The sequence below is a fragment of the Lithobates pipiens genome, unplaced genomic scaffold (assembly GCF_037356315.1).
Source record: "Lithobates pipiens isolate NorthernLeopardFrog02 unplaced genomic scaffold, aLitPip1_a1.2 Scaffold_22, whole genome shotgun sequence".
Lineage (NCBI taxonomy): Eukaryota > Metazoa > Chordata > Amphibia > Anura > Ranidae > Lithobates > Lithobates pipiens.
This window is the reverse complement of record NW_027507784.1, coordinates 11,722,618-11,854,540: the sequence shown is the minus strand read 5'-3', so window position 1 is coordinate 11,854,540 and position 131,923 is coordinate 11,722,618. Positions and strand designations below refer to the sequence as shown.

The 131,923-nt window shown below is 44.3% G+C and overlaps 2 protein-coding genes across 4 annotated transcripts; one reads left to right on the top strand and one right to left on the bottom strand.

Moving 5' to 3' along the window:
* Window positions 1–12,369: 12,369 nt before the first annotated feature.
* LOC143925337 (uncharacterized) lies at window positions 12,370–30,311 on the top strand. The gene is made up of 4 exons (XM_077449912.1): window positions 12,370–12,755; window positions 21,356–21,479; window positions 24,295–24,368; window positions 29,352–30,311. The coding sequence occupies exons 1-4, from the start codon at window positions 12,428–12,430 to the stop codon at window positions 29,903–29,905; spliced, it is 1,080 nt and encodes a 359-aa protein (XP_077306038.1). The 5' UTR covers window positions 12,370–12,427; the 3' UTR covers window positions 29,906–30,311.
* Window positions 30,312–49,396: 19,085 nt separating this feature from the next.
* Window positions 49,397–107,187, bottom strand: LOC144000374 (uncharacterized). Of its 3 annotated transcripts, none has more exons than XM_077494176.1 (7): window positions 107,020–107,187; window positions 100,172–100,440; window positions 96,920–97,105; window positions 91,645–91,733; window positions 84,208–84,586; window positions 71,002–71,178; window positions 49,397–49,610 (listed from the first exon to the last, which is right to left on the bottom strand). In XM_077494176.1, exons 1-7 carry the CDS (start codon window positions 107,052–107,054, stop codon window positions 49,573–49,575), a joined length of 1,173 nt encoding a protein of 390 aa, XP_077350302.1. In that variant the 5' UTR covers window positions 107,055–107,187; the 3' UTR covers window positions 49,397–49,572. The 3 variants fall into 3 exon arrangements, with proteins under 3 accessions (XP_077350302.1, XP_077350301.1, XP_077350303.1); XM_077494175.1 differs by lacking the exon at window positions 49,397–49,610 and adding an exon at window positions 67,355–67,499; XM_077494177.1 differs by lacking the exon at window positions 49,397–49,610 and adding an exon at window positions 67,355–67,499 and having other exon boundaries at window positions 100,172–100,437; window positions 107,020–107,186.
* Between the last annotated feature and the right edge of the window lie 24,736 nt (window positions 107,188–131,923).

Sequence of the window (131,923 nt, the reverse complement as noted above, 5' to 3'; positions counted from 1 at the left end):
TCTGACGGATTTTGTTGTTGGAAATGTCTGATTGTGTGCACAGGGCATTACAGTTAAAGCGGAATTCCAGCCGCTTTTGTGTTTTTTAAGGGTCAGCAGCTCCAAAAAGTGTCTACACGGTCTCTCAAAAAAATGCAACCACTCAAATTAACCCTCACAGCACTGGAATATCCCTGCTATGGGGGTATCTGGAGAAAAGGAATTCAGATTCCACACCAACCCCAGCACAATTTAAAAATACATTCACTAAACTTGAGCTAAAATAAAAACAACGATACCACCCCCCCCCCCCCAGTCAGGAGCAGATGAAGCCACCTCTCTGCTCACTCTGATCTCTCCTGCTATCAGTATGCTCCTAGTGAATGTATTTGTATACCACACCCTTGTTTGGCTTTCAATCCTGCCCCTCCCTCTCCTAGTCTGAGTGTTTCTGTACAGGAATTTCCGAGAGGCCAATATCAATTGAAATTTAGATACTTACACTTGTTTTAACAACGTGACAATGAACCCAGTGCTGAATTCATTTGTGTCTTCAGCTTTAAATTATGTTCACAATTTGCTGTAGATGGAAATATGAAAGGAGAAGTTGTACTGTATACAAGCCGTGAACAATGGGGAATTTCAATGGATTAAAATAAAACTTCATTATCTGTAATGCCCCCGTACACACGAGTGGATTTTCCGTCAGAAAAAAATCTTGGATGGTTTTTCCGACGGAATTCTGCTCAAGCGTGGCTTGCCTACACACGGGTCATACAAAAGTTCTCTGAACTTTTGACCGTCAAGAACGTGGTGACGTACAACACTACGACGAGCCGAGAAAGTGAAGTTCAATGCTTTCTGAGCATGCGTCGAATTGTTTCCGAGCGTGCGTAGGAATTCTGCGCGTCGTCCGACTGAAAAATTGAGAACCTGCTCTCAGTCTTTTTCTGTCTGGAATTCCACCAGCAAAAGTCGTAAGGAGCGTACGCACACGGTCGCATTTTCCGACCAAAAGCTCTCATCGGACTTTTGCTGGCAGAGTTTCCGATCGTGTGTACGCGGCATAAGTGTTTTACTTCTTCTATACCCTTGATGGATTAATGCAAATGGCGTTAAATTGGAGACCTGGACATTTCTGGGATTGTTAACCACTTGCTTACTGGGCAATTAAACCCCCCTTCTGCCCGGACCAATTTTCAGCTTTCAGCGCTGATGCACTTTGAATGACAATTGCGCGGTCATACAACACTGTACCCAAATGACATTTTTATCATTTTTTTCCCCACAAATAGAGCTTTCTTTTGGTGGTATTTAATTACAGCTGGGAGTGTTATTTTTTGCTAAACAAACAAAAAAAGATGCAAAATAAAAAATAAAAATAAAATGTTTTCTTAGTTTGTTATAGAGAAAATTGAGTACTGTCCGTGATACTTTTTTTATTTGCACTAACATACAATTTTTCAGGACAAGCTTTTGGGGTATGTCCCCTTCTTCAAGGTCCAAGCAGTACTGATTCGCCAATTTTTAAGCAGAATGTAAAAAAGAAAAAAAAAAAAAAAAGCCTCTGAGGAAAAGAAGAGAAAAAAAAGAGAAAAAAACAACAAAAAAAACACATACAAATCAATGGCAATAAAGATAAGAGAAGAGTTAGTGAGATAAGACAGAGGGAGAGCTATGGAATGGAGGGGGGGTTGCTAGTCACAGAGGGGGTTGTAAAACTTTAGTATAATGAGTAAGGAAACCTATATCTAAATTCAGGCCATTATTTTTTGTGTCAAAAAGAATTATCATTCTTAGTTCAAAGGTTTTCCTTTCCTGGATAGTTCTGAAATTCCCTTTACAGTATATAGGTTTCCTTACTCATTACACTAAAGTTTTACAACCCCCTCTGTAAGTAGCAACCCCCCCTCCATTCCATAGCTCTCCCTCTGTCTTATCTCACTAACTCTTCTGTTATCTTTATTGCCATTGATTTGTATGTGTTTTTTTTGTTGTTTTTTTCTCTTCTTTTCCTCAGAGGTCTTTTTTTTTTTTTTTTCTTTTTTACATTCTGCTTAAAATTTGTAAATCAGTACTGCTTGGACCTTGAAGAAGGGGACATACCCCGAAAGCTTGTCCTGAAAAATTGTATGTTAGTGCAAATAAAAAAAGTATCGCGGACAGTACTCAATTTTCTCTGTCACAATTGCACTAATACGGCTACAATCACATTAAGTATGATGTTAGTTTGTTATACAATTTTATAAACAGGACATTTTTCTCCTTTATTGAAATGCGCTGATGAGGCGGCACTGGTGGGCACTGATAGGCACAGTTAAGGTGGCACTAATAGGCACAGATAAGGTGACACCGATAGGCACAGATAAGGCAGTACTGATGGGCACAGATAAGGCGGCACTGATGGGCAAAGATAAGATGACACTGATGGGTGGCACGGATGGGTGGCACTAAGGGGCACTGATAGGTACCACTGATAGATGGGACTGATGGGCACTGATAGGTGGCTCTGATAGGTGGCACTGCTGGGCACTGATGGGCGGCACTGATGGGCACTGGTAGATGACACTGATGGGCACGGATATGTGGCACTGGGGTGCAGCACTGTTGTTGAGGCAGATTTTGGGAACTGATAGGTGGCACTGTGGGCACTGATGGGTGGCACTGTGGGCACTGATGGGTGGCACTGATGGGGCCACTTTTTTATTAGTTAGGTGGCACTGGCAGGGGGCAGGTGGGCACTGATAAGCTGGCTGTGATCGGGACTGATGTCTCGATCACGACCGCCGGTGGTCGGCTTTTTTCTTTTCTCCTCGTATTGTCAGCGTGAGGAGGAAAAATAGCCGATTACCGGCTCTGTTGTGTCACATGATCAGCTGTCATTGGCTGACAGCTGATCACGTGGTAAGGGGTCGGGATCAACCCCTTGCTCCGATCCGTGATCAGGCGAGTCTCGTAGACTCGCTGATCACAGGGGGCGCGCAGGCCGCTCGTGCTCGGGACAAGGTCAATAGACGTAGTCCCGGCAAAGCAGGTCCACACTGTAGCCGTCATTCGGCTATAGCGCGGATCTCTAGCGGTTAAGGATCTGGGGCACCTAGAAGAGAAGAATGCCAAATGGTGGGTGTGGTCAAATTGTGCACAGTGGGAAATGGGTATGGTTTAATATAATATGGACTTACTGTATACGCTTGTTTGAGTTGGAGACCACACTGGAAGGATTTAAAGGATTACTGGTAGTTATTTGGTGGTTCCGCGGGTGGATGGTGGTGCTGGTCCCCCTTTTTTTTTTGAGGTTCTACTGCTACCTGACTGTTGTGACAGTTTTATTACTTCAGGAGAAACAATATTTGAATAGGGAAGGAGGAAAGTCCCATGTCCGGAATAATGCATGATGGCAGAATGCAATTGTTTATTCACCATATATAAAAAGTATAGTTTGAGCCAATGCATTTCGGGGGATCTGCCTCCTCCTTCTTCAGGGCTGCTGGTATGTGCTAACGAAGATGGTTGGGCTCCGTGGTGGTCCTAGAATTACATAAGCTGGCATCACACAAACCGATATTCTGCCTTTACAAGTAATTCTGATCCCACTATGGAGTCCACCCATCTTCATTAGCACGTACCGACAGAAATGATGATACCACCATGGAGCCCACCCATCTTTGTTAGCACGTACCAACGGAAATTCTGATATTAACATGGAGCCCACTCATTTTCGTTAGCAAGTACCAACAGGAATGCTAGTACCACCAGGGAAACCACCAATCTTAATTAGTGCATATCAACAGAAATTCTGGTACCACCACAGAGCCTACTCATCTTCATAAGCACGTGCCAACAGAAATGGTGGTACCACCAGGGAGACCACCCATCTTTGTTAGCGTATACTTTACCAACAGAAATTCTGATATTAATTGGGAGCCCACTCGTCTTCGTTAGCAGGTATCAACAGAATTTCTGATGATACCATGGAGCCCACCCACCTTCGTTAACGTGTACCAACAGAAATTCTGGTACCACCACAGAGACCACCCATCTTCATTAGTGCATATCAACAGAAATTCTGATGATAACATGGAGCCCACCCACCTTCGTTAACTTTTACCAACAGAAATTCTGGTACCCCCACAGAGCCCACTCATCTTCATAAGCACGTGCCAACAGAAATTGTGGTACCACCAGGGAGACCCCCTATCTTTGTTAGCATATACTTTACCAACAGAAATTCTGATATTAATTTGGAGCCCACTCATCTTCATTAGCAGGTACCAACAGAAATTCTGATGATACCAAGGAGCCCACCCACCTTCGTTAACGTGTACCAACAGAAATTCTGGTACTACCACAGAGACCACCCATCTTCATTAGTGCATATCAACAGAAATTCTGATGATAACATGGAGCCCACCCACCTTCGTTAACTTTTACCAACAGAAATTCTGGTACCACCAGGGAGACCACCCATCTTCATAAGCACGTACCAACAGAAATTCTGGTACCCCCACAGAGCCCACTCATCTTCATAAGCACGTGCCAACAGAAATTGTGGTACCACCAGGGAGACCACCCATCTTTGTTAGCATATACTTTACCAACAGAAATTATGATATTAATTTGGAGCCCACTCATCTTCATTAGCAGGTACCAACAGAAATTCTGATGATACCAAGGAGCCCACCCACCTTCGTTAACGTGTACCAACAGAAATTCTGATGATACCAAGGAGCCCACCCACCTTCGTTAACGTGTACCAACAGAAATTCTGGTACTACCACAGAGACCACCCATCTTCATTAGTGCATATCAACAGAAATTCTGATTATAACATGGAGCCCACCCACCTTCGTTAACTTTTACCAACAGAAATTCTGGTACCACCAGGGAGGCCACCCATCTTCATAAGCACGTATCAACAGAAATTCTGGTACCCCCACAGAGCCCACTCATCTTCATAGGCACGTGCCAACAGAAATTGTGGTACCACCAGGGAGACCACCCATCTTTGTTAGCATATACTTTACCAACAGAAATTATGATATTAATTTGGAGCCCACTCGTCTTCGTTAGTAGGTATCAACAGAAATTCCGATGATACCATGGAGCCCACCCACCTTCGTTAACATGTACCAACAGAAATTCTGGTACCACCACAGAGACCACCCATCTTCATTAGTGCATATCAACAGAAATTCTGGTACCACCATGGACGGAACCCACCTCCATTAGCACGTACCAAAAGCCCTGAAGGAGAGAGAGGCGGTTCCCCTAGGGGATAATCGCAAGAGAAATCGGCTGGCCTCTCGTACCCAAGTTGATCGAATGACCAACTTGGTACATTCAGCCTGCCCATTAACGAATCTGAACCAGCCAAGATTTGAGCCGTGTATGGTCAGCCCCATATGACAAGGCTGCTCATCCATTCGTACAGTACAATGAGTGAGTGTCGTCACCCTAGGACAGGAAGTGGGTTCCTGGCAGGATCACCCGATAAAATAATAGTAAAGAACCTAAAAAAATAAAACCTGACTCTGCCTTCACATCTATTACATTTTCATTCATGGGTTTAACCACTTCAGCCCCGGAAGAATTTTCCCCCTTCCTGACCAGATCGTTTTTTTGCGATACGGCACTTTTTTCCCCACAAATAAAGCTTTCTATTGGTGGTTTTTATTTTTTGCGCTAAAAAAAAACAAAAAAAGAGCGACAATTTTGAAAAAAAAACACAATATTTTGTACTTTTTGCTAAAATAAATATCCCCATTTTTTGTTAAAAAAAAAAACATTTTTTTTTTCTCAGTCTAGAAATATTCTTCTATATATTTTTGTTAAAAAAAAAAAAATTGCTTGGTTTGCGCCATTATTTAAAGTAGTTCTAAAGGTAAGAGGTATTCTACCTTACTGCTTCCTCCCCACCCCCCTCCCCGAAAATATTCACCTGGAACTGGTCCAGCTCCGTACACGTCTGCAACAGCTCTTCTCCCCTCTCGGGGGGGCTTTCCCCAACTTGGCTGAGAACAGGGGGAGCCATCGGCTTCTGCTGCTGTCAATCAAAACCTGTGAGCAGAGAACGGGGGGGCGGGGCTAAGCCAGGCTGCGTGTCTGAGTAGATGCAAACAGACCGGCTCGGGATCGAGCATGCATGAGTGCCCCCCATTGGAAAGCAGTAGACTTGTGCACAACGGAAAATTTAGTTCAGTTTCGGTTCGTTGTCATTCGTAAAATACATCATTTCGTTCTGTTATATTCGTTATGTTACGTTAATATGTTTTTTGGATAATTCGTTATTATTCGTAGAGTGTTCGAAGTCATTCATTCGTATTCGTTGAAATTCGCTATTTATGTAGGTATAGACATTTCGTGATAATGATTCGTAGTTTGGAAAGTCGTTTGTTTATTGAATCTTTTAACACACACAATGACAACGTCTCTAGTGATGGACGAACGTTTCGCCCGGCGGTCGTTTCGCGGCGAATTTCCGACATTCGCGGTCCGCACGTTCGAACGCCTTTTTCCGTCGTTCGCCGCGACGGACTTACGTGTTTAATGTATACAAGAACTTTAACCTTTGGTGACACGTTTATCATGTGATACAGGACAGCCAATTGAGACATGACAGCACATGGACACTTGTACATTCCCCCTAACCTATAAATACACCCGATCCGGTGGCCATTTTACATTCTTTCTTCTGTTACGATAGGGACAGGTTCCTGTGTGGAGTAGGGAGAGATAAACCACTAGCTATTTGGTACACAAAAGTTCTTTTCAGGACTGGTATAGGTGTTAGGTGTTGATAGGTTTGCTGTGCTGCTGATTCTTGCAGCAGCCTGAGTGTCTTTTGTTAGTTTAGAGAAAGGGAAAGGACGGTGTATGCTACAGGGACAGCCAGATTAGTCTTTCATCATCATCATCATCATCATCATCATTAGCTGTTACTATCAAGGTCCACAAAAGAGCTGTTCCAGTAACCACTAATCGTTCTCTTTTTTTGCCAATTTGTATAGGGACAGGAAGGAAGCAGTGTTGTCAGGCAGTGAGGGTAATTTTAAAGACTTGCTGTTATTATTAGTTCCACAAAGGTTCTTTTCAGGACTGGTATCAGTGGTACAGTAATAGGCTTGTACATGTATAATATTCTTTCTTCCAAATATAGAAAGGATATTATACTTGACTGCTGCCCTTCTGCTGCAGTCTGCTAAACATTCACAACTCACTTGTTCCACAAAAGTTCTTATAAGGACTGGTAACTTGGTATAGGGTGCTACGGTACATAGGCTTGAGTGCGGTACAGTCTGCTGTTCTGTAAGGACCGCTATCGGTCCACAATAGATAGGGTTGACGTGCACCACTGCTGACCGCTGCCCTATACTGCAGCAGTCCTTCAGCGGTATAGGGACTGACGTACAGTCTGCTAATCACTAACACACAACCTGCTTGTTCCACAAAAGTTCTTATAAGGACTGGTAACTTGGTATAGGGTGCTACGGTACATAGGCTTGAGTGCGGTACAGTCTGCTGTTCTGTAAGGACCGCTATCGGTCCACAATAGATAGGGTTGACGTGCACCACTGCTGACCGCTGCCCTATACTGCAGCAGTCCTTCAGCGGTATAGGGACTGACGTACAGTCTGCTAAACACTAATACACAACCTGCTTGGTCCACAAAAGTTCTTATAAGGACTGGTAACTTGGTATAGGGTGCTACGGTACATAGGCTTGAGTGCGGTACAGTCTGCTGTTCTGTAAGGACCGCTATCGGTCCACAATAGATAGGGTTGACGTGCACCACTGCTGACCGCTGCCCTATACTGCAGCAGTCCTTCAGCGGTATAGGGACTGACGTACAGTCTGCTAAACACTAATACACAACCTGCTTGGTCCACAAAAGTTCTTATAAGGACTGGTAACTTGGTATAGGGTGCTACGGTACATAGGCTTGAGTGCGGTACAGTCTGCTGTTCTGTAAGGACCGCTATCGGTCCACAATAGATAGGGTTGACGTGCACCACTGCTGACCGCTGCCCTATACTGCAGCAGTCCTTCAGCGGTATAGGGACTGACGTACAGTCTGCTAAACACTAATACACAACCTGCTTGGTCCACAAAAGTTCTTATAAGGACTGGTAACTTGGTATAGGGTGCTACGGTACATAGGCTTGAGTGCGGTACAGTCTGCTGTTCTGTAAGGACCGCTATCGGTCCACAATAGATAGGGTTGACGTGCACCACTGCTGACCGCTGCCCTATACTGCAGCAGTCCTTCAGCGGTATAGGGACTGACGTACAGTCTGCTAAACACTAATACACAACCTGCTTGGTCCACAAAAGTTCTTATAAGGACTGGTAACTTGGTATAGGGTGCTACGGTACATAGGCTTGAGTGCGGTACAGTCTGCTGTTCTGTAAGGACCGCTATCGGTCCACAATAGATAGGGTTGACGTGCACCACTGCTGACCGCTGCCCTATACTGCAGCAGTCCTTCAGCGGTATAGGGACTGACGTACAGTCTGCTAAACACTAATACACAACCTGCTTGGTCCACAAAAGTTCTTATAAGGACTGGTAACTTGGTATAGGGTGCTACGGTACATAGGCTTGAGTGCGGTACAGTCTGCTGTTCTGTAAGGACCGCTATCGGTCCACAATAGATAGGGTTGACGTGCACCACTGCTGACCGCTGCCCTATACTGCAGCAGTCCTTCAGCGGTATAGGGACTGACGTACAGTCTGCTAAACACTAATACACAACCTGCTTGGTCCACAAAAGTTCTTATAAGGACTGGTAACTTGGTATAGGGTGCTACGGTACATAGGCTTGAGTGCGGTACAGTCTGCTGTTCTGTAAGGACCGCTATCGGTCCACAATAGATAGGGTTGACGTGCACCACTGCTGACCGCTGCCCTATACTGCAGCAGTCCTTCAGCGGTATAGGGACTGACGTACAGTCTGCTAAACACTAATACACAACCTGCTTGGTCCACAAAAGTTCTTATAAGGACTGGTAACTTGGTATAGGGTGCTACGGTACATAGGCTTGAGTGCGGTACAGTCTGCTGTTCTGTAAGGACCGCTATCGGTCCACAATAGATAGGGTTGACGTGCACCACTGCTGACCGCTGCCCTATACTGCAGCAGTCCTTCAGCGGTATAGGGACTGACGTACAGTCTGCTAAACACTAATACACAACCTGCTTGGTCCACAAAAGTTCTTATAAGGACTGGTAACTTGGTATAGGGTGCTACGGTACATAGGCTTGAGTGCGGTACAGTCTGCTGTTCTGTAAGGACCGCTATCGGTCCACAATAGATAGGGTTGACGTGCACCACTGCTGACCGCTGCCCTATACTGCAGCAGTCCTTCAGCGGTATAGGGACTGACGTACAGTCTGCTAAACACTAATACACAACCTGCTTGGTCCACAAAAGTTCTTATAAGGACTGGTAACTTGGTATAGGGTGCTACGGTACATAGGCTTGAGTGCGGTACAGTCTGCTGTTCTGTAAGGACCGCTATCGGTCCACAATAGATAGGGTTGACGTGCACCACTGCTGACCGCTGCCCTATACTGCAGCAGTCCTTCAGCGGTATAGGGACTGACGTACAGTCTGCTAAACACTAATACACAACCTGCTTGGTCCACAAAAGTTCTTATAAGGACTGGTAACTTGGTATAGGGTGCTACGGTACATAGGCTTGAGTGCGGTACAGTCTGCTGTTCTGTAAGGACCGCTATAGGTCCACAATAGATAGGGTTGACGTGCACCACTGCTGACCGCTGCCCTATACTGCAGCAGTCCTTCAGCGGTATAGGGACTGACGTACAGTCTGCTCACTTCCTTGACCCAAAAAAGCACACCGTACTATATGCCCCTACCCTCCTCTTTGAAGAGGTTGAGCGGTGTCATATTTCTACTGGGGCTGCTTATGATATCCCTGTGCTGTGCTGACTTCCTCCTGGGGGTTCTTATTATGAAGGGATCACACTATCCCTGTGCTGTGCTGACTTCCTCCTGGGGGTTCTTATTATGAGGGGATCACACCATCCCTGTGCTGTGCTGACTTCCTCCTGGGGCTGCTTACGGTGCTGCTGTCAGTGCTGTATGTCACGGTGCTGCTGTCAGCGCTGTATGTCACGGTGCTGCTGTCAGCGCTGTATGTCACGGTGCTGCTGTCAGCGCTGTATGTCACGGTGCTGCTGTCAGCGCTGTATGTCACGGTGCTGCTGTCAGCGCTGTATGTCACGGTGCTGCTGTCAGCGCTGTATGTCACGGTGCTGCTGTCAGCGCTGTATGTCACGGTGCTGCTGTCAGTGCTCTGTATTACGGTGCTGCTGTCAGATGCCTCTATCACGGTGCATGTGTCATTCCGGTATGTCACGCTGCTGGTGATCATCTCCTGCACCCTCTTCTTTGCCTACCCTGGTCCCTGACCTTCCCTCTCCTCCATTGCCTTCATTAGCTCCATAGTCCTGAATTGTTAGAACAATTTCCCAAATAAAATAAAAATGCTTGTAGTTATCGATCCCAAATTCACCTCATACATGTATTATGTCATTGTCCAGATGGTGGGACTACGTTTTACCCCCTAATAATTACCACGTGGCCGCAAATTCGACATGAAGGTTTGCAAAGTTCGCCTCCCATTGAAGTCAATGGGGCCCGCGGCGAACGTTCGGTTTCGCGAACGTTTGGGTCCGTTCGCATTTCGCTTTCGCGAAACGTCCCGTCGGAAGTTCGTCCATCACTAAACGTCTCTTCTCCTCGGCTCAAATACAATACAACACCCTTCTCACTCACTTCTCAGGAATGCACTTTGCCAGTAATCCATCCTCCGGCACAAAATGAATCAGCTGATTGGACTATAAGATTTACTTTGAGCCGACCTTTTGTTTCATTAGATCTTTAACCACTTTCAGACCGGACCAATTTGCTGGTCAAAGACCAGACCACTTTTTGCGATTCAGCACTGCGTCGCTTTAACTGACAATTGCGCGGTCGTGCGGCGTGGCTCCCAAACAAAATTGCCGTCCTTTTTTTCCCACAAATAGAGCTTTCTTTTGGTGGTATTTGATCACCTCTGCGGTTTTTATTTTTTGCGCTATAAACAAAAATAGAGCGACAATTTTGAAAAAAAACGCATTATTTTTTACTTTTTGTTCTAATAAATATCCCCCAAAAATATATAAAAAAACATATTTTTCCCCTCAGTTTAGGCTGATACGTAATCTTCTACATATTTTTGGTAAAAAAAATCGCAATAAGCGATTATTGATTGGTTTGCGCGAAAGTTATAGCGTTTACAAAATAGGGAATAGTTTTATAGCATTTTTATTAATAATTTTTTATTATTTTTTTTTTACTAGTAATGGCGGCGATCAGCGATTTTTATTGTGACTGCGACATTGTGGGGGACACATCGGACATTTTTGACACATTTTTGGGACCATTGTCATTTATACAGCAATCGCTGCTATATAAATGCAGTGATTCCTGTGTAAATGACACTGGCAGTGAAGGGGTTAACCAGTGGGTGGCAGTGTAGGGGTTAAGTGTTCCTAGGGGTGTGTTACTAACTGTGGGGGGGGGGCTGGGCTTTCATTTAATGAACACTGATCTCTGCTCCAATCACATGGAGCAGAGATCAGCGTCACTAGTTGCTAGGCAGAATGGAGAAATGTTGTTTACAACGGCACTTCTCCATTCGGCCGCTCCGTGAGAAGATCGCGGGGATGCCTGCGGCCATTGAGTCCGCGGGTCCCGGCGACTGGACTCAGGGGGGTCCCGACCAGCGCGGGAGCGCGCCGCCGGCGGCGCGCTCCCGATGGCAGGGCGGCAAATTTAAAGGGACGTACATGTACGCCCATTTGCCTGCCCGTGCCATTCTGTCGACGTATATCGTCGTGCGCTGGTCGGCAAGTGGTTAAAGAATTACCGAATCATGTCGAATTCATTCGAATTCATTCGTTATATTTCTTTCGTATTCGTTGTAATTCGTTATTTTTTTTTTATTCGGACATTCATGTGCAAAGTTCGGGCCGAATTTCAATTCTTTAACGAAACGAATTGCGCAAGCCTAGAAAGCAGCTTTGCCTATTTTCGGGGAGGGGGGTGTGGAGGAAGCAGTAAGGTAGAATACCTTTTACCTTTAGAACCACTTTAAATATAATTACACTGACCTGTTAAACGAATTAAAAAATAAATAAAATGAAACAAAAAGAAGGAAGAAGATAAGTTCGTTGTGTTTTCTGAGAAAGAAGGGCTGTGCCGGGAACAAAGAGCTCTTCACAATCTGAGAAATCATTACACCGTAAAAATTTTAAGAGATTTTTTTACATTACACCGTCAGCCCTAAACCAGTAGGAAGCTCTTTAACGTTGTCATAAAAGTCGGTGGAACCTTCACCCTCTGCAGCCAGAAGGAAGACTGAAGGGGAAGAGCCAACCATGGATATGGACAAGCTTAGAGCTGCCATTGATAGTTTTAGCTTTGATAGATGTAAAGGGGGCAACCAGGGCTTCAACCAAATCCTCATCCAGCTGTTTGGGCTGCTGGGCCATGGAAAGTCCTCATTCATTAACACCTGTATATACGTCTGGCAAGATGGTGAATACCAGAACTGGGCAAAGGCGGACGAAGAACTTGGAGGACACCACGGAGGCCATACAACGGAGCGCATCCCACACCGACTCACAAGTAACATTGTGTTGGTGGACAATCGAGGTTTGGGGACAATGAACCCATATGAGACTGGAGAGATCTTCGGCCAGCTTGGTGAGTGTGAGAATAACCCCCCTCCCCCGCCCCCACCGCCGCTTTATTGGACGCCGCAAACCCTGACAACACTGAGGAACGAGGTACTAAAAGAATATAGAGGGAGGTTACATAGATACATAGATGGTCAGGAGGACAATTGTTTATGAGCTTCAACCAAAAGAAAAGAAAAAAGAAAGAAAAAACTTGCATCATCAGAGCCATAAACTTGCACTTGATTCAGAGGTAGGAAAAAAATTAAAAATGTCAATTCATAATCTAATCTAATAATAATTTACTTCACAAAGGGAAAAAAAATCATTTGTAATCCCTGAAGGCAATCAGATACGTCCCGGATCAGTAGTCTGCTGCATTTTTTTATTATTGCTATTAATATTGGGCTATATATTTTTATTTTGTACATTTAGAAACACTTCTTTTTAAGAATTATCGGGTTACTAGAACTGTGAAGAAGCAATTCCCTATACAGAGATTAAATCTCTTGTTTTACTTATTGTACATATAGAAGCTGAAATCTTATATTAGCTTTAGAATACCTTTCTATGTTTTTCTTTTTTTTTTTTTGTTTGTTTTTTTTTAAGTCTGGCTTGTTTTGCTCTTTTTTTTAAGTCTGCCTTGTTTTTCTTATTTTATTTTAAGTCTGGCCTGTTTTTTCTTTTTAACTCTGGCCTGTTTTTTTTTTTTTTTTTTTTTTAAGTCTGGCCTGTTTTTTTTCTTTTTAAGTCTGGTCTGTTTTTTGTTTTGTTTTTTAAGTCTGGCCTGTTTATTTTTTTTTTTAAGTCTGGTCTGTGTTTTGTTTTTTTTAAGTCTGGCCTGTTTATTTTTTTTTAAGTCTGGCCTGTTTTTTTTTTTTTGTTTTTTTTAAGTCTGGCCTTTTTTTTTTTTTTTTTAAAGTCTGGCCTGTTTTTTTTTTTTTTTTAAAGTCTGGCCTGTTTTTTTTTTTTTTTTTAAGTCTGGCCTGTTTTGTTTTTTTTTAAGTCTGGCCTGTTTTTTCTTTTTAAGTCTGGCCTGTTTTGCTTTTTTTAAGTCTGGCCTGTTTTTTTTTTTTTAAAGTCTGGCCTGTTTTTTTTTTTTTTTTAAGTCTGCCTTGTTTTTTCTTTTTTTAAGTCTAGCCTGTTTCTTCATTTTTTTAATCTGTCCCGTTTTTTCTTTTTAAGTCTGGCCTGTTTTTTCATTTTAAGTCTGGCCTGTTTTTTCTTTCTAAGTTTGGCCTGTTTTTTTTTTTTTTTTTTTTTTAAGTCTGGCCTGTTTTTTTTTTTTGTTTTTAAGTCTGGCCTGTTTTTTTAAGTCTGGCCTGTTTTATATATATATTTTTTTTTAAGTCTGGCCTGTTTTTTTTTTTTTTTTAAGTGGCTTTGTTTGCACTGGCTTTAACTTCCTAAGCTCTTGAACCTTTATACTCATAACAGATCAGAGAAATTGTTACATTTACACTGTGTTCCTGTGTATTAAAGTTGTCATTAATTAAAATAAAATAATAAGCATTGCATACATGTTTTTTTTTTTTTTTGGGGGGGGGGGGGGGGGGGTTGTAGCAGCAAGGTTTTCTTTCAGCAATAGTGTTTTGCATTATTGCAATGTATTTTCTTTGTAATTTATAGATTTTTTTTTTAAATTAAATTATAAACACAAAGACATTTTGTTTTTATTTCACACAGTATTAGAATAAAACAAATTGCTCTAAATTCATTATTTTTCTATAATGTATCCCCTAACCCCTAAAATTGAAGTGATATTAAAGTTTTTCTTTTTTTTTGTTACAAATAACAAACATGTTATACTTACCTGCTCCTCCTCCTTTCCTCCTGGCCCCTCCCTGCTGCTAAGTGCCCCCACAGCAGGCAGCTTGCTATGGTGGCACCCCGAGCCAAGCCACATCTTCCTGTGTCCATTCTGACACAGAGCCGTGGCCCAGCCCCACCCCCTTCCCTTCTCATTGTCTCACTGACTTTGATTGACAGCAGCGTGAGCCAATAACGCCCGCTGATGTCTCAGCCAATGAGGCTCAGGCAATGAGGGACAGCCGAGCCTCTCATGCACATTACTGGATAGAGATGGGGCTCAGGTAAGTATTAGGGCAGCTGAGGGGGGTGGGGGGGGGTTTTCTGCCCATATAAGGTTTTTAACCACTTCCCGACCAGTGCACGACAATGTACGTCTACAGAATGGCACGGGCAGGCATATTGGCGTACAGGTACGTCCAATCTTCAATGCCGCCCTGCCATCGGGTGCGCTCCGCCGGCGGCGTGCTCCCACGCTGGTCGGGACCCCCGTGAGTCCGGTCGCGGGACCCCCGGACTCGATCCCCGCGGGCATCCCCTCAATCATCTCACGGAGCGGCCAAATGGAGGAAATGCCTTGTAAACAGCATTTCTCCATTCTGCCTAGCAATTAGTGACGCTGATCTCTGCTCCATGTGATTGGAGCAGAGATCAGTGTTCACTAAATGAAAGCCCAACCCCCCCACAGTTAGTAACACACCCCTAGGAACACTTAACCCCTACACTGCCACCCACTGGTTAACCCCTTCACTGCCAGTGTCATTTACACAGGAACTGCATTTATATAGCAGTGATTGCTGTATAAATGACAATGGTCCCAAAAATGTGTCAAAAATGTCCGATGTGTCCACCGCAATGTCGCAGTCACAATAAAAATCGCTGATCGCCGCCATTACTAGTAAAAAAAAATAATAAAAAATTATTAATAAAAATGCTATAAAACTATCCCTATTTTGTAAACGCTATAACTTTTGCGCAAACCAATAAATAATCGCTTATTGTGATTTTTTTTACCAAAAATATGTAGAAAAATACGTATCGGCCTAAACTGAGGGAAAAAAATGTTTTTTTATATATTTTTGGGGGATATTTATTATAACAAAAAGTAAAAAATAATGTGTTTTTTTCAAAATTGTCGCTCTATTTTTGTTTATAGCGCAAAAAATAAAAACCTCAGGGGTGATCAAATACCACCAAAAGAAAGCTCTATTTGTGGGAAAAAAAGGACGGCAATTTTGTTTGGGAGCCACGTCGCATGACCGCGCAATTGGCAGTTAAAGCGACGCAGTGCCGAATCGCAAAAAGTGGTCTGGTCTTTGACCAGCAAATTGGTCCGGTCTGAAAGTGGTTAAAGCGGAGTTCCGCTTAAAAAAAAAAAATAATTAAAGTCACCAGCTACAAATACTGTAGCTGCTGACTTTTAATAATTGGACACTTTACCTGTCCCAGGGTCCAGCGATGCGGGAGAACGGAGCCCCGCTTGTCTCCCCCTCCTCTCTGCGGCGCCGGCATTGTCACTGTGGGTGCCCGGCTGTGGCTTCACAGCCGGGCACGCACTGCCCATGCGCGTGCCGTGACTGGCCCGGGCAATCATCTGGGACCTGTGACATGTCCCAGATGATTGGCAAGAGGTAGGGGGGAGAGGTGATCTCCCTTCCGGTGCCGCGGTGGAAGTGGGAGCTGGGACCCTCTAAAAAGAGGGTATCTAACCCGCACCCCAAAAAAAGTTACATGCCAAATGTGACATGTCAGGGGGTCACCTTCACTTAAAGCGGAAGTTCAATTTTTGGGTGGAACTCCGCTTTAAGCTCAAAACTATAATCAATATTTATCGAAATTAACAATTTGATAGCAATTTACAATAATTACATAAAAAAACAATCGACATCAAAAGTTATGAACCTAAAGACCCAACGCTCAACCCAATGAATAGTTTACAAACTATATGAGGTGCAGGCATGTACCATTGGGACTACAGGGAGTTTTCCGGTGGGCCGATGGCTCAGTGGGCCGGTTTCAGTGACAAAGTAATGGCTGTGCGGCTCGCCCTCAACTTCACGCAGTGATGTGAGAAAAATACAGAGGAGAATAAGTGAAATAATAAAAGAGGTTAGTGAGGACTCCTTGTGTTATGCTACTTATTAGACATGTGCGATTCGTTTCGTACGAATATCAAATTCGTTACGAATTTCTCAAAGTTCGTACGTTCGGGAGGATCCGAAATACGAATTGCCGTGAGTCCAAATTCTGTAGGGAATACGAACTTTTGTTTACGAATTCCGGATCTCAGCCATTATGCTTATTATGACTTGCAGAAGACTTCTGTGATAGAAGTCAATGTAAGTTGCCTGAAGACATCAGTGAAGGACTTTCCTCCTCTCTGGGCTGCCAAGAAAAGAACAAAATGATACAATGTTTCTTCTTCAATGGGCTGAACTCCCTGTGTAGAAGTTCTCAGTTTAACCATTTAAAGACTAAATCTTTTCTGACACTTGTTGCTTACAAGTAAAAATCCAGTATTTTCTGCTAGAAAATCACTCAGAAGCCCCAAAAATTATATATATATTTTTTAGCAGAGACCCTAGGGAATAAAATAAACACAAGTTAGCCCTTTATCACGGTGCTGGTGTCAGTGCTGTATGTCACGCTGCTGATGTCAGTGCTCTCTATCACGGTGCTGGTGTCAGATCACTCTATCACGGTGCTGGTGTCAGATCACTCTATCACGGTGCTGGTGTCAGATCACTCTATCACGGTGCTGGTGTCAGTGCTTTATGTCACGCTGCTGATGTCAGTGCTCTCTATCACGGTGCTGGTGTCAGATCACTCTATCACGGTGCAGGTGTCATTGCTGTATGTCACGCTGCTGGTGTCAGTGCTGTATGTCACGCTGCTGGTGTCAGTGCTGTATATCACAGTGCTGGTGTCAGTGCTGTATGTCACGCTGCTGATGTCAGTGCTCTCTATCACGGTGCTGGTGTCAGATCACTCTATCACGGTGCTGGTGTCAGATCACTCTATCACGGTGCTGGTGTCAGATCACTCTATCATGGTGCTGGTGTCAGTGCTTTATGTCACGCTGCTGATGTCAGTGCTCTCTATCACGGTGCTGGTGTCAGTGCTTTATGTCATGCTGCTGATGTCAGTGCTCTCTATCACGGTGCTGGTGTCAGATCGCTCTATCACGGTGCAGGTGTCATTGCTGTATGTCACGCTGCTAATGTCACTGCTCCCTAGAGGTCGACCGAAAAAAAAAGGGCTAACTTGCGTTTGAAAGACCTCTGCGCAAATACCGCGTCACATAAAATATTGCAACAACTGCTATTTTATTCCCTGGGGTCTCTGCTAAAAAAATATATATAATTTTTGGGGCTTCTGAGTGATTTTCTAGCAGAAAATACTGGATTTTTACTTGTAAGCAACAAGTGTCAGAAAAGATTTAGTCTTTGAATGGTTAAACTGAGAACTTCTACACGGGGAGTTCAGCCCATTGAAGAAGAAACATTGTATCATTTTGTTCTTTTCTTGGCTGCCCAGAGAGGAGGAAAGTCCTTCACTGATGTCTTCAGGCAACTTACATTGACTTCTATCACAGAAGTCTTCTGCAAGTCATAATAAGCATAATGAGCAATGTTTTTGCCTTTAAATTCATTGTAAAGAACGTTCGTACACGTTAACGACAATTCGTATTTCGTACGAAGCAGAACGGAATTTTGGACACGAATTTACGAATTTTTACGAATCGAAACGGAACAGAAAGAAACAAATTTATTGACGGCGCCCATCTCTACTACTTATGTTTTTTTGCACAATTACCTATAGTTTTATATACTGTTTTTGTGCTTGTTTGCAAAATTAAAGTGGGCCGGTCTGGATGAAGTCCAGGGCCAAATTTTTGTCCCAGTCCAGGCCTGACGAGGGGTGTCTAAAAAGTTTGGTGAACGGTATCAGAAAACAAACAAAACAGAAGATACAAACAAATGACCTTTACTGGCCTTCAAAATAATCGCCATCTTCCACAACACACTCATGGCAACGTTCATAAAGCCTCTGGAAACTTTCAGCAAAGGCCTCTTTAGGTACCGATTGCAGAACTGCTCTCACACATTCTTGGATTGCCGCCATGTCCGCAAAATGTGCGCCTTTCATGAAGGTGGTCAACATTGTCTTGACCTTGGACTTTTGCAGGTGACTCTTTTTGGGTCACGTTGAACGTCATTCCATCAATTGCCACTTGGATTCTGGATGGAACTGGTTGCCCCAAGTCTCATCCCCCCGTGACGATGGTTGGCAGGTTTCCATCTGTTTTGCTGTCTGTCTGTCAGCTGGTGTGTCACAAACCGGGAACAGATCTTACTCAAATCTTTGTAGACGATGATGCGCATCATTCTCTTGGTGATGCCCAATTCCTCCACCATCAATCATAGGAGTCAGTCACCGATCTTGTGCAAGCATTTGCCGCACTCGCTCGATCATGTCTGGGGTTCTGCTTGTCGACGGCAGATCCGAACGTGGCCCATCCTCAGTCGTTTCCTTCCCATTGCGAATGCGCTTCAAGCGGTCGTAAGCACATTTTCTGCGCATGGCTTCCATCCTGTACACTTCCTCCAGCATTTCATGTGTCTCCTTCGCCATTTTTTCCCCCAATTTGTAGCAGAACTTGATGTTCACTCGTTGCTGCATTGCACTGTGACTCTACCTATAGCTACAGTGGCACAGTGGTATAGTGGGTAGCACTCTCACCTTGCAGTAAGAAGGGTCGCTGGTTCGAATCCAAACCATGACACTACCTGCCTGGAGTTTGCATGTTCTCCCTGTGCCTGCGTGGGTTTCCTCCGGGTACTTCAGTTTCCTCCCACAATCCAAAGACATGCAGGAAAGTTAATTGGCTTCTGTTCAAAACTAGTCCTAGTGTATGAATGGGAACCTTGTATTGTGTGCTCCTTGAGGGTAGGCACCAATGTGAGTGTGCAAGAGATAGGGACAATTGTAGACACTCACACTGGATGGACTGGTGTCTTTATTCCACCTTACTAACTATGTAACTATAGTAGGTGAGGTTGAAAAAAGACAAAAGTCCAACCTATGTGTGTGATTATATGTCAGTATTACATTGTATATCATGTACTGTATGTTGTGGTGGTTCAGGTGCTTATCTAATAGTTTCTTGAAACTATCAATGCCCCCCGCTGAGACCACCGCCTGTGGAAGGGAATTCCACATCCTTACCGCAATTAAAGAACCCTCTACGTAGTTTAAGGTTAAAGCTCTTTTCTTCTAATTTTAATGAGTGGCCACGAGTCTTGTTATACTCCCTTCTACGAAAAAGTTTTCTCCCTATTGTGGGGTCACCAGTCCGGTATTTATATATTGTGGGGTCACCAGTCCGGTATTTATATATTGTGGGGTCAACAGTCCAGTGTTTATATATTGTGGGGTCACCAGTCTGGTATTTATATATTGTGGGGTCACCAGTCCGGTATTTATATATTAGGGGGTCCCCGGTCCGGTATTTATATATTGTGGGGTCACCGGTCTGGTATTTATATATTGTGGAGTCACCAGTCCGGTATTTATATATTGTGGGGTCACCGGTCTGGTATTTATATATTGTGGAGTCACCAGTCCGGTATTTATATATTGTGGGGTCACCAGTCCGGTATTTATATATTGTGGGGTCACCAGTCTGGTATTTGTATATTGTGGGGTCACCAGTCCGGTATTTGTATATTGTGGGGTCACCAGTCCGGTATTTATATAATGAAATCATATCCCCTCTCAGGCGTTTCTTCTCCAGAGAGAATAAGTTCAGAGCTCACAACCTTTCCTCATAACTAATATCCTCCAGACCCTTTATTAGCTTTGTTGCCCTTCTTTGTAGTCGCTCCATTTCCAGTACATCCTTCCTGAGGACTGGTGCCCAGAACTGGACAGTATACTCCAGGTGCGGCTGGACCAGAGTCTTGTAGAGGGGAGAATTATCCTTTTATCTCTGGAGTTGATCCCCTTTTTAATGCCAATATTCTGTTTGCTTTGTTAGCAGCAGCTTGGCATTGCTGAGCCTATCATCTACTAGGACCCCTAGGTCCTTCTCCATCCTAGATCCCCCCCAGAGGTTCTCCCCCCCAGTCTATAGATTTCATTCATATTTTTGCCACTCATATGCATTATTTTACATTTTTCTACATTGAACCTCATTTGCCATGTAGTTGCCCCTCCCCCCATTCATTTGTTCAGATCTTCTTGGAAGGTTTCCCCATCCTGCAGAGAAGTTATTGTCCTGCTTAGCTTAGTATCTGTCAGCAGCCTAACACTGGCTGTGTTTGGCTGGTCACAGCGTGTACACCCTGATGGTCACGTGTACTCCACACTAGGTGGTGCTTCTCAACGTGTCCCTGGATGCATGTGCGTGGACCTGACCCACGTTGCCATTGAGATATCGGACCATTCACCCAACTTTTTAGACACCCCTCGTATATTGAGGAAATAGAACAACCAATCAAAGACAAGTGGTCCAACATAAGAGAACCGGTGTCCTGAGTCATCTAATTACAACTGAAGGAAAAAATAAATAAATATTTGATTCAATGAAAAAATCCATAGTCACCTGTTCCACTGAAGTCAGAGGATAGAGGTATGGAAATAGAGCGTCATCATGAGGAAATGTGCTGGGGACAGTCATGGTCCATGCATGCGCTCATTACATTCAGGAAAAGGTTTCATCACTGAATTGATGAAGGTCAATTGGAACGATGGCCAAGCTCAGAGATCTTTATATCTCACTGTTAAAATTCAATTCGATTTATTTTTATTTTTCAGGTAATTTGCTTCCCCTGGGAAAACAAGTGGAATGGAGTCGAGGATTTGGTCTTGTAGACAGGATCGTAAAATCTGAGAAAATTGTAAAAACCTCAGATTTTATTACACCGGTCTTGGTGCACAGGTAAGGATCACAAAGGTTTTTTTTTTTATGGCCAGGAGTTCGCTTCAGGAGAGGTTCAAAAAGATACTGTATTTCTTAAAGTTTCTTGGAAATTGGGGACAGAGGCAGGTTTGGAAGATCCCCTGAATTCTGGGAGAGTTCCAGATTATTTGGAAATACGGAAAATGTCCGATCGGACCACGTTGTCGGATAATCCGACCGTGTGTGGGCTCCATCGGACTGTTTCCGTCGGAATATCCGACTGGCAAAGTTTTAGAGCTGGGCTATAAAATTTTCCGACAACATGGTCCGATCGGACTTTGTCCGAGCGTTTGTAGAGAATTCCGATCGGACAAAGTGCCACGCATGCGCAGATCAAATTCCTAGACCAAAGCTATTGGCTACTAGCCTGAACATAGTCCCGTCATCACGAACGGCAACTTTGTCCGACCGTGTGTATGCAACAGTTTCGGACAAAATCTGTCGGACAAAATCCTAAGGATTTTGTTGTCAGAATGTCCGACCCGTGTGTACAAGGGCTGATAGTACTAAGCAGCTTTTTGTGTCACCAGTTTAGCTCTCGCCCCCGTACACCCCTATGGACCGAGTGTACATTTCTGCCACGAGCCTGTTAATTTGTGATAATAGAATTGCAAAGGAATACATATATATCATGTTTTCTTAAAAAGCAAAAAATGAATAGCTATGGGAAGAAGGGGGAAAAAGGATTTAATCAGAGCTGATTAGGATTAACTAAAGGAGCTGATTGGTTCCCGCTGTGTCCAATCACAGTGGGAGCGGAGCTCCATTGAAGCATGCACATGCCCCCTTATACCGCATGCACGAAATCACGTAAAAGGTATGTGATTTTGTGCAGCCAGTAGTATATGTACAGTAAACGGTCTGGAAGCGGTTAAAAAATTAGAAAAAAAATTTGGAAAAAAAGGTGAGGTTGCTTTAAAGTCACCCTATCAGGTTAGGAAAATGCACATGAAATATATGTATACTGAAAAGTGATATTTTGCCATATTAATATGGCCAATAGAAGGTCATGTCATAAACGTATTTTAATTTGCATGATTAATCTGCTCCACTTTCATGGACTGCATGATCAGTAGATGAATGTTGTAAGGTTTAGTTTTATCAGAAACTATGAAATCAGACCAAGACAGAAGTGCAATAAAATCACACTTGTTTATTAATAAAAGTAAAAAGAACAAATGTAGTCAAAACATAGCCAAAGTTCAGTAACCGGGATGGATAGTCAACCAAGCCAGAAGTCAGAGATCAATGTAGTTGAACAGCAAGCAGGATCTGGAGCCAGAAGGGATGTCAGAAAAGACAGTTTTTAAACAGGAACACAGGAAATAGTCTCTTGTGATGTTGACCAAGGTGAAGGCAGAGATCCTCTGGACTGGACAGCTGGAGTAGGCAGGACTAACAAGCAGGATCATCAACAGCTGAGTAACTGTGGAGAGAGATGGGAGCTGCAATTAGCCGACAGCTGAGCAGCCAACTCAAAGAAGGAAGGGCTGAGCCCAGCCCTGATAAGTTTACGTGGCTGGAGGGGCAGTAAAAATAGGTGACGGAACCACATTTTGTGCATCCAGGTGGATTATACATTACCTGCCCGCAAGAATGTGTTTCCAGCGCGATCCCAGTGTTACCAGCACTGGTTCTCGGCGACAGGGGAACCCCTTACACTGAAAAAAACGGCGTTTCCCCCCAAAATTCATACCAGACCATCATCCGAGCATGCAGCCTGGCCAGTCAGGAAAGAGGTGGGGACGAGTGAGCACACCCCTGAACCATACCAGGCCACATGCCCTCAGCATGGGGGGTGGGTGCTTTGGGGAAGGGGGCGCCCTGCGGCACTCCCACCCCAAAGCACCATGTCCCCAAGTTGATGAGGACAAGGGCCTCTTCCCGACAACCCTGGCCTTTGGTTGTCAGAGTCTGCGGACGGGGGGCTTATCAGAATCCAGGAGCCACTTTTAATAAGATCCCGGCTCACCACCCTATGTGAATGAGTATGGGGTACATGGTACCACTACCCATTCACCTGGGGAAAAAAAGCGTCAATAAAAAAACACTCTAGACAGGTTTTTAAAGTAATTTATTAGGCAGCTCCGGGGGTCTCTTCTGACTTCAAGGGTCTCTTCCAACTCCTCCTCTTTCTCCGGCCTCTTCCCTCACTCTCCGGTTCTTCTTCCCGACTCCTCCGTTATCTTCTGCTCTTTTGCCGCTTTTTTTCTAGCGTTGGCCCGGTCTTTTCCCTCGTCTTCTTCCCTGTTCTCTTCTTCGGATGTTGACACAACGCTCTCTCCCGCTGTAATGCCGTGTGTAAGGAACGCAACAACTTATATAGACATGGGGCATAGTCACCTGGTAACCCAGCATCTCATGATGTCACGGTCCCGGGCATGCTGGGACTGTGACATCATACAGGGTGGGGTCACCAGGTGACATCACCAGGTGGCCATGCCCCATGCCTATATACGTCGTTGCGCACCTCGCGCGCGGCATTACAGCGGGAGGAGAAGCAATCCTATTGGCCTAGGAGGAGGAAGGAAGAGACATCATGCAGGGGAAGCCGAGGAAGGAGGATGCAGTGTGAAGTCACTGCCCAGAGGAAGCATGCCCCATAGATGGGGTTAGCTCTCGGCTGGGGGGGGGGTGGGGGAGACCCAACTGACTGGGGGGTGCAGGAGACCAACTGACTGGGGGGTGTGACTGTTGACGGATTGCCCCCCCAAAAAAATACCACCAGCCACCACTGCCTTAAGCATTATATGTAAAAAATAATAACTGTTCTCTCTTTCCCTTCTTATTTTAGTGTGAAGAAAACCATTCTTCCTGAGGAAAAAGCGGATCTGAAGGCTTTGCTTCATACAGCAAAAGATTTGACCGGTAAATAAAACTTCCCATTGATATATTTTATATACAGTTTTTACTGTACAGTGGGGATCGAAAGTTTGGGCACCCTAGGTAAAAATGTGTATTAATGTGCATAACGAAGCCAAGGAAAGATGGAAAAATCTCCAAATGGCATCAAATTACAGATTAGACATTCTTATAATATGTCAAAAAAAGTTAGATTTTATTTCCATCATTTACACTTTCAAAATTACAGAAAACAAAAAAATGGCGTCTGTAAAAGTTTGGGCACCCTGCAGAGTTAACATCTTGTACTGCCTCCTTTGGCGAGTATCACAGCTTGTAAATGCTTTTTTGTAGCCAGCCAAGAGTCTTTCAATCCTTGTTTGAGGTATCTTTGCCCATTCTTCCTTACAAAAGTGTTCCAGTTCTTTGAGATTTCTGGGCTGTCTGTCACGAACTGCTCTTTTAAGGTCTATACATAGATTTTCAATAATGTTGAGGTCAGGAGATTGTGAAGACCATGGCAAAACCTTCAGTTTACGCCTCTTGATGTAATCCCCCGTGGATTTTGAGGTGTGTTTAGGATCATTATCCATTTGTAGAAGCCATCCTCTCTTTAACTTCAGCTTTTTCACAGATGGCATCAAGTTACCATCCAAAATTTGCTGAAATTTTATTGAATCCATTTTTCCTTCTACTTGTGAAATGTTCCCTGTGCCACTGGCTGCAATACAACCCCGAAGGAAAAAAAGGGGGGAAATCTGCGCTACAGTGTATTACCAGAAAATAATTAAATTATTATAAATAGTTGATGCAGCAATTCTATTACATACCAAAAGTGATATACGTGTAAAGACAAAAAAAAAAAAAAAAGGAGGGAGAACTGCGCAATCCCCAATACTTCTATTGGGATATAAGCTACCCAGAAAGAACTTCATAAAGCTTGGATCTGGGAGCTACATGTGACAAAATATATGTGTATAACCTACAAAACATATACAATGACCCTTATAAACTCTAAACAAAATACGTGATGCTAGGTGTTGTGATACCAAGCATTCAAAAAAGGAAACATGTGAAATTGAAACCAATATAGCTATACATAGTGAAAAAATTAAAACAACATAAATGTGTCAATATTAAAAAGTCCTTTATAAGTCCAAAGTGAAAACATCACGTGTTGATGAAGGAGGTCCAATCCAAACCCTGTGAGTTGGCGTGAGACCAGTCACGGTGTACCTCGACCAAACAGATAACTCTAGCCCCTTACCAGATGCCCCAGTAAGGAGCGCTCATCAGGTCAGAAGATAGATCAATCTTAAGCGATCCCAATGGAACTCTCTACCGTAGACCAAATTAGGGGATACGCCAGCCTTGAATCGTCCAAACCAAGGGGGAACACTTATGAAGCGGGACTCCTCTCAGCTCTCCCAGAAATGACGTCTGACGTCTCCCAGAAATGACGTGAGGAAGAGACGTCATTTCTGGGAGAGCTGAGAGGAGTCCCACTTCATAAGTGTTCCCCCTTGGTTTGGACGATTCAAGGCTGGCGTATCCCCTAATTTGGTCTACGGTAGAGAGTTCCATTGGGATCGCTTAGGATTGATCTATCTTCTGACCTGATGAGCGCTCCTTACTGGGGCATCTGGTAAGGGGCTAGGGTTATCTGTTTGGTGGAGGTACACTGTGTCTGGTCTCACGCCAACTCATAGGGTTTGGATTGGACCTCCTTCATCAACACGTGATGTTTTCACTTTGGATTTATAAAGGACTTTTTAATATTGACACATTTATGTTGTTTTAATTTTTTCACTATGTATAGCTATATTGGTTTCAATTTCACATGTTTCCTTTTTTGAATGCTTGGTATCACAACACCTAGCATCACGTATTTTGTTTAGAGTTTATAAGGGTCATTGTATATGTTTTGTAGGTTATACACATATATTTTGTCACATGTAGCTCCCAGATCCAAGCTTTATGAAGTTCTTTCTGGGTAGCTTATATCCCAATAGAAGTATTGGGGATTGCGCAGTTCTCCCTCCAATACAACCCCAAAGCATGATTGATCCACCCCCATGCTTAACAGTTGGACAGAGGTTCTTTTCATTAAATTCTGTGCCCTTTCTTCTCCAAACCTACCTTTGCTCATTCCGGCCAAAAAGTTCTATTTTAACCTCATCGGTCCACAGAACTTGTTTCCAAAATGCCTCAGGCTTGTCTATATGTTCATTTGCAAAGTTCAAACGCAGATTTTTGTGGTGAGGATGTAGAAGAGGTTTTCTTCTGATGACTCTTCCATGAAGACCATATTTGTACAAGTATCTCTTTATAGTGGAATAGTGGACCACAACTCCAGTGTCTGCCAGATCTTTCTGGAAGGATCGTGCAGTCAAACGTGGGTTTTGAATTGCTTTTCTCACAATCCTGCGAGCTGTTCTGTCTGATATTTTTCTTGGTCTTCCAGATCTTGCTTTAACTTCCACTGTTCCTGATGACTGCCATTTCTTAATTACATTCCGAACAGAGGATATTGACATCTGAAAACACTTTGCTATCTTTTTATAGCCTTCTCCAGCTTTGTGAGCATCAACTATTTTCAGTTTCAGTTTTCTAGACAACTGCTTAGAAGAACCCATGGTGCTGATTGTTGGGGTAAGGTCAGATGAGTCTGGCCATTTAAAACCTTTGAGATTGACATCACCTGGTCCTCCCAGACGATGATTGAGAACAATCCATGACACTGGCAGGTCTCAGCTTTGCAAAGGGCGCAGTGTATGCTATAAATTTTGCAGGGTGCCCAAACTTTTGCAGACACCATTTTTTTGTTTTCTGTAATTTCGAAAGTGTAAATGATGGAAATAAAATCTAACTTTTTTTGACATATTATAAGAATGTCTAATCTGTAATTTAATGCCATTTGGAGATCTTTCCATCTTTCCTTGGCTTCGTTATGCACATTAATACACGTTTTTTCCTGGGGTGCCCAAACTTTCGATCCCTACTGTATATCACTATAACAGCTACAGTCTGCCAACTGCTTTTTTAGTCAAAGTATGTTTCTAAACGTAAACAGTACAATATTGAACTAGCTGATATTGAGCCAGACAAAATGCGTTGGTTCCATATTCTATCCAGGCCATTGCGTGTTACATGCTGTTTTCCTGTTAGATTTTTCATGACATGCTTTTTATCTCTGCTTATGATTGATGGTCTGGTCATTAAGGGGGTAAAACCTTCCGGAGTGGTGAATGTATGCCCAGCATGGTTCATCTTCCAATTAGACCCCTTTCACACTGGGGCGTTTTCAGGTGCTTTTGGGCTAAAAATACTGCCTGAAAAACGCCTCTCTGCAGCCCCAGTTTGAGAGCCCGAGTGCTTTCACACTGGGGCGGTGCTCTTTGCGGACGTTAGAAAAAGTCCAGCAAGCAGCATCTTTCGGGCGGTGGAGGAGTGTGTATAAACCCCTCCTCCACTGCCCCTGCCATTGGAATCAGTGGGCATCGCCGCCGAAGCACCTGCAAAGCCTAAGGCTACTTTCACACAGGGGCAAGGGGGCCTTCATTTTAGTGTCGCTTTACCGCTGTTATAGTGGCGCTTTTCGGGCACTTTTAACCCCTGCTAGTGGCCAAATAAGGGGTTAAAAGTGCACCCAGGCACCGCTCCATTGTGAAACCACTTGGGCTCTCACACTGGAGCTGCAGGGGGGGGGGGAGGTCTTTTTCAGACACTTTACAGGTGCTATTTCTAGTCCAAACGCATCTATAGATCTTGCTTTGTGCACTGGTGGACAGTCATATTGGAACAGGAAGGGGTCATCCCAAAACTGTTACCAGAAAGTTGGTAGCATGAAATTGTCCAAAATGTCTTGGTATGCTGACGCCTTAAGAGTTCCCTTCACTGGAACTAAGGGGCCAAGAAAAACAACCCCACACCATAATCCCCCCTCCACCAAATGATTTAGACAAGTGCACAAAGCAAGGTCCATAAAGACATGGATGAGCAAATTTAAGGTGAAGGAACATGACTGGCCTGCACAGAGTCCTGACTTCAATAGAAGAATAATTGTGTTGAATTAGAGTGGAGACTGTGAGCCAGACCTTCTTGTCAACATCAATGCCTGACCTCACAAATGCTCTTCTGGTAAGAATGGTCAAACATCTCCATAGACACCCTCCTAAACCTTGTGGACGGCCTTCCCAGAAGAGTTGAAGCTGTTATAGCTGCAAACGGCGGAGCCAACTCAATATTGAACTCTACGGGACTAAGCCCTTGAACACACGGTCGGAATATCCGACGGAAAATCTGTGTTCTCGGATAATCCGACCGTGTGTGGGCTCCATCGGACTGTTTCCATTGAAATATCCGTGTTGTCGGATAATCCGACCGTGTGTGGGCTCCATCGAACTGTTTCCATCGGAATATCCCTGTTGTCGGATAATCCGACCGTGTGTGGGCTCCATCGGACTGTTTCTATCGGAATATCCGACGGACCAAGTTTTCCAGCTTGGCTATAAAACTATCCGACAGCATGATCCGATCGGACCTCGTCCGATCATGTGTAGAGAATTCCGATCGGACAAAGTGCCACGCATGCTCAGATCAAATTCCGAGACCAAAGCTATTGGCTACTAGCCTGAACGTAGTCCCGTCCTAAAGAAATAACGTCATCACGTTCTGAACGATTGGATTTTCCGACAACTTTGTTCGACCGTGTGTATGCAACAGTTTCGGACAAAATCCGACGGATTTGGTTGTCAGAATGTCCGACCCGTGTGTACAAGGGCTTAGAAAGGGATGTCATTAAAGTTCATGTGTGTGTCCGTCGGACAAAATCCGACAGATTTGGTTGTCGGAAAGTCCGACCCGTGTGTACAAGGGCTTAGACTGGCATTAGAATGCCATTAAAGTTCATGTGTGTGTAAAGGCAGGCGTCCTAATACTTTTGGTAATACAGTGTATAATAGAGACTCTTCTACATTTAACTATTATACTCTTTCTTTGTCTTTCCAGGGGTTTTTCCTATTGTGATTCTCACCCACAGAACATTTGGGAATCTGGTAACTGTTGAGTCCACTTTCAAAGAAATGGGCGTTGAAAGGATCTTTTCATTTGAGAATTACACTCGAGAAGACCATTTCAAAACCAGAGGAAGACACGAGGAAGTGCTGAGTTTCCTACAGGAAGTAATCAAGGATGCCAAATTCCGAGTGGAACATCAGACCCGGGATCCGGTGAAAGAGATGCAAGAACGGAAACAGTTTGTTGTGCGCTATGTTCATGAGCGGGAGAAGAAGATGGAACTGGAACATTTGGAAAGAAAGAAAGCCTTAGAGCAAGCAATACGGAAGAAAGAGTTACAAAAACAGGAAGAAGAGCTGGAAAGAGAGAGACAGAGGAGAAGACAAGCTCAGGAGGACGAGGAGCGCAGACTAAGGGAATCCATTGAGAGGCAGAGATTAGTCGATCAAGCCAGATATGAAGAGGAGCTCCGAGCTCAAGAAGAGGCCGTTACCAAAAAAAACAAGAAACGCTCCGGTATTTTTGGCTGGAGGAAAAAGAAATAAGGAAATAAAAGGCGAGGGTCTAGTATGGTGTAGGATCCTCCCAAAATACATTACAGACCCCTACCCAGGCATGCAGCATAGCTAGCCAGGAAAGGGGCATCAAGCATGTTACCCCTCTCCGAAACCATACTAGACCACATGCCCTCAACACTGGGAGGGGGTACCCTGCAAGATGGGGGCAAAATCTCCTCTCACTGCATACCAACCCGTCCCCATGTTGAGAGGGACCTCCTTCTCACATTCCTGACCCAGTGAATATGAGGGTCTGCCAAAATGGGCTTATTAAAATGTAGTTTATCCCCTTACCGCCGAGCATACGCAGATCTGCGTACTCGGCTTCCGGGGGGTATACCGGGATGATGCCCCCGCACCTGCAGGCATCATCCCGGTACCGTTTTTTTCAGCAGGCGATTGGCTATCCAGCCATAACAACCGATGCGGCTAAAAGCCGCTCAGCTGTTATGCCGGAGAAGCGGGAGGGGACGTCCTCCCCTCCCGCCGCCTCCAGCCGATATAACCAGTGCTGCCGCTCGATCGGGAGCACCGATCTGCTGGGGAGGAACTGGAATGACGCCGTAATCGGCTTCGTTCCAGTTTCCTCATAGTAAACACGGAAGTGACGTCATGACGTCACTTCCCGTTTACTCGGCTGCCAATGGCGCTGGTTTTAAAAAGATATACGGTATTCAGAATCGCCGTTTTCGGCGATCTGAATACATTGAAGTGTAAAGGAGGGGTGGGGGGTCTTTTAGACCTCCGATCCCTCCATAAAGAGTACCTGTCACCTCCTATTACTGTCACAAAGGATGTTTACATTCCTTGTGACAGCAATAAAAGTGATCAAATTTTTTATTTTTTATTTTTTAAAACAATTTAGTCATTTTAAAATAAATAAAAAAAAACAAAAAAAATTTAAAGCGCCCGCCGTGCCCGCGAGCTCGCGAAGCAAAGGAAACGCATACGGAAGTCGCACCCGCGTATGTAAACGGTGTTCAACTCACACATGTGAGGTATCGCCGCGATCGTCAGAGCGAGAGCAATAATTCTAGCACTAGACCTCCTCTGTAACGCTAACCTGGTAACCGTAAAAAAAAATTTAAAGCGTCGCCTTTTGAGATTTTTAGGTACCGTACTTCATCAATCCACAAGTGCGTGTGATTATAAAGTGTGTCATGTTTGGCATCTATTTACTCGGCGTAACATTATCTTTCACATTATGCAAAAAATTGGGCTAATTTTACTGTTTTTTTTTTAATTCATGAAAGTGTCCCTTTTCCCCAAAAGTTGCGTTTAAAACACCGCTGCGCAAATACCGTGTGCCATAAAATATTGCAACACTCGCCGTTTTATTCTCTAGAGTCTCTGCTAAAAAAATATATATAATGTTTGGGGGTTCCAAGTAATTTTCTAGCAAAAAATATGGATTTTAACTTGTAAACACCAAATGCCAAAAATAGGCTTAGTCATGAAAGGGTTATTATCCTATGAGTAAATAGATACCAAACATGTCACACTTTATAATTGCACGCACTTGTGGATTGACGACAAAGTACGGTACCTAAAAATCGCAATAGGCGATGCTTTAAAAAAATTTTTACGGTTACCAGGTTAGCGTCACAGAGGAGGTCTAGTGCTAGAATTATTGCTCTCGCTCTGCCGATCGCGGAGATACCTCACATGTGTGATTTGAACACCGTTTACATATGCGGGTGCGACTTCCGTATGCGTTTTCTTTGCTTCGCGAGCTCGCGGGGATGGCGGGCGCTTTAAAAATTTTTTTTTTATTTATTTTTTTTTTTTTTAAATGACTAAATTGTTTTTAAAAAAAAAATAAAAAATTGATCACTTTTATTGCTGTCACAAGGAATGTAAACATCCCTTGTGACAGTAATAGGTGGTGACAGGTACTCTTTATGGAGGGATCGGGGGTCTAAAAGACCCCCCACCCCTCCTTTACACTTCAATGTATTAGATCGCCGAAAACGGCGATTCTGAATACCGGATATTTTTTTAAAACCGGCGCCATTGGCAGCCGAGTAAACGGGAAGTGGCGTCATGACGTCGCTTCCGTGTTTACGATGAGGAGACTGGAACGAAGCCGATTACGGCTTCATTCCAGTCCCTGCCCAGCAGCCGAAGGCAGCAGATTTTGAATCGGTGCTCCCGATCAAGCGGGAGCACCGGTAACAGCGGCGGGAGGCGGTGGGAGGGGGGGCGTCCCCTCCCGCTCCTCCGGCATAACAGCCGAGCGGCTTTTAGCCGCATCGGTTGTTATGCCTGGATAGCCAATCACCTGCTGAACAAAACGGTACCGGGATGATGCCTGCAGGTGCGGGCATCATCCCGGTATACCCCCCGGAAGCCGAGTACGCACATCTGTGTACGCTCGGCGGGAAGGGGTTATATAAATGAAAAAAAAAAAAAACTTTAAAAAAAGACTTTACTTTCTACTTTTTTTTTACATAAAACAACCAATAAAATCAAACTTCTTCATAAATTCAGGGCAAAATATATTCCGCTACATGTCTTTGGTAGAAACCAAACTGCATTTATGGGGACCCTAGTATAGTTCTGATCGTGATCAAGATACTGATCCCTACAGACATTGTGCAGTAAATCCTTGGATTGCAAGCAGAATTCGTTCCGGAAACATGCTTGTAATCCAAAGCGCTTGTATATCAAAGCAAATTTCCCCATAAGAAATAATGGAAGCTGAGATGATTCGTTCCACAACCATTTATTCATAAGTCCTTCAGTTTATAGTACATATAAAATATTAGAGCAATGTGATAGGTTGCGTAACCATAAAAAGTCCATCCACAAATTGAAGCCTCCATAATGGGATTAGAAGCAAAATCCAGCAGGAGCTCCAGAGTATAAAAGAGAAAAGAGGCGCCTATGAAGCCTCGTACACGCGATCGGATTGTTGGCCAACAAAACCGTGGAATTTTGTGCGAAGGGCATTGGCCCCAACTTGTCTTGCATACACACCGCCACACAATTGTTGGCCAACAATTACGAGCATGGGGGGTTATGTACTAAAGGAAAATCCACTTTGCACTGCAAGTGCACTTGGAAGTAAAGTCGCTGTAGATCCGAGGGGGACATGCAAGGAAAATAAAAAACTGCATTTTAGCTTGCACATGATTGGATGATAAAATCAGCAGAGCTTCCCCTCATTTCAGATCTACCCCTCAGATTTAGCACGACTGCACTTCCAAGTGCACTTGCAGTGCAAAATGTATTTGCCTTTCGGAAATAACGCCCACAGTGATGTACTGCGTGTTTTTTCAGCTCTTTAGCGCCACCCTTTGGGCTCCTTCTGCTAATTTCGTGTTAGTAGAAGTTTGGTGAGTGTTGATTCACACTTTTCATTTCATGCTTTTTCAGTTTGTTTCTGAACGGCCGTTCGTCAACCAGACATGTTGTGGAATCGGAGGAGAATAACGTGATATTTATTATTGGCCTTGGAGTTATGGCTTTGACATTATTTTTTGGGTTGAATAATAATGATTTGATTTGGTATATTTTCTATATTTTTGGATGCATAGAACGCACTTTTTATTTAAGTTCTATTGGCAGATAACATGTCTAATTGTATTTGTTTACTTTTTTTAATGCACAATAAAAAAAATTGTGTAGAATAATACTTGGCTGTGTGTTTTACTTCAACTGACAGTTTGGGAGTCGGCAGTTACATTAAAATATTACAATGTAAAGTGAAAGCGGTAGTAAACCTGCTGAGGGAGCCGACATGTTCCCTCGGCGTGTCTTCCGGGTACCGCGCTTCTGGCGCCGTGAGTGGCCGGAGCCGCGATATCGTCACTCCCGCTCATGCGCCGGGAGATTTCTTTCCAGCAGGGTCCGGCATCTGCCAGACTTTCAGCCGAAAATCCCGTGTGCGCATGCGCCGCTGCAGTCAGCGGCGCATTGCGAGGGGAATATCTCCTAAACCGTACAGGTTTAGGAGATATTTTTTTTTTTACCTACAGGTAAGTCTTATTATAGGCTTACCAGTAGGTAAAAGTTGTAAAAAAAGACTATACAACCACTTTAACAAGGGACACCAACATAGTTGTATCTTTGATCTTAGAAACTACGGGATAATGGTGTTGTGGTAACTTGCACCAAATAAAAAAGAAAAAGAGCATAATAATATTATTCTTGATATCACTAGAAAAAAAAAAGCCTTTGTAAATTTTGTTTGCAGTAACTCCATCAGTATAACCAGCAAAGCAGCTTCAATTGTGCGCTGCATTTCCAGATTTCATAATTTGCCGCATCATGAATGTTAATTCTCCATTACGAGCGCGAGTTTTCAAGACCGACCGCTTCTGGCTTGTCCTTGCTTCCGAGCATGCGTGTTCGTACTTTGGACTTTTGCCCGAACGGACTTGTTTGTCCATGGAAAATTCGAAAACATGCTAGCTAATATTTGTTGGCGGAAGGTCAAATAAAAATTGGCCGATGGAGTGTACAAATGGTCGGATTTACCGCCAACAGCCTACAGCCAACAGACATCACACAATTCCCGTCGGAAAGTCCGATCGTGTGTACGAGGCTTAAGTGTAGCAATACGTTGCACCTGCATTAAATGTAACCATATTGCTACACTAATGCCCCGTACCCACGGTTGGAATTTCGGCCAGCAAAAGACTGATGAGAGCTTTTGGTTGGAAAATGCGACCATGTGTACGCTCCATTGGACTTGCAGAATTCCCGCCAGCAAAATTTGAAAGCAGGTCCTCTATTTTTCGGTTGGAAAAAGTTCCGATGGGAAATTCCGATCGTCTGTACCAATTCCGACACGCAAAATTCCTACACATGCTCGGAAACAATTCGACGCATGCTCGGAAGCATTGAACTTCATTTTCTCGGCTCGTCGTAGGGTTGTACGTCACCGCGGTCTTAACTGTGGAAAGTTCAGAGAACTTTTGTGTGACCGTGTGTATGCAAGCCAAGCTTGAGCAGAATTTCCTCTGAAAAAAACATCCAAGGTTTTTGCGACGGAATTTCCGCTTGTGCGTACGCGGCATTAGTGGCGCCTCTCTTCTCTTTTATACTCAGTTGTGACGTGACGCTACTTGTATATCAAGTCAAAATTTATTTCAAAATTTTGCTTGTCTTGCAAAATGCTCTCAAACCAAGTTACTCTCAATCCAAGGTTTTAGTGTACTTGTAATGGTGGGGATTACCGAGTATATTGTGACTGCGATAGTGTGGTGGGTAATCTGGCACTAACAGACACTGGATGGGAGGGACACTAACTGACTGACTGACTGACACTGATGTCGGTAGTGGTACTAATACAGTGATCAGTGATAATACTGTACTCTTTTCAATGAGTTTTATGTATATTGCCGAGACCAGACAATTTATTACAGCCGCATTCAGTTTTAAATGACAATTTTTCCTTTAGAAATGTCATTTTGCTCTCGGACTGTTCTAAACACGGGGAAAAATGCGCCACTGTACAGGTATACTATAGACACCCCCCAGGCAAGATATTTAAAGGAATATTTCATTTTCATTGTTTCACTTTAAGCGTTATTAAAATCACTGCTCCCGAAAAAATGGCCATTTTTAAAAACGTTTTTTTTGCATTGATACATGTCCCCTGGGGCAGGACCCGGGTCCCCAAACACTTTTTACGACAATAACTTGCATATAAGCCTTTAAGATGAGCACTTCTGTTTTTTCATGTTCGAGTCCCATAGACTTTAACGGTGTTTCGGCGGCTTTCGAATTTTCCCAGAACACTGCATATTGTTCAGTGTTCGCCCAAACAACCAAAGTTTGGCCCGAACTTGTGCTCGGGCCGAACCATTCGCCCGTCCCTACTGGTATCTAGGGATGAGCCGAACACCCCCCGGTTCGGTTCGTACCAGAACTTTCAAACGGACCCCAAATTCGTACGAACGTTAGAACCCCATTGAAGTCTATGGGACTCGAATGTTCGAAATTAAAAGTGCTCATTTTAATGGCTAATATGCAAGCTATTGTCCTAAAAAGGGTTTGGGGACCTGGCTCCTGCCCCAGGGGACATGGGTCAATGCCTAAAATGTTTTTAAAAATGGCCGCTTTGGCGGGAGCACTGATTTTAACGACGATTAAAGTGAAAAAAAAAAAGTGAAATATTCCTTTAAATATGGTGCCTGGGGGGTGTCTGTAGTATGCCTGTGAAGTGCCACGTGTTTCCCGTGTTTAGAACAGTCCCTGCACAAAATGACATTAAAAGGAAATAACACCATTTAAAACTGCTTGGGGTTTTAATGTTATATCTGGTTCCTGCAATATGGTTGAAAATCATTGAGAAAAATGGCATGGGTAGCCCCCCCTGCCCATTACCAGCCCCTTTGGGTCTTGTACGCATATTAAGGGGAACCCTGTACCCATATTAAAAAAAGGAAATGTGTGTGGCCCCCAGGCCCTATATACTCAGAGCAGCAGTATACAGGCGGTGCAAACAAGACAGGGACTGTGTAGGTTTGTTGTGTTAAGTTGAATCTGTTTGTAATTTTCAACCGGTACATTTTTAAAGTGTAGCTCCAGTCAAAAAAAATATTTTTAAGCTTTTTGGAAAACATAGGGAAGGATTATCACCCCTGTATAATTTGTTTTGTCGTCCATCTTTTTTCATCTCACTTGCTGTTGTCTCCTTCCGTTTGCAAGTAGGAGATGTTTGTAAGTTGGATGTTTGAAAGTAGGGGCCTGCCCTATATGCTCTGCAGAAATGGCGGAACAAGGTGTTGGTTTTGCCACAACATTGTAAGCCCTCAAAGTGACTCTTGGTGGGCGCTGGAGCGCCCTGCTGTGAACGATTATATCAAGAATTGTAATTACATGCCATTGTTGAACAGTGGTAGAAAAATTGACCTTTGGTGGTTGTGGTGCTGGTGCCACAACACTATAAGTCCTCACAGTTATTCTCGGTGGGCACAGGAATGGGCCCTCCTGTGAAATATTATATCAAGAATTGTAATTACATGTCCCTGTTAAACAGGGGCAGAAAAATTGGGCCTTAGGCACTGGTGCTGGTGCCACGACACTGCAACCTCTCCCATATACTCTAGTTTTATTGCAGGAATTAGCCCTGCTATTCCTAACTATTCCAACCTCCACCAATAAATATTCAAAATCGGTTTGGCCCACTTGAGTGGAGGGATGGTCCATATGTGGACGATCACTATCTCACTGAGTATCCCAGTCAATGGAATAATAATAGCTATGTGGGAAATAACCGATCTCCTAGAACGCCTATTGATTGGTGGCAGGAGCCAAGATACCCCCCGACTGCTATACCAGGTGGTGGAGGAGGTAGACCTATAGGAGGAAAAAGTTTTTTTCAAGGGGCTCAGAATTACAAAAGAAGCCTAAACCCAAAAGGGGTACCAGAGGGGAGAGGCGGGTCCGCACAAAAAAGGAAGCGCATCTAAAAGATTCTGGCTTATTTAACCTGAGCCAAACAGTTTTGACCAATGAGGAGAAACATGTTTTAAACCATGGTCTAAAATTTGCCCCCCCAAACCTCTAAATAAATTTCAAACTTTTATAGATGTTCAAAAATTCATTAGAAAAATTAACATCCAGAAGTACATGGTTGGGAATCCTTTCATTAATAATATTGTGGTCCCTAATGAGATTAGGCATACCTGTTTATCAAATGCCTCTCTCTTCAACCCCCCAGGCCCTATGGCACCAGCGGTTGCAGTCTTTAAAGATTTAGTCTTAAAAGATCTACAGGAGTTACATGTTAAAGAAAGTAAACAAGAACACACATTTAAGAGGGGTATGGAAACACTAGAAAATAGAAATGACATTATAGTTCGCCCTGCGAATAAGGGGGGGGGAATTGTCATTCTAGACAAAGAAGCTTATAGGGCTGAGATGGCACGACTCTTGGCCGATACAGCCACGTACTCTTTGTTAAAAGGGAATCCTATAACACAATACAGAAAGGATCTGGTGGAAATTGTGGATAGGGGTCATATGAATGGTATCATTTCGAAAAAAGAAAAAGCCTTTTTAATCCCAACTGTGCCACGCACACCGATTATCTACTATCTCCCTAAGATCCATAAGGATCCAGTTTGCCCCCCTGGAAGGCCGATAGTCAGTGGTATTGACTCGGTTAACTCCAGGGTGGGCAAATATGTTGATAATTTTCTACAGCCCCTGGTGATTAATACACCATCATATCTTAGGGATTCTAAGCAGGTCATAAATCTGTTGAGAGATATTTGTTGGGACGATACCTTTATTTTCGTGACAGCAGATGTATCTTCCCTATATACAATTATCTCTCATGAGCATGGAATGGAGGCTGTCGAGTATTTTTACAACATGACACCTTGCATCCGCAACAGATTGATTTTATTATGAGCCTTCTTAAATATGCCATGGAAAATAATTATTTTTGGTACGATGGTTCATATTATGTCCAAAAGAGAGGTGTTGCCATGGGGACAAAATTTGCCCCCAGTATGGCTAATCTATTTATGGCCAAATGGGAGAAGGATGTCATATATCGGGAGGCCAAACCCGAGTTGGTTCTCTGGAAACGATATATTGATGACATCCTCCTCCTATGGAAAGGTAGTCTACAGTCACTAAGAGATTTTATTCAGGGGCTGAATAGAAACAATTGGGGCATTGTTTTGACTTTTGAAGCTAGTAGCAAAGAAATTCACTTTTTGGATTTGGACATCAGGGTGATAGACAAGAAGATTGTTACTAAAACCTTTTTTCAAAGAAACTGACCGTAACCGGTTTATTAATATTAATAGCTGCCACCATAAGATCTGGTTGGATTCTATTCCGAAAAGTCAGTTTCTACGATTAAGGCGTAATTGCACCGAGGTTGAGGATTTTTTCAAAGAAGCGATTATCCTGAGGGCCCGTTTTATTGAAAAGGGGTATCAGGAGGAAGTCCTTGAGAAAGCCTTTCTTTCGGCCCTCTATAGAGATAGGGAAGAGTTGCTAGGGACGAGAGAGAAGGTTGAGGACAATTCCTTCAGATTCTCGTTCATCACGAATTATTCAAATCAATATTATGACATCAAAACCATAATGTCTAAATACTGGAATGTACTCAAAGGCGATAGAGTCCTTAGCTCTTTGCTGCCTGAATGTCCCAAAGTCGTCTATAGGGGAGTGCCCCCTTTATGACTACAGTTGGCCCCTAATGTCATTAGTCCACCAAGAAAGTCTTCTTTCTTTCAAAACATGGGTGGCTTTTTACCATGTAGGAAGTGTCCCGTGTGTAAATTGAACTCCCTTACTTGTAGGAGAACTGAAACGTTCCAATCAACTTCTACATTGGAAACGTTTCAGATAAAGCCGTTTATTACTTGCTCCTCGAAATACGTAGTCTATTTGATACAGTGCCCTTGTTCGAAACAGTATATTGGGAGGACCAAACGACAATTACATGTTAGGCTGGAAGAACACATAGCCAATATTAAGAAGGGGTTCCCAAAACACAGTTTATCGAAACATTTTGCCATAAAGCATGATAAGAACCCTCAGGGTACCATTTTTATGGGCATTGATAGATTCCAGGGGCACTGGAGGGGCAGTAATATGGTACGTGAAATCTCACGTCTCAAAACTAAATGGATTTATCAAGCCCAGTGCTACGCCCCATTCGGCATGAATGTCGAATGGGATGTGAATGCATTTATTAGTAACAACTGATGGTGATTATTTTTTATGATTTAGACTTTTTTAGTGTTTTACTAGAAAGCTGATGAATAAATTACTTGTATTTTTTTTTTTTCTTTTGTTCATTTTTTGTGATTTATGTACATGGATACCACTCCTTTGCTCCTTTATGGTGATCACGGTTTCTTCCCCATATAGTTATACTTGATCCTTGGGTGGATAGACGTATGATATGATGCATTCTTTGATTTTGAGGGGATAGTTTCTTCTCCTTTCTCTGATGCCATCATTTTATATACATTTTATACATTCTTCTCTGTATATTTTAAGTGATATCAATTTTTTTTTAATATTCTTCTTTTTGTTTTGTAAGAAATTTATTTTTCTACTGTTTCATATTTACTTTTTTGGTTTAAATTGTTGTTTTGTCTTTTGTTAAGATTACAAGCATTTTTTTATCAAATGGCCATAGAGCATTTTTACTTTATATTTTTGTTATGGATATCTGGGATTATTATGGGAATACGTGTTTTTCCATTTTTAAATATATATCCCTGCTTCCGGGTTTGCCGTTTTTGGTGAGATTTTTCGTTCTAGGTCGCTAGTATGCATATAGCTGCTGTGGCTTTTACTATTTGAGTTTCTGTTGAGAAGTCCGCTCTCATGTTGTTGATCGCTCTATGATTAACCGGAAGTACGCAATTTGTGCGGTGGTTCCGAGAGCTGGAACGCAGGTCTATACCGGAAGTGTCGCATCGAGAGACGCATATCACTTCCGGGTTTACCAGGCGACCATACGAGTTAAATTTCGAGAACTGGATGTCCTGGGATACTCGTTAGGATTGGCTATTGTGCGTGTAGGGCGGCTTCACAATGCAGGGGATAATTTATTTATGTTAACAGTTTTTTATGGAGGTTTTATTTAGCTTGGTCTGCTGGAGCGCATCTTTAAACCGGAAGTTCCGGTGTTTTGAGGCGCACGGAGGACTGGAAGTGGTTCATCTGGATTCCTTTCCCCTGTTTGTTTATGGTGGAATACATTTAGAACATGGCGGGAATGCGGGGATTTGAATTGAGCTGCTCATTACAGCCACAGGATGACACCTGCGCTAAGGTAAACTACTAATTGATTGATTGGTATCTGTATTTATAGCTCTCTCTCTATTGTCACGGTCATGCCCCTGAGGACGCACGTTTGTGGCGAAACGTCGGGCGTATTTGGGACTTGTGACACTAGAAGGAACACGGGAGTGGTCTTCATTCTTTTCTCATCTGTTGCTGAACGTTATTTGATGCTTTTTTTATCTCATCTTAAATGTGAGTTGAACTACATTTTATTTAATAAAAGGTTATTGATCTATCAGAAAATCTGCGCAATGAGACCACTTTTCTTATATTTTTTATGGTTATTGGGAGAACTATTGGTCTGAAAATTAACAATCAGATGAATTCCTGGGAAGTGAAGTGCCCACTAAGCAGGAATAAGAATTCTTTTCCCATTGGATGATTTTCTTTGAGAGGATTACGTTCTTGTAGGCGAAGGGAAATCAGCATAGAAGATCGCCTCTCTTTTGTGACCTACTACATGCGTTTATATCTGCAGACTGATGGTAAGAGTCAGTGATTTTGGGTGTTGGTGATGGTTCCCCTCTTCCTTTACGAATGAAATGGATTATGATTATTCCAAGGATATCGCATTGGAAGTCGCTAATTATCAAATTGAACTTTTTAATTTTGTTTTTTATATATTATTTATATTTTCTAAAGAGCGCTATATCATAATTTATATTTGTATGTATATTGTTTCCAGCAGTATTTGTGTTAGCAGCTATTTTTGTTTTATATAGGTTTATTTTGCTTTCAGCGCAACAAATTTTATTTATATAATTGTAATTACATGTCCCTGTTAAACAGGGGCAGAAAAATTGGGCCTTAGGCACTGGTGCTGGTGCCACGACACTGCAACCTCTCCCATATACTCTAGTTGTGGTGCAGGAATGAGCCCTGCTGCAAAGCATTGCATCAAAAATTGTGATTACACACCCCTGTTAAACAGGGACAGAAATATTGGGCTGGTGGCATCACCCAGAACCAAAAATGTTCTTCCAACATATCAGCGGAGGAGGAAGAGGATAGACAATCAACATAACAGGACAGTCACTCAGCATCAGCATAGGCAGTCTTGAAGGGATGTGATATTTCAAAAAAAAATATTCGGTTACATCAGCTTCAGGTGCTTGGTAGCTGTGGGTGATCCAAGACTGATTCATCTTGATGACGGTCAGTCGATCAACTGATTCGGTGGACAGGTGCACCCTGTGATCGGTAACAAAGCCACCAGCAGCACTGAAGGTGCGTTCCGAAAGAATGCTGGATGCAGGACAGGCCAGTAGCTCAATTGCATACTGTGCAAGCTCTGGCCAGTGATCCATCCTCAAGACCCAGTAAGCCAGAGGATTTTCGGTGGGAAAGGTGTCCAAGTCTGACCTTCCCCCTAGGTATTCCGGCACCATGTAAATCAGACGCTGGTGATGGTTGCTGGAACCGATCATACCTTGGGGCTGCGGACTAAAAAATTGTCTGAAAGCATCAGTCAGATGGCCACCTTCTCCACCGCTCCTTCTGACCGATGCCTCAGCAACACGTTGTCCAGGACCAGGAGTTTGTAACCTCCCAGTCTCTGGGAACGCGTTGCACAGACCTTTCTGCAAGGCCTTCCGTAGATGTCTCATCCTCTGCTCCCTCTGCGACGGCAAGATAAGGTCGGCAACCTTACCCTTGTACCGTGGATCAAGGAGAGTGGCCAGCCAGTAATGGTCCCTCCCCCTGATCCGAAGAATAAAGAATACGAGGATCCTTCCGCATGCTTTGCAGGATCAGGGAGGCCATGCAGCATAGGTTAGCTGAGGCATTCGGTCCGGAGTCCTCTGGGTCACTAAGGACAACATGATCCGCAGCTACCTCCTCCCAGCCACGTACAAGTCCACGGGTTTCTTGGGACTGTAAATCATCCCTACAAGACTGCTGCTGATGCTGAGTGCCAGCCTCCACCTCCATGCTGACACAATCATCCTCCTCCTCCTCCTCATCCTCTTCCTGTGTGATGGGTGGCACAGCAGGAACACTGCCTGGATAAAGGGGACCTTGAGAGGCAAGGAAGTCCTCCTCTTCCTGCCTCTATTCTGCCTCAAGTGCCCTGTCCATTATTCCACACAGCTTATGCTCCAAGAGGTGGACAAGAGGTACAGTGTCACTGATGCATGCACTGTCACTGCTCACCATCCTTGTGGCCTCCTCAAACGGTGACAGGACAGTGCATGCATCCCTGATCATGCCCCACTGGCGTGGTGAGAAAAAACCGAGCTCCCTGGACCCTGTCCTGGTGCCGTAGTCGCACAGGTACTCATTGATGGCCCTCTGCTGCATGTGCAGCCGCTGCAGCATGGCCAACGTTGAGTTCCACCTGGTTGGCATGTCACATATAAGGCGGTTCTTGGGCAGGTTCAACTCCCTTTGGAGCTCAGCCAGCCGAGCACAGGCATTAAATGATTGGCGGAAATGCACACAGACTTTCCTGGCCTGCTTCAGGACATCCTGTAAGCCCGGGTACCTGCCCAAGAACCGCTGCACCACCAGGTTAAGGACGTGAGCCACACAGGGCACATGGGTCAGTTGTCCCTGTCGGAGGGTGGAGAGGAGGTTGGTGCCATTGTCGCAAACCACCATTCCTGGCTTAAGCTGGCATGGCGTCAACCACCTCTCGGCCTGCCCCTGCAGAGCTGACAAAACATCCACCCCAGTGTGGCTCCTGTCCCCCAAACAAACCAGCACAAACACGGCATGGCATCGTTTTACTTGCGTAGCCCCTGGAACGCCTACGGAGCACCGCTGGTTCTGAGAACAGAGCACTGGAAGAGGCCAAGAAGAGGAGGGGGTGGAGGAGAGAGGTGTGTCACAACCAATAGTAGCATTTTGGAGGCGTGGTGGCGGAACAACCTCCAACACTACTGCACCTTGTCCTGCATCCTTCCCAGCTGCCAGAAGAGTGACCCAATGGGCCGTGAAAGACAGGTAACGTCCCTGTCCATGCCTGCTGGACCATGAGTCAGTGGTAATATGCACCTTACCGCTGACCTCCCTGTCCAGCGAGGCAAGAACATTGCCTTCCACATGTCGGTAGAGAGCCGGAATTGCCTTCCGTGAGAAAAAGTGGCATTTGGGGACCTGCAACTGAGGAACCGCACATTGTACAAACTCACGGAAGGGGGCCGAGTCTACCAACTAAAAAGGCAGCAGTTGAAGTGCTAGCAATTTAGCCAAGCTAGCATTCAACTGCTGGGCATGTGGATGGCTGGGAGTGAACTTCTTTCGCCGGTCCAGCGGCTGGGGCAGGGACACTTGCCTGCTATAATCGGACGTGGGTGTACTGATAGCAGAGTGCCCGGAAGCACTTAGCTGTGACACACCTAATTCTACACCTTCATTCCTCTCAGAGCAGGTTTCAGAGAGGACTGAAGGTCTAGTGGGGTTGGAGATCCCAGCTGATGAGGAGCAAGGAGAGGTCCGCTTTGTTCTTTGGTGTGGATATTTGAGGTACGCTTGCCAACGAGCTGCATGGCAGGGCAACATATGTCTGGTCAAGCATGTGGTGCCCAAGCGGCTGATGTTTTGGCCACGCGAGATACGCTTGAGACATATGTTGCAAATAGCAGCGGTGCGATCTGATGCACTCGTCTCAAAAAAGGCCCACACCAAAGAACTTTTAGAATAACTCGCAGAGGCAGCGCCTTGCATAGGCGGAGCTCTGCGGTGTGATTCAGTCGGTGTGCTGTCCCTAAGCTGGCCCCCGGAGGGCATCCTGCCTCATTGGACATGTGCCTCCTCCTCCTCCTCTCAGGCACCCACGTGGAGTCAGTGCCCTCATCATCCTCTCCCTCTTCATCGCTGGAGCAAACCTGGCAGTATGCTGCAGCTTGTGGAACATGACTGCCAGATTGCTGTCCTTCTTGAGCATCCCCTCTCTCTGCGCTCATGCTACTGCCTTCCTCTAGCTGAGTGTCATCATCAGAGCCTACAAAACACTGGGCATCCTCCTGGAGCATGTACCCAACACTGTGCTCAAAGAGTTCAGGAGACTCATCAGGAGGACGTGGTGGGTCTAGGGAAGGAGTCACTGATGATGACATTGAGAGGAGGGAAGACGATGCGTTGGCAGCTGCTTTGCTAGTACCCTGAGCCTGGGTGAGAGAGGATGAGGAGGATGAAGAGGGCTTGGTCATCCACTCTACCAAGTCATTGGCATGTTGCGGCTCAACATGTCCAGCTGCCGAAAAGAAGGACAAGCGTGTCCCATGGCCACGTGCTGATGATGACGATGCACCGCGTCCACGACCAGCACTGTTGTCTCTAGACACAGAGCCTGCTTGCCCTCTTTTATCGGCTCATGCCTGTCTGCCTCTCCTTGCTGGCCTTCCAGACATGGTAATGGCCTGAAGGGAGATGGGAAAACCAGCAATTGGGTAGTGTATATTGTGCTGGAGGCACACACAACATCCACTAACTCCTGCAGATGGCAGATGGCTCAATTAGAGAAGAGCTATGTAGGTGGATATAACGGTGTATACTGGTTTCAGGGCACGCAGACAGCACGCACAATCTCCTACAACTGACTGCAAGCTCTATTAAAAAAGAAATATAGCTAGCTATATAGGTGGATATAATGGTGTATATTGCACTACAGAAGAGCAAGAACGCAAAATCGGCCAATAACGAACGGTGTATACTGTGTTGAAGGTACACAGAACACCCACTAACTCCTACAGACGCCAACACACTACACAAGGCCGCTGCGCTGGCGGCCTTATATAGTGTGGGGCGTGTACTACACAGCCTGAGCTATAATTGGCCATAGGCATCCTGCCTGTGGCCAATCATGGCTCTCCTCGCTGCCGGCGCTGTGATTGGCCAAGCATGCGGGGTCACAGTGCATGCTTGGCCAATCATGAGCCAGCAATGCACTGCGATGGCGCAGTGCATTGTGGGCCGTGAGCGCCACACGAATTTGGCGCGAACGGTCCATAACGTTCGGAATTCGCCGAACGGGCGAACAGCCGATGTTCGAGTCGAACGTATGTTCGACTCGAACACGAAGCTCATCCCTACTGGTATCATTAAATAGAAAGGTTTGTGATTAGCAGTCATCAGAAATCAAACTTCACACATTCTTATCTTCACCAAGAAGGTAATAAAACAGGGATGGTCATGCAAAATCAGTTATCTTTATGGAGCTCTGTAATCTTTGGGTCTTTTACATGAAGTCATAAGGAACTGAACAGAAAAGCATTGGTTGGCTGATCATTGTCACACAGACATAAATTCCAGTACTGATAGTTATTTTCTGTCCACATTGTTTTTAGACTATGACTTTTACTACTTGCTCTGCCTGTTCAGAAATTTGAATATGTATATGGACGAGATGAGGCAAAAGATCCTTAAATTTAGCTTTGGTAACTTGAAGCCAGAGATTTTCCCAATTCCTTATCCAACCTCTTCAGCCTTCTGGGTCACTGCAAATTCTCTTTCCATACATCTACAACATGTACGTCTGAGAAGATGGAGCATACGAAAACTGGGTCGAGGTGGCCAACTCTGACCATGGGTGCATTATCAATAGAGTTAGGCAAACAGTTCGAGCTCAGCAAAAGTTCGGCCCGAACATACTGGGACCTGTTTGGCCCATTCAGCATGCAACCGAATTTTGCGGGACGCTCGGCGGGATGTTTGCCCGCCGCTTACCCCACAGTAGACATGGGTGCCATCAAAAAATGTGTTTAGTTTCGTTCCGTATGAAAAAAAAAAAAAACGTATTTCGTAATTCGTGTACGAAATTCAATTCGGATTTGTACGAAATACGAATTTTCATTAGATTTGTAAACTTTTCATTAAAATAACGAAAATTCGTCATGATGAATTTATCATTATGAGGGGTTCCCACCATCCCTGTGCTGAGTTCCAGGTCTGTACAATCTCCAATGTCATAGAAGGAGCCACAGAGGGTTAAATGATGGTTTACTAAGGTAAAAGAAATAGTAGGAGGGGGGAATAAATAAATATTCAAAATCATTACACTTTTCTTCAAGAGTTATAATGAGTTTATCTATCAGGAAATCTTTTCAGAACTTTTATATTCTTCTTTATTTGCTTCCTGAAAGTCTGTACAGAGAGAACTTTGCACCTTGTGGGTTACATAGATAGTCAGGTTGAAAACAAAAAAAAGACACAAGTCCATCTAGTTCAACCATAAAAATAAATAAAATATAATATCATACAATCCCATATACTTAATCCTATACCCACTGTTGATTCAGAGGAAGCCGAAAACCTCCAGCAGAGCATGATACAATATTCTACACAGGGGAATAAATTCCTTCCTAATCCCCCCGAGAGGCAATAAGATGTTCCCCAGATAAACTTTACCTATAAATGTCAGTACCCAGTTATATATTATGTACACCTAGGAAAGAATCCAGACCTTTCTTAAAGCAATCCACTGAGCTGGCCAGAACCACCTCTGCGGGGAGTCTATTCCACATTTTCACAGCTCTTACTGTGAAGAAACCTTTCCATATTTGTAGATGAAATCTCTTTTCCTCTAGACTTAAAGAGTGCCCCCTTGTCCTCTATGATGACCTTAAAGTGGATAACTCGACACCAAGTTCCCTATATGGACCAACTATGTATTTATACATGGAGATCATATCCCCCTTATGTATTTATACATGGAGATCATATCCCCCTTATGTATTTATACATGGAGATCATATCCCCCTTATGTATTTATACATGGAGATCATATCCCCCTTATGTATTTATACATGGAGATCATATCCCCCCTTATGTATTTATACATGGAGATCATATCCCCCTTTATGTATTTATACATGGAGATCATATCCCCCTTTATGTATTTATACATGGAGATCATATCCCCCCTTATGTATTTATACTTGGAGATTATACCCCCCCTTATGTATTTATACATGGAGATCATATCTCCCCTTATGTATTTATACATGGAGATCATGTCCCCCCTTATGTATTTATACATGGAGATCATATCCCCCCTTACATATTTATACATGGAGATCATATCCCCCCTTATGTATTTATACATGGAGATCATACCCCCCCTTATGTATTTATACATGGAGATCATATCCCCCCCTTACGTATTTATACATGGAGATCATATCCCCCCTTATGTATTTATACATGGAGATCATATCGCCTCTTATGTATTTATACATGGAGATCATATCCCCCTTTATGTATTTATACATGGAGATCATATCCCCCCTTATGTATTTATACTTGGAGATTATACCCCCCCCCCCCTTATGTATTTATACATGGAGATCATGTCCCCCCTTATGTATTTATACATGGAGATCATATCCCCCTTATGTACTTATACATGGAGATCATATCCCCCCTTATGTATTTATACATGGAGATCATATCCCCCTTATGTATTTATACATGGAGATCATATCCCCCCTTATGTATTTATACATGGAGATCATATCCCCCCTTATGTATTTATACATGGAGATCATATCCCCCCTTATGTATTTATACATGGAGATTGTAAGGAGTGCCCCTATGTGGTCTTCCTTGCTCGAGCTGGACTTTCACTGGAAAAACTCTCTTCAATCGATCGGGGTGGTTATTCAAAAAGGACCAGACACACACTGGTTTGATTCTGAATACACACACTTTAATTTTTCGTTTACCAGTCTTTTATGATTCAAAACATTGTGTTATCAACCAATAAGGATATGACAAGACATTCACCAATCAAACGGCATTGACATTCTAGTGTGTCATACAGTTAGCGGACTTTTTTAGGGGAATTCTGATATAAGATTTCCAGACATACAGACATATATTTATATAAATGACCTTAAGAATTTATCTATTTTAACACATATAAAACCACCTTATGAATATTTCTTACGTCCTATAAAAATTCTAAAGCTTAGCTTTTAACCACAAATGCATCCTGTGTTTTGCAGACTTGCAGAAGTCTGCAAAACAAGAACCATTGTGAATACTTACAAGCAAATATGCTTTTTTACTCATGAAGCTCCCTACATATTTCTAGCATAAGCTTAAAGGGTGACTCTCCCTACCCTTACAGAGATCATATCCCCCTTATGTATTTATACATGGAGATCATATCCCCCCCTTATGTATTTATACATGGAGATCATATCCCCCCCTTATGTATTTATACATGGAGATCATATCCCCCCCTTATGTATTTATACATGGAGATCATACCCCCACTTATGTATTTATACATGGAGATCATATCCCCCTTTATGTATTTATACATGGAGATCATATCCCCCCTTATGTATTTATACATGGAGATCATATCCCCCCCTTATGTATTTATACATGGAGATCATACCCCCACTTATGTATTTATACATGGAGATCATATCCCCCTTATGTATTTATACATGGAGATCATATCCCCCCCTTATGTATTTATACATGGAGATCATATCCCCCCCTTATGTATTTATACATGGAGATCATACCCCCACGTATGCATTTATACATGGAGATCATATCCCCCCTTATGCATTTATACATGGAGATCATATCCCCCCTTATGTATTATACATGGAGATCACATCCCCCCTTATATATTTATACATGGAGATCATACCCCCACTTATGCATTTATACATGGAGATCATATCCCCCCTTATGTGTTTATACATGGAGATCATATCCCCCTTATGTATTTATACATGGAGATCATATCCCCCCTTATGTATTTATACATGGAGATCATATCCCCCACTTATGTATTTATACATGGAGATCATATCCCAGGTGTGCCCTTGGTCTGGTGTTATTCTGTTCTCATGCCCATCAACAGAATATCCAGGATTTTTATTGGAAGATTCCCTTTCTCTGGAAGGTGCTGCTTAATGCTCTGTGTCTTGGCTGTTGTGTTTGGCTTGACCTGAATAAAAAGAAGGAAGAAAGATGGAAGATTAAATCTATCTAGCTATGCTTTTATTCTCAACAGTCATTAAATCATTGCTCAGTCCATCTGGTGCAGTTACCTGAAATTCGTTTTTTTATTACAAATCGTCACATGTCAATTGAAATCAGACTTGCAGTGGGTGTGGCGAAGTGTAAACTGATGGGCACGGTCGGACATTCTGACAACCAAATCCGTTGGATTTTGTCCGACGGATTTTGTCTGAAACTGTTGCATACACACGGTCGGACAAAATTGTCGGAAAATCTGATCGTTCTGAACGTGATGACGTTATTTTGTTACGATGTTCAGGCTAGTAGCCAATAGCTTTGGTCTAGGAATTTGATCTGAGCATGCGTGGAACTTTGTCCGATCGGAATTCTCTACACATGATCGGACAAAGTCCGATCGGATCATGTTGTCGGAAAAGTTTATAGCCCTGCTCTAAAACTTTGTTGGTCGGATATTCTGACAGGAAACAGTCCAGTGGAGCCCACACATGGTCGGATTATCTGACAACGCGGTCCAATCGGACATTTTCCGTCCTTGTGAATGTCCAACCGTGTGTACAAGGGCTAATACTGAGTAGAATTCCCTTGTGGAAGGACACGTGACCCTGTGTCGACACGCGTAGGGGAGGGGCGAGGATGGTGAAGGGACCCTTATGAGGATAAAGTAGTCTGTGGGAAGATAGCGGTGTATGTGGCTTTTGGGGGAACATGTAACACTCACGTCTGTTAAATTCTGGTGCACTGGAAGCACCAGCAATATGTGAGCACTCAATTTTTAACCAGTTCCCGACCGACGCATGCCGATGTACGTCGGCAGAATGGCACGGGCAGGCATATCGGCGTACAGGTACGTCCATTTTTATATGCCGCCCTGCCATCGCGTACGTGCCTCCAGCGGCGCGCTCTTGTGCCGGTCGGGACCCCGTGAGTCCAGTCGCGGGTCCCGCGGACTCGATCTTCTCACGGTGGAGGCTGAACGGGGAGATGCTGTTGTAAACAGTATCTCCCCATTCTGCCTAGCAACAAGTGACCCTGATCTCTGTTTCCTGTGATTGGAGCAGAGATCAGTGTTCACTAACACACAGCCCAGCCCCCCACAGTTAGTCCCCTAGGAACACTTAACCCCTAGACTACCACCCCCTGGTTAACCCCTTCACTGCCAGTGTCATTTACACAGGAATCAGTGCATTTATATAGCACTGATTGCTGTATAAATGACAATGGTCCCAAAAATGTGTCAAAAATGTCCGATGTGTCCGCTATAATGTCGCAGTCACAGTAAAAATCGCTGATCGCCACCATTACTATAATAATAATAATAAAAAAAAAAACGCCATAAAACTATCCCCTATTTTGTAAACGCTATAACTTTTGCGCAAACCAATCAATAATCGCTTATTGCAAAAAATTTTTACAAAAAATATGTAGAAGAATACGTAAAACTAAACTAAGGGGAAAAACTGTTTTTTTTATATATTTTTGGGGGATATTTATTATAACAAAAAGTAAAAAATAATATATTTTTTTCAAAATTGTCGCTCTATTTTTGTTTATAGCACAAAAACTAAAAACCGCAGAGGTGATCAAATACCACCAAAAGAAAGCTCTATTTGTGGAGAAAAAAAATACGTAAATTTTGTTTGGGAGCCACGCCGCACGACCGCACAATTGTTCTTCCCCATACAAAGTGGACTATCGAGGAGTGGAGACTGTTGATGTGAGATTTGGGTACCGAAATGGGAAGGGATCGGAATAGGTATAATATTCGTGGTAGCAAGGTCATTTTAATGGCGTTAACCCTACCTATCCAGGAGAGCTTGTAAAGGGACCATTGGTCCAGGTCCGCCTTTAATTTATTAAACATAGTTACGCTTGTATAGTTGGCCTATATTTGAGGTTAGGTGAACTCCCAAGTACGGGATGGACGTAGAGTTCCACGAAAAAGGGAACTGGGTCCGGAGTCTGTCAACCAAGCTGGGATTGGTAGTGATGTTTAGCGCCACCGACTTGGACATATTGACTTGCAGACCAGAGACCTGCCCGAACTTGCGGAGCATCTGTAGGATATTAGGGGTGGAGATGAGTGGGGAGGTGATGAAAAGAAGGACATCGTCCGCGAATAATGCACATTTATGTATGGAGGGGCCGCACTTCACGCCATGGATATCTGGGTGTGTTCTGAAGGAGATTGCCAGGGTTTCTATGGCTATAGCGAATAAGAGGGGGGATAAGGGGCATCCCTGCCTGGTTCCCTTGGTGATGGGAAAAGAGTCTGAGAGGTGGCCTTGGAGTCTAATCTGGGCTCTGGGCTGGGAATATAGGGCTGATAGATTGTTGATGAATTTGTGGCCAAAACTCCACTGCTCCAGAGTGTGAAATAAGTAGGGCCAGGTGACGGTATCAAAGGCCTTTTGGAGGTCAATAGATAGCAGATAACCTTCCTGGGGAGGACCGCCATCCCATCTAGACTGAAGAAGGGGGATGATGTCGATAGCTCTCCTTATCTGGTCCGGTCCCTGTCGTCCTGGAATGAAGCCTGCCTGGTCTTTATGGACATAGGAGCCTATGAAGGAACCCAGTCTATTTGATAAATTCTTTGTCATTATTTTTAGGTCATTGTTAATTAGGGATATAGGTCTGTAGTTGCTCACCAGGCTTAGGTCTTTATCAGGCTTAGAGATCACTGATATGTAAGCCAGGTTGGCTGTCGAGTCCAGTGGCGAGTTTTTGTTAAGGGAGTTGAAAAACTGGGCCATATAAGGAGCCAGGACATCTATGAAAGTTTAGTAGTATTTAGTCGAGAAACCGTCAGGACCAGGGGCCGAGCCAATTTTGAGCTCTTTAATGACTCCTCTGGCTTCTTCCTCTGATATAGAGGAGATCTCTGTGGGAGTCTGAGATTTTTGGGAGGGGGATCCCGTCCAGGAAGGCTTCGATCTGTTGCGAGCTGGCGGGGTTGGGGTCAGAATAAAGTTTGGAGTAGAACGCATTGAAGGCCTCTAGGATTTGTTTAGGATTTTGGGTCAAGGAGCCGGATAGGGATTTGACTTTGGGGAGTGCGTGAACTCTGTGCCGAGGGGAGAGCCTAGCTGCTAGCTGGGGGCCAATTTTTTCAGAGTGAAGATAGAATCTGCCACTAACCCATTTTAGATGGCTTTCAGCACTTGAAGTCAGGGCCATGTTTAGGGCAATTCTGGCGGTATCCATTTTGGCTAGGGAAGTGGGTGAGGGGTTTTTCTTGTGTGCTGCACTCAGGGCTTGGAAGTCCTGTTCTAGGTTGGCTAAGTCTAGGTTTTTTTCTCTCTTGAGACGGGAAGTTAATTGGATAATTTTACCCCTCATGACTGCCTTGTGGGCCCCCCACAGCGTGCCCGGGGAGACGTCAGGAGTATCATTGGTGTAAAAGAAATCCATTAGCTCTTTCTCGAGCATTGTACAGTGGACTTGGTTAGCGAGGAGGGACTCCTTAAGGCGCCACTGGGGGGGGGGGCCCGCTGGAGTCATAAAGCCCACCAGCTTAATGTAGATCACGGAATGGTCGGACCATGGGACCTCTCTAATGTAAGCTTGGGACAAGAAGTGAATATCTGACGTGTGAACAAAAATGTGGTCTATGTGTGAGAATGTCCTGTGCGGTGCTGAGTAGTGGGTATAATCCTTGGAAGTGGGATGTAGTTCCCTCCAAGAGTCTATCATCCCTAGTGTGTGTAAAAGTCTAGCAATCCGGAGGCTCTGTTTGGGGGGCTGTTTCAGAAGAGAACTGCCATGGGAAGTCTTGTCCATGAGGTGGTCAAACGCCATGTTCGAGTCTCCGCCCATGATTACCTTACCCTCCAGGTGGGAGGATAGGGTAGTCAGCATTGACGAGAAGAAGGGTGCTTGGTTTTTGTTGGGGGCATAATAGGAAATGAAGGAGAAGAGGGTATTGTTAATATGGCCTTTTTTCACCAGGATAAACCTCCCTTCGCTATCTCTAATGGTTTGGGTATGGATAAACGGAGTATGTTTGGAGAAAAGGATGGCGACCCCCCTTTTCTTGTCATCAGCGTTGGCTAGGAAAAAGGTGGGGTAATTTCGGTGTAAAAAAGTGGGGTTGAAACTTTTAGGGAAATGGGTTTCTTGCAGCATAACGATGTTGAGGCCCCTAATGTGGTAACTGTGGAAGGCTTTACGTCTTTTAGTCGGGGAGTTCAGTCCTTGTGTATTGTGGGATGCTATCGTGAGCGTCGCCTTAGCGGATAGTGTATCAGCCATGGTTATCAGAGTATTGAATCAAGATAGAGAAAAACATTCTTACCCTGGGTAGATGGACCTGCACACTCTTCTGGTGGTCTGGGTGTAGAGACCGGGACAGGCCTCGGCCGGATGTGCGAGGACTCCCGGAGGACGCCTGGAGGTACAGGAAAATTGGGGGAGGGGGGGAAGTGAGTGCGGAGGGTCCTGAAAAGGACCGGAGGGAAGCTGGGAAGTCCGTCAGCCCCTCCTGGGATTCAACAGGAGTCTAGGGGGAGAAGTCAAAGGCCTAAAGGCCAAGAAGACCAAGGAGTCACTTTGGGGGTACAGAGTCACGGTGCCGCTTCGACTGCTGCTTCACCCACAAGGGGGCCAGAGGACTGTTCGGGGGGGGGGGTCTTTTGGATGTGTTTGCACGGCTCTCCGACTGGTTGGGACGTAGATCTTGTGAGATGAGCCCAAGATGCAGGAGAAGACGTTCCCCGTCCTGAAAATTGGCAAAGCTGTACAGTTTGTCTTTAAACTGGAACTGCAGGCGAAACGGAAAGGCCCATCTGTATTTGATCAGATTTTGATTGAGAATCTCCAGGAGGGGTCTGAGGGATCTTCTCTTTTGAATTGTGGTAGGAGAGATATCCACGAAGACTTGGATTGTGTTGCCCTGAATGGCGAGATTGTCGCGATTACGAGACCGCTGCATAATTTCCTCCTTTATCCCATAGAAGTGGGGCTTGACCACTATGTCCCGGGGAAGCCCGTCCTGGCGGGGGGCTTGTAAAGCCCGGTGGGCCCTGTCCAGTTGAAGCTTGTGATCCGGTACGTCCGGGATGATGTCTTTAATGAAGGACTTCACTGTGCTGTGAATGTCTGTGGTGGATTCAGGCACTCCTCTGATGCGGAAGTTATATCTTCTGCTTCTATTTTTCAAATCTTCTATTTTAGATAAAGCAGAATCTAGTTGCTCCTGCAGGGATTGTATACATTTAGTATTCTGATTAGTGCGTGCAGCCGAGTCACCCACAGCCTGTTCTATGATATCCATTCTAGCCCCTAGACTCTGCAGATCTGCCTTAATAGAAGATGTTATCTGCATAGCATTTTGTGCCAGTCCTGATGCTAACATCTCTGAGAATCTGTTCAATAGCTGGGCCAGGTCAGGTGGATGGAGAGGCTGGGGGGAGGCCAGCAAGGCATCTGCTAGGCTGTTAGGTGTGTTGATCTGAGGAGAGTGAGAATAGCCTGCTAATGATCTGTTCAGCAGGGATATGGTGGAGGCTGGAGAAGCCAGGGGATCTTGGTGAGTACTCACTTCAGCGGTGGTAGGCTGAAGGTCTATGGCTGTCCTGAATGTCCGTTTTCCCGCATGGGAGAGGCGCGGTTGCCATCTTAGAAGGCTCAGGGGTGGCTAGGCCGTAGTGAAGCTGACGGCTGGCGATCGTTTTCAGACGGCCTCTTGTCATATGTTCGAACGCCCAGTGTTGTCCGGTGATCGGTGGTGATAGCGGTGAGGGTTCCCGCTGGCTGGGGAAGCTGCTATTAGGGCTGAAAGGCCAGAGCGGTGCGGAGCTCCCGTTCAGCGTGTCGAACCGGAAGTCCCGCGCATGCGCACTCTCGATCGAACAATATTTTAAAGTAAACGATACAACAGAAGTTTCTAAAGCAACCCAAAGCCCTAATACGAGGCAAATTAATCTCTATAGGTGCTGGAAAAAAATGAGAAAGTGAAATGAGATTTAATAACTTAAAAAAAGAACTCCAGGAATTAGAAAAGAAAACATAAGAAACAACTAGACAAAAATACACATAAAGAGATTACAAGAAAAATGTTGGGACTTTAAATGAGGCCGAAAAGCCTCCATCCCTATTGGCACGGTAAAAAGAAAAGGTTGGGACTTTGACAAAGCATGCGATTTTGGAAGCAAAAAACAGAAGAGCAACAAAAATCAATAATATAAATTTATTAACTTATATATTAAATGTATAGCATAGGGCACAAAGATACACATTGTATGATCCATGATCCATCATAAATAGTAAATATATTGAAGTATTGTACATCAAAAACATCAATCCCACAGTTGATACATCAAAAGCATTGGCCTTGTATATAGGCATATTGCACACAGTAAAAATCAATAGAATTAAGTAAAAACATTCCAGAGTTTAGTAAAACTGCATGTTTAAATGTAATTCGTAGTATTTGAAGCTCTACGCGTTTCGTGGCTATATTGCCACTCATCAGGAGCTGATAATGTGATGAATATCTGTGGGACAAGAAATGGTGTGCCGACAGTTAGTCAGGTTTGTATAATAAATGAGAAAAAAATGGAGGGAACAGAAACAATGTATCCAGAACGAGTACCCATACTCACGGGTCATGGAATGGCAAGAGGCGCAGCCACGGACAACGGAGGTAGCCGGGAGTGTCAACCGATACGGGAGCTGAGGCAGACAGAGCGTGCGTTATCGCGATGAGGCTGTGTACCATAAATATAAACCAAAAGTGATCATCACCCTACGATGAATACTTAAATATGTGAGTGTAAGTGTGATAGAATGGGGTGTCTGGAGTGACTGGGATGTGAGGTGAGTGGACTTAACAAAAGTGCGGCACAAATTTAGGGAATGTAAGATGGTGAAAACATGTTAGGAGCAATGGAAATGCTCCAACAATGGTGAACTCCATCGTGTGAAGATGAATAGGATAGTTAATAAAATATAGGTATAAACTGGGTCAACAACAAAAACACAGCAAGGGAATGTTGAAAACAAAAACCACAAAAAAAGTGTGCTAAAGAGCAATACCTGGAAGTGTAGGGCATAATGCTCATTGCCATCTAAGTGTCTAGGGGTGTCAGAAACAACAGTCACCATACTAGTGGTGTCCAATGATCTTGTGCCAAAGGTTAATTAGTGCCTCACCGCGGTCACACGATGCCGCCAACGTCACGCTGACAATCCAGGTAGGGAGGGGGGGGACAACCCTGTCCCCGGGGGAGTCAGCCCCCCAGCGAGCGACGCCAAACGCCAGCTCCCTCCCAGGAAGGCGTCAGATAAATACACGGCGCCCACGTGATGACATCAGCCACGTGACGCCGGATGCGTGACGTCGATGCGCAGCGGGGGAACCGCCCACTCCCCCAGCAGGGAGGAGGGGCGGGAGCCCCGGTGCGCATCGCAGCTCCCATAATCAGAAGAAAAACACCAGCCACGGAAGCAAAGCCGTAGGGCCCGCGCCCCACACCACAGCAGACCCAATTTAAGCAGAGTATAAAAAAAGATATAATGTTGCACCTGCATTTATCATAAGAAGAATTTGATCATGACCATACCCTGCTATGTTGCAGTAAAGGGAGCTAGGTCTGGCGCGAAGGTATCATGCCAAAGTGCTCCAATGGCCTATCCCAAGTCCCATTCCAGTTTTACGGGGGCAGGGAAAAAGAGGGAAAAAAACGCCTAGCACATTAAATTATATGTGTTTGGCTGAAGAGCTGCACCAAAAATCGCATGCTTCCATCCCTGGGTCATATAGACTACAAGAAAAATGTTGGGACTTTAAATGAGGCCGAAAAGCCTCCATCCCTATTGGCACGGTAAAAAGAAAAGGTTGGGACTTTGACAAAGCATGCGATTTTGGAAGCAAAAAACAGAAGAGCAACAAAAATCAATAATATAAATTTATTAACTTATATATTAAATGTATAGCATAGGGCACAAAGATACACATTGTATGATCCATGATCCATCATAAATAGTAAATATATTGAAGTATTGTACATCAAAAACATCAATCCCACAGTTGATACATCAAAAGCATTGGCCTTGTATATAGGCATATTGCACACAGTAAAAATCAATAGAATTAAGTAAAAACATTCCAGAGTTTAGTAAAACTGCATGTTTAAATGTAATTCGTAGTATTTGAAGCTCTACGCGTTTCGTGGCTATATTGCCACTCATCAGGAGCTGATAATGTGATGTTTGATGTTTTTGATGTACAATACTTCAATATATTTACTATTTATGATGGATCATGGATCATACAATGTGTATCTTTGTGCCCTATGCTATACATTTAATATATAAGTTAATAAATTTATATTATTGATTTTTGTTGCTCTTCTGTTTTTTGCTTCCAAAATCGCATGCTTTGTCAAAGTCCCAACCTACACATAAAGAGATTATCCAAAAGCGTGCACAACTAAACGATGTGATAGAACAGGAGAGAAGAAAAGTGTTTAAAAACATAGCTAAAGAAAGATACCTGTGGGGAAATAAGACAGGGAAACAGTTGGCCAGGTTAGCGCGGGAAAAAAAAGCCTCAAACTATATAGAAAAGATTAAAGATGAACACGGAGAACTGAAATTTAAAACATCAGAGATAGCAAAGGCTTTTAAAGCATACTATAGTGCCTTATATACAATTAGAAGTACCGAGACAAAAGAACAGAAGGAGAATAGGAAAGTCAAAATCCTAGATTACCTAGGAGAAATAGACCTACCTAGAATAACAGAAGAAATGGCCAAAAGCCTGGACAAGCCTATTACCCCAGAAGAAATACACAAAGCAATAAAGGAAACATCAAATGGGAAAAGCCCAGGCCCAGATGGCTTTACAATTAGGTATTATAAGAAATTCCGGCAGCTATTGATACCAGAGCTATGTAAATATTGGAATAATCTGGGAGAGGAAGAGAGTATGAGGCAAGAATCGCTATTGGCGAATATAGTTGTTATACCAAAACCAGGCAAGGATAAATCCATTTGTTCTAATTACCGGCCCATAGCATTGTTGAACGTGGACACAAAACTATATGCAAAGGTATTGGCAACCAGAATAAAAAAGTTGATGCCGGAATTAATTAATGGGGATCAGGTAGGATTTGTCCCAGGGAGGGAGGGACGAGACAATAGCTTGAGAACTTTGCTACTTATAGGTGAAGATAAGGAGAATAAGCCCCCAATGGTATTAGTATCGATTGACGCTGAGAAGGCATTCGATAGAGTAGATTGGTGTTTCATGACAGAAACTCTTCGCAAAATAGGTTTGGGTCCAAAGATGCTGAAATGGATAAACAACTTATACACACAACCAACAGCTAGAATAGGAGTAAATGGGAGTATGTCGTCCACATTTGAAATGCTAAACGGAACAACACAGGGATGTCCGCTTTCCCCCCTTTTGTATGGAATCGCTCTGGAGCCACTATTGGCAAAGATCCGTGCGAACGTGAATATAGGGGGGGTTAAGATGGGGGGAGAAAATCATAAAGTGGCGGCATATGCGGACGACATACTCCTATATATAACAAACCCACGTTTGTCCTTGCCCAATGTAATAAAAGAAATAAAGGAATACGGTGCTCTCTCAAATTTTTAAATAAATCCCATAAAAACAGTCATATTGAACATAGGCCTAGATAATAAAGAAGAAAAGATATTACAGCAGGAATTTCCCTTTACATGGGACGAAAAAGAAATAACATACTTAGGTATAAAAATAACAAAAATGGCCCAGGAATTATATCAGGCTAATTATATTCCATTAGTAAATGAAATTAAAACAGTATTAAGGAAAATAAAAAAGGGATCAACCTCATGGATGGGTAGAATTAATATGCTGAAAATGGTGGTTTTACCTAAAATCACCTACAAACTTCAAATGCTTCCGATTAATATTCCAAATAGTTTTTTTTTAAGTAATAAAAACACTTTTTTTTAAATTTTATATGGCAAAATAAAAAGTCTAGGATAAATTATAATATATTAACTAGGAAAAAAAAAAACGGGGGGATGGCACTACCAGACACTTATAGATATTATCTTGCAATTACTTTGGCAAGGTTGGTGGAGTGGGCTAATGTGGGCACAACAAAGAGGTGGGTAAAAATGGAAGAATCACTTATAGGTACACAATTACAAAAAAATATTTGGATCCCGCCAAAATTTAGAATAGATAGCAATAAGGCACATGGAATCACTTTAACGACACTTAAATTATGGGATGCACTATATCGGAGAAATAAATGGGTATAAAATTCCCCACTAATTCCATTAGAGGGCACAGATTTTTTTATTCCAGGAAGGGGCACACAATTAGGTAAACAAATGAAAAATGCACAATTAAAAGATATCACCTGTGGAGGGCACTTAATGTCAAAACAAGAAATAATAAAGAAGTACGGATGGCAAAATCTAAAACAATGGGAATACCTACAGCTTCAGCATTTTTTTAACCACTTGCCACCCGCCCTATAGGCAATTGACGGCGGAAAAGTGGTTTCATAATCCTGACCGGACGTCATATAACGTGATCAGGATTATGAGCCGCTGCGCACCCCCGGGGGCGCGCATCGCGGCGATCGTTGTTGCGGGGTGTCAGTCTGACACCCGGCAACTACGATCTCGGTAAAGAGTCTCCGACGGAGACTCTTTACCACGTGATCAGCCGTGTCCAATCACGGCTGATCACAGTGTAAATGGGAAGAGCCGGTGATCGGCTTTCCCTCACTCGCTTCTGTCAGATGCGAGTAGAGGAGAGCCGATCGGCTGCTCCTCTGACAGGGGGGGTCTGTGCTGATCGATTATCAGCACAGCCCCCCCGAGGATGCCCACACTGGACCACCAGGGATGCCACCAGACCGCCAGGGAAAAGGTAATCCTCCCTAGACCACCAGGGATGCCAGTCAGCACAATGGGTGCCAATCAGTGCCCATAATGGATGCCAATCAGTGCCCACAATGGGCATCACTGATTGGCATGCATTATTGTTTGGCACTGATTGGCATCCATTACTATAGTATAACACCATTGCCGCCTATGAGTGCCCACCTGTGCCGCCTATGAGTGCCCACCTGTGCCGTCTATGAGTGCCCACCTGCGCCGCCTATCCATGCCCATCTGTGCCGCCTATCCATGCCCACCCATGCCGCCCATCTGTGCCGCCCATCTGTGCCAGCTATCAGTGCCAATTTGTGCCACCTATCAGTGTTCATCCGTGTCGCCCATCCGTGTCGCCCATCCGTGTCGCCCATCAGTGCCGCCTATCAGTGCCACTTCATTGGTGCCACATTGGTGCCCATCAGTGCCGCCTTATCAGTGCCCATCAGTGTAGCCCCATCAGTGCCCATCAGTGAAGGAGAAAACGTACTTATTTACAAAGTTTTGAAACTGAAACAAAAAAAAACATTTTTTTTTTCAAAATTTTCGGTATTTTTTTATTTGTAGCGCAAAAAATAAAAACCGTAGAGGTGATCAAATACCACCAAAAGAAAGCTCTATTTGTGGGAAAAAAATGATAAAAATTTCATTTGGGTACAGTGTAGCATGACCGCGCAATTGTCATTCAAAGTGCGATAGCGCTGAAAGCTCAAAATTGGTCTGGGCAGGAAGGTGTTTAAGTGCCCCCCGGTATTGAAGTGGTTAATTCAATTCCAAAACCTATAAGGGACGAGAATACTTTAACACCAATAGAAAAACTCTGTAATTCCAAGGTAAAAGTAAAGCACTGTATGTCAAGAGTATATGAAATTCTATCAGATATAGAGATAAGAGAATGTATTCCAGCCATAGTAAAATGGGAACAGGATATGAGTATAAAAGTAGACGAGACACAGATGATGGAGGCAGTGCATAGACATGGATCGGACACAACGTCTGTGGAAGTTTTTTTTTTTAACCAAAGTTTTTTATTCGTTTTGTATGAAGCAAGTATACAACATTTGACAAAGAAATATGCAGCATTATCATACACAATTAAGGCAGTGTTCCACATACTCACAAAGAGAAGAAAAAAAGAAACAGTATTATCCCAGTAGAATTATTATAGGTTGAAATCCTCAAATGGCCTACTAGTAGACCTAGCCTGTCACCCCATACGGGTACACACTGTGAGCAGGCTTAGCTCTGGAGTAGGATTAACTGAGCATTAGTATCCGTTGACCTTACCGAGGGTCAAGGGCGATAGCACAGGAAGTACGCAGCTCACTTGTTTTAACACTTAGTACAACAAAACTTGTTCATAAAGCATAGGGAAAACAATAAACAAAAAAGAACTTCAACACAACAGAGATATAGATTCCTCTTTGGGCACTACTCCTGGGCTAAGATGGTTGGTTTTACCTATACTTACACTGTAGTTGGATGAAACGCATTTTGAATTTAGGCAACCTAATTTCAAGATATAATTCACTATGAAAATCTATGACTTAGATCACAGATGTGGAGAGGCGTATTTGGAGGAATTCCAGGTCCCCCAGTATTTATGGAAACCCGGGATTGCCCCTTCTTTGTATGCAAACATCTTTTCCATAATGTATATGTTGTTTACTCTGGTGATAACCTCCTCTAAAGAAGGGGGTGTGGGGGTCTTCCAATGTCTTGTCAGTGAGATTCTGGCAGCAAAGAGAATATTAATCACTATTTTTCGCAGCACTGGGGGGAATTGCTCTATCGAGAGGCTAAGAAGAGCTAAACCTGGGTCAAGATTACACTTAGACTTTGTGATGTCTCTGAGCAGGGATTCTATTTTCTTCCAATAAGGGGTGATAATTTCACAACTCCATAGTATATGAAGAAGATTCCCCATGTGCTGGCAGTTCCTCCAGCACAGAGGGGCTGTGTCTGTATGCATTTTGTGGATGCGTAGCGGAGTTAGGTACCATCGGTGTAGTATCTTCTGGGCATTATCCCAGTGATCTATACAAGCAGAGGATTTCCCGTTATATTTTAGTGCCGTATGCCATTGCGAGAATGAGTATTCCTTCCTCATTTCTCTTTCCCAGTGTAACATGCAGGGCAGTTTAGAGTTCAGATACAGAGGGTTTGCTAGTCTATAGAAAAGTGAAATCCCCTTTCTACAGTTAGAGCTTTTGTTTAGAAGGAAGTCCCATAGTGCTTGCGGAATTTCTAAAGGATTAGAAGTATTGGACACATTGTGGTGCTGAATTTGGTATAGCCTATAACTGTCAGCTAAGTCTCTTTGTTCGTCAAGGGGTGCAAAAAAGTGATTGCCTGATTGTTTCCATCACTGTGTGGAGAAGTTGGGAATGAGGTATTGGTAGGTTGCTAATGGAATTTGTAGTCTGCTCATCGGTACGTCAGTGATTTTGCTTTGAGTCAGGCCCGACCATGCCTTAATCGTGGCTTGTATAGTAGGGTAGTTGGGAATATTTGGTTTGTGGTGAATGCTAGCCGCCATAGCTAGAGCTGGGAGATCATGCCCAGGGGTGACAGTACGTTCTATGTTCGACCATTTATTGTCGGATTGACAGGAGAACCAGTATTTCATTTGGTCCAATATAGCTGCATGATAGTAAGCCTGTGCGTTAGGGAGACCCATTCCACCAAGGTACTTTGGCTTATAGAGTTTCGCTAAGGCTAGTCTAGGTTTTTAACCTGCCCATATAAATTTGTTTAGATGTTTGGATAGTTGAGCAAAGAACTTTCAGGGTATAGGAATTGGTAACGTCCTGAAATGGTATAGTAGTTTAGGCAGTACTTGCATTTGGTAAGCCGCTATTCTTCCCACCCAGGAGAGATGTAGTTTAGCTATTTGATTCATTTCTTCAGCTAGTTTATCCAGCAAGGGAGGATAGTTGTGCAGGTATGTGTCAGAAGCGGAGGGGGAAAGTTGTACCCCTAAGTATGTGATCGAGGGAGGATTCCAGTTGCACTGGAAGACATTTTTTAGCGTGCTTAGGGTACCCGATGACAAGTGCAACCCCAGTGCATAGCATTTGTTAGTATTAACCTTATAAAAGGATACCCTCCCAAAACTACTAATCAACTCTTGAATTTCAGTAAGGGATGAGACAGGGTCAGTAACCGTGAGAATGACGTCATCAGCAAATAGTCCTATTTTGTGGGTTTCTGTACCTATCTGAATACCTTTCACAGCTGTCGCGTTCCTGATACTTTCTGCTAGTGGTTCTATGACAAGCGAGAAGATTATGGGAGACAGTGGACACCCTTGTCTTGTGCCATTAGTTAGATTAAAGGGGTCGGAGAGAATGCCTGAATTATAGACTCTTGCTGACGGATGAGAGTACAAGGACATGATAGCTGTGTGGATTTGGCCTGACAGTCCGAATTTTTGAAGGGTCTTAGTTAAATATGGCCAGTGTACCCTATCAAAGGCCTTTTCTGCATCTAAGGCTAAAAATACACTAGGGAGTTTGCTAATTTCAGAATATCGTAAGAGATTGATCATGCGTCTTGTTCCATCGGGTGCTTGCCTACCTTTGACAAAGCCTACTTGGTCTAAACCTAGCAGGGTAGGTGTAACATTCATTGATCTATTTGCTAGTACTTTAGCATATATTTTTAAGTCGGAGTTCAAGAGTGAGATCGGCCTAAAGTTCTGGGGGAGGGAGTTGTCTTTTCCTGGTTTCGGGATCGTGACTATGATAGCTTGTAGCATTTCTTTGGGAAAGGAGCCCGTGGATATAGCAGAATTGAAGACAGTCGCTAGTTTGGGGGTCAAAATAGTCGTAAATGCTTTATAGTATTCGGCCGAGAAGCCATCCGCCCCTGGGGATTTATGCATGGGCAACGTCTTGATTACTGCTGCCACTTCCTCACAAGTGATGGGGGAGTTTAAAGCAGTTAGCGTAGGGGTATCTATTTTAGGCAAGTTCAGAGTGCCAAGGAAACGATCAATTTCCGTGTCAGAGAGTTGGTGAGTGTCAGGGTCCTGGTCAAGGTTATACAAGGATCGGTAGTAATCTTTAAAGGTGTTCGCTATGTCTTTAGGATTGTGAAAAGTCTGATGTGAATGATGGTGCTTGATGAAGGGTAGGTTAGTTTTAGCCTGTCTTTTTTTAAGTTGGAAAGCCAGCAGCTTACTAGCCTTGTTGCTTTGTGAGTAGTATGATAGTTTCAGTCTTTTGAAGTACAGGTCGTGGTCAGTTTTGAGCTCTTGTCGTAGATCTTCCCGACATTGAGTGAGCTGTTGGAGTATGGTGGGAGAAGTGAGAGTCGGGTTTTTATGTAGGCTCTCCAAGTCAATAATTTTATTTTGGAGCTGTGTTATGCGGCGGGTTTTGTTTTTGCGTTCCCTCGAAGCTATCTGTATGAGGACACCTCGGATAAAGGCCTTGTGAGCGCACCATACCATTGCAGGGGAGGACTCTCCATTATCATTTAATTGGAAAAATTCCTTGACCTTCGCTTCTATTTCGTCCCTAACGGTGGGGCGAGACAGGAGGAAAGTATTGTTGCGCCAAAGTGGCCTACTAGTAGTCTTGTTAAAGTCCACAATTTCCAGTGTTATAGGCGCATGATCTGACCAAGTGATGCTGTGGACCTCCGATCTAATCACATTTTGTAGTACATGCAAGTCTGTGAGAAAATAATCAATCCTCGAGTAGCTGTTATGCATTGCAGAGTAATACGTATAGTCCCTCTCCGTAGCCCTGGTGCAGTGCCAAGGATCAAAAAGCCTTTCTTCATGGCAGAAGCTGTCTAGACAGGGGCGCTGTCTGAGGGCTACAGAGGAGGAATCAAGATCAGCATTCAGTACCATATTAAAATCACCACACAAGATTAGGCTACCCTTTTGCATAGTTTTAGCCTTGTGCACAACTTTGCGGACAAAGCGTGCAGGTCTGACATTTGGGGCATACAGATTTACTAACGTATATATAGAGTGATTAATTTCAGCAATCAGTATAATATACCGACCACGAGGGTCAATGTAATCCTGCAACAAAGAAAAGGTGACAGTGTCCTTTACAGCTATTAAAACCCCATTCTTTTTCTTCAGATCGTTAGCAGTAAATATATGGGGGAATTTTCCATGTGTGCATCTAGGCGGATTAGCACTGGGGAAGTGAGTTTCTTGTATGAAAAGAATGTCACAGTGCAGGTCGATAGCAGACTTCCAGAGTGTTCTACGCTTGTAGGGGCTGTTAAGGCCTCTCACATTGTGAGGCATAACTTTAATGTTCATTCTGAAACAGTACGGCTGTTCGTTGCCATCCAAGTGTAAATGAGTAGAGCCAAAGATGTGGTCGTAACGCTCAGGAGGGTAGTACGTGTCAATGACACCGACAAACGTGGTTGGGAAGCCAGAAACAGGGGGATAGACCTCCAACAGTCAACAGCTAACTTGGGGAGAATAGTCATAGGAAGGTCCAATGAACTGTGTGCAGGATTCATCCTGCGAAAACTAAATGGGGGAAAGAAACGTACAACAGTGGCCGTTCAGCGGGTGCTTAATAGAACCGATGCCCGAGTAGTCAACTACATCAACTAAGGCACTTGGGCGATGGCCAGTATGAGGGGTAATAGAATGGTGCAATCCGGAGACTCAATAGCAAATCACAATGGTGTCAATCTTGGTGTCAAACTCTGTTTTTTCTGTTGAGTCATTGATAGCTCCTTCTGTCATGAAGGGGGTCCGGATCCGCCGTTTCTCCATTGGTAGGGAGTAGGCGCCATTTCTTGAGGAGCTCCATACCTTTCTCTATGGAAGCAATCACATGTGTTTCATTATGCATTTCCAAAACAAGTTTAGCTGGAAAACCCCATTTGTACAAAATCTTATGGTTACGCAAAATCTTGGTGATGGGGACTAGGTTGTGCCTAGCCGCGAGTGTAGCTTGCGATAGATCTGCGTAGAGAGCAATCCCTGTAAAGGGGTCCAGGAGAGACGGGTGTTGTCTAGCAAATCGCATTAATTGATCCTTTACTTGGAAGAAGTGGATTCGAGCGATCACATCTCTGGGGACTTGCTCAGATAGAAAAGAGGGCTTGGGTAGCCTGTGCGCTCGGTCAATAATAAGATCAGCCGGCCCTAACTCTGGTAGAGCGGTAATCATAAGCTTTTGGAGATAGGCAGTAAGGTCAAATGGTTTCACAGTCTCAGGGACTCCTCTGAATTTCACGTTGTTTCTGCGCGCCCTATCCTCAATGTCCGCCATTTTGAGGCGCATAGATTTAATTTCACTCTCAACATCAAAGTGAGCATCAACCAGTTCATTGTGAGCTAATGTGAATTCCTCGATTTTGTTTTCCACATACACTACTCTTTCTTTAACTGCTGATATTTCTGTTTTAGTGGAGCGTACAAACGTAGCCATGTCCTGTTGTAAAGCCCCCCTCAGTATCTGCAACATCTCTTTCATAGTGGTGTCCAGGATGGGCTGCCCTGATGTGGGGAAGGCATCTAACTGCTGTGTATCCAGAGATGATTCCTCCATATCCTCCCCTTCAGCTTCTGTGTCTGCCTGGGTGTCCCCCTTCTCCCCTAGCCTTCTTTTTTGCTTGGCTGGGCTCGTGAATGGGGAGGGGGGTAGCGGAGAGTGCGAGGGATGAGACTCACCCAGGTCCGGTCGGTCTGCATGGACAGCGTGTCCCGGGGAGGCCGCTGCACTGTGTGCTTCGCGGGCGCCATCTTGGGCCTCTCTGCTCGTCACCGGCGGGAAGAAGTCGGTCAGCCTACGTGGCCCCTCTCTCTTCTTTCGTTTGTTCATGATGATCAGCGTGTGCCTGAGATATTTCCCTGCCAGAGGATACCGAATGTGGGCATATAAGGTTGCTGTGAGCCGCTGATTAAGGTCCGCTGATACGGAGCTCTCTCCTCACACCACCATGCGCTCAGGCTGCCGGCTCCGCCCCAAGTCTGTGGAAGTTAATTACAAGTGTATGATGAGATGGCACATGACACCAGATAGAATACACAGAATAGACCCCTCTAGATCTACACAGTGTTGGAAAGAATGTAAACTACCCGGAACAACATATCATATATGGTGGGAATGTCCAGAGATAAAGAATTACTGGTATAAAATATTAGATTACATAGAAAAAAAATAACAGGGGAAAAAATACCATATTGTCCCAGGGAATGTCTGTTTTATGGGGTAGATCAAGAAAATAGTAACCAAAATATAAAACAAAAAATAGATCAAAAGAGAAAAAAAATAAAAAATTGATACCCTTTTTACTCAATGCAGCAAAAGCTTTGATACCTAAAAACTGGTTACAAGTCAAAAAGCCTCCAATAAGAGATTGGATACAGAGAATCAAATTTACTAACAATATGGAATATTTAATTAAAATGGAAAATAATCAAATGAATAGATACTGGGCAACATGGGAAAAGTGGAGATCATTCAAAAAGACTGAAAATTACACCCAGGCACTACTAGAATAAGTAGAGGATGGTGGGCCAACAGCAAAGGGGGCGGATGGGAGGGGGGAGGATAGGGGTTAATTGGGTTAGAAAATAGAATGTAATTTAAGCTGAAAATATTTGGATTGTATAGGACAGTTTTTCTTTCTGTCTGTATATTATGCTATTTTTGTTGATTTTTAAAATTAATAAAATTTTAATTATAAAAAAAAAAAAGACGTGGGTCCTGAGACCACTCACCCGATTGACCGAGAGGAGAAGCGATCCTATTGGCCACCGAGGAATAGGAGAAGCAGGGGAATCCGCCGTAAGCCACCAGGAGGAGGAGACGCTGGCCGGCGAAGGCGCTGCCCGCGACCTAGATGGGGTAAGTGCAGGGCAGACTGACCAACAGGTGGGGTGGGCGGTGCCTGTGACCTCAACCGACCAGGGGGGGTGGCCGTGGGGCTGGGTGTGTTTGACCAAGCTTAATTGTGAGGTCACACAAGTCGAGGTGAGGATACATCGCAGTTCTATTCTAAAGTTATACGAAATAGTTCAGGAAATTCTAAGCAGCTCTTTTCAACTATAAATCAATTGCTTAAGCCAAATTCGCCATCGACTACTGCTATTTCGGAAGAGCGGTGTAATGAATTTATGGATTTTTTTAGATCCAAGATTGATCATATCCGTTCCTCTCTGTCTGGTCCTTTGGCTTAAACTGTCCATTTAAACTGTTTTGTGCCCCGACAAATGGATCATTTACCAGAGGTGTCGTTGTAAGAGGTACAGGGTATTGTTAAGCAAATGAAGCCCACAACCTGTTCCTTGGATCCTTTTCCAACTCCACTGGTAAAAACGTATGTTTCAGTTTTAAGTCCATTGATTACTGCTGTTGTTAATTACTCTTTTCGAACTGGCCATGTTCCTTCAATTTTAAAAAGTGCTGTTATTAGACCACTGCTTAAAAAATCCACTTTTGATCCGGAAGTCCTTTCTAATTATAGGCCTATTTCTAATCTTCCCTTTTTATCTAAGGTACTTGAGAAAGCAGTTGCAAGTCATCTTCAGGATCATCTCAAGCATAACAGCCTTTTTGAAAAATTTCAATCAGGCTTTCGTTTTGCTCATAGTACGGAGACCGCTCTTGTTCAGGTTACAAATGATCTTCTTATGTCGTCTGATGCCGGTTCTCCGTCTTTACTTATTATGTTGGATTTGTCAGCTGCGTTCGACACTGTCGATCATGGCATTCTTTTAGATAGTCTTCGTTATAATGTTGGACTAAAAAATTTAGCCTTCAGTTGGTTCGAGTCATATCTTACAGATAGGATTGAACAAACTACATTGGGTCATTTTAAATCTAAACCGCATATGGTTACCTGCGGAGTTCCCCAAGGGTCAGTGCTTGGCCCGATTTTATTTATTCTATATCTTACTCCCTTGGGCCATATTATAAATCGTTATAATATTTCTTTCCATTGTTATGCTGATGATACACAGCTTTATGTAAAAGCTGCAGCTGAAACTCCTTCAGTGCAGTCACCCCTATCAGTCCTTACCGCCTGTCTGGAGGAGATAAAGGAGTGGATGGAACAACATTTCTTGCAACTAAATAGCTCCAAAACTGAGTTTATTATGATTGGAACATCTCACCAGATTAAATCATCGCTGATAACAAGTATTGCCTTTTCAGGCTCTAAAATTCCAGTTTCGTCTGTTGTCACTAATCTTGGTGTAAAAATGGATTCCCAACTCACTTTTGAAGCTCATATAAATCAAGTATGCAAGACTTCTTTCTACCACCTTCGTAATATATCTAAACTTCATCCTATCCTTTCTTTTTCCGATGCTGAAAGATTGATTCTTGCCTTTGTCTCCTCCAGGCTGGATTATTGCAACGCACTTCTCATTGGGATTCCGAGAAAGAGCATGCAGAGGTTGCAATACGTTCAAAACTCTGCAGCGAGGATCCTAATGAGAGTGCGGAAGCATGAGCATATCACTCCAATTTTAAAATCTCTTCATTGGCTGCCGGTCTCTACAAGGATTGAGTATAAGGTCTCTCTTCTTGTGCATCAATGCATACATGGACAAGCTCCACCTTATCTTAAGGAACTTCTTAGATTGCAAAATCTACCGCGTTCTCTTCGCTCAACTAATTTGAATTGTTTAGAGGTTCCAAAAACGAGGTTGAAAACCATGGGAGATAGGGCCTTTTGTGCTGCTGCCCCACGTCTGTGGAATGCTTTGCCTGATAGTCTGAGGGTTTCTCAGTCTACTGAAAATTTTAAAAAGGGGTTGAAGACTTTTCTTTTTAGCAAATGTTTTGTAAATTAAGCGGTTTGTTTGTTTTTATTGTAATTATGTAGCACTTTGAGGTCTTTTGATGGAAAGTGCATTATAAATACAATTTATTATTATTATTATTATTACATCTACCAGGGGAGGGGGAGGGGGAGCACGAGTGGGGTGGTACATCATTTGGTTTTTGCAGCACAAATGGAGGAATTGGATCAAGAAGTCCACTTTTCTTGATTTTGTTGATGGGCTCACGTCACAGACGGATTATACTGTATGTACTGCACATTATGCCACGTGCACACGATCAAATTGTCCGGCAAACTTAGTCCGGCAAACAATCTGGCGGATAGTCCGGCGGACTTTCTACCGAATGGACTTGGCCACACATAGACACACAGAAAGTCCAGCGTTTGCTAGTGCGATGACGTACAGAACGCACGACGGGACTAGAAAAAGGAAGTTCAATAGCCAGTAGCCAATAGCTTCCTTTTCGTACTTGCTTCTGAGCATGCGTCATTCTTAGTCCGCCGGACTAGCATACTGATGAACGTATTGTCCGCTGTGGGGGGGGGGGGTTCACCGATTGTATGATATTTTTTATTTTATTTATTTATTTATTTGTTTGTTTTTTTATGGTTCAACTGGATGGACTTGTGTCTTTTTTCAACCTAACTAACTATGTAATCGATTACATCTGAAAACTCACTTCTCTGTATGATTTCTCTTATTGCCTCCAGTCTCCCCACGCATTTCTCTTCTTCTGTGAATAGAAACAAATCCTTGGCATAGGTAGCAATACTGGGCTGGTTTTCCAGTATCTCTTCCTTCTCTTCAGGCTCGTTGCTCTTCAAGTCATCCGCTACCACAACCACATTTTCTTTTCCTGGAATAGAGAACAAAATACGTTTCATTATATTTAGAAAGACGTAAAAAAAAAAACAAAGTTATTAGCACGGTTCTCAATTTAAAGTATAAAAGGAACACTTGGTCTGGGACCCGAAGCGTTCTGGCCCTGGGATGGCACTAATGCCGCGTACACGCGATCGGACATTTCCGACAACAAAATCCATGTTTTTTTTTTCCAACAGATGTTGGCTCAAACTTGTCTTGCATACACACGGTCACAAAAATCTTATCTGAATTTCCAAACGTCAAGAACGCGGTGACGTACGACGAGCCGAGAAAATTGTTCAATAGTTCAATAGCCAGTTGATTCCGAGCATGCGTGGAATTTTGTGCGTCGGAATTGTGCACGCACAATCGGAATTTCCGACAACGGATTTTGCTGTCTGAAAATTTGAAATCCAGAGCTCAAATTTTGTTTGTCGGAAATTCCGATCAGAAAATGTGCGATGGAGCCTACACATGGTCGGAATTTCCGACAACAAGCTCCCATCGAACATTTGTTGTCGGAAATTCCGACCGTGTGTGTACATGGAATAATGTTAGGCTAAAGAAAGGTAAAAACAAGGCATTCGATATTATATATCATTTTTAAGTGGAGTCAGTCAAATTAACGCTGGTCATAGTACCTGTGGTTTGGCAGCTCTCAACAAAACATGGACTCCCATTGGGGAGAGGCTGACCCACATTTGATAAATTCCCCATATATGCAATCTAAAATAGAGTGCCAAACAAATGTCCAAGAGTCTAAAATCTTTTAATAATGAAATTAGTTCACAGCAGGAAAACACAAAACATCCAACATATTTGGGGGGGGGGGGGGGTCAAAACACTGCATGCCGTAGTGTCAGGGCAGGGCTCAGCCCTTCCTTCTCTGAGTTGGCCGCTCAGCCGTCAGCTAATTGCCAGCTCCTATCTCTCCACAGTTACTCAGCTGTTCATGATCCTGCTCATCAGTCCTGCCTACTTAAGCCGTCCAGTCCAGAGGAGCTCTGCCTTCACCTTGGTCACATCACAAGAAACTAAATCCTGCGATCCTGTTTAAGACTGGCTTTGCTGACATCCCTTCTGGCTCCAGATCCTGCTTGCTGTTCCACTACATTGATCCCTGACTTCTGGCTTGGCTGTCTATTTGTTCTGATTACTGAACTTTGGCTACTGTATGTTTTGACTACGTTTGTTCTTTTTACTTTTATTATTAAACAAGTGTGATTAAATTGTACTTCTGTGCTTCTGTTTCGGCCTGATTTCATGGTTTCTGACACATAGAAACTCAAGCTGTTCTTCATCCTTTACACCAGTGGTCTCCAAACTTGCTTGCCTTTATCCAGCCCTTGGGGCACTAATACTCCAAATGCCACCAATAGGGATGAGCTTCATGTTCGAGACGAACATACGTTCGACTCGAACATCGGCTGTTCGCCCGTTCGGCAAATTCCGAACATTATGGGCCGTTCGCGCCAAATTCGTGTGGCGCTCACGGCCCACAATGCACTGCGGTGGCGCAGTGCATTGCTGGCTCATGATTGGCCAAGCATGCACTGTGACCCTGCATGCTTGGCCAATCACAGCGCCGGCAGCAAGGAGAGACAAGATTGGCCACAGGCAGGATGCCTGTGGCCAATTATAGCTCAGGCTGTGTAGTACACGCCCCACACTATATAAGGCCGTCAGCGCGACGGCCTTGTGTAGTGTGTTGGCGTCTGAAGCAGTTAGTGGGTGTTCTGTGCACCTTCAACACAGTATACACCAATCGTTATCGGCCGATTTTTCGATCTTGCTCTTCTGTAGTGGTTGTTGTCTGCGTGCCCTGACCGCAGTATACACCGCTATATTCACCTCACCTATATAGCTAGCGATATATCTATCTTTTATAATAGAGCTTGCAGTCAGTGTTAGGAGCTTGTACGTGCTGTCTGCGTGCTCTGTACCCAGTACACACCGCTATATCCACCTACATAGCTCTTCTCTATTTGAGCCATCTGCCATCTGCAGGAGTTATTGGAAGTTGTGCATGCCTCCAGCACAGCACAGTATACATCTGTATTTACCCTTTATTGCTGGTGTTCTATAATAAAGGCATCTGCAGGGCTTAGTGGGTGTTGTGTGCCTCCAGTACAGTATACCCCTTTATCTCTGGTGTTCTATAATAAAGGCATCTGCAGGAGTTAGTGGATGTTGTGTGCCTCCAGCACAATATACACCTGTATCTACCCTTTATTGCTGTTCTCTAATAGAGCCATCTGCAGGGCTTAGTGGGTGTTGTGTGCCTCCAGTACAGTATACCCCTTTATCTACCCTTTATTGCTCGTGTTCTATAATAAAGGCATCTGCAGGAGTTAGTGGGTGTTGTGTGCCTCCAGCACAATATACACTACCCAACTGCTGTTTTACCCAACTCCCTTCAGGCCATTACCATGTCTGGAAGGCCAGCAAGGAGAGGCAGACCGGCGCGAGCCAAAAAAAAAAAAAAAAGAGGGCAAGCAGGCTCTGTGTCTAGAGACAACAGTGCTGGTCGTGGACACGGTGCGTTGTCATCAGCACGTGGCCATGGGACACGCTTGTCCTTCTTTTCGGCAGCTGGACATGTTGAGCAGCAACATGCCAATGATTTGGTAGAGTGGATGACCAAGCCCTCTTCATCCTCCTCATCCTCTCTCACCCAGTCTCAGGGTACTAGCAAAGCAGCTGCCAATGCATCGTCTTCCCTCCTCTCAATGTCATCAGTGACTCCTTCCCTAGACCCACCACGTCCTCCTGAGGAGTCTCCTGAACTCTTTGAGCACAGTGTTGGGTACATGCTCCAGGAGGATGCCCAGTGTTTTGTAGCCTCTGATGATGATACTCAGCTAGAGGAAGGCAGTAGTGTGAATGCAGAGAGAGGGGATGCTCCAGAAGGACAGCAATCTGGCAGTCATGTTCCACAAGCTGCAGCATACTGCCAGGTTTGCTACAGCGATGAAGAGGGAGGGGATGATGAGGGCACTGACTCCACGTGGGTGCCTGGTAGGAGAGAGGAGGAGGAGGCATATGTCCAACGAGGCAGGATGCCCTCCGGGGGCCAGCTTAGGGGCAGCACACTGACTGAAATCACACCGCAGAGCTCCGCCTGTGCAGGGCGCTGCCTCTGCGCGTTATTCTAAAAGTTCTTTTTTGAGACGAGTGCATCAGATCGCACCGCTGCTATTTGCAACATATGTCTCAAGCGTATCTCGCGTGGCCAAAACATCAGCCGCTTGGGCACTACATGCTTGACCAGACATATGTTGACCTGCCATGCAGCTTTCAGACAATTTTTTAGTCCGCAGCCCCAAGGTATGATCGGTTTCAGCAACCATCGCCAGCGTCTGGTTTACATGGTGCAGGAATACCTAGGGGCAAGGTCAGACTTGGACACCTTTCCCACCGAAAATCCTCTGGCTTACTGGGTCTTGAGGATGGATCACTGGCCAGAGCTTGCACAGTATGCAATTGAGCTACTGGCCTGTCCTGCATCCAGCGTTCTTTCGGAACGCACCTTCAGTGTTGCTGGTGGCTTTGTTACCGATCACAGGGTGCACCTGTCCACCGAATCAGTTGATCGACTGACCTTCATCAAGATGAATCAGTCTTGGATCACCCACAGCTACCAAGCACCTGAAGCTGATGTAACCGAATATTTTTTTTTTTGAAATATCACATCCCTTCAAGACTGCCTATGCTGATGCTGAGTGACTGTCCTGTTATGTTGATTGTCTATCCTCTTCCTCCTCCGCTGATATGTTGGAAGAACATTTCTGGTTCTGGGTGATGCCACCAGCCCAATTTTTCAGCCCCTGTTTAACAGGGGCGTTTAAGTACAATTTTTGATGCAATGCTTTGCAGCAGGGCTAATTCCTGCAATAAAACTAGAGTATATGGGAGAGGTTGCAGTGTGATGGCACCAGTGCCTAAGGCCCAATTTTTCTGCCCCTGTTTAACAGGGACATGTAATTACAATTCTTGATATAATATTTCACAGGAGGGCCCCTTCCTGTGCCCACCCAGAGTAACTGTGAGGACTTATAGTGTTGTGGCACCAGCACCACAACCACCAAAGATCAATTTTTCTACCACTGTTCAACAATGGCATGTAATTACAATTCTTGATATAATCGTTCACAGCAGGGCGTTCCAGCGCCCACCAAGAGTCACTTTGAGGGCTTACAATGTTGTGGCAAAACCAACACCTTGTTCCGCCATTTCTGCAGAGCATATAGGGCAGGCCCCTACTTTCAAACATTCAACTTACAAACATTTCCTACTTGCAAACGGAAGGAGACAACAGGAAGTGAGATGAAAAAAGATGGACGACAAAACAAATTATACAGGGGTGATAACCCTTCCCTATGTTTTCCAAAAAGCTTAAAAATAGATTTTTTTGACTGGAGCTACACTTTGAAAATGTACCAGTTGAAAATTACAAACAGATTCTACTTAACACAACAAACCTACACAGTCCCTGTCTTGTTTGCACTGCCTGCATACTGCTGTTCTGAGTATATAAGGCCTGGGGGCCACACGTATTTCCTTTTTTAATATGGGTACGGGGTTCCCCTTAATATGCGTACAAGACCCAAAGGGGCTGGTAATGGGCAGGGAGGGCTACCCATGCCATTTTTCTGAATGATTTTCAACCATATTGCAGGAACCAGATATAACATTAAAACCGCAAGCAGCTTTAAATGACGTAATTTCCGTTAAATGTCATTTTGTGCAGGGACTGTTCTAAACACGGGAAACACGTAGCACTTCACAGGCATACTACAGACACCCCCCAGGCACCATATTTAAAGGAATATTTCACTTTTTTCACTTTAATCGTCATTAAAATCAGTGCTCCCGCCAAAACGGCCATTTTTAAAAACATTTTAGGCATTGACCCATGTCCCCTGGGGCAGGAGCCAGGTCCCCAAACCCTTTTTAGGACAGTATCTTGCATATTAGCCGTTAAAATTAGCACTTTTAATTTCGAACTTTTGAGTCCCATAGACTTCAATGGGGTTCTAAAGTTCGTACGAATTTGGGGTCCGTTCGAAAGTTCTGGTGCGAACCGAACCGGGGGGTGTTCGGCTCATCTCTAGCCACCAACAATGGGGCATAATTCTTCCCTCTAATATCAAAGATGGGGCACTGTTCACTCACACTGTCAGGTCATCGCTTCCAGGTTTCCACAGTCCAGAGCCAATCAAAGCCGATCTGGGTAATGTTTGTCTCTCCGATCAGTCGGCGCATGCACAGGCTGGTCGTTTTTGGTCTCCCAGTGGGACGGGAGAGCCGGGGAGAAAGTAGCGGAAGGCAGCAGGTTCCCTCCCGCTGCTTATAAAAGCAATTCAGAGGCTAGTTAGCTGCTAGGTTTGCTTTTACAAGAGAGCTGACTGACGGCTCTAAAAAAAACAGCATTGGGGTGATACCTACAGCTGTAGGCATCAACCTGGTATAACCAACCAAAGTCCAACAACATAAGGGTACGGGTCCGGATGTGTGTATATGTATGTATAATAAATATAAATATATATATATATAAGAGGGCCGGTATGGTGGCCCGTAATTATGGGAGGAGCCCGGAGGGTATATAATCAGACCACCCACAACGGTCTGTGTCGGTTCCAGTGCAAGGTACTGCACATCAAGGGGCCGACTCTTCTCAGCTCCCTCACGGTCATCTATCTGTGTGTCCAATCGTAGGTGCACTTCGGCTTCTTCATTCGTGGTCTTCGTCGGCGGTTCCCGCTCATGGTCGCAGATGAGTAGTATCCGAATCTTTTCATATCATGTGCAAACTTGCGGCTTATCATGCTTACTATCCTGCACCCCTTTCGCAAAACCTACCTCTGAGTTGTTGACACTCATGTCCCGACATTGTTCGGCACAGGCATAGTACATTCGTAAATTCTTTCTACCAAACATACGATTCATTCATAGATCCAAGCCTCCGAGTCGCTGTCGGTTGTTCTCCAATATCACTCGCCATAGGCTTCACTAGTTATAAGATTCACTGTTCTCATCCTTTTTTGAGATAAACAGGTATTGTTTGTATGGGTTTCTGTGGCTGATTGGGGTGTAATTAAACCCACCTGATGTCTTTCCTGCATTTGACTAGCCTGGGGGGATGGGTGGTTGATAGGTGTTTGGCTTAACAGTAAGGAATGGCATACACTCTACAACCAATTCGTATCAGATACTCCTTACTGCCAATTTATATCAGATTCATCTCATAAATTTTTGAGCTGATTCGTGTCAAATGCATTGCACAGGCTGACTCTGCCAACTCACTGCTTGTCCACGTAGTTGTACCTTCGAGATCGGTCGTATATCTTCATCGATTGTCCCACGCTCGGACCGCTACACACTCGCTGTCGCAGGTAGGACTTTGTTGTTACCGCTCTTCTAAACTCCAATAGTTACCTTATCATGTTCGTTTATCATGTTCGTTTTGCAAAGTCGTACTTACGCCACCGTAAGTCTATGTCATCTTCCATGTATTTCATCCTTTCTACCCAACGCGGGTTTACTCGAGCCGATCACTTCACGGTCAATGCGGTCAAATCCGACATTCAAGCCCCTTACTCACCTCGCATCTACGGCCGATTCGAAATCTAGTCGCAACTTCGCTTCTATGTTTCGGATCCTTGGCAATCACAAGTCCCTTCAACCGCCATCACCATTTAGTTGTTTCGAACCCAGCCATATCATCGGCAATACGGTCAGATCTGTCATACGAGCCCCGTAGTCACCTCATATCTACGGCCGATTCGAAATCTAGTCGCAACTTCGCTTCTATGTTTCGGATCCTCGGCAGTCACAAGCCCCTTCAACCGCCATCACCATTTAGTCGATTCAAACCCAGCCATATCATCTGCAACACGGGCAGATCTGGCATACGAGCCCTGTAGTCACCTCGCATCTACGGCCGTTTCGAATCTAGTCGCAACTTCGCTTCTATGTTTCGGATCATTGACAATCACCAGCCCCTTCAACCACCATCACAATTCAATCAATCCGAACCCAGCCATATCCTCAGCGATACGGTCGGATCCCATATACGAGCCTCTCAGTCGCATCTACGGAGGATACGAGTCTAGTCGCAGCATCGGCGCAAAGATTCCAGTCCTTGCCAAACGCAACTCTAACAACCAAGCCGAATCCTGTTGCATCTCCGACTCAAATGAGTCAAATCTTTCGCAGACTATTCCATAGCTATAACCCAGTTCAAACTAGTCACATCGACTGTACGAATTCAGCAGTACTTACGTTTGACTTTCTCAGTGTATCCATACATGATCATACACAATTCTCTCCACCAATTTGCTCAGTGTTGCGCACGGTCATTCCTACATAATCACATTTCCTCTATAAACCTTTTCTTTCGCCTTTCAACAAAGCTCCTTGCAATCACTGCAAGCATCGATGCAATGGCTCAATACGGCCACTCATCTCCAGTAGCAACACGGCTGCTCTTCTCATTCCTACACACTTATAATTTAATTTATAGATTTAAATAAAGCTGCTTTCTTGCAATGCTGCAAGCATCTCTGCTATAGCTTAATACGGCCACTCATCTCCAGTAGCAACACAGCTGCTCACCTCATTCATCCATTCATTCATTCTCACCTCATAATTCAAATAAGGCCGCTTCCATGCAATCGCTGCAAGCATTTCAGCAAGTGGCTCAAACTGCCACTCATCGTCTCCAGTAGCAACATGGCTGCTCATCATTTTCCCTGTCGCTTTCCCCTTTTTAGGCCAGTTAGAACACCAGTTAGTCCACCCTGCACCAGGTTTGGACAGTATCTCCCAAAAAAATAAAAAATATAAAATAAAAATAAAAAAAAACCCATTGTTGAGGGTTTGCATCTTCACCAGGGGGCCAGCTTTGCCCCAAAGAGCTTTTTGCAATCCCCCTTGTCAAAACGAAATTCTCATGTTACCTTACTACAGGCTCCCGGTCAACTCAGTTCTCGCCCCCAACCAGTCGACTTCACAACTAGTGCATAAAGTCAGGTGTTTAGTTCAATGGGATTCCCCCTTTCTCTTAAACACTCTTTCACTACATATTTTCACTTCACATACAGAATTTGACCTGCTCCTGAGGCGTTAGCAACTGTCACATACTTCTGTGCACTTCACTCTGTTTTCGAAGCACAAGCCTTCAATACGCAGACAAGGTCGCCTAATCTCCATACTTGCTGGCAGTGCAAGCATTAGTAGACCGAACCCACGTCAATTAACTACAGATCGCAACATTCCTACTTAGTATACCAGACTTCAGCTACCCACCCCAGTCCGCCCTGGGGCGCTCTGGTTCATTAGTCTGTGCCGAGCACAGACTGACACCCGAGCTATCAGTTACCTAGCCAGTCACCTCCTGGCTCACCTCGGTTGTCATGCATTCTTTTGAGTTTTCTAAAGTCACACTCAACAGCGCTCGAGCGCAAACCAACTGTCACTATGGCTGTCGTTCCTTGTCCTATTCTTCTTGTTTCCTTCCGCCTTTCATCTTATCTACCCAACGCAACTATCCCCTCCTACCTTTGCAACTCACCTCAAACATACGCACCCCCCCTTGCCTTTAGTTGACGCCATGTCGCAGGCAGACAGTGAGGACTTTGCCTCAGCCCTGCCATCACCCTTTACGGGCTCAGCAAGCGGCGGTTTACAGTCTCACAAGAGCTTGGACCAATAAAAAAAAATAAATAAAAAAAAAAATAATAAAAAAATATAATAAAAAAATGAAAAAAAAATAAAAAAATAAACTCATAGCAGAACGGTGTTGTAGGAGTAAATCCTACCCTGCTGCAGCCAGGAAACCAAGCCTTTAGGCTACTGTTTCCATCGCCAGTGGCAGCTCTTCCAGGCACCACTTCAGTCTATCTTCTTTGTGACTACATAGCTGCACTCCTGGGTAACCACACTGTCAACAGCAGTCGTCGAAGTCCAAGCAGAGTGACAGCCCTGGAGGTACGCCCAGCCGTGCTCCCTACCAGCTCCAGTCACCACTGTCATTCCTGTACCTTCACTTACAGATACACCCAACTTCTGCACCATCGTCTTCCCTGCACACCTTGTCCTAGCAGGGCATCTAGGAGGACATCTTGGATGACAACGACGTTAACTTAGCATCCCTCCTCATAGCAGTACACAACTTGGCCTAGAACAAATCATATTCGCGGGGAGATGTCTCCATCATCCTGAAGGCCAGAGACCCTTTACTTAATCGCAAGCTCACTGTCACAGAGTTTGTGCTGGCCTTGGGGACAGTCAGAGACATGCTAGGCAGAGCAACCCCAACAGGAGGGTAGAATTGGACCCGTATCTGCATGCAGCAGGTCACAAGTACACAGGGTGCCCATCCTTTGACTATCACTGCTCATTTTCAGCCAAGGCAGCAGCCAGACTCAAGGGGATCTTTTACCTCCCATCTTTTAGTGTTTCTCTTCCAGGCAAAGACCCTGACTAAATCCTTAAATTAAGATGTGCCAGCTATAGCAGATCTGCCCATGGGAGTCGAATTTCTCACAAATTGGAATGGCATGCCAATGTGTATTCCCTCAGTATCTCTCTTCATCTCAGGTAGTCATGGTCACCACAGCCTCCACAGGTCCTCGCCTCAATTTTGGCCAAATTGGGTTTATAGGGCCATGGCCGTCAGTAATCCTCTTGATTCCTGGGTTCAGTTAGTCCTCCTCTTTGTTCGACCTCTAGCCCATTGTCGCAGCAGCTCAAGTCTGGTGCAACAACTGGGCAGGACAAACAGTGACGTTCGCCACAAGACAACCAAGCCACAGCCAGCATTATGAATAAAGGAAATCCTAGTAGCCTGCCATTGTGGCCTTCCTGCGCAGGCTGGTGCCACTATCCCCACAGCACCAATCTAACGTCCTATGCGTCCACATCCCAGACAAAACGCAATAATCTGGCCGACGCACTACCCGTTAACTTTGCTTCGTTATTTTTTGCAGGAACCTGGAACCGACCCGACCATGTCTCTTATCCCACACTGGTCGTAGCTAACCTCGGATTCAAACAACACTTTCACGATGCTACCTGCCTTATTAATCTTTCACTATCTCACAACACCCTGAAGGCCTACCGGGCAGCCTAGAGGTTCTATGTCAGGTTACTAGCCTCAAACCCCAGAGCAATACCAAGAGTTCTCCATCACATCCTGGTCTTCATATTATGCCACCACACACAGTTGGCATTGTCACACAATACCTTAGACCCCACTCAGCTGACATCCAGCATTTCATCCCCTTATGAGATCCTAACAAACAGTCTTGTTCGCCGCCCATACGGTCAAGACCATGTTGTGTGGTATTCACAGGCAATGACCCCAAATCAGTATCAAACGGCTACCCGTCACCAGCGCCATATTCGGAGACGTGTCTTTCATCCTGTCACATTCCCCTTTTGGCTAAATTCAGCCTGGTCGTTCAAGCAGCCATCTACCTGGCTTTCTACAGCTTCTTACGCCCCAGTGAATACGGTCACCATCCCAGTTGTAAAGTGTTACGTAGACGCCACATCACACGCCATCAGACTTAATCTTGCTCCTCAGCGTGTCCAAAACACAATAGTCCGGTCCAGGGGTTGACATAAAACCTTTCCAAACTCTCAAAGCCTGGTGCCCCGTGTCCATCCTAGATCAATTTTTGGCCCATATGTTTGATCCCTCGCAGGACAGCCCATTACTACCGTTCCCGATTAGTACCCCAGGCAGCAACTAGTTCATTAGTCACGTCAGGTTCCTTTTAAGCAAATTAGGCCAGGACCTTGGTCATTTTCTTGGACATTCTTTCGCATAGGAGCAGCATCAGCAGCCTCACGAAACGGGGTCCCAGTCCACGCGATCAAAGATGGGCAGGCGGGAATCCACCTGCTTTACTCGATACATCTCCAATCCACAAGTGGAAATGTCCTGAGCCTTCAGCAACTTTGCCCTGTAGTGTCTTGTTGTACATAAATTAATAATTACCTCCCTAAACCAATCTTTTGCGGCCTTCTCTTGGCATATCGCCCAGCAGAGCAGGGCTCACTGCCCATCTCATCAGGGCTTACCTTACAGCAGACCAAGGGCACAACTCAGGTCTATTTTATGTTGTTAGTCTTGTGACGTGTTTATGTGTTCTTTCATATCTCTTAGAGCGGAGGGCTCCGACCATAAATATATATATATATATATATATATATATATATATATATATATATATATGTGTGTGTGTGTGCAGTAAAACCTTGGATTGAGAGTAACTTGGTTTGAGGGTGTTTTGCAAGACCAGCTAATTTTTAAATACATTTTTACTTGATATACAAGCGATGTCTTGATATACAAGTAGCGTCATGTCACAACTGAGTATAAAAGAGAAGAGAGGGGCCACTAAGTGTAGAAATCTGTATAAATTTAGTGAAGGTACCACATTTAGCAACTCACATGGTTGATGATTAAAAAGTATGCAGGCATCCGGGTTAAAGCTGTCCACGTAGACCATCCTCCGCACCACCATCAACGTCATCCTTTCTACGCTGTGCTCCACGAGTGGTTCAAGCCTTACTTTCAGATTGCTGTACTGCAGGGTAGTCTTCCCGGTCATGATTGCAGGCTGACAGCAGTGAGAGCCGTCGGTGCGGGGGATGGTCTATGCGGACAGCTTTACCCCGGATGCCTGCATACTTAGATGTGCCTGTTTTAATTATCAACCATGTGAGTTGATAAATGTTGTACCTTCATGAAATGTAACCATATTGCTACACTTAGAGGCGCCTCTCTCCTCTTTTATACTCTGTAGCGCATGCTGGATTTTGCTTCTAATGCCCCGTACACAGGATCGGAAATTCTGCCAGCAAAAGTCCTATGAGAGCTTTTGGTCGGAAAGTGCGACCGTGTGTATGCTCGGACTTTTTGCTGGCAGAATTCCAGCCAGCAAAAGATTGAGAGCAGGTTCTCAATTTTTCGGTCGGAAAAAGTTTCGATCGGAAATCCCAATTGTCTGTACCAATTCCTACGCATGCTCGGAAACAATTCCACTCATGCGCGGAAGAATTGAACCTCATTTCAGCTCGTCGTAGTGTTGTACATCACCGCGTTCTTGGCGGTCGAAAGTTCCGGGAACGTTTGTGTGACCCGTGTGTATGCAAGCCAATCTTGAGTGGAATTCCGTCTGAAAAAACATCCAAGATTTTTCAGAGGGAAAATCCGTTTGTGTGTATGGGGCATTATCCCCTTGTGGAAGCTTCCATTTGTGGATGGACTTTTTACAGTTACACATCGCTATAATCTTTTTATACGGACTATAAACTGAAGGACCTATGAAGAAATGGGCGTGGAGCGAAGCAACTGAGATTCCATGATTTCTTATGGGGAAATTCGCTTTGATATACGAGCGCTTTGGATTACAAGCATGTTTCCCGAAACGAATTATGCTCGCAATCCAAGGTTTTACTGTATAAATCAATACTTTAGCCCTAATATAATGATTGGTAGGTCTTTTAGCCCTTGTACACACGGTCGGAGATTCCGACGGAATGTGTCCTATCAGACTGTTTTGTCGGATATTCTGACTGTGTGTGGTCTCCATCAGACTGTTTCTGTCGGAATATCCGACGGACCAACTTTTCAAACTTGCCGGTAAAATTTTCCGACAAAATGCTCCGATCGGACATACTCCGATCATGTGTAGCCTACTCCGAGGGACGCATGCTCAGATCAAATTCCTAGACCAAAGCTATTGGCTACTAGCCTGAACGTAGTCCCATCGTAATGAAATAACCTCATCACGTTATGTACAATCGAATTTTCCGACAACTTTGTCCGACCGTGTGTATGCAACATCACTTCCGGACCTCTTCCGGAATTAATCCGTCGGAATTACTCAGACGGATTTGGTTGTCAGAATCTCCGACCGTGTGTACAAGGGCTATGGTTGGATAAGCATGAGGGACTCGGTGGTAAGAACATCCTTAACATTTTGCTAAGATAATGAGCACTCACCCAGGGAATGTGACATTTCCCGGAGCTCGCCGTCATACAGGGAGTTTGCGATGTCGGTGATGTTGAGTCTTCCATGCTTTAGCGTGTGATACAGAATGCCAAACTGGCACGTTTCCAGTCCTGAACTGAACGTCTTATAATCATTGGTTATGCAGACCGTTTTGATGTCAAGCGATCTCCTGCGGTCAGGTGCCTTCAGCCTGTCAAGAAGCCAGGTGTAATGACTTTCGGCGCACCTGGAGAAGATGCCGATCCGGTATGGAGGAAGTGGTGACTGGCTTGGCCTACTTGGTTTGCCTGATGTAGAGCCAGCTGGAGGAGGCCCCGTACATTCCCATTTATTATTATTCTTTGTGCCATTATTCTCAGAATCACCTGACTTGATACAAGAAAAAAAAATGTATAAAACAGTTTTTTTTTTTTTTGCAAGAAAATTACTTAGAACCCCCAAACATTATATATTGTTATAAATTGTTATAAGAATATATATTGTTATATATATTCTTATAAATATAAGACAAATGGTCACTCACCATTCTGAAAGATTAGGGAGTATGTAGTAAGGCAGTGATGGCGAACCTTGGCACCCCAGATGTTTTGGAACTACATTTCCCATGATGCTCATGCACTCTGCAGTGTAGTGGAGCATCATGGGAAATGTAGTTCCAAAACATCTGGAGTGCCGAGGTTCACCATCACTGTAGTAAGACCATGAGGGTCAGCTTTGACGTCTCCTTCACTGTTCACCTTCACGTCAAGTTTAGTGATGGACGAACGTTTCGCCCGGCGGTCGTTTCGCGGCGAATTTCCGACTTTCGCCGTCCGCGGGTTCGAACGCCTTTTTCCGTCGTTCGCCCCGGCGGACTTACGTGTTTAATGTATACAAGAACTTTAACCTTTCGTGACACGTTTATCATGTGTTACAGGACAACCAATTGAGACATGACAGCTCATGGACACTTGGACATTCCCCCTAACCTATAAATACACCCGATCCGGTGGCCATTTTACATTCTTTCTTCTGTCACTGTAGGGAAAGGATCCTGTGTGGAGTAGGGACAGAGAAAACGCTAGCTATTTGGTACACAAAAGTTCTTTTCAGGACTGGTATAGGTGTTAGGTCAGCAGCCTGAGTTTCTTTTGTCAGTTTAGATAAAGGGACAGAGCGCTGTATGCTGCTATTTTAGGGACAGCTCAGCCAGATTAGTCTTTCTTCATCATCATCATCATCATCATCATCATTAGCTGTTACTATCAGGTCCACAAAAGAGCTGTTCCAGCTAATCGTTCCAGCCTACTCTTTTTTGCCAATTTGTATAGGGACAGGCAGGAAGCAGTGTGTCAGGCAGTGAGGATAATTTTAAAGACTTGCTGTTACTATTAGTTCCACAAAGGTTCTTTTCAGGACTGGTATCAGTGGTACGGTAATAGGCTTGTACACGTATAATATTCTTTCTTCCAAATATAGAAAGAATATTATACTTGACTGCTGCCCTTCTGCTGCAGTCTGCTAATCATTCACAACTCACTTGTTCCACAAAGCTCTTTATCAGGACTGGTAACTTGGTCTGTCTAGGGTGCTACGGTACATAGGCTTGGGTGCGGTACAGTCTGCTGTTCTGTAAGGACCGCTATCGGTCCACAATACATAGGGTTGCCGTGCACTACTGCTGACCGCTGCCCTATACTGCAGCAGTCCTTCAGCGGTATAGGGACTGACGCACAGTCTGCTAAACACTAATACACAACCTGCTTGGTCCACAAAAGTTCTTATAAGGACTGGTAACTTGGTATAGGGTGCTACGGTACATAGGCCTGAGTGCGTTACAGTCTGCTGTTCTGTAAGGACCGCTATCGGTCCACAATACATAGGGTTGACGTGCACTACTGCTGACCGCTGCCCTATACTGCAGCAGTCCTTCAGCGGTATAGGGACTGACGCACAGTCTGCTAAACACTAACACACAACCTGCTTGGTCCACAAAAGTTCTTATAAGGACTGGTAACTTGGTATAGGGTGCTACGGTACATAGGCCTGAGTGCGTTACAGTCTGCTGTTCTGTAAGGACCGCTATCGGTCCACAATACATAGGGTTGACGTGCACTACTGCTGACCGCTGCCCTATACTGCAGCAGTCCTTCAGCGGTATAGGGACTGACGCACAGTCTGCTAAACACTAACACACAACCTGCTTGGTCCACAAAAGTTCTTATAAGGACTGGTAACTTGGTATAGGGTGCTACGGTACATAGGCCTGAGTGCAGTACAGTCTGCTGTTCTGTAAGGACCGCTATCGGTCCACAATACATAGGGTTGACGTGCACTACTGCTGACCGCTGCCCTATACTGCAGCAGTCCTTCAGCGGTATAGGGACTAAGAGTTTTGTCACAGGGTGATTTAAAAAATGACAGGCAGAGGAAGAGGCAGGCCCTTCCGCAGGGGTGGTAGGGGTAGGGCAGGAGCAACAGCCTTGAGCCAAAGTGGGAAGTTGCAGAAGGTGCGTTCAATTACTTTAAAGGACGCACCAGACTTGGTTGAGTGGCTCACTCAGCCTTATTCTTCTGCACCCTCCTCATCCTCTCGATCTGCACCCTCTTCTTCACTCTCTGCTATGTGCACCCCCAAAGACACTACCACCAACAACACCACCACCACCACATACCTTCCGCTTGAGTGCAAATGGGGGCCTTCATGCTCCAGTGTTTTAATAGGGACCCCCGTATAAAAAGCATGAGGGTCAAGGACCAGTACTGGGTGGCAACGTACTTAGATCCCCGGTACAAACACAAAATGGCGGAAATGTTACCGCCGTCGCAGAGGGCTGTCAGAATGCAGCACTTCCAGGCCTTGCTTCGAGAAATGCTGCATTCTGCTTTTGCGTGCGCTGGCAGAGGAGCAATTCCCACTCCCAGAGAAGGATTTGCGGGTACCAATCCAACAGCGCCTGCAAGAAGAGGCCGGTTTGAAGATGTGTTGGTGACTTCGGATATGAGGTCATTCTTTCAGCCGACCCATCGACAGGTGTCATCCGGATCCAGCATCAGGGAACGCCTAGACCGTCAGGTGTCCGACTACATTGGGTTAACGGCCGATGTGGACGCTCTGAGGAGTGATGAACCCCTAGACTACTGGGTGGGCAGGCTTGACCTCTGGCCAGAGCTTGCCCAATTTGCAATCGAACTGTTGGCTTGCCCCTCATCCAGTGTCCTGTCCGAAAGGACGTTCAGCGCAGCAGGGGGGATTGTGACCGATAAGCGTACTCGCCTAGCTCACGACAGTGTTAACTACCTCACATTTCTAAAAATGAATGAGGCATGGATCTCGGAGGAATTCAACACATGTGATCAGTAGACCATGTATATGTCTATAAACTATTTTTGGAATCAAGCACACAGACCTTCTTAATTCATTTGGCTCACTTCCCTGACCCAAAAAAGCACACCGTACTATATGTCCCTACCCTCCTCTTTGAAGAGGTTGAGCGGTGTCATATTTCTACTGGGGCTGCTTATTATGAGGGGTTCCCACCATCCCTGTGCTGTGCTGACTTCCTCCTGGGTGTTCTTATTATGAGGGGCTCCCACCATCCCTGTGCTGTGCTGACTTCCTCCTGGGGGTTCTTATTATGAGGGGATCACACCATCCCTGTGCTGTGCTGACTTCCTCCTGGGGCTGCTTACGGTGCTGCTGTCAGCGCTGTATGTCACGGAGCTGCTGTCAGCGCTGTATGTCACGGAGCTGCTGTCAGCGCTGTATGTCACGGAGCTGCTGTCAGCGCTGTATGTCACGGAGCTGCTGTCAGCGCTGTATGTCACGGAGCTGCTGTCAGCGCTGTATGTCACGGAGCTGCTGTCAGCGCTGTATGTCACGGAGCTGCTGTCAGCGCTGTATGTCACGGAGCTGCTGTCAGCGCTGTATGTCACGGTGCTGCTGTCAGCGCTGTATGTCACGGAGCTGCTGTCAGCGCTGTATGTCACGGAGCTGCTGTCAGTGCTGTATGTCACGGAGCTGCTGTCAGCGCTGTATGTCACGGAGCTGCTGTCAGCGCTGTATGTCACGGAGCTGCTGTCAGCGCTGTATGTCACGGTGCTGCTGTCAGCGCTGTATGTCACGGAGCTGCTGTCAGCGCTGTATGTCACGGAGCTGCTGTCAGTGCTGTATGTCACGGAGCTGCTGTCAGCGCTGTATGTCACGGAGCTGCTGTCAGCGCTGTATGTCACGGAGCTGCTGTCAGCGCTGTATGTCACGGTGCTGCTGTCAGCGCTGTATGTCACGGAGCTGCTGTCAGCGCTGTATGTCACGGAGCTGCTGTCAGCGCTGTATGTCACGGAGCTGCTGTCAGCGCTGTATGTCACGGAGCTGCTGTCAGCGCTGTATGTCACGGAGCTGCTGTCAGCGCTGTATGTCACGGTGCTGATGTCAGTGCTCTGTATTACGGTGCTGCTGTCAGTGCTCTGTATCTCCTGCACCCTCTTGTTTGCCTACCCTGGTCCCTGACCTTCCCTCTCCTCCATTGCCTTCATTAGCTCCATAGTCCTGAATTGTCAGAACAATTTCCCAAATAAAAAAAAAATGCTTGTAGTTATCGATCCCAAATTCACCTCATACATGTATTATGCTATTGTCCAGGTGGTGGGACTACGTGCTACCCCCTAATAATTACCCCGTGGCCGCAAATTCGACCTAAAGGTTTGCGAAATTCGCCTCCCATTGAAGTCAATGGAGCCCGCGGCGAACGGTCGTTTTCGCGAACGTTTGTGTCCGTTCGCGTTTCGCGTTCGCGAAACGTCCCGTCGGAAGTTCGTCCATCACTAGTCAAGTTGTGGCTTGACAACAAACCCATAGGATTCGAAACATGTAGCCACGCCCCCTCATCTTCTCCTGCCATGTGACATAATTTGCCGTGTTCCCCCGCTATTCTGACAAAGCTACACTGACAAGGCTACACTGACAAGTCTGCAAATGACACTGGAGCAAGGCTACACTGACAAGGCTGCACTGACAAGGCTGCACTGACAAGGCTACACTGACAAGGCTACACTGACAAGGCTGCACTGACAAGGCTACACTGACAAGGCTACACTGACAAGTCTGCAAATGACACTGGAGCAAGGCTACACTGACAAGGCTACACTGACAAGGCTACACTGACAAGGCTACACTGACAAGGCTACACCGACATGGCTGCACTGACAAGGCTGCACTGACAAGGCTACACTGACAAGGCTACACTGACAAGGCTACACTGACAAGGCTGCAAATGACATTGGAGCAAGGCTACACTGACAAGGCTACACTGACAAGGCTACACTGACAAGGCTGCAAATGACACTGGAGCAAGGCTACACTGACAAAGCTACACTGACAAGGCTACACTGACAAGGCTACACTGACAAGGCTACACTGACAAGTCTGCAAATGACACTGGAGCAAGGCTACACTGACAAGGCTACACTGACAAGGCTACACTGACAAGGCTACACTGACAAGGTACACTGACAAGTCTGCAAATGACACTGGGGCAAGGCTACACTGACAAGGCTACACTGACAAGGCTACACTGACAATGCTGCAAATGACACTGACAAGGCTGCAAATGACACTGGAGCAAGGCTACACTGACAAGGCTGCATTGATGGGCATTTAAATGTAAGTTTTTTTCCTTAAACCTCCCTCCTAAACTTGGGGTGTGTGTTATACACCGGCGCGTGTTATGCGCCGATAAATACAGTACATCCCTAACCTAATTGGCTAAAACATTCTATTTGCCTGTTTGGTGGATTATTATGTGGAATGCAAGCTACAAACTTCCCCCCCCTCGTTGCTTGCACATCTTATGTGTGAACTTTGCCATGTTGTATATTGTGTACGGATTATTGTTTGTTTCCAATTGTGGAGCAAAATCCCATACCCCTCAATTCAACCCATGGAGCAACAAAAATTTCAAAGTGTCTTTTTTTTCCCAAAAAAATGTTAAAGTGTCAAAAAAACTAAAACAAAACAAAAAACATCTTTAGTGTATCTCTACAATCCATGCTGTGATGGGACAGGGCCACATCGCATTGTAGAAAGAGGCTGGAGGCACCCGGGGTTCTTATCCATACAGGGTGAGGGGAGGCATGTCTCATAGGGAGGAAAGGGGATTAGTAAATCCTGGAGCTTGGAGGCTCCTTAGAGACTTGGGGGGTGAAGTCTCCAATGTTCTGCCAGTAGCTATCACTTTGATTGGGCAAGTATGAAAGAGCCCTTATGCAATAGTTTAGGACTACCCCCACCCTGCCCCTTGAGAGATTAGTAAATGCAGTGTCCTCTGGGATTAGTCAATCCCGGTATTGGTTCCTGGAGCTTGGAGGATTCTAAGAGACCTGAGAAGGATGAAGTCTTCAATCTTGGGTCTGACAGTATCCAGCACATTAATTGGGCAGTAGAGTATAGCCCTGGAGTGCTGATGGGGCACTATTTCTCCCACTGACACCAATGATGGGGCACTATTCCTCTCACTGACACCAAATGATGGGGCACTATTCCTTCCATTGACACCAATGATGGGACACTATTCCTCCCACTGATACCAATTATGGGGCACTATTTCTCCCACTGATATCAATGATGGGGCACTATTCCTCCCAATGACACCAAATGATGGGGCACTATTCCTTCCATTGACACCAATGATGGGACACTATTCCTCCCACTGACACCAATGATGGGGCACTATTCCTCCCACCGACACCAATGATGAGGCACTATTCCTCCCACTGACACCAATGATGGGGCACTATTCCTCCCACCGACACCAATGATGGGGCACTATTCCTCCCACCGACACCAATGATGGGGAACTATTCCTCCCAATGATATCAACAATAGGGCACTATTCCCCCCACTGACACAGATGATGGGCACTGTTCCCCCCACTGACACCAATGATGGGGCACTATTTCTCCCACTAATAACAAAGATGGAGCACTGTCCTGCCCCTTTAAAGTCTCAAGAACAGTAAACTGGCCCTTTTGTTTAGAAAGTTTGGAGACTTCTGGTTTAGATAAACAGACTTGGCACCATCTTGGCATGAATAGTGATTTGTTTAAGCCCTCATTCACATCTGTGCACGGGAAGAACACGCATACAATTGCACAAGTTCCTGCAGTTCATACAAATGCCATCTTTAAGGACACCCCAAAATGAATTGGCTTCCCGAACACGCTGCACCAAATGCATGGAAAAACATGCATACAAACGCACATGGGAGAACCCAGGATAATGTAGAAACAGAAATAATGTCTTTCTGTACTGAATGGGGCCTGATGGTATTTAGCAGGAATCGGTAGCACTGATGGCAAGCCTTAAAGGTTTGCGCAATTTCTGCCTTTCATCGCCATACACTTTATTCTTATTATCTTCATAAAAGAAAAGGGTGACGTCTCATACATACAGATCTGGAAAACATTGAATGTAGAGAAGGTAGAGAAGGTAGAGAGGAAAGGAATCCACTGCTCTCCTTCTTCTGAGATGTCTTCACACCTAATGTGGATAAAACACAAAGATATCACCAACATGACAGTCTCAACAAACAACAAAAACTGGACAATGTACACCCCCATCAACACGCTACTGAGCTACAATGGCTATATCCGTGTCTACTCACGGCTCTGCAGAGCATACTGAAAACCTGGACTTTTCTCGTCTACCCCTAGGGTTACAGCTATCACAGAGGAACCGAAAATCACTTCTATATATTGAAAAGCTGGACACCATTAATCAAAATGTTATCAATGAAGGAGGTGGTATGGTTGAACAATGGAATGGGCCTACATGCCAATAAATCTAAAGAGAACTCCCCCCTTACGGGACTTTAATGGCCCAAATGACAAATACGTCAAAATAAAGTATGGAAAAGTTATACAAAATCGATTGAAATATAAAACAATGAAAGTGGCTAATAACATCAAAAGTCAACATGGATACAAGGGAACATTGGAACATGAAGGCTCTAGAGCGGTCACAGGACTACCGTGATGGTAGTCACCATGGTAGAACATCCAGATGGCACCCTAGAAGTGGGTGTGGTCTGCATGTTCTGCCATGGTGACTCCCATCACGGTAGTCCTGTGACCGCTCTAGAGCCTTCGTGTTCCAATGTTCCCTTGTATCCATGTTGACCTTTGATGTTATTAGCCACTTTCATTGTTTTATATTTCAATCGATTTTGTATAACTTTTTCATACTTTATTTTGACTTTTTTTCATTTGGGCCAATAAAGTCCCACAAGGTGGAGTTCTCTCCACATTCTTTTTTCAAAATTTTGGACCAGTCCAGCATTTCTTTGCCACGTGGAGACGATTTATAGAATGCACTTTTGTACCTTTGTAAATTGTTCTACTTATGCAATCCTTTAAATCAGGGGTGTCAAACTTGATTTTAATGCGGGCTGCATCAGCATTATGGTCGCCCTCATTGGGCCGGTTTTATCTGTAAGATTAGATGTCCAGAGCCCCCCCACCCCCCCACCATGTATGTATTTATACATGGAGATCATATCCCCCATCCCCCCTTATGTATTTATACATGGAGATCATATCCCCCATCCCCCCTTATGTATTTATACATGGAGATCATATCCCCCTTATGTATATATACATGGAGATCATATCCCCCCTTATGTATTTATACATGGAGATCATATCCCCCCTTATGTAATTATACATGGAGATCATATCTCCCCTTATGTATTTATACATGGAGATCATATCTCCCCTTATGTATTTATACATGGAGATCATACCCCCCTTATGTATTTATACATGGAGATCATATCCCCCCTTATGTATTTATACATGGAGATCATATCCCCCCTTATGTATTTATACATGGAGATCATATCCCCCCTTATGTAATTATACATGGAGATCATACCCCCCCCCCCCCCCTTATGTATTTATACATGGAGATCATATCTCCCCTTATGTATTTATACATGGAGATCATCTCCCCCTTATGTATATATACATGGAGATCATATCCCCACTTATGTATTTATACATGGAGATCATATCCCTCCTTATGTATTTATACATGGAGATCATATCCCCCATCCCCCCTTATGTATGTATACATGGAGATCATATCCCCCCTTATGTATTTATACATGGAGATCATATCCCCCCTTATGTATTTATACATGGAGATCATATCCCCCCTTATGTATTTATACATGGGGATCATATCCCCCCTTATGTATTTATACATGGAGATCATATCCCCCTTATGTATGTATATATGGAGATAATAACCCCCCCTTATGTATTTATACATGGAGATCATAACCCCCCTTATGTATTTATACATGGAGATCATATCCCCTCTTATGTATTTATAAATGGAGATCATATCCCCCCTTATGTATTTATACATGGAGATCATATCCCCCCTTATGTATTTATACATGGATATCATATCCCCCCTTATGTATTTATATATGGAGATCATATCCCCCTTATGTATTTATACATGGTGATCATATCCCCCCTTATGTATTTATACATGGAGATCATATCCCCCCTTATGTATTTATACATGGAGATCATATCCCCCCTTATGTATTTATACATGGAGATCATATCCCCCTTATGTATTTATACATGGAGATCGTATCCCCCCTTATGTATTTATACATGGAGATCATATCCCCCCTTATGTATTTATACATGGAGATCATATCCCCCCTTATGTATTTATACATGGAGATCATATCCCCCCTTATGTATTTTTACATGGAGATCATATCCCCCCTTATGTATTTATACATGGAGATCATATCCCCCCTTTTGTGTTTATACATGGAGATCATATCCCCCCTCATGTATTTATACATGGAGATCAAATCCCCCCTTAATCTCCTCTTCTCAAGAGAGAATACATTCAGTTCCTCTAATCTCTCCTCATAGCTGAGCTCCTCTGTGCCTCTTTGGTTGCCCTTCTCTGCACTTTCTCCAGTACCCCGATATCCTTTTTGAGAACTGGTGCCCAAAACTGATCTGCATATTCCAGATGAGGTCTTACTAATGATTTGTACAGATGACGTCTCTCTCTATGGAGTCCACACCTCTCTTAAAGAGGTGGTAAACCTCAAAAAAAAAAAAAAAAATCCTGCAAGACAAAGGCACAGTGAGCTAGTACTATTAGCTCATTATGAAATACTTACCTTTGATCAAAGCTGTTGCAGTGGTCCCCGCACACCGCTGTCACGGCCAACATATTTCCTGGAGCTTCTTCCAGGTTTGCGGGCACCGGTGCTACGATTGGCCGGAGCCACGATGACGTCCCTCCTGCGCACACTCGTGGGAGCCGCTGATCACGGCACGGGCCCTAAAGAAACGGCACCAGCAGGCCACTTCTTCAGTGCGCCAATGACGTATATAGTGAATATCTCCTAAACTGCAGGTTCAGGAGATATTCATGGTACCTACAGGTGAGCCTTATTATAGGCTTACCTGTAGGTACAAGTGGTGTAACAGGGTTTACAACCCCTTTAATACAAGAAAGGACTTTGCTCGCTTTGGAAACCGCAGCTTGGCATTGCATGCTATTATTAAGCTTATGATCTACCAAAACCCCCAGATCCTTCTCCACCATTGATTCCCCCAGCCCTCTAGTGTGTATGATGCATGCATATTCATAGCCCCCTTTAGGGAAAGGGTGTTGTTCATGTTGAACTGTTATGCCACATTTCTCTAAGTAAAGTTACATCAACTGTTCTGAGCCTGGTATAAAGTTATTCCAAAGGGGTGCATGTTGGTCCTGGCGTATCAGTAGAACCCAGGACTGTAAATGCACTACGGGGTATGAAGTAACACTGCTACAAAAGGGTTAACTCGGCAAGACACCAAGGAAGAGGAAAGCGGTTGTTAAGAGTATCCAAGCACAAGTTCAAGACACAAAGCAACCAGTTATTAGGCATGATACTTGGTAAGGTGGCAGGTCCTCCAGTAGCAAGGGGGCAAGGGGGGGGGGTCGCTCCCTCCCGAGCTGTCCATCTCCTATAGCAACCGGGATCAGACTGGCGTTACAGAGATTTATGACCTGGGCACAAGGTATAGGAAGCTAAGGAGTTAATGACCACACATGAGCTCCACACTAGGTGAAGCAGCGGGACCACGTTCTGTTACTGGGAGTGAAGTAACAGCGGTACGCTGGACTGGTGGAGTAGGCACAGGCTCAGTACATCCCTCCAGTGGCGTAACTAGAACCTTCAGGGCCCCGATGCAAGAAACCATGAAGGGCCCCCCTGAACCCCAGCCAGGGCCCTTCTCTCCGAGTCTGGCAGTGGAACTCCAGGGCGTGGTCACAGGTATGACCTTTGTGAGCCCTGTAGTTCCACCACTGGTATCAGTAGTTTTTCTTTTATTTATTTATTTATTTTTTGGTGCCCCATTGGGGGACTGTCCCTAGGCAGGATGGGGTCCCCATCCCCAGAAGGGATGAGGTCCTTTTCTCCAGGGCAGGTGAAGTTACTGCCCCCAGGTGAGAAGGGGTCCCGGTCCCCAGGGGAGGTGGGGGTCCCTGTCCCCACGTAAGAAGAGGTCCCTGTCCCCAGGGGGAGATGGAGGGGGTATGTAATGATGTGTGGGGGATGGGGTCCTCTCACTCACCATGACCAAGCTGCAGGCCGCGCACTCATCCATGTTGGCCTGGGCTCCATCCAGTGTGCTGGACAGACGATCAGCATATCTCCCAGAAAGACCTTTCATCATCTGTGTATGATGGGGGAGGAGGGGGGCTGGCAGACAAGCCTGCAGTGTCCTCCGGGGGCCTCTCATAGGGCTGCACTGCATCTGTGTGCTCAAAGTTTGTTTACCCGGGAGAAGTATGCAGTGCAGTGTGGGCCGGACTCGGGGGGGGGGACTTTGGCTGGGGATAACAGACATCGGACTGAGCGGCAATGCATGGAGCAGGAGAGGGGTACTCTGAGAACATGCGGGGAATGCACAAGTAAAGAGCAGCCAGTGCGATAGTCGAGCATGGAGCTCTGCTAGTCACCCTCCACCTCCAGCCACCCGTGTGCATGGTGCACTGGTACCCCTAGCTGCCTATGCTGCTGCTGGCCATATGTAGAGGGGGCTACATGGGCCCCCTGCAGCACAGGGCCCGGTTGCGGTCGCGACTGCTGCACCCCCTATAGTTATGCCCCTGCATCCCTCCTAATGCAACGTACATCAATTACAGTTATGGGACAGCACTTTTCAGAGGAACTCTGTATTTTTACTGCACACAGTGAAGGTTTATCTCCAAGTTGCGGAAATGCCTTAGTGTTAGACTTTTCACATGACCACAGTCTCTGTCTGGTCCAGGGCGTTGATGAGCGCGCTCCGCATGCAAGGTACCCCCGTTAGTAAGGGCGCAGATGACCCCGCCCACTAGTTGAATGAGAACTTTTATATACAAGATGGAAGGATCTACTGGGTGATGTCATTGGTCATACATGGACATGATCATATATGGTAAAGGACGTCACTGACACTTGTCCTCGGACTGAACCCTTAGCTCATCCCCACTGAACAACCTGGAATTTTTATCACTTATGAAAAGAAATATTCCGACTAGAAAATCTCTGCCATTATGGAGCTGGACAAAACAACCATGTGAAGATATCTTCAGTTTTCGTCAGTCAGCTCCATTATTTGTTCAGCACACTGAAATATACATTTTACCTTCTGAAAGAGCTGTACGAAATTCTGTTAGTTTCTTTCTTGCTGTTTCAGATTTATTTTTTTCAGGAATGAGGATGAGATGAGAGGACAGGCGGTCCAGGGATGTCTGTGTCCTCAGGATTCTCCTTTTCTCTTCTTCACTGATATCATCCATATCATCCAACAGAACCACCACCTTCTCTTTGCCTAGAGGAACACAGCACAAGGGGATGTTAGTCCAGAATTTCAGTGCTGAACACAACAAAGCATGTCCAAAAAATATCCTGGACCTCAGATCTATCTCTATTTCTAATCCTATAATGCCGCGTATACACGGCTGGATTTTCCAATGGGAAATGTTGGATGTGAGCATGTTGTCGGAAAGCCCGACCCTATGCACGCATCTCCATCGAACATTTGCTGTCGGACTTTCTGCCAACAAATGTTTGCTATCAAATTTTCTGCCAACAAAACTTTGTTGTCAGAATTTCAAGCAGGAGCCGCACCGGCTACTGAACTTCCTTTTTCTCGGCTGGTCGTACGGCTTGTATGGCACCACGTTCCCACGTTCGTAATTGTTGGCCAACATTTTTGTGACCGTGTGTATGCAAGACAAGTTGGAGCCAACACCCTTTGAACAAAAATCCATGGTTCTGTTGGCGGAAAGTCCAATCGTGTGTACGCGGCATAACTGAACTCTATCCCTCACCAGAATCAATACTTCCTGCGCCTAGACCTTATGCCTTGTGCTGCCACCATTCTACCCCAGTTGACTATTGACCCCTGACTAGCTGAAGTGCCATTAACAAGATTGAACCATATAGTCATAAAAGAAAAGATGAGGATGAAAGTTGTGAAGAAGGTGAAGTAGGCAGTTCCAATGAGGGCCCTGATGGTCAGCCAGAACTAATGTACTATACATGGTAATGCCTTACTAACAGTCAGTCATGTGATGGCTGGATGCCTGTGTGCCATCCCTGGGAGCGTCCTGTGTTGTCTATGTAGGAATCTGTCTCCGTTCTTCACCCAAACCCCAACATTTAATCTTACCCTTAAAATAAACCTTTGCCACTTAATACAATCCTTATGTTAAGCCCCGTACACACGAGAGGACTTATGTCCGACAGACTTCCGAAGGAGTTCCGTCGGAGTTCTGCTGGAATTCCGACGGAGTTCTGACAGACTTTTTGGCTGAGCGGACTTGGCCACACACGATCACACTAAACTCCGACGGATTCGAACGTGATGACGTACGACTCGGCTCGAATAAGGAAGTTCATAGCCAGTAGCCAATAGCTGCCCTAGCGTCGGTTTTAGTCTGTCGGAGTAGCATACACACAAGCGGATTTTTCGAAGGGGACCGGGTCCGGCGGAGTTCCTTCGGAAAAATTTGAAGCATGTTCCATATTCTAAAGTCCTTCGGACTTTGGCGAGTCAAAAGTCCGTTGCAGCCCACACACGATCGGATAGTCTGACGGACTCAGTCCTTCGGACTTTGGATGTTGAAAAGTCCGCTCGTGTGTACGCGGCATTAGCCTTCAACCCAACTCAAACACCTAACTCTGACCAAAGACCCAGGAGAGGGGAAAAGAAAGGGGAAGAGAGAATGGGAGGAGACAAGAGGAGGAGAGAATGAGAGATAAGAGTTGGGAAAGGGAGAGGAGGGTTGGAGAGAGGAGAATTAAAAAACAATGGAGAGGAGGAGAGGGAAGGGTGTGTGGGGAGGGAAGGATAGGTAATGAGAGAAAAGAAGGAGAAGGAACTAGAGAGAAGAGGAGAACATGGGAAGGAGGCAGGGCCGTCTTTAATATTGATTGGGCCCTGGGCAAAAAATTTCTTAGGGCCCCCCCCCCATGCAATTTCACTCTCCACCTTCTCTGAGACATACAATAAATAGCAGCTAGAGTTAAAATCAGTTTACTGTATCAGATAAGGCAGCGATTGCGATTGGTTGCCAGAGGTTACAGCATATCATTACTGCTTACTGATTGGTTGCTAGAGGTTACAGCACTCCTTAAGGCTCACTGATTAGTTGCTAGAGGTTACAGCACATGATTTTTGCTTGTTGATTGGCTGCTAGAGATTACTGTACAGTAATACTGCTCACTGGATGCTATTGGTTACAGCACATCATCTCCTCACTGCAGGGGGGCATGATATACATATGAATGCTGCCTTTATTTACATATCAATGCCGTTGGCCTCAGCTATTTACATATGCATGTCACTGCTATTTACATATGAATGCTGGTTATTTACATGTAAACACAGGGTCTGCAGGTGAGTCATCTGTACACAACAATAGGGCCGAGCTGGACAGCATTAGTAGGAGCACTTCACACTGAGATATCAGGACACAGCACAGGATTAAAGCTTCAAGGGATAAGGGAATGTAAACTGGGATAGTTGGCAAGTATGAGGCAGCTGATTTGGGCCCCACAACAATGGCAGAACCCAGGGCAGCTGCCCCTTTTGCCCTGCCTTAAAGACGGGCCTGGAAGGAGGGGTGGCGAGGGAGGGTTACGGGAGAGGGGGGTGAGATGAGAGAAGAAGAAGGGAGGGGAGAGGAAGGTAAAGAAGAACAAGGAAGGATAGAAGAGGATGGAAGAGAAGAGTAAGGGAAAAAGAGAAGAGGAAATGAGAGAAGGAAAGAATGAGAGATAATAGATGGGAAGGGGAAAGAGGGGAAGTAGAGGAGGATAAAAAAGGGAAAGGAAAAGAGGGAAGGGTGTGTGGTGAGGGAAGAAGAGGTAAAGATGGAAAAGAAAGAGAATGAACTAGAGAGAAGAGGAGAGCATGGGAAGAAGGGGATGGGAGGGGGGGGGTAGGAGATGAGAGGAGAAGAAGGAAGGAGAGGAGAGCAGAAAGAAGATGATAAGAAAAGGAAGTGAGAGGAGGGGAAGAGTGGAGAGAAGAATAGAGAGGAGACTGACCAAAACAGACCCAACCCCAATCAAAAACCTAGAAGAAGAGAAAAATGGGGGGGGGGGGGGGTGGAGGGCCGGACGATAAAAAGGAGTAGATGGGAGAGAATTAGAGATAACAGGTGGGAATGGATGAGGAGGGAAAGAAAAGAGACGGGATGGAAGGGCAATGGGCAAAAAAAAAAATACATTGGATAATCGGGGTAAAGCAAGACCTCCTCCTGTGTGTTTTTGGGTCAGTGATGGGAAATACTGGTTGTCCAGCTTTTTCTGAATGAGCCGTCAGCAGTGGCAATCTTCGTGTTTTTCTTAGGAAATTAGACCACTTTGTACAAGTTGTGTCCCTTACCCAGTTTATCATTCAAATATTGAAGTTCTTCTTCATATAAAGCTCCCTCCACATCGGTGATATTAACCCGTCCCTGCTGTTTGGTGTGATAGAGAATGACGGCAGAACACGCGTTCACGATCTCCTTCCAATCATCTCTGTTGTCGTTGGTGATGGGAAGATGTACCACGTCAATGTGATCAGGATATTCCCTCCTGATGAAGTCCTGTAACCATCGACAGCTATTCTCAGGCGCCCTGGTGGTGATCCCCACCACATGCTTCTTCCTGCTGTACCGTAAATGTATTTTATTATTACCGACAGAGCATATTCCAGAATACACAGTGTTTTACAAACCATAGAAAGCAAATTAGACGACATGCAAGAAATTCCCCATTATAGTCCTGGTGAGATTCCAGAGCTGCTGGACAGCAATTCTAGCCGTAGATTGTTCCATAACAAAAAGATTGTTAATATTGATTCTGATGTATTATACAATCAGGCACATAATATTCTCTTCTCTTATTTACATAGATGCTGCTTATTGCTCTTTTAAAGGGAAAAATAACTTCAATTTGTTTTAGTAACCACTTGACCACTGGGCACTTAACCCCCCTTAATAACCAGACCAATTTTCAGCTTTCGGTGCTCTCACATTTTGAATGACAATTACTCAGTCATGCAACACTGGACCTATATGAAATTTTTGTACTTTTTTTTCACAAAAAAAGAGCTTTCTTCTGGTGGTATTTAATCACTGCTGGGTTTTTTATTTTTTGCACTATAAAAGAAAAAAAGACCAAAAAATTCTGTAAAAAAATGAATTTTTCTTTGTTTCTGTTATAAAATTTTGAAAATTAGTAATTGTTAATTAACAATAAGCTGGGGAGGGAAAGCTCATACATGGAGGTGGGGAGGAAAGGGTCGTTGATGTGGGGGGTGGAGGGAATGCTCATTGATGGAGGTGGGGTGGGAAGGCTCGCTGATGGGGGGTGGAGGGAATGCTTATTGACAGAGGTGGGGTGGGTAGCTCATTGATGGAGGTGGGGGGGAAGGCTCATTAAAGAAGTTGGGGAAGGAAAGGCTGGAGCTGGGGAGGGAAGGTTCATTGATGAGGGTGGGGGGGACTCATTGATGGAGGTGGGGGGGAAGGCTCATTAAAGAAGTTGGGGAAGGAAAGGCTGGAGCTGGGGAGGGAAGGTTCATTGATGAGGGTGGGGGGGACTCATTGATGGAGGTGGGGGGGAAGGCTCATTAAAGAAGTTGGGGAAGGAAAGGCTGGAGCTGGGGAGGGAAGGTTCATTGATGAGGGTGGGGGGGACTCATTGATGGAGGTGGGGAGGGAAGGCTCACTGATGAGGATGGGGATAAAAGGCTTGTTGATGGAGGTGGGGGAGAGGGAAGGCTCATCAATGGCGGTGGGATTGAAGGCTCATTGATGGAGGTGGGAAAGTAAGGCTCATTGGTGGAACTTGGGAGGGAAGGCTCATTGATGAGGGTGGGGGGAAGACTCATTGATGGAGGTGGAGAGGGAAGGTTCATTGATGAGGGTGGGGAGAGAAGGTTCATTGATGGAGGTGGAGAGGGAAGGCTCATTGATGAGGGTGGGGGGAAGACTCATTGATGGAGGTGGAGAGGGAAGGTTCATTGATGAGGGTGGGGAGAGAAGGTTCATTGATGGAGGTTGAGAGGGAAAGTTCATTGATGGAGGTGGAGAGGGAAGGTTCATTGATGAGGGTGGGGAGAGAAGGTTCATTGATGGAGGTGGAGGAGAGGGAAGGCTCATTGATGGAGGTGGAGGAGAGGGAAGGCTCATTCATGGAGATGGGGAGGGAAGGCTCATTCATGGAGATTGGGAGGGAGGGCTATTTGATGAAGGTTGAGAGGGAAGGCTCATTGATGGAAGATATGGTGGAGTCTCATTGATGGAGGTGGAGAGGGAAGGCTCATTGATGGCGGTAGGGAGGGAAGGTTCATTGATGGAGGTGGAGAGGGAAGGTTCTTTGATGAGGGTGGGGAGAGAAGGTTCATTGATGTAGGTGGGGGAGTGGGAAGGCTCATCGATGGCGGTGGGAGGGAAGGCTCATTGATGGAGGTGGGGAGGGAAGGCTCATTGATGGAGGTGGGGAGGGAAGGCTCATTGATGGAGATGGGGAGGGAGGGCTATTTGATGAAGGTTGAGAGGGAAGGCTCATTGATGGAAGATATGGTGGAGTCTCATTGATGGAGGTGGGGGAGGGAAGGCTCATTCTTATTATACAGGATTTATATTGTGCCAACAGTTTATGCAGAGCTTTACAATATAAAGGGGGGCAATACAATTACAGTACAGTTCAATACAGAAGAAATAGAAGGGCCCTGCTCATGGAGCTTACAATCTAAAAGCAGGGGGAGGATGGTACAAAAGGTAATAGCTGCAGGGGATGATCTGATGGAGGTGACTCGTGTACAGTTCTTAGATGGAGGTGGAGGTGGGGTAGGCTTCCCTGAATAAGTGAGTTATCAGGAATCACCTAAAGGTGGACAGGGTAGGGGCTGACTGGACATACTGGGGCCGGGAGTTCCAGAGAATGGGAGAGGCTCTGGAGAAGTCCAGGTGAGCAAGTGAGGAGGTAACAAGGGAGCTAGAAAGCAGGTAGTCCTGGGAGCAGCAGAGAGGGCTCTTTGGCAATATCTGCAGATGAGGTTGGTGATGTAGCTGGGGGTGATGTTTTGGATGGCTTTGTACGTTGTGGTTAGTATTTGGAAATTTTTATGGTGGGGGAGGGGAAGCCAATGAAGGAATTGGCAGAGAGGAGCAGCAGTCATGGATTGGTTAGTGAGGTGTATTAGACTAGCAACAGCAGCATTCATAATAAACTGAAGGTGGGAGGAGCCTGTATAAAGTTTGGCTACTGAGGAGGGCGCTGCAGTAGTCAAGGCAGGAAATAACCAAGGAGTGAATACGTTGTTTTGTGGTGTTGTTAGTCAGGAAGGGGCAAATTCTGGAAATGTTGCGGAGTTTAAGGCGGCAAGAAGTAGCCAGTGATTGGATGTGGGGGTTGGAGGAGAGGTCAGAGTTTAGAATTACACCCAGCACCCTGACCTGTGGGGAGGGTCCAATGGTTGTGCCGTTGATCTCATTGGTAAAGTAACATGGAGGGGATCGGGGAGGAGTAAATATTACAAGTTCAGCTTTAGACAGATTGAGTTTGAGGAAATGATGTGACATCCATAACGAGATGATGCTCAGTAAGTTTCTGATATGTGAGGAGATTGAGGGGGTGAGTTGAGGCGTTGAGAGATATATCTGAGTGTCATGACAGTAGAGGTGGTATTGGAAACCATGGAAGGTTATCAACTGGCCCAAATATAGAGAGAGAATAGGAGGGGCCCAAGGACGGAACCTTGGGGTACCCCAACAGAGAGAGGAAGAGGAGAGGAGGAGATGTTGTTGTATGTGACACTGAAAGTTCGCTGACATAGGTAGGAGGAGAACCAGAAAAGAGCAGAATAACGGAGGCCAAGGGAGTGGAATTTTTTATTTTTTTGCAAAATATAAAATATGATGTTACGTCGAGTAAATAGATACCAAACATGCCACACTTTAACCACTTGCCGTCCGCACTATAGCCGAATGACAACCAGACCATGAGGAGAAAAAAAAGCCGATCACCGGCTTATGTTCAAGGGACATCAGTCCTGAAGAGGAAGGAGGCACATCTTCCTCCTCTGTGCACACCAGTACCCCCTGCCAGTGCCACCTTCCAGTGCCCATTAGTGCCACCTATCAATGCCCACCAGTGGTGCCAATCAGTGCCACCTAGCAGTGCTGCCTATCAGTGTAACCGATCAATGCCCATTATTGCCACCCATCAGTGCCCATCAGTGCCGCCTCATCAGCGTACATCAATGAAGGAGAAAAATTACCTGTTTGCAAAATGTTATAACAAAATATAAAAAGATATATATATATACATTTATTTTTTTTATTTTTTTAACAAAAAATAAAAACCGCAGAGGTGATCAAATACCACCAAAAGAAAGCTCTATTTGTGGGAACAAAATGATACAAATTTAATTTGGGTACAGTGTTGTATGACCGCTGTTCTGTATATTTTTCATAGTAATATGTGCTATGTGCTGTTACAGATTATACCGCAATGTTAGCTTCACATTGCTGCCATCTAGTGGTCAGAGTTAGTTATTATTTTGCCACAGCTTGACAGGAAGTATTATACAGATCTGATGTCTCACGTTTCTTGACTTCTGAATTATTGTTAAGCTGTCTGACTAGTGTTATACAACAGTTCAATAACGCGAAGCAGAACAACCGCGCAATTGTCATTCAAAGTGCAACAGCGCTGAAAGCTGAAAATGGGTCTGGACAGGAAGGGGGGGGGGGGGGTTTAAGTGTCCCGGAAGCAAGTGGTTAAAATTTGTGCGCACACACCCATTGCAACAAACCATGTAGCATATAAATGCTGTGTAAATTGATGGCGCTATATAAGTACCTAAAATGAATACATATAATTTAATAAATATATTGTATGTATCCTTCATGCTTCAAAATATTTTAAAATTGTATTTAGTATAAAAACAAAAGTGTTTTGGGAAAAAAAAAAAACAATTCTTTCAGTTATTTTCTATACTTTTTTTTTTTTTTTTTGTCTTTGTGATATTTAGGAGTTCTATTGCAATCCAATGTTGCTGTCTGCAATACAGATAATAGCAATGAGGGGGTCTCATTGGGATTTAACTCTGATTTCAGGATCATCTCTCTCTATTAGTTTTAGCATTTAGTAAGGATCAGTTCACACCACAGAAACGCAGTCCGGGTGCGTTCCGGGTGCTTTTTTGATGTGTTTTTGATGCAGTCCAGTGCATTCCCCCCCCTTTTTTTTCCTTAACCTTAAATAAGAACATGGGTGTTCCAGTGCGTTTTTGGTGCGTTTAGGCGCGTTCCAGTGATTTTTTTTCAATGCTTTTTACAGCGTTTCAGTACGGTCCAGCACAGGAAAAATGCAGCATGTTCTACTTTTTTTTTTTTTACTGGAACTGCAAGCACTGGTGTGAACTATGCCAGTGAAAACCATATAACCTATTTTCTATGTGTTTTTGGAGCAGAAAAAAAGTGCACTGGTGTGAACTAGCACTAAATAAGGATAAGTGTGTTGCAGTGCGTTTTTGGTGCATTTAGGTGCATTCGGTGTGTTTTTGATGCGTTTTACAGTGTTTCAGTACAGTCCAGCGTAGAAAAAAATGCAGCATGTTCTATTTTTTTTTGGAAGTGGAATGCATTGCTGTGAACTATGCCATTGAAAACCATATAACCTACTTTCCATGCGTTTTTGATGCAGAAAAAAAAAAAAACACACTGGACTGCATGTGGTGTGAACTGGCCCTAAATAAAGATAAGTGTGTTGCAGTGCATTTAGGTGCGTTCCAGTGATTTTTTTTCAATGCCTTTTACAGAATTCCAGTACAGTCCAGTGCAGGAAAAATGCAGCATATTCTACTTTTTTTTCTGGAAGTGGAACGCACTGGTGTGAACTATGCCATAACCATATAACCTACTTCCCATGCGTTTTTGATGCAGAAAAAAAAAACGCACAGGACTGCATGTGGTGTGAACTGGCCCTACATAAGTGTGTTGCAGTGCGTTTTTGGTTAATTTAGGTGCACCAAACTCGGGTGATCACCGATCCGAGTAAGGGGCCGGTCCCGACCTCCTTACCATGTGATCAGCTGTCAGCCAATGACAGCTGATCACATGATCAAAACAAAAGCTCGGTGATCGTTTTGTTTTTCTCCTCACGCTGACGGCCGAGGAGAAAAAAAAAAAGAAGCTGATCACCGGCTCATCTTAAAGGGACATCGGTCCCGAAATGGAAGAGGCAATTATGCCTCATAAATTGAACCTGATAGTGCCCACAAGTGCCACCTATCAATGCCCACCAGTGGTGCCAATCAGTGCCACCTAGAAGTGCTGCTGATCAGTATAACTGATCAGTGCCCATCACTGCCACCTCATCAGCGTACATCAGTGACCGACAAAAATTACCTGTTTTAAAATTTTATAACAAAATAAATAAATTATTTATTTTTAATTCGGTCTTTTAAAAATTTTTTTAACAAAAAATAAAAATCGCACAGGTGATCAAATACCACCAAAAGCTCTATTTGGGGTAAAAAAATAAATGATAAAAATTTCATGTGGGTACAGTGTTGCATGACCGCGCAATTGTCATTCAAAGTGCGACCGGGTTGAAAATTGGCCTGGGCAGGAGGGGGGTTTAAGTGCCCGGTAAGCAAGAGCTTAAATAGATCAAAAACTTGTATTGAAAAACACAAAATGCATCTGCATCCTGCATGAGCCTGAAAGTAGAGAGTGTCACATCTGGTGCAGATGATGCATGTCAGCCAATCAGCTTTCAACTTCAGTTTGATCAATGAAGCTTTGACAATAAAACCTGGAAGCTGATTGGTTTCTAGGAAGAGCTGCACCCGATTTTACACTCTCCATTTCTAGTAAATCCCCCCCCCCCCCAATATAACAATGATTTGGACTCTTCCGGGGAGAGTGATGTTTCTTTATACATTCAGCAATCTGCTGGAGCTCCTTTCCCGGGGAACGATCGGCATTAAATACAACCAATCAGCACCCAGCTGGAGGAAGCCCACATCTACTGGGACTGAGGAGTTCCTGTGATTTTCTGTCTGTTTTCTTTTCTGGGGGAAGTAAAATTGTGGCCTTTAGTCGGAGTTGCTGACAGTACAAGAAATTCCCACTGACAATGTGTACAGGCCTGATCAGAGTTCTCCCCTCCCCCTCTCCCCCTCCCCCTCCTCTATATACAGTTATACAGAGAGCAGATACAATGTCTTACCTTTGAGTAATCTGTGACCAGGGGTTCCAACTCATCTCTGTCTGGATGATCTGTCAGTCTGTGTCCTTCTGTCCGTCTCCTCGTATTGTTCTGTCTGTCTGTCCTCTGTACGGATCTCTTCCTCCAATTACTTTCACTTTTACTTTAGTTTCAAATTCTGCGTCATGTCTGCCCCTCCCCCATAGAAGGGTGTGGAGTGTCAGTATGATAACGCTCACTGACACCGTAATGAAGGCGTACACAACTTTATATTATTGTATCATTTTATTATTATATCATTGTATTATTATATCATTGTATTATTATATCATTGTATTATTATATTATTGTATCATTGTATTATTATATCATTGTATTATTATATTATTATATTATTATATTATTGTATCATTGTATTATTATATCATTGTATTATTATATTATTATATTATTATATCATTGTATTATTGTATTATTATATCATATTATTGTATCATTGTATTATTATATCATTGTATTATTATATTATTGTATTATTATATTATTAAATCATTGTATTATTATATCATTGTATCATTGTATTATTGTATCATTGTATTATTATATCATTGTATTATTATATCATTTTATCATTGTATTATTATATCATTGTATTATTGTATCATTGTATTATTATATCATTGTATCATTATATCATTGTATCATTATATCATTGTATTATTATATCATTGTATTATTATATCATTGTATCATTTTATTATTATATCATTGTATTATTGTATCATTGTATTATTATATCATTGTATCATTTTATTATTATATCATTGTATCATTTTATTATTATATCATTGTATTATTGTATCATTGTATTATTATATCATTGTATTATTATATCATTGTATTATTGTATCATTGTATTATTATATCATTGTATTATTATATCATTTTATCATTGTATTATTATATCATTGTATTATTGTATCATTGTATTATTATATCATTGTATCATTTTATTATTATATCATTGTATCATTATATCATTGTATCATTATATCATTGTATTATTATATCATTGTATCATTGTATTATTATATCATTGTATCATTGTATTATTATATCATTGTATCATTGTATTATTATATCATTGTATTATTATATCATTGTATCATTGTATTATTATATCATTTTATCATTGTATTATTATATCATTGTATTATTGTATCATTGTATTATTATATCATTGTATCATTATATCATTGTATCATTGTATCATTGTATTATTATATCATTGTATCATTTTATTATTATATCATTGTATCATTTTATTATTATATCATTGTATTATTGTATCATTGTATTATTATATCATTTTATCATTGTATTATTATATCATTGTATCATTTTATTATTATATCATTGTATCATTTTATTATTATATCATTGTATTATTGTATCATTGTATTATTATATCATTGTATCATTTTATTATTGTATCATTGAATTCTTATATCATCCTATCATCCTATCATTATTTTATTGTAATAGGCCCCTTTCACACAAGCTTTCCGATAAGGTCCTCCTGTCCCCTTCTCTGGTGGACCTGATTGGACTCTCCATTCACCCCATGCAGTGGCGGATTCTGCCATCCACCGCTATCCTATCCGTGAAATCCAGATGGATGGTGGTCCTATTTACCATCCGTCTGGAGTATCGGATGGGAATGAGAGGAGAACACGGGAAGCGTCACATAAGTGTCTAGAGTGTTCTTGCTATTAAAAACTGTCTACAGCTGCTTACTGTCATCCTCCCCGGACACATTGCCCCTCCCCCTCACTACACACAGAATCAGATCTCGTTCCCTACAACCCTGGCAAACAGACAATACCAGAAGCCTCAAAAAACTTGGGCTCCCGAGCTGCTCCCATCCTTTGCAACTCTCTACCCCAATCTGACTATCTCCTAATCTACCCATCTTTAATCCCTTACAACCCTTCTCTTTAACCACTTTAGGCCCGGAAGGATTTAACCTCTTAATGACCAGGCCATTTTTTGCGATACCGCACTGCGTCGCTTTAACTGACAATTTTGCGGTCATGCAATTCTGTACCCAAACAAAACTGACATCCTTTCTTTCCCACAAATAGAGATTTCTTGTGGTGGTATTTGATCACCTCTGCAGTTTTTTTTTTTTTTTTGCACTATAAACAAAAAAAAGAGCGACAATTTTGCTTGCTTCTACATGTTTCGCTCTGGTTCAGCTTCATCAGGACATTATGTGCAAACTAAAATAAAAGCATTTACATTTTCAATGATTGGCCTGCAAGTTCACTCTCACCACTACCGAATGGTGGCCATCCCATGCCTAGAGTTTGAACTTAGCCTAAGGGCCTGTTCACACCAGAACTTGTGTAGGAACCTGCGTCCTGTGCACATTTCCCACACGATGTTCAAAACGCTTTGGGTGTGCGATCTGCTGCAGGTGTCAATTTATTCCTAACAACATCCCAAACATGGATCATAAAAACAGTGTTTGCCTTTTAAAAGTAGTGCATGCACTACCTTTGATCCTATCCAGTGTGATTTTAGCTCATTCAAATGAATGGACTAAAAATGACATCGCACACACTGATCAATGTACCTGCCCACTGTTGGTACCATGTAATCACTGTAACCAATCGCAGCCGATCACATGACAATTGTTAGCAATTGCTTTCATGGCATGCTTTGTGTACAATTGTGTTGCCAGCTGTGATTGAACACGGTACAGACAGGGCCAATCACAGCCCAACTGTACCATGTGATTGGTCACAGCTAATGGCAGGAATCGCTCATGGCAAAGAGCTCTCTGAGGATCTGCAAAACAGAATTGTTACTCTATATGAAGATGGCCTAGGCTATACGAATATGCTATGCTGCAGAGGTTGTAGGGGTGGGGGGGGTCAGCCTGTCAGTGCTCAGACCATACGCCGCACGCTGCATCAAATTGGTCTGCATGGCTGTCATCCCAGAAGGAAGCCTCTTCTAAAGATGATGCACAAGAAAGACCACAAACAGTTTGCTGAAGACAAGCAGACTAAGGACTAGGGATGAGCTTCGTGTTCAAGTCAAACATACGTTCGACTCGAACATCGTCTGTTCGCCCGTTCGGCGAAATCCGAACGTTATGGGCCATTCTTGCCAAATTCGTGTGGCGCTCATGGCCCACAATGCACTGTGATGGCGCAGTGCATTGCTGGCTCATGATTGGCCAAGCATGCACTGTGACCCCGCATGCTTGGCCAATCACAGCGCCGGCAGCGAGGAGAGCCATGATTGGCCACAGGCAGGATGCCTGTGGCCAATCATAGCTCAGGCTGTATAGTACACGCCCCGCACTATATAAGGCCACCAGCGCGGTGGCCTTGTGTAGTGTGGTGGCGTCTGTAGCAGTTAGTGGGTGTTCTGTGTACCTTCAACACAGTACACACCGATCGTTATCGGCCGATTTTTCGTTCTTGCTCTTCTGTAGTGGTTGTTGTCTGCGTGCCCTGACCGCAGTATACATCGCTATATCCACCTATATAGAAAACTATCTTGCTCGTTTTAAATAGAGCTGTCAGTCAGCGGTAGGAGATTGTGCGTGCTGTCTGCGTGCTCTGAACCCAGTATACACCGCTATATCCACCTATATAGCTAACTATCTTGCTTGTTTTAAATAGAGTTGTCAGTCAGCGGTAGGAGATTGTGCGTGCTGTCTGTGTGCTCTGAACCCAGTATACACCGCTATATCCACCTATATAGCTAACTATCTTGCTCGTTTTAAATAGAGCTTGCAGTCAGCGGTAGGAGCTTGTGCATGCTGTCTGGGTGCTCTGAACCCAGTATACACCGCTATATCCACCTATATAGCTAACTATCTTGCTCATCGATGGCGGTGGGAAGGAAGGCTCATTGGTGGAACTTGGGAGGGAAGGCTCATTGATGAGGGTGGGGGGAAGACTCATTGATGGAGGTGGAGAGGGAAGGTTCATTGATGAGGGTGGGGAGAGAAGGTTCATTGATGGAGGTGGAGAGGGAAGGTTCATTGATGAGGGTGGGGAGAGAAGGTTCATTGATGGAGGTCAGGAGAGGGAAGGCTCATTGATGGAGGTGGAGGAGAGGGAAGGCTCATTGATGGAGGTGGAGAGGGAAGACTCATTCATGGAGATGGGGAGGGAAGGCTAATTGATGGAGATTGGGAGGGAGGGCTATTTGATGAAGGTTGAGAGGGAAGGCTCATTGATGGAAGATATGGTGAAGGCTCATTGATGGCGGTGGAGAGGGAAGGCTCATTGATGGAAGATATGGTGGAGGCTCATTGATGGCGGTGGAGAGGGAAGGCTCATTGATGGAGGTGGTGAGGGAAGGTCCTTTGATGAGGGTGGGGAGAGAAGGTTCATTGATGTAGGTGGGGGAGTGGGAAGGCTCATAGATGGCGGTGGGATGGAAGGCTCATTGATGGAGATGGGGAGGGAAGGCTCATTGGTGGAGATTGGGAGGGAGGGCTATTTGATGAAGGTTGAGAGGGAAGGCTCATTGATGGAAGATATGGTGGAGGCTCGATGATGGAGGTGGGGGAGGCAAGGCTCATTCTTATTATACAGGATTTATATTGCGCCAACAGTTTATGCAGAGCTTTACAATATAAAGGGGGGCAATACAATTACAATACAGTTCAATACAAAAGGAATAGAAGGGCCCTGCTCATGGAGCTTACAATCTAAAAGCAGGGGGAGGATGGTACAAAAGGTAATAGCTGCAGGGGATGATCTGATGGAGGTGAATCGTGTACAGTTCTTAGATGGAGGTAGGGTAGGCTTCCCTGAATAAGTGAGTTATCAGGAATCACCTAAAGGCGGACAGGGTAGGGGCTGACTGGACATACTGGGGCCAGGAGTTCCAGAGAATGGGAGATGCTCTAGAGAAGTCCAGGTGAGCAAGTGAGGAGGTAACAAGGGAGCTAGAAAGCAGGTAGTCCTGGAAGCAGCAGAGAGGGCTCTTTGGCAATATCTTCAGATGAGGTTGGTGATGTAGCTGGGGGTGATGTTTTGGATGGCTTTGTACGTTGTGGTTAGTATTTGGAAATTTTTATGGTGGGGGAGGGGAAGCCAATTAAGGAATTGGCAGAGAGGAGCAGCAGTCATGGATCGGTTAGTGAGGTGTATTAGACTAGTAACAGCAGCATTCATAATAGACTGAAGGGGGGAGGAGCCTGTATAAAGTTTGGCTACTGACGAGGGTGCTGCAGTAGTCAAGGCAGGAAATAACCAAGGAGTTAAAGAGGAAGTAAACCCTGATGAGTTTACTTCCTCTTTCATTCCCTGCAAAGGCAAAGCATAATGGACTACTATGCATCGCATAGTAGCCCATTTTGTGTCACTTACCTGACACAGGAGCCAGCGAAGTTGCCGCTGTCCCCTGTAGTCCGCCGCATCCATCTTGTTGGTGGGTTCGCGTAGCTCCTTCGCTGTCATGCGCCGAAGCCGCGAAGACGTCACTCCCGCACATGCGCACGGTAGTCGACACGCGCGGCAGCTCCATTCTTGGAAATGCCGCGCTCAGTGCGCATGGGCGCCGCTGTCTACGGCGCATGCGCCATAGACAGCGGTGGCTGTCTACGGCGCATGCCCGTTTTCAGGCAAATATCTCCTAAACCATATAGGTTTAGGAGATATTGCTTGGACCTACAGGTAAGCCTTAATCTAGGCTTACCTGTAGGTCAAAGTGGTTTGTTAGGGTTTACAACCACTTTAATACGTTGTTTTGTGGTGTTGTTAGTCAGGAAGGGGCAAATTCTGGAAATGTTGCGGAGTTTAAGGCGGCAAGAAGTAGCCAGTGATTGGATGTGGGGGTCGTAGGAGAGGTCAGAGTTTAGAATTACACCCAGCACCCTGACCTGTGTGAAGGGTCCAATGGTTGTGCCGTTGATCTCATTGGTAAAGTAACATGGAGGGGATCGGGGAGGAGTAAATATTACAAGTTCAGCTTTAGACAGATTGAGTTTGAGGAAATGATGTGACATCCATACTGAGATGATGCTCAGTAAGTTTGTGATATGTGAGGAGATTGAGGGGGTGAGTTGAGGCGTTGAGAGATATATCTGAGTGTCATGACAGTAGAGGTGGTATTGGAAACCATGGAAGGTTATCAGCTGGCCCAAATATAGAGAGAGAATAGGAGGGGCCCAAGGACGGAACCTAGGGGTACCCCAACAGAGAGAGGAAGAGGAGAGGAGGAGATGTTGTTGTAAGTGACACTGAAAGTGTGCTGACATAGGTAGGAGGAGAACCAGAAAAGAGCAGAATAACGGAGGCCAAGGAAATGGGATTTTTAATTTTTTTGCAAAATATAAAATATGATGTTACGTCGAGTAAATAGATACCAAACATGCCACACTTTAAACACTTGCCGTCCACGCTATAGCCGAATGACAACCACAGCATGAGGAGAAAAAAAGCTGATCACCGGCTTATGTTCAAGGGACATCAGTCCCGAAGAGGAAGGAGGCACATCTTCCTCCTCTGTGCACACCAGTACCAGTGCCACCTTCCAGTGCCCACAGTGCCCATTAGTGCCACCTATCAATGCCCATCAGTGGTGCCAATCAGTGCCACCTAGCAGTGCTGCCTATCAATGTAACCGATCAATGCCCATTATTGCCACCCATCAGTGCCCATCAGTGCCGTCTCGTCAGCGTACATCAATGAAGGAGAAAAATTACCCGTTTGCAAAATGTTATAACAAAATATAAAAAAGATATATATATATATATTTATATATATATATATTTTTTTTTTTAACAAAAAATAAAAACCGCAGAGGTGATCAAATACCACCAAAAGAAAGCTCTATTTGTGGGAACAAAATGATAAAAATGATACAAATTTATTTTGGGTACAGTGTTGTATGACCGCTGTTCAGCCCATATTTTTCATAGTAATATGTGCTATGTGCTGTTAAAGATTATACTGCAATGTTAGCTTCACGTTGCTGCCATCTAGTGGTCAGAGTTAGTTATTATTTTGCCATAGCTTGACAGGAAGTGGTATTTTCTTCACAGTGAAAGGTAGTAACCTTTAACCTGGAACTGTATTTCCTTCATTTCATGATTGGTCCTTGATCCAAGCAGACTGCACGCTGTAGAGCTCTTATCTATTCCTCGACTAATGGTGGAATTGTTTGCGAGTTCTTTCACTGATAGAGGCTGCTGTATAATGTTTTAATGTTCTGACACATATGTTTGTTTTTGCTCATGTTGTAGTTTTACGAAGTTATAAAAAGTTATAAAAAATACATACAGATCTGATGTCTCACGTTTCTTGACTTCTGAATTATTGTTAAGCTGTGATAGGATCAGAGTTCTAGCTTAAGTTATGACTTGACATTATTTGTACAAAACAACTGTGTTAAGAGATAGGTATTGTGAAAAGTGTAAAGTCACTTAGACTACGCCCGCCTGCTAACCACAAGATGGGGAAAGGCTGTTTTCTCCTTATCTGGTATTTTTGTGTATGACTCGTCAATTTTTGAGTGTATAAAAAACTGTGCAACACTAAACGTTTTGGGCCATTCAGCTCGGATTTGGGCTACAGAAAAGGTCTCCTGTATTTAATTTCTATCAGAAGCATAAGATTTGAACTCAGCATTACAAAGAGGAAAAGCAATTGGTTTGAGAATTGCACTTAACAGTGGTCACCTGCATGACAACAGTTGAAGTGGTTATCTACATTGGTTGAATGTTTCTTGGTAATGTCATAAAGATGGTCATGCACGCGATCCCTCAACCTGAGGGTAGTACGGCCAACATTATGAATTTTGCAAAGGTTGGACACAATTGCATGTATCAAATACCTAGTGTTACATTTAAAGGAAGTAAAGCCATAATTTCTGTCATTACTAATAGAATGCAAAGGGTCTACCCTCTTAATGTGTGAAGAGTAGGGGCAACCACTAATGCCACATGCAAAAGTGCTTTTGAACTGGAGCACATAGTGTTTTCAGTTTGTGGTGCTCTGTTAGGGCTAATTTACACTTTGCTTCAAAACAAGGCTTTGGACTATGCCAGTCAAAGCCCCTGTCACTAAATAAAATGGTTAGCCTTCAGTCCTGTTTACACCTTGCTTTTCCTTGGTGCTTTGATGAGGCTTTGATGAGGCTTCAGTGGGGCTTTGATGAGGCTTTGGTGGAGGTTAGATGAGGCTTCGATGTGGGGCTTCGGTGAGACTTTGAGGGGCTTCGATGAGGCTTTGATGAGGCGTCGGTGGAGCTTAGATGGGGCTTTGATCAGGCTTTGGTGGAGCTTAGATGGGTCTTCAATGAGGCTTCGATGTGGGGCTTCCGTGAGACTTTGAGGGGCTTCGATGAGGCTTTGGTGTGGCTTCAGTGGGACTTCAAGCAAGCTTTGCCATAGATTTCTATGGAGGCTTTGAAGACGTTTTGAAGCACCACTAAAGTTATATGGGGTATAATTTTTGAAACGAAGCTGGACTCAGGCCCCACCATCATAATAATGGGCAGGAATCCAACACAAAAAACGCTCCTCTATTGGGAATCCTTGCTTTAAATGTGTAGTGCTACCCCCAGTAGGAGCCGCTGGAGATTTTCCCAGATTTTTCTTTCAGTGCTTGCCCCACAGCCAGGCACATGATCACAGTCACTCTTTTCCTCAAAAAACAGTCTAGGGGTGTCGCTGTTTTTGTCGTTTTCATTTTTGGAGTAACTGGGAAAGGGTTGAGGGAATTGAGCGGATTACTCCAAAAACAGAACTACTGTATGTTCAGATGAAGGGACAGTAAACTCCTTTCTGAAAAGCTGAAGCAGAAGTCTTTGCAATTGCAAACTGTGAACTTGGCTTTGTAGTAGAAGAAGTTAAAAGCAAGCTTCTTTCTTTAGTCAAACCAGAGCATAGTCCCCTGACATAGAATCAGATAGACTTAGCTCTTCTTTTCAAATTTTTTATTGAAGAGTCAGACAGGGTACAATAAAATAGACAGAACAATTTACAACAGAAATAGTGACAAAAGATAATCAGATACGCTGTTACCTAAGCATTGTAAGAGTAAATAAATCGGTACAGACTCAAGATTGTCCCCTGGTTCCTACACGCATAGGGTAAGAAAGAGTCAAAACAATGGATGGGGGGGCCAGGCAATAATAGGCCAACTAATGTCGATAGGGAAAAAACCTGTAGACATTCATTTTCATATCAACAATCCCTGCTCAGGGCAATAGCGAAGAGAAACAGTGTTGCTTGAGGTATTTTACCCAACATAGAAAAGAAAGTAAGGAAAAGAAGATATGGAGATAGGAAAAGAAAGGAGAGAGAAGGAGGGGATAGAGTCATAAAAAGAAAGGGAAGGATTGTGATAGAGTAAAGGAAAGGAGGGAAAGAAGAAAAAGTATGGTCGGCAGGCCCAGGGGAACCACGGGCCCCGAATCACCGGTTATTTTAAGTTAAGGTGCCATAAGGCGCGTGTCGAAGTCCTTCGGTAGGAAATGGTCCACCCAAGGTTGCCAAATTTTAGTAAACAATGGGATCTTGTCTAACATTATTGCTTCTATTTTTGCATGTATCATCGCTTGTGTGATTCTGTGTTTGGTTTCAGCTATATGTAGGGTAGGCGTCCTCCAGGCTCTCGCGATCGTTTGTTTAGCTGCGGTTAGTATTTGGAGGGAAAGTCGAATTCGAGGTTTGGTGAAATTCTGCGGTAGCCAATTCAACAGTGCTACTTTCGGGTCTGGATTCACGGGGTGCTGTAATAGTGTGGTTAATATATGAAAGATTGAGGACCAAAAATTTACCACGATGGGACAGGTCCACCAGATGTGGAGATGGGTACCCCGGTCTTTGCAACCTCTAAAGCAGTCGGGCGAATAATTAGGCACATACTTGGCGATTCTGGAGGGGACTAGGTACCAACGCATCAGGACCTTATAGTTTGCTTCAGAGGCCACCACATTTTGTGAGGAGTTCTTAGTATTAGTCCATATAATAGACCATGATTCTGTGTCGAGAGTAAGCGCCAAATCAGTGGCCCACGCAGTGGCATAACTCGGAAGGTCCTCAGATGCGGTGGAGAGGCAAGAGTAAAGGTACGAGATAGTGCCTGGGGCATGTGGATCAGAGGAACATATAGATTCAAATTGGGACATAGATCTAAGATTGGGGCCAGTTTTGATATGGGTTTGGAAAAAGTGAGCTACCTGTAAGTAACGAAAGCATTCTTTGTGAGGCAGCTGAGCTTGTGCTTGAAGGTCAGGGAATGGAATGAAAGAGGCTCCCCGGGATAAATCACACACTCGGGTAAGGCGTGCATGGGACCAGGCCGAAAAGGTGCCCGGCTCCATGCAGGCTGGCATAAAGTTTGGGTGACCTAAGAATGATAGTAAGGGGAGATGTGGAGACAAAAATTTAAAAGGAATACATATATTGTGCCAAATTTTAAGGGAGTGACTTGTGATGGGATTAATAAGGGTTTTACATTTTTGGGGGGGGAGCCAAAGTAAGTTGGAGACAGAAATGGGGTGAGCTTCTACTGCTTCTAGGCTAACCCATAATGGAATTTCAGATACAGCGTGGTAGAGGGCCATTTGTGACAATTGAGCAGCATAGTAATAGTATTTGAAATATGGTATTCCCAGTCCCCCTTGAAGCTTATATTGAAAGAGGACCGACCTAGAAATTCTAGGCCTAGTATTACCCCAAATATATTTGAGAGTATAGCACAGTCCCCACAGTCACAGTCCCCACATATTTCCATAATAGCATTATGGAAATATGTGGGGACTGTGACCGGGAGTACTCTATATAAGTACAGTAATTTGGGCAATAGGGACATTTTTACTGCCGCAATACGCCCCAGCCAGGAAACACATAAAGGTTGCCAAGAGGTAAGAAGTGACGATAGACTACGCAACATGGGGAGATAATTAGTATGGTAAAGGTGAGCAGGGTTACTAGTTCATTTAATACCTAAGTAGGGAATATAGGACGTTGACCATTGAAATGAGTAGTTAGTTCGTAGACTGTGTAGGGCTTCCGTAGGCAGGGATACAGCAAGGGCTCTAGATTTACATTGATTCACTTCAAGACCTGAGACTTGTGCGAACACGTCAAGAAGCTTAAAGAGATTGGGTAAGGTGGTATGAGGGGAAGTGACAAACAGGAGGGCATCGTCCGCAAAAATGCATAGTTTGTGGGTCGTGGAAGCTACCTCCAGGCCTCGGATATCAGGGTTAGATCTGATCAGGGCTGCTAACGGTTCTATAGCAAGGGCAAAAAGCAGGGGCGACAAAGGGCACCCCTGCCTAGTGCCTCGTTGAATCAGGAATCTATTGGAACTGAAGCCGGAATAGCGGACAAACGCTTGGGGATGGTCATATAAGGTATCTATCCAAGGGAGAAAATGAGGGCCAAAACCCCACTTAAGCAGAATATGTTTGAGGTAGGGCCAAGAAACAGTATCGAAAGCCTTACGTATGTCAAGTGATAATAAATGCATAGGGATGTTTCTGGACCTAGCCAAGTGTTGTAATAAAATAACCAGACGTATATTATCGCTCGCTTGGCGCTTAGGTATGAACCCTACCTGATCCTTATGTATCAGTCCTCCAATATGCGGGGACAGCCTTAGGGATAAAACTTTGGCTAAGAGCTTAATGTCGAGATTTAAAAGTGATACAGGCCTGTAGTTCGACCATACGGAATGATCAGCATCAGGTTTGGGTATCATTGAAACGGAGGCTGTAAGTGTATCTCTGCCAAAAGTGCCCCCCTTCAGAAGAGTGTTAAAAGTATTCGCTAAAAGAGGCGCCAGGGTATCTGCAAATTTTTTGTAATATAGCCCCGTAAATCCATCTGGGCCAGGCTGTTTATTGGCTTTAATTAGTTTGATATCCTGGAGCACTTCAGAGGGCGAGATCTCCATGTCAATAGTTTTTTGGACCTGGACGGGAAGGGAAGGGATCTGTAGGTCGAGAAACAATGTTTCAGCTTTAGTTAGAGGGAAAGAGGAGGGGGATTCATAAAGTTTCGCGAGGCGTTTGGAAAACTCGTCAACTATTTTAAGTGGGTTACTGGTGTATGACTCTTTCCCCACCTTAAGTCGGATTGGTTTATGGACTCGTTCGGGTTGTCTAAGGCGGAGAGCCAAAAAGGTGTCAGGCTTATTGGATTTAGTATAAATGGTGTGATAGGCCCTACGTAAAGTTTTATCTGCTGCTTCTGAGAAAAGCAAATCCAACTCCAGCCGAATTTTAGCTAGGTCAGATTTATTCGTCTCAGAAGGGGAGGCCTGGAATAGTAAAAATAAGCGTTGATATTCAGATTCTAGATGTTGCAGACATTTGAGCCTGTCCTTCTTGAGGAAAGAGGCGGTAGATATACACTTACCCCTAATTACTGGTTTGTGTGCTTCCCATAAGAGAATAGGGGAGATATCTGGGGTGGCGTTGTGTGTAAGATAATCACGTAAAGCAACTTGAATGTCGAGTAGAAAGGATTGATTTGTTAAGTGTCTATCATTCATACGCCAAAATCTTTCCCTAGGTCTTGGTATAAGAGAGGAAATAGAGGTGAGCACTGCACAATGGTCAGACCAAGTTATTGGGTGTATAATAGACTGAAGCAGGATTGGGGAGGATGCTATGGGGATAAATATATGGTCTATTCTAGAAAAGGATTTATGTGGGTTAGAGTAAAACGAATAGTTCTTCTCTGTAGGATTACATTCCCGCCAGGTATCTAATATAGAGTATTTTTGCAATAGGGACCAAAATTGAGTCGAGAGTGAGTGGTGATCTGGTGTGTACGGGGATCTATCGACAGATGGGTGAATAACTAAATTAGAGTCCCCACACATAATTAAGGTACCCTTGAGGTGGGTTTTGATTACCTGAAAAAGGTGGGAAAAGAAGGGAATAGGGTTAGAATTAGGTGCATAATAGGAGACTAGAGTTACATCCGATTCTTGGAGGGAGCCTGTCAAAAGAATATAGCGTCCCTCAGGATCCTTGATAGCAGAAGTAAAAGTAAACGGGAGGGAACGATGGAGAGCCAGGAGGACCCCTCGGTGTTTCGTAGCCGCAGAGGCTGTGTATACTAGGGGATAATTGTTGTGAAAGAATTTAGGAGTATTGCGTACAGAAAAATGTGTCTCCTGCAGTGCTACTATACCTGCCTGCAACGATGTAAAGGTGCGAAAAGCTTTAACCCGTTTGTTGGGAGAATTTAGACCTTTTACATTCAGTGACAATATGTTCAGGGGGGCCATAAACCAGGGTGCGGGTAGATGATAGATAAGAGCCCGGGATCCCCCCAGGCCAACCAACCACAATAAGTAAGAAAAGGGGGAAGAGAGGGTAAACAGAGAGAAAGTGAGAAGCAGTAAGAAGAAGACAAAGAAATATCAAAACAACTACGTAAGGCGAACCTTAAGTAAGTGGGTATATATCGAGAAGACTCAAGTCGCCCCACAGTAACGTGCATGGTCTCCACGGCAAAAAATCTCGCCATAGAGAGAACGCACTAAATTGGGGGGGGGGGCAGTGACTGTTCCCCGCAACATACCAGGAGAGGTATTCCATGTGTAACATACTTGTGAGGCATAATAGCCTAAGGCAATTTCAATAAATGCATAGAGAATAAACATATAACAAATTCCAGTAAACAAAAATAAAACTGAAAACATAGCACACTTAATAGCATAACTATTTAACCTGAAAATGGGAAGGGGGGGAGGGGGGGGCAGGAAAGGAGAGAAGGGGAAGGGGGGGTGGGGGGGTGGAAAAAGGGGAAAAGGTGGGTTGTCTGCAAGGGTGACCCAAAAGAAAAAAAAAAAAAAGGGGGGGAGGAAGGAAAAAACCTTCCAAGGGGAGGATCTATTGGGTATAAGTGTTCAGTATTTTGTAATTGGTTGCGTCTTGCAGATGGGGGGTGTTCAATGAAAAATGTGTAGAAGATGTTCATAAAGATTATAATGTGCCACAAACACAGACACAACAAAAAAAAAAAAAAAAAAGGGGGGGGGGATTTTTTTTTTTCTGGAAGTGAGAATAAAAACAAAAATCCTCTACACTTAGGATCATCAAATATAACAGGCTGATTGGGCCGGAGGGTCCAGGATTGAGACCTTCATTAACCGGGGCAAGATAAATGAATCAAGAGTGGTGCAGTAGAGATCCTTCAGCGGGGCACAAAGACCCTGGGGCTATAACGATTTTCAGCAGGAGCCTTTGCAGGTGTTCCCTTACGGATGGACCTTGGTGACCGTAGATCTCTGGGGTCTCGTTTGGGGGTAGCCGTATGAGGTTAGGGGGTCAGACGTGCAGGGGTGCGCGGAAGTGCGGTCTCAAACTGTTGTTCTGGAATAGCCAACTGAAGAGATTCCAAAAGGCGTTGTAAAGCTTCGGGAGTGGTACAATTATATTGCTGGCAATTGGATGTAAAATGAAGAGCAAAAGGAAACCGCCACACATATTTGATTTGATGTTGAATAAGAACCTGTAATTGCGGCTTCATGGCTCGTCGTTTCGTGATTGTAAGAGGAGCCAGGTCAGTGAACAGTTGGTATGTGTGGCCTTGGAAAGTAAGTGCGTCTCCTTTATTGCGTGCAGCGGCAAGAAGCTGTTCCTTCGATCTGAAGAAGTGGAGTTTAATAATAATGTCTCTTGGAGGACCGTTGGGTTGACGACGCGTTAGGGCCCTATGTATTCTGTCGAACTCCAAATGTTCGATTGGGATCTCTGGGGAGAGCTCCTGGAATAGGGCCGTGGTAAAGGACTGTATATCCACGACTGATTCTGGGATGCCCCGCAAGCATAGGTTAGCTCTTCTGGATCGATTTTCAGCATCTTCAAGTCGAGAAAGCAGCATTGCATTTTCTTCACGAAGCATTAATTGCTCTTGAGCTTGTTCTTTAAGAGTAATTTCCATGTCGTCAGCTCTAGATTCAAGGTCTGCAGTGCGCTGACCCAATTCACGTATTTCACGTGTTAGTTTAGTGGTAATTTGGTCTGAGGTCGCTTTAAGTGCCTTGTGAAGCATTTTCTCTATATGAGAGAGGAGTTCTGTCTGCGGCAAACCTGGGGTTGGCAAAGCAGGGAAGTCCTCTAGGCTGGGTCCGCACTCCTCATCAGTGTCATCGCTGCGGTGATCGGCTGCGTCCACTGGAGAGCTGGAGCGTTGTGATGTGGCCTGTGCTTGTGCCTTCGCCGCCATCTTGGACGAGGCCCGCGCGAGCGCCTCTTTGATCGGTTTCAGCTTAGTTTTGCCTCTGTGCCCCGTTAAAACCATCCCGGGGGGAGCGCGGTGTTGTCTCTGGACCGTACCGGTTAGTTAGGTGTCACTTGTGCTATCGTCAGGATTATAAAAGCCCGGCGCTGCTGCGGGGAATGCGGAGCTCTAACGAAAGGCGTCCATCTCGTCGAGCCATGCGCATGCGCCCCCCCAGACTTAGCTCTTCAGGACACCAGCCAATGTCCCATTTGGTCAACCACACAGCTGACTCTCTAGCAGCAGCCCCAAAGTTTCTAAGATCTCTCACAGCAGTCTGTCACAAATCTCTAGGGAAAGTTGGTCCTTCAAACATCCAAGTCACACTTTCCTCCAGTGATACCAGACTAGATTTTCTGCAGACAGCCCCACCAGCCTGTAGTCTCAGCTTCCAAGCTCTCAGGTCGACCACCCGAGGCCTCACAAATAAGGATGAGCCCAGGCGTGTTCGCAAACAGCACGTGCAGAGCCCGCCAAGAAGTCGGCACTGCAGAGCGCTAATCACAAGCAGTGAGACATTGTCCTGATGCGTAGTTGCAGAGATCGGGAAATGTCTCACTGCTTGTGATTAGGGATCCCCAGTGTCGACTTCCTGGTGGGCTCTGCACGTGCTGTTTGCGAACACGCCGGAGCTCATCATTACTCACAAACAGTAAGCACACGGCAGCGTTGCCCTGGAGGGAAACAATCTCTCCAGGCTGGACTTCCCCTCTGCAGGCAGAGACCCAGCAGCTGGGTCTTTTCTAGAAAAAAACATATTTGTGCTATATCTGTAAGCATGAGGGTGAGGTCTTTGACGGAGTTTATATCTACTGAAAGACACAAGCCTGGTACTGAGTAGTACAGTCTGGAAAACTGTTCTCCACCTCCACAGAATCGTCTACACCTCCATGGAATCTACTACATCTCCACAGAATTTACTACATCTCCACAGAATATCTACACCTCCACTAAATCCTCAACATCTCCATGGAATCTTCTACGCCACTAAATCTTTTATACTTCCACAGAATCTTCTACACCTCCACAGAACCATCTCCACCTTCACAGAACCATCTCCACCTTCACAGAACCATCTCCACGTCCACAGAACCATCTACACCTCCACCAAATCTTCTACACCTCCACAGAACCATCTCCACCTTCACAGAACCATCTCCACCTTCACAGAACCATCTCCACCTCCACAGAACCATATACACCTTCACAGAACCATCTCCACCTTCACAGAACCATCTACACCTCCACCAAATCTTCTACATCTCCACAGAATCCTCTACACCTCCACAGAACCATGTACACCTCCATAGAATCCATCTACACCTCCACAGAACCATCTACACCTCCACAGAACCATCTACACCTCCACAGAATCTTCTACACCTCCACAGAATCATCTACACCTCCACAGAATCTTCTACACCTCCACAGAACCATCTACACCTCCACAGAACAATCTACACCTCTACAGAATCTTCTACACCTCCACAGAACCTTCTACACCTCCACAGAACCTTCTACACTTCCACAGAACCTTCTACACCTCCACAGAACCTTCTACACCTCCACAAAATCTTCTACACCTCCACAAAATCCTCTACACCTCCACAGAACCATCTACACCTCCATAGAATCCATCTACACCTCCACAGAACCATCTACACCTCCACAGAACCATCTACACCTCCACAGAATCTTCTACACCTCCACAGAACCATCTACACCTCCACAGAACCATCTACACCTCCACCAAATCTTCTACACCTCCACCAAATCCTCTACACCTCCACATAATCCTCTAAACCTCCACAGAACCATCTACACCTCCACAGAACCATCTACAGCTCCACAGAACCTTCTACACCTCCACAAAATCTTCTACACCTCCACAGAATTCTCTACACCTCCACAGAATCCTCTACACCTCCACCAAATCTTCTACACCTCCACATAATTCTATACACCTCCACAGAACCATCTACACCTCTACAAAATCTTCTACACCTCCACAAAACCTTCTATACCTCAACAGAATCTTCTACGCCTCCACAAAACCTTCTACACCTCTACATAATTTTCTACACCTCTACATAATACTATACACGGAATAGTATTGGGGGAATGGGATTATTGCAGTGCCTATTTGTCTAACAAGCAAATATAAATTAAATTAAATATAAAGATAGCAAAGAAAACAAAATTTATATAGAGTACATAGTTGAAGAAAAAGCTGAGTCGAGTATTGGTTGCCCTGAAGAAGCCATTGTAATGGCGAAACATGTTGGGACATTCTTGACCAGCAAGTCATTTCTGACCAAGTAGATTGAGCAGATGTGTATTTTAACTTACGCATTTTTATACTTATGGTCTATGTATTTTGACCACGCTTTTATTGTATTTAATAAATAAAAAATAACTTTTTCTTCAACTATGTACGCTATATAAATTTTGTTTTCTTTGTTATCTTTATATTTAATTTAATTTATCTTTGCTTGTTAGACAAATAGGCACCGCAAAAATTCCAATCCCCCAATACTATTCCATCTAACTAAAATTCTGGAATGAGGTGCTTTAATGTATCGGATTCCCCCGCCTGATTTCCTTTTTTCCATATTTCTATACACCTCCACAGAGTCCTCCACACCTCCACAGAACCATCTACACCTCTACAGAATCTTCTACACCTCCACAAAACATTCCATACCTCCACAAAATCTTCTACAGCTCCACATCATTTTCCACACCTCTACATAATCCTATACACCTCCACAGAGTCCTCCACAGAACCTTCTACACCTCCACAGAACCTTCTACACCTCCAAAGAACCTTCTACACCTCCACAGAACCTTCTACACCTCCACAGAACCATCTACACCTCCACAGAACTATCTACACCTCCACAGAACCACCTAAACCTCTACAGAATCTTCTACACCTCCACAAAACATTCCATACCTCCACAAAATCTTCTACAGCTCCACATCATTTTCCACACCTCTACATAATCCTATACACCTCCACAGAGTCCTCCACAGAACCTTCTACACCTCCACAGAACCTTCTACACCTCCAAAGAACCTTCTACACCTCCACAGAACCTTCTACACCTCCACAGAACCCTCTACACCTCCACAGAACTATCTACACCTCCACAGAACCATCTACACCTCCACAGAACCATCTACACCTCCACAAAATCTTCTATACCTCAACAGAACCTTCTACAGCTACACATAATTTTCCACACCTCTACATAATCCTATACACCTCCACAGAGTCCTCCACAGAACCATCTACACCTCTACAAAATCTTCTACACTTCCACAAAACCTTCTATACCTCAACAGAATCTTCTACACTTCCACAAAACCTTCTACACTTCCACAAAACCTTCTACACCTCTAAATAATTCTATACACCTCCACAGAGTCCTCCACACCTCCACAGAACCATCTACACCTCAACAGAATCTTCTACACCTCCACAGAATAATCTACACCTCCACAGAATCTTCTACACCTCCACAGAATCTTCTACACCTCCACAGAATCTTCTACACCTCCACAGAATCCTCTACACCTCCACAAAATCTTCCATACCTCAACAGAATCTTCTACACCTCCACAGAATCCTCTACACCTCCACCAAATCTTCTACACCTCCACAGAATCTTCTACACCTCCACAGAATCCTCTACACCTCCACAAAATCTTCCATACCTCAACAGAATCTTCTACACCTCCACAGAATCCTCTACACCTCCACCAAATCTTCTACACCTCTACATAATTCTATACGCCTCCACAGAACAATCTACACCTCTACAGAATCTTCTACACCTCCACAGAACCTTCTACACCTCCACAGAACCTTCTACATCTCCACAGAACCATCTACACCTCCACAGAACTATCTACACCTCCACAGAACCATCTACACCTCCACAAAATCTTCTATACCTCAACAGAACCTTCTACAGCTCCACATAATTTTCCACACCTCTACATAATCCTATACACCTCCACAGAGTCCTCCACAGAACCATCTACACCTCTACAAAATCTTCTACACTTCCACAAAACCTTCTATACCTCAACAGAATTTTCTACACTTCCACAAAACCTTCTACACTTCCACAAAACCTTCTACACCTCTAAATAAGTCTATACACCTCCACAGAGTCCTCCACACCTCCACAGAACCATCTACACCTCAACAGAATCTTCTACACCTCAACAGAATCTTCTACACCTCCACAGAATGTTCTACACCTCCACAGAATCTTCTACACCTCCACAGAATCTTCTACACCTCTACATAATTCTATACACCTCCACAGAGTCCTCCACACCTCCACAGAATCATCTACACCTCCACAAAATCTTCCATACCTCAACAGAATCTTCTACACCTCCACAGAATCCTCTACACCTCCACCAAATCTTCTACACCTCTACATAATTCTATACACCTCCACGCCTCCACAGAACAATCTACACCTCTACAGAATCTTCTACACCTCCACAGAACCTTCTACACCTCTACAAAATCTTCTACACCTCCACATAACCTTCTACACCTCCACAGAACCTTCTACACCTCTACAAAATCCTCTACACCTCCACAGAACCTTCCATATCTCAACAGAATCTTCTATACCTTCACAAAATCTTCTACAGCTCCAAATAATTTTTCACACCTCTACATAATCCTATACACCTCCACAGAGTCCTCCACAGAACCATCTACACCTCTACAAAATCTTCTACACTTCCACAAAACCTTCTATACCTCAACAGAATCTTCTACACTTCCACAAAACCTTCTACACTTCCACAAAACCTTCTACACCTCTAAATAATTCTATACACCTCCACAGAGTCCTCCACACCTCCACAGAACCATCTACACCTCAACAGAATCTTCTACACCTCCACAGAATCATCTACACCTCCACAGAATCTTCTACACCTCCACAGAATCTTCTACACCTCCACAGAATCTTCTACACCTCCACAGAATCCTCTACACCTCCACAAAATCTTCCATACCTCAACAGAATCTTCTACACCTCCACAGAATCCTCTACACCTCCACCAAATCTTCTACACCTCCACAGAATCTTCTACACCTCCACAGAATCTTCTACACCTCCACAGAATCTTCTACACCTCCACAGAATCCTCTACACCTCCACAAAATCTTCCATACCTCAACAGAATCTTCTACACCTCCACAGAATCCTCTACACCTCCACCAAATCTTCTACACCTCTACATAATTCTATACGCCTCCACAGAACAATCTACACCTCTACAGAATCTTCTACACCTCCACAGAACCTTCTACACCTCCACAGAACCTTCTACACCTCCACAGAACCTTCTACACCTCCACAGAACCATCTACACCTCCACAGAACTATCTACACCTCCACAGAACCATCTACACCTCCACAAAATCTTCTATAACTCAACAGAACCTTCTACAGCTCCACATAATTTTCCACACCTCTACATAATCCTATACACCTCCACAGAGTCCTCCACAGAACCATCTACACCTCTACAAAATCTTCTACACTTCCACAAAACCTTCTATACCTCAACAGAATTTTCTACACTTCCACAAAACCTTCTACACTTCCACAAAACCTTCTACACCTCTAAATAATTCTATACACCTCCACAGAGTCCTCCACACCTCCACAGAACCATCTACACCTCAACAGAATCTTCTACACCTCAACAGAATCTTCTACACCTCCACAGAATGTTCTACACCTCCACAGAATCTTCTACACCTCCACAGAATCTTCTACACCTCTACATAATTCTATACACCTCCACAGAGTCCTCCACACCTCCACAGAATCATCTACACCTCTACAGAATCTTCTACACCTCCACAAAATCTTCCATACCTCAACAGAATCTTCTACACCTCCACAGAATCCTCTACACCTCCACCAAATCTTCTACACCTCTACATAATTCTATACAACTCCACAGAGTCCTCCACAGAACCATCTACACCTCTACAAAATCTTCTACACTTCCACAAAACCTTCTATACCTCAACAGAATCTTCTACACCTCCACAGAATCTTCTACACCTCCACAGAATCCTCTACGCCTCCACAAAATCTTCTACACCTCTACATAATTCTATACACCTCCACAGAGTCCTCCACACCTCCACAGAATCATCTACACCTCCACAAAATCTTCCATACCTCAACAGAATCTTCTACACCTCCACAGAATCCTCTACACCTCCACCAAATCTTCTACACCTCTACATAATTCTATACACCTCCACGCCTCCACAGAACAATCTACACCTCTACAGAATCTTCTACACCTCCACAGAACCTTCTACACCTCTACAAAATCTTCTACACCTCCACATAACCTTCTACACCTCCACAGAACCTTCTACACCTCTACAAAATCCTCTACACCTCCACAGAACCTTCCATATCTCAACAGAATCTTCTATACCTCCACAAAATCTTCTACAGCTCCAAATAATTTTTCACACCTCTACATAATCCTATACACCTCCACAGAGTCCTCCACAGAACCATCTACACCTCTACAAAATCTTCTACACTTCCACAAAACCTTCTATACCTCAACAGAATCTTCTACACTTCCACAAAACCTTCTACACTTTCACAAAACCTTCTACACCTCTAAATAATTCTATACACCTCCACAGAGTCCTCCACACCTCCACAGAACCATCTACACCTCAACAGAATCTTCTACACCTCCACAGAATCATCTACACCTCCACAGAATCTTCTACACCTCCACAGAATCTTCTACACCTCCACAGAATCTTCTACACCTCCACAGAATCCTCTACACCTCCACAAAATCTTCCATACCTCAACAGAATCTTCTACACCTCCACAGAATCCTCTACACCTCCACCAAATCTTCTACACCTCCACAGAATCTTCTACACCTCCACAGAATCTTCTACACCTCCACAGAATCTTCTACACCTCCACAGAATCCTCTACACCTCCACAAAATCTTCCATACCTCAACAGAATCTTCTACACCTCCACAGAATCCTCTACACCTCCACCAAATCTTCTACACCTCTACATAATTCTATACGCCTCCACAGAACAATCTACACCTCTACAGAATCTTCTACACCTCCACAGAACCTTCTACACCTCCACAGAACCTTCTACACCTCCACAGAACCTTCTACACCTCCACAGAACCATCTACACCTCCACAGAACTATCTACACCTCCACAGAACCATCTACACCTCCACAAAATCTTCTATACCTCAACAGAACCTTCTACAGCTCCACATAATTTTCCACACCTCTACATAATCCTATACACCTCCACAGAGTCCTCCACAGAACCATCTACACCTCTACAAAATCTTCTACACTTCCACAAAACCTTCTATACCTCAACAGAATTTTCTACACTTCCACAAAACCTTCTACACTTCCACAAAACCTTCTACACCTCTAAATAATTCTATACACCTCCACAGAGTCCTCCACACCTCCACAGAACCATCTACACCTCAACAGAATCTTCTACACCTCCACAGAATCATCTACACCTCCACAGAATCTTCTTCACCTCCACAGAATCTTCTCCACTTCTATGGAATCTTCTGCACCTCCACAGAAGCTTCTTCACCTCCACAGAACCATCTACACCTCAACAGAATCTTCTACACCTCAACAGAATCTTCTACACCTCCACAGAATGTTCTACACCTCCACAGAATCTTCTACACCTCCACAGAATCTTCTACACCTCTACATAATTCTATACACCTCCACAGAGTCCTCCACACCTCCACAGAATCATCTACACCTCTACAGAATCTTCTACACCTCCACAAAATCTTCCATACCTCAACAGAATCTTCTACACCTCCACAGAATCCTCTAAACCTCCACCAAATCTTCTACACCTCTACATAATTCTATACAACTCCACAGAGTCCTCCACAGAACCATCTACACCTCTACAAAATCTTCTACACTTCCACAAAACCTTCTATACCTCAACAGAATCTTCTACACCTCCACAGAATCTTCTACACCTCCACAGAATCCTCTACGCCTCCACAAAATCTTCTACACCTCTACATAATTCTATACACCTCCACAGAGTCCTCCACACCTCCACAGAATCATCTACACCTCCACAAAATCTTCCATACCTCAACAGAATCTTCTACACCTCCACAGAATCCTCTACACCTCCACCAAATCTTCTACACCTCTACATAATTCTATACACCTCCACGCCTCCACAGAACAATCTACACCTCTACAGAATCTTCTACACCTCCACAGAACCTTCTACACCTCTACAAAATCTTCTACACCTCCACATAACCTTCTACACCTCCACAGAACCTTCTACACCTCTACAAAATCCTCTACACCTCCACAGAACCTTCCATATCTCAACAGAATCTTCTATACCTCCACAAAATCTTCTACAGCTCCAAATAATTTTTCACACCTCTACATAATCCTATACACCTCCACAGAGTCCTCCACAGAACCATCTACACCTCTACAAAATCTTCTACACTTCCACAAAACCTTCTATACCTCAACAGAATCTTCTACACTTCCACAAAACCTTCTACACTTTCACAAAACCTTCTACACCTCTAAATAATTCTATACACCTCCACAGAGTCCTCCACACCTCCACAGAACCATCTACACCTCAACAGAATCTTCTACACCTCCACAGAATCATCTACACCTCCACAGAATCTTCTACACCTCCACAGAATCTTCTACACCTCCACAGAATCTTCTACACCTCCACAGAATCCTCTACACCTCCACAAAATCTTCCATACCTCAACAGAATCTTCTACACCTCCACAGAATCCTCTACACCTCCACCAAATCTTCTACACCTCCACAGAATCTTCTACACCTCCACAGAATCTTCTACACCTCCACAGAATCTTCTACACCTCCACAGAATCCTCTACACCTCCACAAAATCTTCCATACCTCAACAGAATCTTCTACACCTCCACAGAATCCTCTACACCTCCACCAAATCTTCTACACCTCTACATAATTCTATACGCCTCCACAGAACAATCTACACCTCTACAGAATCTTCTACACCTCAACAGAACCTTCTACACCTCCACAGAACCTTCTACACCTCCACAGAACCTTCTACACCTCCACAGAACCATCTACACCTCCACAGAACTATCTACACCTCCACAGAACCATCTACACCTCCACAAAATCTTCTATACCTCAACAGAACCTTCTACAGCTCCACATAATTTTCCACACCTCTACATAATCCTATACACCTCCACAGAGTCCTCCACAGAACCATCTACACCTCTACAAAATCTTCTACACTTCCACAAAACCTTCTATACCTCAACAGAATTTTCTACACTTCCACAAAACCTTCTACACTTCCACAAAACCTTCTACACCTCTAAATAATTCTATACACCTCCACAGAGTCCTCCACACCTCCACAGAACCATCTACACCTCAACAGAATCTTCTACACCTCCACAGAATCTTCTACACCTCCACAGAATCTTCTTCACCTCCACAGAATCTTCTCCACTTCT

Bases quoted from the DNA above. Each gene is read 5' to 3' on its own strand.
- LOC143925337 (XM_077449912.1), top strand. From the start codon at position 12,428: ATGGATATGGACAAGCTTAGAGCTGCCATTGATAGTTTTAGCTTTGAT. The intron at 21,480-24,294 runs GTAAGGATCACA...TTCTTATTTTAG, and splicing joins ACACCGGTCTTGGTGCACAG to TGTGAAGAAAACCATTCTTC. The intron at 24,369-29,351 runs GTAAATAAAACT...TTGTCTTTCCAG, and splicing joins TACAGCAAAAGATTTGACCG to GGGTTTTTCCTATTGTGATT.
- LOC144000374 (XM_077494175.1), bottom strand. From the start codon at position 107,054: ATGAGTTGGAACCCCTGGTCACAGATTACTCAAAG. The intron at 100,441-107,019 runs GTAAGACATTGT...TTTACGGTACAG, and splicing joins TGGTCACAGATTACTCAAAG to CAGGAAGAAGCATGTGGTGG. The intron at 97,106-100,171 runs GTAAGGGACACA...GTGTTCCTCTAG, and splicing joins ATATTTGAATGATAAACTGG to GCAAAGAGAAGGTGGTGGTT.